Genomic DNA, 122,596 nt, shown 5'->3' with positions numbered 1-122,596 from the left:
GCTAACGAGAATAGCCAAGATGAAGGACAAGGAAGTCATGGAAAAAGTGACTGGAAAGTAATCCCTTAGTCTGTTTTCAAAGAAATAAAGGTATGAAGAAACAAGATTCTTCAAGAATTTATACAAGTTTAAGGAATTGAGGGAGCAGTAGTAAACATCTGTTTGCTTTGCTTTGAAAGCTCTGAACAATTCACCCAGCTCATCCTTAGGAGGCACCTGCTGAGAGCTGTCTAGACCCGGTCCCTATGTGTAAATACCTGTGCCAGAGCATAATTCGTCTTCTCACTGGTCTCCAGAGAGTGACACTTCCCTATTCCTTCCTGTCCTGAGTCAGGACTGAGTAGAGAAGTCTCTGCCACACACAGCAGGCACTAACTACTTCAGTTCCTTACCTAGAGAGCTTTAAATTCTCTGCCTTCAGGCCCTGGCTGGGTGGCTCAGTTGGTTGGAGCATTGTCCTTACACCAAAGGTCATGGGCTCAATTTCTGGTCAGGGCACATACCCAGGTTGCGGGTTCAATCCCTGGTCAGGCTTGCGTGGGAGACAACCAATCGATGTCTCACTCTCACATCGATGTTTCTCTCCCCCCCCCCCCCCATAATAAACATTTAAAAAAAAATAGTCAAAGCCAAATCTGGGCCAAATCAAAAAATACAAATAAAAAATAAAAGCATGTCTTTGTGTGAGGATTAAAAAAAAAATTCTCTGCCTTTAGTAATAAGCCTTTTTTTTTTAAATGGAACAAATAATTAGTCAATCTTTACCTCAAGTGAAGAAGAGACAGGCCTCTGAAGACTCTTCCAGAAACAGCCCGGGGTCAGTAAACAAATGCAATTGTGTAAGCAGTTAGTGGAAAATAAGCTTGCTGGACTTTCCTCCTGCTTTACCAGTTAGGCAATTCTGTGGTCAGTCTGAGCGACCTGCTGGCCAGTGAGTACCGCAAAGTGGTGGGAATAAGAACACTCAGCAAGTGGTTTAAAGAAGAAACAGAAGCATTTGGACTTCATACCCTCTCTGGGCTTGGGTTTCTTGAAATCACCAGGCCTGCAGCAGAAGGAAAATGGCTACACTGCAGGTAAGAAACTACCAGATAACTTTGCTGTGGCTCCTTCAGCCAGAACTTATGGACGCTTCAGAGAATTCCATAGTGTCAGAGTTAGAAAAGACTTAGGCCCTGCCCCAAGCTCCCGTCTTCAGAGGTTTCACTGTGGTGTCTGTGGACCTGGCTGGGGCTGGGAGCGATGAGGGGGATGAAGGAGAGATGATTTTTAAAAAGGAGAGTTGACGCTTTCATCGTTCATTTCAAATATTGTATTGGGAATCTGTAGATATCAAAAGGGCTCCCTCCCACCACAGACAGACACATGTCTTACTGTTTTTCCCCAGCTCCCCCACTTTCCAATACCTTCCTGGTGCTGAAGCTTTCTGGATGGCCTCTAGCTGACCAATTACATTTGTTTAATCCAGCGGTTCTCAACCTGTGGGTCGCGACCCTTTGAGGGTCGAACGACCCTTTCACAGTACTCTCCTAAGACCATCGGAAAACACATATATAATTACATATTGTTTTTGTGATTAATCACTATGCTTTAATTATGTTCAATTTGTAACAATGAAATTGGGGGTCACCACAACATGAGGAACTAGGAAGGTTGAGAACCACTGGTTTAATCTATTCAGTCATTTTGAGGCCCACAAACAGCCCTTGGCCAGTAGAAGTTCTTACACTTCCTCTAGGAAATCATTCCTTTTTATCATTTAATGTGCAATTGAATGTGTGGGTTATGTACAAAGGCATAGGACACACAGAGAGCCTGCCTGTTCTGGGGTCCAAGACTGTTTCAGCTAAATTCGAGCTGCTACAGAGACAGTCAAGTTGAGATGCCCCAAGAGGTGGTCGGAGGTATAGATCTGGATCTCAGGGGAGTGGGTAAGGCTAGGAGAATAGATATGGGAAATCATCATATCAAAGGTGTAGTTGAAGTCTTGGAGGAGTGCATAAAAATTGTTTCTTAATGAAAATCCTGGGGGGAGTTCAGCAGGGGTTGGAAATATCCTTACCATTTATAAATAAATTATATTTAAAATCCTCCCCTGCTGAAATTTCTAAGCAATTTATTATGCACAGAGCCAGCAAACCAATGTAAATTGCATGCTGGTCTTTGTTCTTAGTTTCAAAGGCATTCATCCCAGCCTGCTGTCTAAAGGTTAGCTCAAGAGATCAGGAATCCAAACACAGAAAGCCAGATTGCGTCATTCTAATCAATAAGCCTTATATATTAAAAAAAAAAATATTTCTCAGCTTTTATTTCTTCATTTTAATGAATATGTCAACACAAAGCCTCAGATGAAATCACATTTACATAAAAGCAAAACTAGGGGAAGAAAATTCAAAAGATAAAATAAAATTAAATTTAAAATAGACCATACCCTGTGTTCTTAAATTGCTTTGCTTCTATAAGTCTTGATTTCCTCTTTTCTAAAATGAAGAGCTCTTTGCTCTGACCAGTGTCTCAGGGGTTAGAGTGCCGGCCCATGCACTGAAGGGTCACGGGTTCAATTCCCCATCAGGGGCACCTACCTGGGTTGCAGGTTCTATCCCTGGCCCTGGTCAGGGCCCCCGTGGAAGGCAACTGATCAATGTATCTCTCTCACCTCTCTATCTCTATCTCTCTATCTCTATCTCTCTCCTCTTCCCTCCCTACTCTCTCTAAAAATCAATGGGAAAAATGTCCTTGGGTGAAGATTAACAAAATAATAATAAGCTATACATATAAAAGGCTAATATGCAAAGTGTCCTCATGGGAGTTTGACTGGGAAACTGGGAGTTCTATCGCTCGCTATGATGTGCGCTGACCACCAGGGAGTGGCGCAGAATGAAAGAAGGCCCCGGCCAGCAGCCGGAAGGAAGGCCCTAGCTGGTAGCCAGAGGCCCCGATTAGTCCTGATCACCAGCCAGACCTAGGGGCTCTACCCATGCACTAATTTCGTGCACTGGGCCTCTAGTATAATAATAATAACATGAAGTGCTCTTTAACATGTAAACTTTGGGCCCCACCACCAAGTATTTTGATTCACTAGATTGGGATCTGCATTTAACAAACCTCTGGGGTGATTCTAATGATTAGCTAAAGACAGGTCCCACTGGTCTACATAATTATTATTTCTGCTGTAACAAATTACTATAAATGTAGTGGCTTCAAACTGAAAATTTATTCTCTTATAGTTCTCCAGGTCAGAACTCTGAGATCAGTTTCATTGGGCTAATGTCAAGGTGTTGGTAAGCCTGCTTCCTTTTAGAGACTCAAGGGGAGAATCTGTTTCACTGCTTTTCCCAGATTCCCCAGGCTCCCTACGGTCTGTGGCCTCTTACCATCTTCAAAGCACAGCACTCCAGTCTCTGTTTCCATCACACCACCTTTTCATTTTCTGCAGTAAAATCTCCCTCTACCTCCCTCTAGTAAGGACACTTGTGATTACATTTAGGGCACACCCAAAAAATCTAGGCTTATTCAACCATCTTAATCCTTAACTTAATTACAACTGCAGTATAAGATCTGCAAAAATCATATCTCTTCTGCTATTTAAGGTAACATCTACAAGTTCCAGGAATTAAGATATAAATATCTTTGAGGGTCATTTTCAGCCTACCGCAATTATCTGCAGGTTCCCCTAACGACCTATAGTCTAAGTTCCCAACAGGTGAATTAGAAATACTGGACTCCTTAAAGAGTAAAAATGGTAGCTGTAGCTCCATCTCTACCCCGACGTGTGTGTCTCTCTCTCTCTCTGCTTCATGCCCAGTAAAAGGAAGGGAGGTGCACCATCTGCTTGTCCCATCAGGGTGTTACCAGATCAGAGTCAGTAGAAAACAACTCATAAAACCACTCTTGACAAATAAATCATATCCTGGGGACTAGGTGAGAATTAAAAAACTGTATAGTCAGGAGCTGTCAAAGAACTGATGGTACTGAAGTTACATGGAGCTCAGTAATTTGTTCTTTTATTTAGAAGAGATGCATATAATTCTCTTGCAAAGAAATGAAATCATACTTTTATGTTGGATAAAATTATTCAGAAATCTGGACTGAAGAAAACATATAAACACACTTGCTAAATGTTAGACTTTTTTTGTATAAGATATATTTGCACATAGTCACTGAATCAGCTGGAGTTGAAGGCTTGGATTTTCATAGAAAATATAAGCAGAGTTGAGATTTGGTCCTTGATCTCAAAGCCCAGGGAAAGCAGCTGCAGGAAATGGCTTCCTTCATTCGGATACCTTCAGCAGTGAGGGACCTGGAATTTTAAAGCTCTAAAGAACTCACCTGGCACTTTTCTCTCAGAGGAGTAGGAAAACCAACTGATGTGATAGTGACTCAGCGGTTTCCGCCCTCCTCTTCAGTCGGTACACTACAGAAAAGATTGAGAAAGTGATTTAGAACTCACACCTCTCCAAATCACCAGCTAGCTGTGCTTGCTACTTTCTTTTCCATTTTTTTTTTTAAAGCAATAGGAGGCAAATGCTTCAGAACTCCATTTACTAAATCTCTCTTCCCTTGTTCTGAACATACATAACCGTGGATTCTGTTCTGAGGCCAGCAGTTGTGAAGAAGGGAGAAGACCCCGTGCTGGCCAGATAGATGGGCTGCATTCCCCCGCACTCACACCCTCTTGCCTTGCTTGCTGAGAGAAACAATGAGGCAGCTGAACAAAGTAAAGTCACTGTGACCCTCAGTGGCTTCAGGCACAGATTGGTCTAAATTCCATTTCACAGAATTTAGGGTCATTACCATTTCTCAGCAGCTCACATTCCATCCTGTTCATGGTGAGCATGAGGTTCATTTAGAGAGAAGAAAATTGTGCTCAGTGGAGAGTCAGAATGCTGGATGGTCTCTGCTGTTTCCCCAAAGAAATCATTCCAAGCTGCATGCCGCTGCCGTTAACCAATCTGTATATAATAGAACTCAATGTTTTTAGTGCTGATAGATTTTCATATAAAAAAAATTGTGTCTGGAGGCAAAAAGAAGAATTTCACTTCCATTGCTTTCTAGGTCATAACATTTCATATTTGATGTTCCTTTCCAAATATAGACAGCTGCTGGCCTGCTCATCGCTCACACATGCAGGCACGTTGCACCAAGCTCATCCTTCTCCGTGCTGCTGAGCGCTCTAGAGGACTGGCCCTCCACCCACTTACATCCTTCTTATCTTATATCTCTTAAAGGCATGTGCTCAGATGGTGGCATTTCCCTCCCTGAGCAAGGCTGCACTTTCATCCTGGGCTAAAATTAAGTACATTTATTAGGAACAGCTGGGGTGGGGTTGGGGAATGGCCATTTGTTTCGATGTTTAAGTTAGAAAAACAGGGGGTTCTAACCTCACTTTAACAGCATACATATATTCTTAGGATAGGATCTAAGTGACAACTAAATCAAACAATAAGTACCTTCTATAAACCAGGCACAGGGCATATGGAGGTACATAAGAATGTTGTAGTCTCAGATTTCATGGGGCTTATGGACTGACCGAGGAGTCAGACAGCGAAGAAGAACTCATAGCTGTGTTAAGGGTTGTAGCAATGAGCTTCATGGGCTCCACAGGCGTTACTTTGTTGAGAAACCCCCTAACTTTATTTTCTCTGGGTATAAACAAATGACAATCAGAATAGACTCCATTTTGTGATGGCAGACAGATTCTGGTTTTCTACTGAAAACCAGAGGGAGAGGGAGAAAGATAGAAATATCAATAATGAGAGAGAATCATTGATTGGCTGCCTCCTGCATGCTCCTGTGGAATCGAGCCTACAACCACGGTGGAATATGCCCTTGACTAGAATCAAACCTCAGACCCTTCAGTCCACGGGTTAACACTCTATCTACTGAGCCAAACTGGCTAGGGCTTCAAGCTTCATTTTTATAGATGAGTCAGATTATGTCATCTTCTATCTGCAGTAAGGCTAATTTGGAGAGCTTCCTCTCAAGGATATTGCTATCAGAATGGATCCATGCGCCTCTTTACAGTTGCTTGTTTCAGAGTATGAATGGGAAGTGGAACTCCCCAAACCCAAGGAGGTTGCCATCTAGGCCCAGCAATCTTTTATTAATCTGGATGAGGTGATGCATGAGCCTTCTACCCTATTAGGGAACCCTTCATGGAACCAGAATTAAAGAACCTGTCCTTGGAGTAGGATAATTAAGAAAAAGCCCATAAATTTATTAAGTATAGTGAAGGGTGGAGAGTCTATGTCATCCAGCATTCTTCTTCCAACTCATTGGTAGTCTTTAAAATTCACACAGAACCTATTATCTTTCCTAAATGCTTCATATGTCAAGACATAGCAAAGACTTTATGTATGGGAAATCATACACAAACACATGTTCATGTAGAAACTCTTACCTTTGTAGACTGTCAGTGTTGTGAAATGCCCTTTAAATCCCATTAATGGTGGTCTTTGTGCTTTTGTCACATGCAGTACATTTCTGGATTCGGGAACGAATGTGCCTCAGAGGACCCCCGATGCCCTGGTGCCCTGCCAGAAGGACAGGTACGAGTAAATAGAATATTAGATTAGAAAGTTCTGGATTACAGGAATGAATGACCAGCTCTCAGGCCAAGCACCTCTACCCACTGTAGCTCTCATAATTCAGCCTGTGAAGTATCTAGAAGTTTTACAATCTTTCAGACAATTAGAATACAGAACAATGACAACACAAAGATTAAAGTTGGATGATAGTTATTTTATGGCAAAGCACTAAACTCAAAGTAAGAAGACTAACTGTAGGATTTTCAGTAAGATTTCCTAGATCCAAGGGTAAGGGAGCTTTTTTTATAGTTCCCTTGAACAGCATCAGATATAACAATGATGACAAAATAATCAGAATTTTATGCACAAAGATGTTCACACTAGTGTTGGTTACAACAGTAAAAATATGGCAAACCATTTTTCAAAAAAAATTGAAGTATATTTTATGGCATAAGAAAATACTCATCATATAGTGTTTTTTCTTTTTAAAAGTCCCAATTATTACAGAACTATACATATCATAATATCCCCATTTTGAAGGATAAGAATGGAAGGAAATATACCAATCTGACTACACTGGATTATTTCTTGACTGTGACATAATAGGTTATGTTTTATAAATTTTCTACAATAGGCATGCGTTACTTTTCTAATAAAGGGAAAGTCACCTAAAAAATTATTACAAAAAGTATATACGGGTTGGGGATGGTCATATGTAGTGCCCAGTGCATCCCCCATTCAGGATAGAATCCTCTCACAAGTTGCATGGTGGGAAGGTAGGATGCATTTCTGATTGAAGTGATGCTATTTATTGCCTTCTTTGTTTTAGAACAATCCTCAAGTTTGTCCCTACAATCTGTATGCTGAGCAGCTCTCGGGATCAGCTTTTACTTGTCCAAGGAGCACCAATAAGAGAAGGTATGAGGATTAAGTTTATTCTGACCTGCAGACTGTGGGAGCTATAACTGCTACTTAGTGTTGCCTCCTACGCCTGGGCCACAGCCTCATAGGGCTGCCAAGATCCTCCTTCTCACAGACTGTGCTCGGGATCATAGTCCTTGCCTCCAGCTAGAATCAAGTGACCGGTGGATGAAGCTGAGAGAACAGCAGCACGGAGCCCGGAAACACACGTCCACTTCCATTTACAAATTCTCACTTTTACTCAGAAGAAAGTGTTCCCAATAGTCTGGCCTTCCCTAAGGATTGTCCAATTGAGTTTTGGATTTCGGTTTACTTGTTTGTTTTGTTTTTTATAATGATTACCTCAAAATTATAGAAGACTCAGCACAATATCTTCCTCGGCTGACTGTTCTTTGCATGAAAAGGTTGGATAATCCAAGCTCGAGTATTTGAAAGGTCATGTATTACAGCCCCTTGTGGTTTGAATTAATAAGGTTTCTACTCTTTGGAATTTGCCTTTGCTGGAAACCAACACATTCATTGGCATAAGGTGTCATATTCCATGTTTGCTCTAATCCTGTAAACCAGGCCAATGAACTCACTCCCTTAACTCCTAAGGGACAGGTTAGATGCAGTAGTTGTGGTTTGGGGAGGCAGTAAGTATTTTGATTTAAACATGTAGTGTCTAAATGTAGGCATTTCAGGCTAGGGCGCCTGTGAGGAGGTCTGCCACTGGTATTGGAGATTTAGAGAAGCAGCAGGAGGTCTCGTATTGCTTAGTGGAAGGGACTGAGTGTATCTCCACGAAGTTCTCCTGAGAAGCAAATAAGACAGTGAGTACAGAAGCAGGATGGACCACACAAAAGATAGATGGTTCCCCTTAGTGGTTAATCATGCCCACTCTGGGGTCAGGCACCCTGGGTTTCAATCCTCGCTTCTTCTCTTTGCAGCTATGTGAACTTGGGCAAGTCATCTACTCTCTTAGAGCCTCAGGTTCCTCACTTGTCAAAAAGATAATAATAGTACCTATTTCATAGTTGTCATGAAGATTAAGGAAAGAAGGTATGTAAAGTGCTTAGCACATTGCCTGGCACATGATTGGTGCTCAATTAAACATTAATTATGATAATCATCATTATTGCCACCATGGCAGAGTTTCTTCCTCCAATACAGGGTATCTATCCCTAAAAGGCTATCAGAGAACTGAGTGTGAGATATGGCAGGTACTAGGCTACTATGTCAATATCAAATGGCTTCTCTCTCAATAGATATGTACCCGGGGGGAGGAAGAAATAGTTTCCCATACTTGTGAAAAATCAGGGGTTAATTCTATTGTGATTTAATCATCTCTCTCTGTGCAAACCCAATAATCAAGGTAAGGTAAACATAGATAATTCCTGTCCAATCCAATGTATAACAACTTGACCCCCATGACTATGTTCTTGACTTTATGTCCCATTCAATAATGGGACACCTGGATTCTGGATTCTGCTGCCTGCCCCCATTATTCAGCAATATCTTCAGCCAGCAGGAGCTAAGCTCTGATCCAGGAGGCTGAAAATGAGCGGTTGGCATTTCATTAAGAAGCTGGCACCATTCCCTGAATCAGAATTAAATCTCTGTCCTGGGCAATGTATTGCTGCTTGGGGATTTTTATAAACTCAGCTAAAAAACAAGGGATCCTAGGCATGGCTCACCCATCTGTTTAGAAGTCTTTAAAGATAGCCACACGAATTTTGTGAAAATGATCAAAATCCCCAATGGAAAGATGGAACCAATCCCATCCATAGGTGAGTAAGCCTAGCATTCTTATAGTCACCACGTGTTTAAGTCACAGAGTGCAGTGCAGAGCCCCTACAAAACTTATCGACCAAGGATTAATTTTTATAATATTAATTAACTGACTCCTTAAGTCATGAGAAAGTAAGAGTCAGGACAGGGAATGTGGAAAATTTGGACCATTATAAAAATCCAGCTGATTAGGAGTTGACATACAATTCAACATGAATCTAATAATTGAGCACCTACTCTGCACTAGGCACTCTAGGTACATAACCTGAATCCTCACAACAATCCTAGGAGATAAGAATGAGAAACACAAGGTCGAGAAAATGTTTTAACTTGCCCATGATTACACAGTTGGTTCTAGATACACTCACACTCTCAACTCCATAGACTACTAGAAGCTGGAGAAGCTTCGTTTTTTCATGCCCTAAAAGTCTAAGGTCTGGGGGTCACATCATCTAGAGCTGGAGAAATCAAATGGAAACTGAATAAATCTAGCCTTTTAATCCAATGGTTCAGTGTGCCGTCAAGCCAACTCCACCCCCACTCCCCACCCCCACCTCAACCCCCGCTCTGAAATAGACTGTCCTAGGGCGTGAAGGACCAGAGCCTGTTCAGGCTCCTCTGGTCTCCCATTGTCAGAAGTAGTATTCTTCTTCCTTTTGTACTCTGTCAGGGTAATGGCCTCTGAAAGGACTTTGTTCCATTTTAGTGAGTTTCAGTGTCCTTCTCCACTTCTGGAGGGTTGTCCTCTAGGTGTCCTTCCAAGTTTCTTCATCAGAGTCTTCTTTTCCTCCTCAAGCCTGAGATCTGGGTCCTGACAGGAAGATCTTTGGCTCAGGCCTTGACATATACAGATAGTAAAACTGGAAGGAAGGAAGGAAGGAAGGAAGGAAGGAAGGAAGGAAGGAAGGGAGGAGGGAGGAGGGAGGGAGGGAGGGAGGGAGGAAGGAAGGAAGGAAGGAAGGAAGGAAGGAAGGAAGGAAAGAAGGAAGGAAGGAAGGAAGAAAAGAAAGGGAGGGAGGGAAGAAAGTACCATAGGTGTACTATAAGAAAATAAGAACAGATAGTCTTACAATTTTGGAATACAGAAGTGTTAATTTCCTAAACTTCTTATAAATTAATATTAAAAAGACAAATAACCCAATAGAAAAATTATAAAGGACTTTTATAAGAAATTCATAGAAAAATTACAAAGATTCAATAAACATACAGATTTTCAATCTTACTCATAATAAAAGAAATACAAAATGAAAATGAAATTTTTTAACCTGAAAGGGCAAAATTATTCATAATAACCTATATTTGTGAAGATGTGGGTGATTAGACACTTTCACATATTTTTGTTGTGAGAATAGAGTGTTACAATGACTTGGCAATTTTGTTCATATATGCATTGGACATATCCGAGAGAATATACAAGAAAATTGTGGAGCTCTGATGCCTCTGAGGATTGGCTCTGAAGGAGAAAGCCATTTACCTTTCAGGACTTTTTAAATTATTTGAATTATTTTTTCCACTGACATGTATTACTCTTTATAATTTTAAAGAATACAATTTATTTACATATCAAAAATAAAGAAACCACCCATATCTTCCAATCTACAAAGGATTCATTATCCTCACCTTCCAGAGCAAGGACTGGTATTTAATGACATATATAAACTAATGTTTTTCTATGGATTTTCCTGCACAGATGTCCTTCAAGGTATTTCCTTTTCCTTTATAGTTGTCATTGGGAAAGACAATTCTTCATTTTTGGTCAGTATGGGAATAACTGAGGGCCAGAGCTTTAATGTGAAGAGTACGGGTAGAGTAGAAAGGTGAGAAGAGGCCAGGGTAATGGGCAGCAGTGGCTATTAAGGAGTGATGCTGTGTCATTGTTTTCACATTAAAGTGCATACATCATTGTTCACCTACGCATCTTCCTGAGAGTACTTCCTGAGCCAGCCTGTATATCATAACATCTCCCTAAGACATGTGTCCTTGTTTCCTCCCAGTTGGCTGTATAGGATTCTACCTTCAGTTTCTCACAAGCCCTTTGAATCCACTGACCAAGGCCATGTCACTAACAACTGGGATGAAGTTGATCCTGATCCTAACCAGGTAACCAGGTTCTGTGAATTGGAAATTGCCATGTATCCAAAGCCTTGAATATAAATATTTAAGTCACTCCTGGGTCTTTGAGAAATTAGACAGTGTTTTTTAAAATAAATATTAAGCTGTATCTTTTGTTTTACTCAAACTTGGGTAGGAATTTTGGTTTTGATTGTGTGTGTGTGTGTGTGTGTGTGTGTGTGTGTGTGTGTGTAAGCTTGTGTTTTTCTAGCCTAATGGTGACTAGGTAGGCACAGAAGTGGTTCAAACTCAGCAGGAGTACCAAGGTGGGTTGGTTGAACGGAAATTATACAGGCTAGTGAAAATATCTTCATGTCCATAGATTACTTGTTGGTTTGTTTTACTATAAACTTACCACAGAATACAAAAAACACATTCAACACTCACATAGCTGAAAGAAAGGCCTCTGGCGTAGGGATGAGAGACTTGTCTGAGCTGGAGTCTGTAAGTTTATTGTGGTGACAGGTTGCTGCCACATTCTCTGCAGACCTAGGGGATTCCATTTCTTGCTAAGCTTCCTTCTTTTGTTTGAGTGACCAGAGGGCTTTTCTTCTGGGCATCAGTATTTACTCTGCTTTCAGTAATGAGACAGACCCAATGCTACAATGGACTGAGCTCTATTTTTTTTTTTTTACCTTCTGAGACCCCCAGTGTATCCCCTTTGTCCCTGAGCTTAGGTACATGTCACTGATAACAGCTATATAGTGCAGGAAGAAAAACAGGCCTGAGTTTGCATCCCTGTTGCTCTACTACCTGCTGTGTCTTTGAGCCGTGGCATTTTACCCGTAAATTGGCACGATAAGCTGCTGTGCGGTGCTCTTGTGAAGATTATGTAAGAGAACAGGTGTGAACGGGCTGCAGACAGTGCCTGGCACACAGGAAGGAGGTGAGAACCTTGATTCCGATACAGCCATCCGACATATTCACTTAAAGGCAGCGGTAGTGCATATAATTGCAGAAATTGTATTCAGGTAAGTTTGTTTTTTCGTTTCCTATTATTTTTTATTCTGAGGTCCTGTCTGCCAAACTGGCAAAAAACAATTTCGTCTCTGTCTTGGCTGGGAATTGCGCTCTTAAAAGATGCCAAAGTAGGAGTGGGGGTTGGGCCTTGCTGGTTGGTCCTTCTCACTGGGTAGTGTTGAGACACCCACTGTTCTGCTGCTATCTTGCCAGGTGTAGGCATGGAATCATCTGCAAGGCCACTCTGGTCCTGTTGTACTGGATATGCCTCATAGCCATTCCCTCCTTCTGGGAGTTCCCAGGTCACAGATTCAAGAACCCCCCTCCCACCAGTCGGTATCCAAAGTCCACACAGAACAAGAAGCCTCTTTCTCTCCTTTCCCATCTCCCACCCCTTTCCAAAGCCCAAGAAAAATCTGCTGCCTCCCCTTGATTTACCAAAACATTCTGTCTATACCTACAAATCCCTCCCCCCAAAATGCTTAGATTTTTTTTATAGATTCAGAATAATTCATAGTCACTTTTGGTTTCCTGCTCTGCTCCACCTCTTCTCTAGTTATGGAAATCTCAGAGAATTAAGTACTGAATGATACTCCCCTCCAGCAAGGGCAGAAAACGGATTCAGAGTAGGGGGAAATATGAGTTAACAACTTCAAATATTATCCACCTCACAACCATCCCGAAACCAGGATATTTTGTCTAAACTTCCACTTATGTGGAATGTAATGCATGAAGCAGACATCCTTCTCAGTTGACCACTGGCCTGTATATTGCGTATTGGCCTTTGAGCATATTGGAACAAGTCAGGCCCTGCTCCAACCTCTAACCCCACAGACACGGTCCCCTGCCAAGACAGAAGATTGGGCTTTCAGCTCCTGCCCCTTCCCCTTCTGCTGGTCAGGGCCCTTGTGTGGGGGACAATTTGTACAACCTACCTGGGGACTCTGTCTTCACTTCATCCTTGAGCCTCACCTGGGTTCCTAATCCAATAGTATCTTACCACCTTCTCTCCCACACTCTGGGGTAAGAAATGCATCTGGCATACCATCCTCACTTACTAGAGGCCCGGTGCACAAAAATTTGTGCACTCGGGGGGGGAGGGGGGGTCCCTCAGCCCGGCCTGCGCCCTCTCGCAGTCTGGGACCCCTTGGGAGATAACGACCTGCTGGCAGAGGGCAGGACCAATCCCTAGGTGCAGCCCCTGGTTGGGCTCAGAGCAGGGCCAATTGGGGAGTTGGGGCACCGCCCCCTGTCATGCACAGAGCAGGGCGGACCGGGAGGTTGCAATGCCACCCTCAGTCACGCTCAGGGTAGGGCCAATTGGGGGGTTGGGGCACCGCCCCCTGTCACACTCAAGGCAGGGTTGATGGAGAGGTTGCCGCGCCACTCCCTGTCACACACAGAGCAGGGCCAATCAGGGGGTTGGGGCACCACCCTCTATCACCCACAGAGCAGGGCCGATCAAGGGGTTGGGGCGCCACCACTGTCACACACAGAGCAGGGCCCATGGGGAGGTGGTGCTGCACCCTATCACAGAGAGCTGCAGGGCGATCAGGGGGTTGGGGACCTCCCCCCTATCAGGCACAGAGCAGGGCTAATCAGGGGGTTGGGGCGCCTTCCCCTGTAATGAACAGAGCAGGGCGGATAGGGAGGATGTGGCCCCGCACCCTGTCACACACAGAGCCGCAGGGTGATCAGGGGGTTTGGGCGCTGCCCCCTGTCACACTGATCCCGGTGCCGGGAGGCCTCTCGGCTCCACTGATCCCGGTGCTGGGAGTCATATTACCTTTTTACTATATAGGATAGAGGCCTGGTGCATGGGTGGGGGCCGGCTGGTTTGCCCTGAAGGGTGTCCTGGATCAGGGTGGGGGTCCCCACTGGGGTGCCTGTCCAGCCTGGGTGAGGGGATGATGGCTGTTTGCAGCTGGTCACACACCCTTCAGGGTGGGGGTCCCCACTGGAGTGCCTGGCCAGTCTGGGTGAGGGGCTGAGGGCTGTCTTCAGGCTGGCGGGTGACTGAAGCTCCCAACTGCTCCTTTTTTTCTTTTTTTAATTCTGGGACAGCTTTAGCTCTGGCTCCAGCTCTTAGGCCTCTGCTGCTGAAAGCAGGTATCTGGTTTGTTTGGGTTCTATAGTCGAAACACTATATCAACTCCAGCTCTGAGATCCCGGCGGGCTGAAAGCAGGTTTCTGGGGTTTTGTTTAACTTCTATATTTGTAACTATGTTTCAAACTGCAGGCTCAGAGGCCGGCAAGGCAGGCAGGGAACGTTGGTTTCCTCCGTCACTGAAGCAAGCAAGCCTCATGTTAGCTTCAAGCTGCCGGGCTGCCTGCCGCCATCTTGGCTGGCAGTTAATTTGCATATCTTGCTGATTAGCCAATGGGAAGGGTAGCGGACGTACGCTAATTACCATGTTTCTCTTTTATTAGATAGGATATATACCTAATATGCTAAGTGTCTGACCATTCGACTGTTCACCAGTCACTATGATATGCACTGACCACCAGGGGGCAGTCGCTCCAACTGGAAAGTTAGCTTGCTGCTGGGGTCCAGCAGATTGGGACTGGGCAAGACAGGCTGGACATGCCCTGGAGCCAACCTCCTTCAGTCCCTCCCCGGCCTCTAAAATATTTCTTCTAATTAATTTCCTTTCAATGTGCATGGATTCATGCACTGGGCCTCTAGTTTACCATATTCATTTAACCATTTACTTCTTCCCTCATCTCATGAACCACTCTAGACAAAGTTGCTGTTCATTCTCTGAGAATTAGCCTGACTCCTCAATGGGTTGCATCTCCAATTCTCTATTAGAGTTACAATGGCCACATTTGTTTGCTTTCACTTAATAAATAAACCCAACTGCTTAATAAAGTGGCAAATAGAAAATAGAAAGAATGGATAAATGTACTTTGGTAGAATTCCTGGTTGGGTAAAATAAATTAAGCATTTATTATATACTAGCTTTGGAAGGTTGAGAGGGTATTTGGACCACACTACAGTTTTTTTCTTCCTTCAGGCAGCATAGAGAATCCCCAATTAGGTTTCTGATAGTTCCCTCAAGTAGAGGCAAATCGCATGTTCTACAAAGGAACAGGGTGGTTGTAAAATGAGCAAGTAAGACAAAAATTAAGTATAAACAAAATTATCACTGATAAAAAGCCCTTAACTCATCCATAAAGTATAGGATACATGGTTTCGTGTGTTCCACCCTGTCTTGCCCAGTCCCAATCTGCTGGACCCCAGCAGCAAGCTAACCTACCAGTTGGAGCGTCTGCCCCCTGGTGGTCAGTGCATATCATAGTGACTGGTGAACAGTCAAATGGTTAGACACTTAGCATATTATATGTATACTAGAGGCCCGGTGCACGAAATTTGTGCACTGGGGGGTGGGGTTCCCTCAGCCTAGCCTGCCCCTCTCACAGTCCGGGAGCCCTCAGTGGATGTCCTACTGATGGCCACAGTCTGGCAGCAGAGGCTTGGAGCAGGCATCCCATATGTGTGTGTGTGTGTGTGTGTGTGTGTGTGTGTGTGTGTGTGTCCCCACTGGGGGTCTTCCCCCAGCCACATTGGAGACTCAGAGCAGGCACTGTGTGTGTGTGTGTGTGTGTGTGTCTGGTGGGGGCCTGCCCCCAGCCACACCATGGAGGCTTGGAGCAGGACCTGTCTGTGTTGATCTCTCAGGCTCCTGGCTTCCACTGCATGTTGTACTCTCCCTTGAGCTATGGCCAGAATGGGGGTGCTGCTTGCAAGCCGGGCTTTCCCGCTCCCAGGTCTCCATGGCAACCAGGGAGCAGGCCCAGCTTGGAGCTGCCTGTAGGCCAGGCTTGCTCTCCTGCTCCCGGATCACCCATGGCGACCAGGGAGCAGGCCCAGCTGGGGGCTGCCCTCAGGCCGGGCTTTCCTGCTCCCGTTTCAGGGCCAGCTTGGGGCTGCCCACAGGCCAGGCTTGCTTTCCTGCTCCCGGATCCTCATGGTGACCGGGGAGAAGGTGCAGCTGGGAGCTGCCCGCAGGCCAGGCTTGCTTTCCTGCTCCCGGATCAGGCCCAGCTGGGGGGTGCCTACAGGCTGCACTTTTCTACTTACCGATGGACGGATCACCACAGCGACCCAGGGCCCAGTGGCACTTTCCTGCTCTCCAATAGTCATAGGGTTCCAGCTGGGGGCGGGCCTTAGCAGTGCGGGGATTAGGCGGCATGGGGGTCCCGGCTGGGGGCTCAGGTGGTACACAGGGGTCCTGGCTGGGGGGGGGGGGCTTATGCCCCACTGCCCAGGGCTGCACATGGGGCCAGGATGGCAGCTTGCTCTGTCCTGCCCTGCCTGTAGTATAGGATAGAGGCCTGGTGCACAGGTTGGGGCCAGCTGGTTTGTTCTGAAGGGTGTCCCAGATCAGGGTGGAGGTCCCGCTTGGGTGCCTGGCCAGCCTGGATGACGGGCTGATGGCTGTTTGCAGCTGGTCACACCCCCCTCAGGGTGGGGGTCCCCACTGGGGTGCCTGGCCAGTCTGGGTGAGGGCCTGAGAGCCGTTTTCAGGCTGGAGGGCAAATTAAGCTCCCAGCCTCTCCTTTTTTTCTTTTTTTTTTATTCTAGGATTTATTTACCTTCTATAGCTGTCACTGGAGCTGAGAACCGGCTCCAGCTCTGAGGGCTGAAAGCAGGTTCTGGGTCTGTTTGGCTTCTATAATTGAAACTCTGTTGCCATCACAGCAGCTCTAAGCTCTGAGGCCAAAGCTGGCTGAAAGCAGGTCTCTGGAGCTTGTTTGGCTTCTATAATTGCAACATGGTTTCTTAGAGTGCAGCTCAGAGGCTGGCAGTGGCGGGCTGGGAACATTGGCTTCCTCTGTCATTGGAGCAAGCAAGCCTCCTGTTCACTTCAGCTGCGTGGCTGCTGGCTGCCATCTTGGTTGGCAGTTAATTTGCATACCCTGCTGATTAGCCAATGGGAAGGGTGTTGGGGTTATGGTCAATTTGTATGTTTCTCTTGTATTAGATAGGAGATATATATACACACACACACACACACACACACACATATATACACATATACATATTAAATGAGGATGGTATGCCAGATGCATTTCTTACCCCAGAGTGTGGGAGAGAAGGTGGTAAGATACTATTGGATTAGGAACCCAGGTGAGACTCAAGGATGAAGTGAAGACAGAGTCCCCAGGTTGGTTGTACAAATTGTGGTAATTCTTCTGTGCACTAAATCTGAGAACCATTGAGCTAGATTAAAGGAAGGATTACAGGAAAAGTCCATAAGATGTTTGGGTATTCAAACCATGGCCCCTTAAGATAACTATTTTAAATGAGTGGTTATTTAATAACTAGGGGTCAAGTGGGGAGTCTCAGTGTCCCCGCCTGCTCATGTCATCCATACCAGTCACTTAAGCCTCTATCACCTTAATACAGCGGTTCTCAACCTGTGGGTCGTGACCCCTTTGGTGGTCGAATGACCCTTTCACAGGGGTCGCCTAAGACCATCCTGCATATCAGATATTTACATTACAATTCATAACAGTTGCAACATTACAGTTATGAAGTAGCAACAAAAATAATTTTATGGTTGGGTCACAACACGAGGAACTGTATTTAAAGGGCCAGAAGGTTGAGAACCACTGCCTTAATATGTCTTCTTAGATTTGATCATGGTTATGTGGGCAACAGTGTAGCCCACTTATTTTATATTTTATTTAGGGTAGGGGGGTTAGATTTTAAACCTAGCTTTTAAGGAAAATGTGACTCTACTGTGAGTGTGATATGTAATATGTGCAGTATTATCCTTTTATTATATATCTTTATTTCTATGACTACTATTGTCACATTTTATTTAACATAAATATATCCTTTTATAATGATTATTTGGGGGGATACAGATAGCTTCTCAATGGGAGCTAACCTTGTCCTGATAGAATTTTTTTGGTTTTGTCTTATTATAAAGATAATAGACACTTCTAAAAACTCAAATGATGTTAAATTAACAAAATAGGAAATGGAAGTCTCCCACCATAGGTGAGAGTCAAGTATGCCATTTGGGCATGTTAGTTCATTATTTCATAAATTGTTAACATAAATTGAGAGGGAAATTTGAGGCAACTGCATTAAAAAGCATGAGCTAATATGGAGGTATCAAAATAGCTGTATCAAAGGTTTCTGCTTACTTTCTAGTAGGTTCTCAGTACAAATTTATTTCCTCCCCGCTACCCAATGTGCCCCATTTAAACCTTTCTTTGCATTTCTCCTTGAACGTGTTACCTTTCCCCATTTTGAATTCCTTCCAACACTTTCTATATGGTGGCCACCAAATGAATTTCTTCTCCAATATTCCCCCTGCTCGTTTTTGACCTGTGCCCACATACTTTGGGATGGATGTTCCCCAGAACTCAACAGTGCCTCTGTCAACACCAGCCCCATCCAGGTAGCAGTTCATCATCTCCCTCCTCTGTGATTCACGTCACCCGCCATCCCGTGTCCCTTGCCATGGTGCACACACCCTGGCTGTTCTTGCTACATTAATGCTTTTGTCTTTTCATTTATACCTTCTTGACAAGTTAATATCTCTTTCCAATTTGGTGCTTCATTAATAACCACAGCAATTTGCATTCATCACTTTTCCCCCTCATAACCTCTTCTAAATATATATTCCAGACTCCCACCAAGAAAGTCTGAGAAAATTATAGTTAGGTACCTATCTGACAACCCTTCCAGCTGAAGTCTGTATGGTAGGTATGTCTTCACCTGTCACAGATCAAAGCAAGTGATTCATCAGCTCCACCAAGTTCCCATCTTAGTCATCTCTGGGTATTTAAAGATCTGAGAATTACCTAATGTTTTCTCCATGAGAACATCATGGGATATGCTATCATCACTGTTATCTTTTTGATACCCTGCTCGGAAAACTGAGGACTATACCCACAAAACATTCGTTTTCTTTTAGTGTTTATTTAATGAATTATTTAAGAATTAATGTAAACTCTTTTTGAGTATATTTAGATTTAGCCTGTGGACAGAAGTTCAATCCACTAATAAATTAGATAAGAAATATACCTAATTGTGTTCATCATTCACCTCCCTCTAATTTCTGGAACCTCATCATTTAACAAACAAATCTGCATCCAATTTTAATGATTTTACAGATTTCAATTAGCTTTCTTGAATCAGTATTCTTCCTGAAAGTCAGAGTCCTTTAAAGTTTATCTTTTTTTATTACTACATCCCCAACCTCTTGATGGTTGGAAAGTCAGACTCTTGACCCAATTAAGCCTCAGCTGAGGAAACTACCTTTTAGTTCTCAGTATAATTTGAACTAAGTGATAAACACCTCAATGCTAATTAAAGACTACATCATAAAGTTACCTTCCTTTGTTACATGCAAATTATAACAAATGTTTCAAACACTTCTCTAATTTGTCAGACTGTTTAGGTCTCACAATCCTAAAAGCCTCTTTCCTCCAAAACTTCTTGGGTTCTCCACCTCTTTAAGTTTTTAACTCTTTGTAATTTATCCTGCCCTGACTAGTCTATTGAAACTATTTACACTTCTTTAAACAACATTAATGCACCCCCATTATTAATATATGTTTTTATTTAAGACTTATATAAAAGTGTCAATGACCAATAATCCCACCAGTGCAGAGTTAACAACTTCTAATGCTTTGGTTTCTTTCCAGTCTTGTTCTTTGTACATAAATGTAAATAAATGAGGTCCAGGATCCCATGCAGCCGGAGACCAAAAACAATTGAAAATAACTTCAAGCTTCACTTGTTTCTCCTGGAAAAAAATCAAGAAGACCCACTATATGTCCCACAACATAACTTTTTAAAATCTCCTTTCCCCAGTTTTTCCCAGACTCCAGCTCTCTCACACTCTGAGATCTATGCCTTCATCGTCTTCACAGACCTGCAGGATCCAGCATATGCCTTCTTTTAAAGCAGAATGACTAGAATTTATTGATGATATTCCCTGATAGCTTGGATCCCATCAGCCTGCAAATAGACTAGATATCATTTCCCTAAATGCACTCATGGGCGTTGGCCATCAGTGCACTGCATGTTGCCCTGTTCAGCCCTTTTAGATAGCCTGCTAGCTCTTTTACCAGTACATCTCCATCAACTTGTATTTCACCCCTGAGAAAGATGTTGGAGCTGTCTGCAAACCAGATTATTTCATTGTGTCTGTCCCTTATTTTCCATTGTGTAAGAATATTAAATGGGACCTGTGTCAGGACTTATTCCTGAGGGAACATTTCTGTTTATGTTTCTCTTCCAAAGTCATTTCTACTTATGCATTTCCTTGTTTTCCTATCAGAAAGTGTCCACACTCCCAGGATCTTCTGTAATAGGTTCCCCGGGGGGCCGAGACTGTACTCCTGTTTATCTCCAGAACCTAGCATAAAACTTGGCACACAGATAGGTTCAATAAATCATTTGAATGAATTAATATAAAAAGATTGCACACAAAAACGTTGACACTAAAGGACCTCAGCAGGATTCAGGTCCCAGGAGGCCGGCTGGGCCAGGACAACTCAGCACAGGAAGAGCATAAATAAGGTCAGATTGGAAGACCAAGCACAAGACCATTAAAAGGAGGCAAAGCCTGGGTTCAGGAACCAAGGAGATCATGGATAGTTTGAGAAGCATATCAGGACAACCTGGGAGCAAAGGGAATAGGATGTAGGTTACTAAGAGAGTCTGAGAGTATTGGCATCAGGTTTTAGTAGAAAAATACTACTTGGTCTACACCAGTGGTCGGCAAACTCATTAGTCAACAGAGCCAAACATCAACAGTACAACGACTGAAATTTCTTTTGAGAGCCAAATTTTTTAAACTTAAACGATATAGGTAGGTACATTGTTAACTTAATTAGGGTACTCCTAAGCTGGGCTTTGCTAAAAACGTCCTCAATCTGATTGAGGTACATTCGCTGAGGTCGACCCCTTCCAACTCTCCCATCCTCAGCTCCTGCATGAATCGCGCACCCACCCTGTGCTGCTATCCCGCGGCCCACCTGCACCACGTCTCCTGTCACCCGACCAACTGAACACCCCCCCCACACACTTCTTCTAATGCCACTTCTTCAAAATAGACTCGCCCAGGCCGAAAACCGACTTCTGCGCATGGGCCATGAAGTTTCAATCGCACTGTACGTGCCGCCCAATCGTGGTATTTTGTGGAAGAGCCACACTCAAGGAGCCAAAGAGCCGCATGTGGCTCGCGAGCCTCTGTTTGCCGACCACTGGTCTACACCATCTGTGTTTTCACTTCTAAAATAGAGACAATAGCCCTAGTCAGTTTGGCTCAGTGAAGAGCACATCAGCCTACGGACTGAAGGGTCCCAGGTGCCATTCTGGTCAAGGGCACATGCTCAAGTTGCTGGCTTTATCCCCAGAAGGGGGCGTGCAGGAGGCAGCTGATCAATGGTTCTCTTTCATCATTGATGTTTTTATCTCTCTCTCCCTCTCCCTTCCTCTCTAAAATCAATGAAACAAATATATTTTAAAATAAAATAGAGACAATAATAATCATAGGAATCTCAGAGAGTTGTGATAATTAAATGTCATCCAACAAATATTTACAAAGTGACCACTATGTTTCATGCTCTTATGCTGGGTGCTGAGTAATGGATTCAATGCCCTTAAGGGAAAGGCCAAATGGGAATCCAGGTTTTGTTTGTTGGATTTTTTTTTCCATGAAAAAAATGTTATCCAAATCCCATGAGGGCTCACCTTTTTTGTAGCCCCATGATAGACTTTTGAAAGCCTAAATAAAGTACAGTGACTTGTAGCCTCCTTACTTGTACTCTTGTCTATTACTCAAAAGAATTCCAAAGAACTCAAGGTCTGATTTTTCTTCCACACCAATCATGCTACCTTTTTCCTCAAATTGCTGAGGCATTCAGTGAGTTATTGTTTTATTTTATTAATTTCCCCACCCCCACCCCACCCCCACCCTAGCCCCAGCCCCTGCCACCTTCCCTATTCTGGACTAAAACTCACTGTAGTGGATTACCCTAGGCCTCTCCTAGCCACAGCAGGACTAATAAATGCTGACACAGTGTAAGCACTACTATATCTACAAGTTACTTCCAACCTCTTGTGTAGATGGTACCGACTTCTAATGATATGTCTATCTCTAACCATCCAATGGTGTTGAGAGGATCTAACTCACTTAATCTAAAGTCCAGGGCAATTTTGTAGTGAATCTCACTCAGTACATCAAAGAATCTCGGTGTTGAAAAGTATATTTGAATCATCCAGTCCAACTCCTGATCTTCTGACCCAGAATAACCGAGATCAATTCTCTTGTTTTCTTCTTCTCACTGGGCATGAATTTCAAATCTTGATAATTAAATGTTGCCACTCATTCCAGTCTTTCTCCTTTGGTAACCTTAAAAAATATTTTATTTTAACTTTGAACTCCCTCAAATTATTTTTGATCACCTCATTTCTAGTAAGGAGAGTTTATTTTCCAATAAAACTTGTAGAATACAGCTGCAACATATGTGAACCAATGATAGAACTGAAAGGAGAATTAGATGAATCCCCAGTTATAGTTGGAGATGTCAACACCTCTCTCCCAATAGTTGATAGAACTGGCCAAAAATGAGAAAGGATATGGAAGAATGGATGGGTTTTTATATTTATAAAGAATTGACTTACATTTTAGAAATAACCATTGTACTTTTAGAAACATTTATCAATCTACTATTGCCTGAATGTCATTTTGACTTCCAAAAACCTCACAAATTTGCTTTAGTCTTGTTCTTTGAGATATTACTATCAATGTTCTCAGTATCTTATATTTATTTATTCAACCGTTCACCACAAAGTTATTAAAATCCACTAGTGTCAAGATATTGCATCGAGTCCTACAATGGATTTCATTGTTTTTAAATGTTTAATAATTAAATTTTAATTATAAAATTACTAGAGGCCTGGTGCATGAAATTCGTGCGGGGGGTGGGGGGGTCCCCTCAGCCCAGCCTGCACCCTCTCCAATCTGGGACTCCTTGGGGGATGTCCGACAGCCGGTTTAGGCCCGATTCTGGGAATCAGGCCTAAATCGGCAGTCAGATATCCCTCCTACAATCTGGAACCACTGGCTCCTAACTGCACACTTGCCTGCCTGCCTGATCACCCCTAACTGCCCACCCCCTGCCAGCCTGATCACCCCTAATGACCTCTGCCTGCTGGCCTAATAGTCCCTAACTGCCCCCCCCCCCCACCGACCTGGTCACCCCCAACTGCCCCCCCTGAAGTCTGGTTGCCCCCAACTGACCCCATGCCGGCCTGGTCTCCCCATGCAGACTGCTGTTCAATCGTTTGGTTGTCCCGCACTAAACCCCCTGCCGGCCTGGTTGCCCACGCAGCCTGCTGTTCTGTTCGGTCATTACTGTTACTGTGATGGCATCTTGGACAATTTGCATATTCCTCTATTATTAGTATAGACTAGAGGCCCGGTGCACAAAAATTTGTGCACTCAGGGGGGAGGGGGGTCCCTCAGCACAGCCTGTGCCCTCTCGCAGTCTGGGACCCCTCGGGAGATAACGACCTGCTGGCTTAGGCCTGCTCCTGGGTGGGAGAGGGCAGGCCTAATCCCTAGGTGCAGCCCCTAGTCGGGCCCAGAGCAGGGCTGATTGGGGAGTTGGGGCCCTGCCCCCTGTCATGCACAGAGCAGGGCGGATTGGGAGGTTGCGATGCCACCCTCAGTCATGCTCAGGGTAGGGCTGATTGGGGGGTTGGGGCACCGCCCCCTGTCACACTCAAGGCAGGGTCGATGGGGAGGTTGCGGCGCCACCCCCTGTCAAGCACAGAGCAGGGCCAATCAGGGGGTTGGTCGCTGCCCCCTGTCACACACAGAGCAGGGTCGATCAGGGGGTTGGGGAGCTCCCCCCTGTCATGCACAAAGCAGGGTCAATCAGGGGGTTGGGGAGCTCCCCCCTGTCACTCACAGAGTAGGGCCGATAGGGGAGTTGGGGCACCGCCCCCTGTCACACACAGAGCAGGGCAGATCAGGAGGTTGGGGCGCCGCCCTCTATCACCCACAGAGCAGGGCTGATCAGGGGGTTGGGGCGCCGCCACTGTCACACTCAGGGCAAGGCCGATGGGGAGGTTATGGCTCTACCTCATCACACACAGAGCAGGGCCCATGGGGGGCGGGGGGGTTGGGGCACCGCACCCTGTCACACACAGAGCCTCAGGGTGATCAGGGGGTTTGGACGCTGTCCCCTGTCATGCTGATCCCAGTCCTGGGAGGCATATTACCCTTTTACTATATAGGGTAGAGGCCTGGTGCATGGGTGGGGGCTGCCTCGTTTGCCCTGAAGGGTGTCCTGGATCTGGGTGGGGGTCCCCACTGGGGTGCCTGGCCAGCCTGGGTGAGGGGCTGAGGGCTGTTTTCAGGCTGGGACTGAAGCTCTCAACTGCTCCTTTTTTTCTTCTTCTTTTTTTTTTTATTCTGGCCCACCTTTAGCTCTGAGGCTCCAGCTCTTAGGCCTCCGCTCCTGAAAGCAGGTATCTGGTTTGTTTCAGTTCTATAATCGAAACACTGTATCAACTCCAGCTCTGAGATCCCGGGCTCGCTGAAAGCTGGTTTCTGGGGTTTTGTTTAGCTTCTATATCTTACAATGTTTCTTAAACTGCAAGCTCAGAGGCCGGCAAGGCAGGTGGGGAATGTTGCAGTCCTCCGTCACTGAAGCAAGCAAGCCTCATGTTCAGTTTAAGTTGCCTGGCTGCCGGCCGCCATCTTGGCTGGCAGTTAATTTGCATATCACCCTGATTAGCCAATGGGAAGGGTAGCGGTCGTACGCCAATTACCATGTTTCTCTTTTATTAGATAGGATTATATTGATAAATAGGAGGTTATTTATCAATAATATATAGTGTGAATAAAATAAATGATTAAAAAGTTATAGGACTAAATCAGAAGCTCTTCTCTGAAGTAAATTATGGTATTATAGCTTTTCTTACATGTAAGAAAAAACACAATCCAGGGAGAGGAAATGACGTGCCTGAGCTCACAGAATGAATGGGAACAGAAGCAGTAACAGAACTCAGGTCTCCTGGTTTAGCCCAATGCACAGCCCCCTTTGGATCGGGGGTAATTGCTCCACAGCATGCGATTAAGTTGAACATCTGGAGTTGGCAGATGGTTCTGTCCTGTGCTCCATGGACTTTTCCTTTTTATCCTTTCCCCAGATCTCCCTCCTCACATTCAGCAGCATATCACACCAAAGCTCCTGGCCAGAATCTTGCCTGAAGATTCAATCAAAGCTTGCTTCTTCTTCTGGGCACTGGGTTTGATAGAACCACCTTGCAGTCTTTATCATCCTTCATGATATGCTGAATTTAGACCCTGTACAATCTGCTGCCATCAGATCCAGCAGATAAACTACTCCTCTCCCTATACCATCTCTATCATTTGAAGGGCACCCCTTTTTGCATTAGGAAAGGTTCTTTGAGGCCACTGCTCATCCAGGATGTGAGCCCTATTAAGTGCTTCTCTGTGGCCCTTCCTGATGTCTGGGGACTATCCTCCTAGCTCAGTGGTTCTCAACCAGGGGAAATTTGTTCCCCAAGTGACATTTAGCAATGGAGACACTTCGGATCATTACAACTTAAGAGATTGCTACTGCATCTAGTGAGTAGAGGTCAGGGATGCTGTTAAACATCCTATGATGCACGGTACAGCCCCTCACAACAGAGAATTATTCGCTGCAAAATGTCAGTAGTGCCAAGGTTGAAAAACGCTTTCTAGATCCTTGCTCTCAGGTTCCCTCTCTTTTCCCAGGAAATATCATCTTGAATGAATTAGTCCTAAATATTTTCCTTCTTTCTGAAGCATGATTTCAACAGCGTTCCCCAAATCAACATTTTACATTCTTTTTAAGTAGTCCCAAAATGTGACCCTCTGTGTTGCTTTTAAGAAATAAAGGCTGCTGTGTGACTGTGTGAATCGGAGAGGCAGAACAATCCCAGCGCTGCCTTTCCATTTGCTGCTTGCTTTCCCCTCCCCCAATCCCGACCATGACTGCCTCTCTGAAATACAGAATGAGCTGAGCCCAGTGTCTTAATGGGCCCTACCTAGCCAGTAGCACCATTCCTTGGGGTGCCGTTCGCCCCACGGAGTGTCCCGAGGCTGCTAGGTTTATCAGCTGCCAGCCTGGCTGGGTCGGGCCTGCTGCCAGATTGATTGATAAGTATGGGGCTGACTCTTTGAGTAGGGCCTGCACCTGCTGGTTTTTCTCCCCACTTCCTTAGATCACTTCATTATTAAATTAAAGATTGTTGTGATTTAAACTGAACTGTCAGGCAGCCTGGGGACAAACGTGGGGTTTGGTGGGAAAAAAAAATTGAACCTGGTACTGCATTTACCAAATTCAATCTCGGCTGGGTGCTTTTTCTTTCACTTCAAGAAATAATTCAAAACTCCAAGGGCTGGCAGGAGAAGTAGAACCTTCTCCTGCTGTGTCCGGGGCCCACACAGAGAGGCTGGCGTGCCAGCAAAGGGAGCTGATTATAAATAGCATTAGAAGCAGCATCGGTCAAAACTCACTGGTGTGCCTGAGCCAAATGGTAAAAGAAATAAACAGTTTCTGAAATAAGAAGCAATGGTTTTTTTAAAAAAAATTTTGTAATTCAAAGTGCTAATGAACAAAGACAATATATATGCATATGAATTAAACACACACACACACACACACACACACACACACACACACACACACCAACTGAGCCCCTTTAAGGAAATGATGGATAATTATTAAATTTAAAATAACAAAAATCACAAGTAGTCAGAACCTTGCAGGGAGCAGCTGTCCTTTTTCTGTGTAATCGGTGCTTTTTATTTAGAAAGTCTATGGTTTCCCCATTGTGAAATCATTTTTCTGTATGTGTATTTTTTTCCAGCTTAGATGGAAACCATTTGAGATTCCAAAAGCATCTCAGAAGAAGGTGGACTTTGTGAGTGTAAGTCAATGCTGCCCACACCTTCCCACTGCTCCTTCTCTCTTCCGCCGTGAGTGATCCAGCCATTTGCAGGCTGAATGCCAGGCAGAAGCAGCCTTAGAGGCGGGCAGCCGGCACAGCACCATCTGCCTCTGCTTTCAGCACTGCCCATTGATGTCTTACTTACAGGCACCATCTCCCCTCTGACACCAAAGGGCACTCAAGGGCTATTTACAACATCTCCCAACAGCCAAAGGAAATTGAGCTTTTACCTTCCCAGGTTCCTTTGTTTTGGGGAACAAAGACTCCTTTGGTAGTCTGGTGAAGCCTGTGTTCTTAAATGCATAAAATAAATTTCATAAAATGACAAAGAAGCCGATTATATTGAAATACAATGATGAAAATATTAAAATAAATTTGGTTTGGTTTATAGTAATAAGCATGCTTCCTTATTAATGCACTAAATCACAAAATCTATGAGAAGATCTAATAACTCTGGTTATTAGAAGTATGAGTATAAATGATATTTTGGTATATCTGTAACAACTCTAATGTGATGTAAAATGATCCATGATTTCTATCAGTGTCAAGGTCACAGGCACCTCTAATACTGCTGTAGTTTGTTGCTTATGTCCACATTAATTGAAGGAAATGATAAATTTCAGTCAGAGATTAGTGAAAACAAATATATAATTTGTTTTCCCATTCAAATTCAGAAACTCTCTGAAATGATCCCCTGAATAGGATCAACTCAGGCCAGCAATTCTGGTTAGGACAATGCTGATTAGAAGTTCTGCTTGGTAGTAATAGGTGCTGAGAGTATAGGAACACCTGTGCTCAGAGCCAGGCCTATCAGGGAGGAAGAGAGGAGCTGTACGGAGGTGGGGCTCAAAAAAGCTAGTGGAAGATTCTGCAGGCCAACCTCAGGTCATGGTTTACGTAGGCAGAGTCCAGATGTCCAGCCATAGGCCAGATTGTTTTATCATGTTGACCTCCTCACCCACATTAAATGCTCAAACCCTACGTAGACTCATCTAAATAGCCCCAAACTTGGAAATTGAATTAAAATACAAAAAGAAGTCCTCCACCCCGTGTGAATCATGGATAACTGGAGGAACAGAACTCTCTCCTTGTGGGCTTTCAGGGTACAGGTTTGGGGCGGAGGGCAGCTTTAGATGGCCTGAGTGTTACAGTTTCTTGGACTGTGGATGATCAGCAGAGGGTTACAGTTGGTCAGAGCGCTTCCCTTTGCCTTGTTCTGGAGAGATTAGTGCTGACCCTATTCCTAAGCAGAGGAGTGCCCACATGGTCTGGTGTATTTGAGGGGCATTGACTGGTGCCTAATGGTGCAGTCTTCCTCCCCAAGCCTCCTGGACATCTGATTTTACCTCCAATAGAAACTTTCCTTCAGGTTGATCTAAGTACAAAAATGATGAAATGCTCTAATCAATTGATGCTCTATAAGTTCATCTGATGCAGCAATTAAGACAATCCATGGCAGGTAACTAAGGTGAACCACCATGGCAGGTAACTAAGGTGAACCACCATCCACCAAACATAAGTCAATGAATTTTGGACTCCCCATAGATAACCTGAATCCCAAATGTCCCACTGGTCCCAAAGGGAAGACACTTGTACTAGAACTTTGTCTCATGGCCCTCAGGTACCAGGAGGAGGGGCAGCCTCTTAGGTACTATTCATGTTCACTCTTCCTTTTTCTTTGGGTCTCTCCCAGGGCCTGCACACCTTATGTGGAGCTGGAGACATCAGATCTAACAATGGGCTTGCTGTCCACATTTTCCTCTGCAACACCTCCATGGGGGACAGGTAAGTGACTCAGTCCTGAGGTAGGACAGCCCCTTTCCCCAAAAGCTGCTGACCAGAGGGTAAAATCTGGATTGTTGTTTTTGTTATTGATTCTTCCCCAGGGCAATGTTGACATGCACTTATTAATAATGGCAATAGATGAGTAGTTTTATCTTGATAGACTCCTGTGACCTAAACAAGAATGTCACATAACAATGCAAATCAAAAAGGGACAATGGGACACTGGAAAGAAGGAGTAGTCCAAGAGGCATTTTGGCTTTAACCAGATTTGAGTTAGAATATTCTTAATTCCTAAAGTTCCCAGGACTATTCTTGAGTCCAAAGTCATGATGCATGGTCAGCCATTAGGACCACCTGTAGGTGACAGGTCAAGCGGACAGACTTTGGCTTCAGCTAACAACTTTGTAAGCTTAAAATTCCTAGATAGAGGAGCTTTGATATTGGATTTTTTTTTAATCAGCAAAGTATGTAAATGACATTCCTGCTTTTTCTTTGGGAAGCAGAATATCAGAACCATTTTTGAACCAGACCACGTGTCCAAAGGCAATTCTACTCTTCCTGGGTGACCTTGGGCAAGACGTTTAACTTACCTGAACCATGAATCAGGCCCAAGATCGAAGCCCTATGACAAGGCACAGGAGCTGTCCCTTTGGGTCCAGCTCATAACGGCACCTCCTCTCTTCCCACTTGAGCCTTCATTCGGTTCTTTCCACCTGCCATGTGTCCTCCTGCCTCAAAGCATTTGCACATACTGTTCCTTCTGCCTGGGATGTTCACCTCCCTACTCAAACCCTTGCCTCGATGATTCCTTCAGATCGCAGGTCAAATTTCCCTTTTTCAGGGAAGCTCTTGCTGATTCCTCAAGCTAGATCATGTCCATTGTTTTTTTCATTTCCCTGGGCTTAACTTTCACAGTGCCATTACAGTTTACGATGAAATAGTTCTGTTTGATTGCTGTCTGACTTCCTACTAGACCCTAAGCCTCATGAGGGCAGAGATTGGATAATTTTGCACACAATTTTATACCTAGTACTAAATCTGGCAGAGCAGGTGCTGAACAATAATTTGTGCAGTGAATTAATTTGTCTGGGTGATGTTAAAACAGGAAATCACAGGAATGATTCTATGTTTCAGATGCTTTTATAATTCCGATGGGGACTTCCTGATTGGTAAGTTTTGAAGATTTCAGACCCCTTCACTGTGAATTTAGCTCTAGTCATAAGCTTCCTTTTAATTTTATACATATTATTTCCCTTCATCCTTCAATCTGTCTTATTTAGTGGTCTAAGGTCTAAAGACAATTGGGGGTCTGGAAAAGATTCCTCTTGTACCTCAGAGCCCTTACTCTATGTCCTGGTCTCTCTGATTTTGCCCATTTCTGTTGGGTCCTCCTAATATGGGAGATCTGAGCAGCTGAAAAGAAATGAAGAGCAATACCAAGATGAGATTAACTTATTAAGATGACTCTATTTGCCATCATACCCACCCAAGAAAAAGCTATCTGTCATTGATAACTGCAATTTAAACACAGATTTTCATGAGAGCCCTAAACTGGAATGTCAGTTAGGGATTTATCTGGTCTGCCCCTTCTTTTTGATGGCTTTAGTAGAAATATTTTGGAGTGGACACTTTGGCATAGACATTAGACATGCAAATAATAGCCTTCTGCTGGAAGCATCAGAAATAGGTGATTTTCTGTCCTATTTCAGTTGCCTTTTTTGGTCAATCCCCAGAATTGTGCATATTCAGGATCCTTACTTGACAACTAAAAAAAGAACCCCAAAAACCAGAGTCCATTTTTTCATGCGCGTTCTTCTACATAATAAAATAGGTAACCTAAGTTGTCATACATTTTTCCCTTTGAGACTCAATAAAGCTCTGTTCGTTGGAAATGAAAAAGCAAATGCAGTCTTTAAGCTTTTGACTCTTCGTGAAGTGGTTCTTCCATTAAAAGAGACACTCACTGCTGCCCTGTCTTTTTTATTAGTTCCCCAGAAAGGGAAACTTCTCATTTACACCGAGTTTGGCAAGATGATTGTGCAGCCCAACGAGATCTGCGTCATTCAGGTGAGTAATGTGTCCCCTCTCTCTGCCTCTCTCTAATTTGGGAGCAATCAGATGTTGCAGCTGCTGCCATTTCCAACTCTAAAATGTCTCTGTCATGTCTGGGCAATGGGGAGGGAGTTTGAGTTACACAGAAGGCTCCCTGCGCCGAAGGATGAGCAGGCTTGGGTGTCTGCTTTGTTTTAAAATAGCACACAATCGCAAAGCAAAGAGCATTGCCAATTCACCTTCCTGAACACCTATACACACTCTGGATAAGACCGTGGATATGGGTGGAGGGCAGTGAAGACAGATTTCTGACAATTTTTGCTACATCAGGGCACTGTGATCTCCGAACCAAATAAGATAATACACTAGAGTTGGTTTGGGTCACAGATGTGATTAGGATTTACATTTTTTATTTCTAACTCATCTTTGAGTTGGTTGTCTCTCAGATCTAGTTCAGCAGACTATAGCTTGGGCATGTGGGGTTGGCTGTGGCTTTGGAGCTTCTTTATAAGTACACGTGGGGTCCCTCGGCGTGAACTGCAGGGATCTGGCCGAAACTGGCAGTCCAACGCGACCTGCTGCTCCTGCCTGCTGCTCCTGCTCATCCCGGCCCTGCTGCACCTGCCACCGCCACTCAGTAGGCTCGCTGCCACTCAGCTGTGGTCTCTGGGCTGTGGTGGCCAGCTGTGAGCCCTGTGTCTGGCACCCATTGGTCAGCTGAGTGGCACTCCCGCTGTGGGACCGCACTGACCACTAGGGGGCAGCTCCTGCGTTGAGCGTCTGCCCCCTGGTGGTCAGTGTGCATCATAGTGACTGGTCGTTCGGTCCTTCGGTCACTTATGCTTTTAGATATATAAATGTGTGATCTGGGAGGGCACATGAGTGTCTGCTTCTCATTCCAGAGAGGAATGCGGTTCAGCGTAGATGTGTTCGAGGAGACTAGAGGCTACATCCTGGAGGTCTACGGTGTCCACTTTGAGTTACCTGACCTGGGACCAATTGGTAAATCTCCACCACAAGCCTCTAAGTCTGGATTGACATATAGGACACAGATAATTGCATGAGAGTTAAACATTCTTCTCCCCTCATTATCTCACTCAAACTTTAACTTTCCTCTAGACAACTTCTTCTCTAGACCAAGTGTAGTTGGGAATTTTAGAAGCCTCTTGGAACTCCATGAGTGATGCCAGACTTTCTCTTCAGACCTCTAAGTTCAGGGGCTCCAGGTAGTATCGCTGACCCAACTGCTGAAATGGAACCTTCACTTATTAGCTCAACGGTGTATTAACCCACCAGTTCGTTTCAGCTCACCTGGGTGCTGAAGGTAGTGACAGAAACCTCATCGAGGGTAACACAAACCTCTTCCCATACATGTATAACGTGCGTAACAGAAAATGACCCAATATAATCCATTATAAATTTCTCTCTATAACAGTACATAGACCATTGGAGAGCAGTGTATGTACATACACCCTATTGGATGTAGAAGTTGGAATACTCTGAGCCAAGTCACCAAGAACAGCTTCACAGAAGAGATGAGATTTAGCTAATTCTTGTTGAAAAGATGAGGAAAAATAAAGAAGAAAGAGAACAGCTTAAGCAATACAAATGGGAAAGCATACAAATGGAGGAGAGCTTTGTGACTAGAGGGGATATCAATGTCTTAAGTTTATTGGTTGTGCGTACACAATACAGAGTGGAAGCCATAACAATGGCAAGTGCTATATTCCTATGGAAAGAGGAAACAGACCGAGAGACACATAGTCTATGAACCTCACATTCCTGCTGAGCACATTCCACAAGATCTAAACACTTAACAGTCAAAAAAGGTACATCATTCAGTGCTATGAAGAAGAAACCACAGTCTCCATGAGGCAGATTAAAACAGTCAAAAGTGAGCTAAGATGCCCCATTCCTGATTTTTCTGGCCAGCTGGAGGCAGGAAATGCAGGAAAGAACTGAAGGTGGTAGGAGGGGTTGTTCTAAAAACCATCTCTTGGAGTGAAAAGAGTGGTTGGGAAAATTGGCCCTTGGTTTCATCTTTGGCATGTTTGCTGAAGGTGGTGGCCACACCTCCCAATTTTTCCCTTTTTTGTTAACAGCTTTTTTAGAGCAAAACAGAGACAGGCCAGCATGTGCCTTCTGGTCACTCCCCTGGGAGGAACCAAATAGTCAGAGGAAGGTGGGAGGCAGCAGGAAGGCAGCTGGAGCCATGGTGGGCCGTCTGTCATCCTGTTCACCACCCGCTCTTCCCACTTTGGTCTGGCTTCCTGCTGCTCTGCAGTCAGCATAGCCTCCGGGTTCTATGGAACGTGTACCCTCCTGAAAATACATATAATTTTCTAACCAGCTGGACCCCCTCCCCCCTCCCTTTTTTTTTAACCCAGGAGCTAGAAACTATAAAACACTCCCCAGGTCTCTCCTCTCAGAGTTAAATTAAGTTTTTGCACTTATGCTTTTCATTTTTGGTCTTTTGATTTATTTATTTTTCTCTGGAGGGAACACTTGCAAAGCAAAGGTAAGCAAGCAAGTCCTGAATCCTTTCTTCCTGACAGGTTTGTCAGGCTGGAGAGCAGTTTTCCAGACCTGGATTTAGTCTGGGTTCTGCCTGAGGAGCAATGGCACACCTGGGCCACCAGCACGGAACCCTTTCTTTCTCAAGGACTATAGATCAAGGACTGTAGATGAGTTCTAGAGTCATCAGGGTTTTCTTGGAAAGAAAAAGGTCTAGTATTTCTATCAGATCTTCCCTTTTCCTTTTTTCTAGTCTCTTCCTCCTCTCTGTTCCCTTCACCTATAGTGATGAAATAATATATGTAAAGTGGTTTCATAAACCATATTCACTCTAAAACTTTGGGAGATGATGCTGGCAATGATGATGATGACTTTCATGATTTATTTTTCTGGATCAAACTCTTTGGGTCCTCTTAAAAAGGTATCATACTGGGAATCCAATGAGCCTTTGAACAATGAAAGCAAATTATAGGGTGGCTCTTGATGTAGAAAGTCCTTTTGCTTTGTGCAACCATGAGCATCTTTCCTAAGTGACTTTAAAAGTGTCTAAAAGACTATGGGTCATTGTATTCTAGGAGCCAATGGCTTGGCCAATCCTCGTGATTTCTTGATACCTGTTGCCTGGTATGAAGATCGCCAAGTGCCAGGTGGTTACACTGTGATTAATAAATACCAGGGAAAGCTGTTTGCTGCCAAACAGGTAAAGAGGGTCAGTAGGCAGTGGAGGGAATGAGCACCTACTAATTGCCAAGGCCAGTGTTAAATACACATATTATATTGCCTCATCTTTACACCACTAAGATACTACAAATAAAATACTATTTGCCTTATTTGTAGCCATGAAAACAAGCCAGGTAGTGACAAATAATTTACCAAATGTCATAGTATATGGTAGAACCATATCTGTTGCTCATGTTCTTTCCATTCACCAAGAAATGAAAATCATGGGGATATAAATAGTGGGGAAAACATAATGTACAGACAGGGTAATATGTTCTAAAAGGGAAATGAGTTAATAGGCAGATCATCCAAGATTTATATTCACCAATGGCCACCATATTTCAAATACTAACAATAACCATACAAAACAAGTAGAACTCAAGTTAATTAGCTTGATTTCGTTTATACTACCAGCCTGGTAAACTCAAGAGATAAACATAGGCATAGATAATAATAAAAATAATAATTGTCGATCGCTGTGTCTCTCACATCTATGTTTCTCTATTCCTTCCTTCATCTCTAAAATCAATAAAAATAAATAAATAATAACAATTGTAACATAATATGTAATTTATAATATAACATATACTAATATTAGCATATATTTAATATAAAACATTGTATATAATTAGTACATATTATATTATTGCTTAATATACTGAATATATATTAGCCTAAAGTGATCATATAACAAACATAATCTAAAAATCTCTTCTGTCTACCATTATTTGTTTGCTTTATTGTTGCCTATTTGACTTATTGCTTCCATTTTGCCAAGGCATATTATTGGACAACATCTAGAAGGTATGCTAACCAGCAGAGGCCAACTAGTTTGACACTTAAAGTTACCCCCTGAGGACTAATAATATATCAACCTCATTGATATATTATCAACCTCTTATTCTCTGGGTGGTTTAGAGACCATTTTCATCAGAAATTATCAGAGAGGCTTCTTTAAAATGCAAAACCAATAACCTCTGGGGGTGGGGTATGGAAATCTATATTCATTTTAAGCATCTTCTCCCTATTATTGTTGACATACAGTTGATAAAGAACCATCATTCTAGAGGCAGCCAGCAGCCCCACTAGTTTCCATTTTCCAAGTAGACCCTATGCTGGTTATTCTCTGTGTGAGCTCCCACTGATCCATTCTCCCTTCTCTGCCATGATCTGGGCCCTGGGAGCTTGACCTATATGGACTGTATCGCCCAGGCTTCCTGCCCAGCTGGCTTTTGGTTGGGTTCAACTAGTAAGCGGTCCTCACAGGAAATTGGAAGGCAGTTGGGTTTTTTCTCTGTTTTTAATTTATCTTTATTGTTGAAAGTATTACAGATGTCCCTCTTTTTCTCCCCTTAATGACCCCTGCATGTTGAAGTTTTTCTTCCCCCTGCTTCCTACTTCTTGTGTCTGCATCCCTTCACAATCTCAGTTCGTTTTGGGTAGCCCGAGTGGTATGCTGGAGCCAGTTTATACTGATTTGCCACCTCTTCCCAGCTTTGTGCTTAGTGACAACACATCGGTCGCTCAAAAATGATCATGGTGAGAGTATTTATACCCCAGAAATCAGCAAATGCTATCAATCGGAATTTTTAAATTTTTTCCAACATTGCTGCTTGTAAAATGTCAGCACACCACTGGGCAGCCCCTTCTTTGTGGTTTTTAGCTCTTGCTGGAGTCCTGTGACACTTCCTTCCCATATACCACAGATCTAGGAGTGGCAATGTCTTCCCACTCTTCCTAGGCTCAGATACCACACCACCCATCTCTAGTCAGTTCACTTAACACTAGCCACACCTCTGTGAGTAGTCTCTCCAGTGGTCTTTAGAACATTCTGAATTGGATGCTGTTTCCAGCATCCAAGACCCATATCTACAGTGGGGCAACCTTCTTATATACCGATCCTCTCCCACCCCAGGGCAGGCTGAAGAAGCATCACCTTAGGATTGCTCTGAAAACTCAAGTCCTTGGGCTGGAGCTGTTAGAGACCCTCTCTCCCTCCTGCACTCACCACCCAGGCACAGTGTCTACGGGTACTCTTCTAGGCAGCCATTACCTGGAGAACAGTCACAGCGAGTGCCTGCCCTTCACACAGGAAACCCAGAGGGTAGCCCAGATGGTCTGAGAATTGCTGGCATCCACAGATTCTTACAATTGCGTTAAAAATTGTTGAAAAGGCACTACTTGGAGAATGTGCTGTGCTTCTGTTGCTGCACATGTGACCAGAGGCAGCTGCAGTTATGAACTAAAAAAATGGGGTTAGTGGCTAAACGAGGGATAGTTTGAGGGTATGTGAAGCAACCACAGAATGATTCAGGGCTATGCTTCTCCCAAAGGATGGTATTATTAAATAATGAGCACAAAATCAAATCCAAAAAGAGAGAGTGATGCCAAGTACAAACTGGCATCACAGCTACAAAAGCATGAGGTGCTAAGATCATCTTTTCTGCTTCTTTTGCAAACAGAATGTCTCCCCGTTCAATGTCGTGGCCTGGCATGGGAACTACACCCCCTACAAGTACAACTTGGAGAACTTCATGGTCATCAACGCGGTGGCCTATGACCACGCAGTAAGTCTGGCCCCTGGGAGGGCATTGGAGAAAGGGGAACCCATGAGTGAGAGGGGTTTACAGCAGGCCCCTACGTTCACAGAGTTCACATTTCCAGTGTCACCCTTGGAAACCTGAAATCCAATCACTTGTCATTGTGCTCACAGGAATCTGAATCACCTGCAGCAAGGCTTTGGTGAAGGAGTAAATAACATAGGTAGTAAGGAAGCCAGGCCAAGACACCCAACCTGTGAACACAGCTCCGTTCTCTAATACAGTTGTCACAGTAGATGGCTAAAAACTTAGTTTCTTCATGGAGAGTTTATCCCCAAAAGAAAACCAACTGCTAGTGTCAGTGATGGAGTGATAAGGGAACCTTTCTGGATTTGGGAAGTTCTCCGTCCTGCCCACAAATACCAAGAGTTGATTTGCTCCGGCTGCCTCCTCCAGGGTCTCCACTCCTGGCTGTTTCTAGCAGCGATGGAGCCCACAGCTCTCTTATAAAGTTACTCATAATGTTTAGTGCTTGAATTCAAACCAAGGAAATTCTAGACTAAGAACTTGGTCATATTTTTCACTCAATTAAGGGGCCACAAATAGGCCCCAGGTCTACAGTGCAGGCCCCTGAGGCCCCACATTCTTGATAAAGTGCTAGTCCTGGGGGAAAGTTCAGTTTGCAGCCTCGTTCATAATAGATGAACTTAATTCACAAGCTGGAGGGATAATTAGAGCAGAAGGGAGAGAACCAAAGACAGAAAGATTACTCTGAGCCAGTGCAGCTTATCTCGGGGAGGGGGAGAAGACACAAAACGACCTTTCTGAACAGCAGCAACTCTGAATAAAACCAAAGAAAAAAGAAAATGAGGCATCGTGCCCACAACAAAATGAAAAAGGATCCTGCGACACGGATGGAGCTTTATTGGAGCCTCGCTGCATTTTCTCTAATGGTTTCAGGTCATTTCTCACGGCAGATGAAGAAGTGTTAACTCTCACAGCAATAGGCGTTGGTGTGTTGACTTGCTGCTGTAGTTACTTTTCCAAAATTCAGATCCGATCGTTCTACCACTGCATTAAGCAAACCTTTGCAGGCTTCCTGTGGCTTAGGATTAAGTCTGAGCTCTGAAGTGTGGTGTTGAGGCTCTTCACCATCTGGCCATGGACTTGTTTTCCAGTGCCACTTCTTGCCCCTCTGTCCTCTTAATAAAACCTGTGTGCATTTGTATGCTTTTCTTGTTTTCTGTGCTTACAATAGCTTTTCCTTTCTTTCCCTCCTTCCTCCTTCATTTCTTCCTCTTTCTTCTCCCTCTTTCTCTCTCCTTTCATTCTTCAGCACCGATCTCAAATGTCACCTCCTCTTTGAAGCCTTCCCTGATCCTCTCAGGTGGAGACAGGACTCCCTCCTTTGTACTCCCTTCAGTCTCTATTTATAAAGTCAGATTGCCCTTGGCACCTTGCTGTGATTAGTTGTTCATGCACCTGGTTTATTACTCCTTTAGTCACCTACCCCACCCTTCCACCAATAATGCTAAAGGGGCAGGGAATAGATCTTAATCATCTCTGAATGGCATCTGAAAGCAAACATGATCACTGATTTCAATTAAACTGAACCTCAATCTTTTCACTGAAGGATTGTACAGTTCTTCTAAAATTATAATAGTGTCCCTCAACCTACTCCCCTCCACACTATCACACCCAAAGTAGTAATGTACATGGTATGTTTTAAATCTGAGAGTCAAACAAGAGTCAGAAAGCAATAAGGTTACCATCTGGAGTCTTTGTAACCCCCACCCTCCCCAAAAAGAAGCAGATCCTACATTTGTACCAAAGCTTGGATATTTTATTTCTATCTCCACCTTACTCTGAGCATCCCTTCTGCCCAGAGCTCCCTGCAGTACAGCCCAGCTCTGGTCACCTGACTTCAGGCTGGGAGGCAAGCACCACTGGTTCTCAGGCCCTCTGGGTAGTACTTACATGAAATGGGCTCAGCAGGGTGAAGAGGCAGCTCAGAATCCTCCTAGCCGGTGTTAATTCATTTTGCTTCCAGCACAGCAAGAGGGGAAGGTCAGATGAGTGATTACTGTGCCTTGATGGCAAGCCCAGACTTCTCAGCCTGGCCGGTGTGGTTTGACCAGAAATTAGAGACTCCCTCAAAACCCCTTCTGTGTGGGAGCCATGTGTGTCATCATCCAGTCACTCCCTCTCCCCCTGTGCTCAGCCTCTCCTTGTGCTTTCACAGGACCCGTCCATTTTCACAGTATTGACTGCCAAGTCTCTCCGCCCTGGAGTGGCCATCGCTGATTTTGTCATCTTCCCACCTCGATGGGGGGTCGCTGATAAGACCTTCAGACCTCCTTATTACCACAGTAAGTCTCTCTTTCGCCAAGTCACATTTGGGAACCAAAGAGACAGCAAAGCAATGAGCATTGCCCATTGGGAATACTGCCGGAGGTGTTTCTGGACGCCCTGCCCTGACTGGAGTCCAGGATCCTGTCTCCTGAGGCCTTTAGCTGCTTAAATAGCACAACTTCCCTGTGGGATGGCAGCGATCTGCTGACCCTGAGGAGGAAACACTTTGTTAAAGCCTAATCCCAGTTCCTTTGGCCCTGAAGTGAGGTAGAAAGGTTGATGAAGTGTGAAGCAAGAAGTTCTTTACATTCAGATGCTTTTGGGGGGGAGCGTCAGGGAGGGGTGGTGGGAGAGAGAATTTGTTGTTTTGAGAAATCTCATTATCTAAATCTGGTGCAAGAACCAGTAAAATGTGCCTTCTCGAATTATTTTGGCCAGGTAGAGCAGACTACAGTCCACTCTAGGGGCGGGACCCTATTCTGGAAGCAGTTTCTGCAAAGCATTTGTTGCCTAAAAGAGAACTTATGAAATCTATCATTTTTATTTTATTAATATTCTCATTACTAGCAGCTAACAATTATTGACCATGTTCTATGGCTCTGTTATTAGTTCTTTAAAAGTATTAACTCAGTTAATTCTCATAACAGTGGTCAGAGATAAGTAGCATCCTTATCCCCTTTGTTTTCAGAGGATGGAACTGAGACAAGAAGGATTAGGTACTTGCTCAAGGCCTCACAGCTAGTCAAGTGGTGGAATCAGGATTGAATTGCAGGCTATCTGATGCCAGAGCAGATGCTCATGACCACTAACCGATGTGCCTGGCACAGGGCTGGTACATGATATGCATGTAATAGATATTTGCTCAGTAAGTGAATGCATCACCAAGTACTTCATGGCTGTACTTAATGAGGCATTTTTAATTGTGCAGTAGCTAGCTGTAAATTCAACCTAAAGGTCAATGTACAATTCCACCTCCTGGAGATTGCATTTTGTACATAGAATTCTGGAAAAATTCTGAGCAGGAACATTCTTTTGTTGTTATTGTTGTTGCTTTTGTTAATTCTCACCTGAGGATATTTTTTCCATTGATTTTTATAGAGAGTGGGTGGGAGGGGAAACATCGATGTGAGAAAGACACATTGATTGGTTACCTCCCACACATGCCCAGACCAGGGCCAGGGTTTGAGCCTGAAACCCAGGTACATGTATAGGCCCTTGACTGGAATTGAACCCCAGACCCTTCCGTCTGTGGGCCGATACTCCAACAACTGAGCAGGAACATTCTTAAAAACAAACCACCTTCCCTAGTTAACCTCAGGGCCTTCTGTCTATATGAGGCTCCTCTCTGTAGTACCAGCTCCCAAGATGCCAGGGCAACAGGATAGAAAGGTGCACTGAGTGGGCAATGTAGGCATTTGCAGAGGCCCTCAGAGTGGAAGGCCACGTCATGGTCAAATCCCAGCACATTTTCAGGTCACACCATTATGACTGAGAAAAGGATTCAATTAGTTACCACGACAAAGACACCAGATGCTTTTGAATAAAGTTGTAATAAACGATGTCCTTTCTGAAGAGTATCAAGCCCATATTAGGCCCTAACTGTCCTTCTGAAAATTCATCCCCGAGAGGCCGTGTTGTCAAGGAGCGAGACCTGCTCCGGCCTAGAGCCTGTACCTCACATGCTAGTCCTTGATAACTCCCCATTTCACATGGTTCTTGTATTTAGATTGCTCTGTGTGCAACTGAGAACGTTAGCAGGTTCTCAGTGTTAGTCAGGCTATAAGAGGACTTATTGAAACACACATTCCTGGGCCCCTCCCTCAGACTTTCTGCTTGAGTATGTCTAGGGCCCAACAATTTACATTGATCACAAGTTCCCACGTGAAGCTGATGCTACTGCTCCGAGGACCATAGTTGTTCAATGTTTTTTCCCAGGGCCCACTCCCAGGGAGGTTAATTAGTTGGTTTTGAGGAGGAACCTCAATCTGCATGTGCACTAGCCAGTCAGGAGTTCTGAGGCAGGAGGTGTGCAGTTCCGTGTTGAGAAACAGCAGCCTTGGGCCGTCTCCCCACCCAGGGCGAGGGACAGCAGAGCAGTCTGACTCAGACAAGTCTGCTACCTGTGCCACCGCTTCAACCCACTCCTTGATTTTGGTTAGTAGCTCAGATTGCCTGAAACAAAATAGCCTCGTGAAATTCTTCTTACAATTTTTTAAAAGACTCTCAAGTAAATCAGGCCCTGGATAGATAGATCTCCAGAAAGGTATGGTTGCCCCAAGTTAGTTGGAAAAACCATAGAACCCCGAGTTAGAAATTATTTTTCACTAGAGATTTTTAAGACACTGCTTTAGTAATCATCAGAATCGTGCTACTTTGATGTGACTTTATAGGAGAAGTGGAGAATTATTTGTGTAGGAATATTGCATCCGGTCATCTTAATGCACCTTGGTCAACTGGTTTCAGCATTAATCAGAAAGGCAAGGTCTACCTCCCACTGTCCTTTGAAATATAGAAAATGATATAGAAATGTCATCACCAAACTCATTGCTACCTAAATTAATATTCAGATCAAAGCTGAATTCTGTCTTGCTCTCTTCCTAAAATTAGGCCGTGACGGTGACCCTGAGTACACACACTCTGGAGTGAGGAGTGACAGTATATTTAAATCATGAGCAGAACTGCTTTTAAAAAGCACAAAGACTTTATGCTTACAGTCGGATCTTTTCTTCTATTTCCACTTCATGGAGAAACAAATGGGGCTATGACCGGTTTGTCTATATGAGGCTCCTCTCTGTAGTACCAGCTCCCAAGATGCCAGGGCAACATATCTTACCTTTTCTGCAGGGCCTGTAGCAGCATTGTGTTGTCTGGGCAGGGAGGATATGGGTGCTCAGTCAATTACAGAATTATTTCAGCACCTGGTTATACTTCACATGCAAGGAAGAGGGCTTGGGCATTTATAATGTCAAATGTTTGGCTGTGCAAGGGTTGCCACTGCCATATCTCTCTACTCTGTTCATCGTTTGTACTCTTAGCACTCTCTTGGGACAGACTGTGAGTAATTTTAGACAGGATGTTTCTTATTCACTTCCATCAGTACTTAGTACAGTGTTCAATTATATATATTGGATGGATGGATTGATAGATGGAATGGGTGAGACATGGACAGATGAATGGATGAGTGGGTAGGTGGGTAGATGAATGGAAAGGCACTTAAATTTACTCAGGTGTTATATTTCTTTAATTATTGCTCTAAATGTGTTGCTATCCTAATAAAAAGCTTCATTTCAATAGAAACCTACTTTTGAAAGAGTGGGAATATGGTGATTTTTGTCAAATTTTGTGTGACTTCAGAAAACACAGCTAGGACCAGTATATTTAATTTATGTGATAGCAAATTTCCATTTAATATGAGAGAAGTTTTTAACACTCTAAGCTTTGTTGAGTAGAGCACTTAGGTAGTTTAGAGCTCAGTAGCTTTGTTGAGTAGAGAGCTTCCATGCACAGGAGGCATGCAGGCTGAGCAGAGGAGACGATCTGTCGGGAATGATATAGAAAATTCTTCTGTATTGAGTAGAAGTAAGAATCCCTTCCAATTTTAAGATTTTAGAATTCTATGAGGATGATGTCAATGGAAATAGAATAGGATGAATCTAACAGCCATTTTTAAGATTGAAAGAATATGATGATATCAGATTCAGATATAGAAGATAGTATTTGTTAGACTATAGCATTTATGGACAGGGTTTTACAAATACTAAGACCCTTTTACACAGGTTATCATTTGATAATAAAATTTAAGTCCAGAGTTCTTTCCATTGCATCACCCTTACACACACACACACACACACACACACAAACCCCACTTCGGTGTTCTAGATTGGGAACTAGAAATATGGTGATATATGTGTTACTGTGGGGTTATTTGGGAAGTAACTCAGATCATAAAAGAAGATAATTTTGATATGAGGCTTGTAAGCCTAAATGAAAGAGTACATCCACTTTTTATTACAATGTACATTTTATTGTTATTATTAAAAGAATTCTTGTCTGGGCTCTGCTTTTCTTTAGATCTAGTCTACTTTCTTTGGGGCAGTGGAATACAAGATCTCTGCTAATCCACTCCCTGCCAGGAGGGAGTAGGGCTCTGCCTACCAAGAATTCCACACTAATGAATGTTTTGTGTTTATTCCTTTGTCAATCTGTATTCTTTATTAATTTTATAAATGTATCAGATTCTCCTATCTTCTTGTCATTCTGTGGAAAGAAATAATGTTTGAAGGGTCTTAATGTTTATGGGCCTGCTTTGGATAATAAAAATAATACTGATTCCAGCCCTAACCAGTTTGGCTCAGTGGATAGAGCATTGGCCTGCAGAATGAAGGGTCCCAGGTTTGATTCCGGTCAAGGGCATGTACCTTGGTTGTGGGCACATCCCCAGTAGGGAGTGTGCAGGAGGCAGCTGATCAATGTTTCTCTCTCATCGATGTTTCTCCCACTTGTTTCTTTTCTCTTTAGTTTCCAATGCCCTAGGAGCTGTATCGGTGAAGAAATTGCTTCGGCATATGTCTGAGATTTTGTTGCCTTTGGATTCCTCTAGTATTTTTATGGTTTCCCGTCTTACATTTAAGTCCTTTATCCATTTGGAGTTTATTTTTGTGTATGGTGTAAGTTGGTGGTCTAGTTTCATTTTTTTGCATGTATCTGTCCAATTTTCCCAACACCATTTATTGAAGAGACTGTAATTGATTATCCATAAATGAGTGAGATCATGTGGTATTTTTCTTTCATTGACTGGCTTATTTCACTTAGCATAATGCTCTCCAGCTCCATCCATGCTGTTGCAAATGGTAATAATTCCTTCTTTTTTACAGCAGCATAGTATTCCATCGTGTAGATGTACCACAGTTTTCTAATCCATTCATCTACTGATGGGCACTTAGACTGTTTCCAGATCTTAGCTATGGTTATCATTGATGTTTCTAACTCTCCCTCTCCCTTCCTCTCTGCAAAAACTCAATAAAATATATTTTAAAAAGTAATACTGCTTTCACCTTCCCAGGGAACTGCATGAGTGAATTCATGGGGCTCATCAAAGGTCATTATGAGGCAAAAGAAGGTGGGTTCCTGCCAGGAGGAGGCAGCCTGCACAGCACCATGACTCCCCACGGGCCTGATGCCGAGTGCTTTGAGAAGGCCAGTAAAGCCAAGTTGGTACCTGAGAGGATTGCTGATGGCACCATGGTAAGCAAGTTAAATGCCAGGCCCTGGTGGCCTCTGGACTCCCCAGTCTTGTTGAGAGAAGTGTCTACTTTTTTATCTCTCCAAAATCACAGAGGAGGAGTCAGGAGAGGAGAGTGTGTGTCTGTGTGCCTTTCCCATGTGCATATGCACGCAACCCGCTGTGTGTATACTAGACTCCCAATGTAGTGAGGGTAGAAAGAACTCTGGACTTGGAGTCAGGCCTGGGTTCAAATCCTAGCTCTTTTTTAAAAATATTTGTTTTCTTTATTGATTAAGGTATTACATATGTGTCCTTATCCCCCCATTGCCCCCACACCCCAAATCCTAGCTCTTAGTTCCTGTGTGCCCTTGAGTAAGTCACTTAACTTCTCTGCTTCATTTCCCCCATCTGTAGAGTGGGTGTGGTATCCAACCCGGCAGGTGGCTATAATTTAACTTTAAAGACTTTCTGACACTGTTCAAATGTAAGGGTGTATGTTTAATACTGTGGGAAGGATCTTCCCTTATCTGCATGCATCCCTGTGTATCGTTGCTTGTCTCAGAATCGCCTCCTGCTTTTGAAGTGCTCCTCTAGGGCCACAGTAGCAGAAGATGCAGATGTCACCTTCAGCCAGGTTCTCAAGCCCAGGAGGGTCAGGACTGTGAGCAGCAGTTCTTCGTTGTTTTCTCATTTTCTGTTGCTCTCCTTTGGCATGGGATGAAACTGATGGGATTTAAAACCTGTTTTGTATTCCTCTTGAGTCCGGCTGTAAACATTGAGGCTGAACACAATTGCAGACGGCTGCGGTTCTTAATTTTATTTTAGTTTTGCATTCTTGGAGGTAGAGTTTATGGACCACAAGGAGTAATTTTATGCTGAATCATGCGCAAATTCGCATGGTCTTTTTCAACAAATGCTTTCAATGCTAACCTGGCTTTAAAATCAATAGCACAGACCCACCTGACTCCATGCCCAATTTGCAAACTACCTAAGCAGGGAGCTTTATCTGTCCCTCTGTACAGTGCAGTTTGCTTTGAGTCCCAATCCTGGGGCCCAAGTTGGTGCAGCTGGTCTGCAGGGGGAGGCTGAGAAGAGTCTTGTCTGCTTGACCTCAGCTCTGCTGCCCCTTGAAAGGGCCTCTGTGTAGTTTTGTGCACCCCTGCTTCCCCATGAGGCATGGTCTGAGGATATCAGTTACGCTTTTGCCTCTGAAGGTTCCTGGAGGTGCACAGGCCACTCCAGGGTTGCCATTCAATAAACTCTGGGGTAGTCAGTGTTACCAGGGAGCAGTGTCCTGCACCAGCGAGGCCTGGGACAGGGCTGCTTTCATGAGAGCATGGCTAGGGCTCGGAGCACAGATGAGGAAGTGCTCTCCTACGTGGGGGCGACATGAGCTGGGAGGCCTGGGTAGCCAAGAAGCCCAGACTGCCTGGTGGGAGAGGGCCCAACACCTTATCTAGACCTAACTTTGGGCCTCCCTCACTATTTCTCATTGTGTAATTTGGACCCAGGCCCATCTATATGCCTCATCCTTATTCCAGTTTGGAATAAATTAACTTTATGCAATACTGTCTTCATAGCTCAGTGGGGCTGGGGTTTTGTTACTCCAGGCAGACAGCAAGGCTCCTAAGAAGCAGTCAGCCAAGAGATAACAATAATAATGGCCATGAGAACAACCCTTGTATCTGAATAGTGCTTTATACCATGTAAGGCACTTCCACAGGCTCTCACCCCGTCCTCACGCCAAGTCTGTCCCGGGAAGTCAGGCAAGGACAATCATCTCCATTGTTTTAGGCAAAAAGCAGTTCATGTATATTGGACACCAAACAGTAATGTGGGGAACAGAGAATTTTTAGTTCCTTTTTGCCCATCTATATTTTTGAAATCTCTAATAATGTAGGCACATAAGAATTGTAGGATCTTATTTTGTTTGGTTGGTTTTTATTATTTTAAAAAGCCACAGAGAGTAGGAAATTCAGCCATCGGTGAAGCTGGAATGTCTACAGTGCACAGAGCACTTACATGTTCTTACTGTGGCAGACAAAATCCTCCTGAACACACGGGACATCCACCCGTTCATTCCCTTCTGGGATAGGGTTTCTAAAGGAACAACAGCCATTCCTGCCTCCTACTTCTCTTCTCCTCACTCTCTCTTTTCCTCCTTTTCTTTTTCCCAACTCATATCTTGGTCAGATTCCTGAAAAATAAAGCTTTTCCACTTCTTGCTATCATCACCTTAGACAAGTCATTTCCCAGGGACTGAGCCTTAGTGTCCACCTCTGCAAAATGGGGAGTGTGACCATCCTCACATGGACATAGCCACAAGTCAATGACAGCCTCCGAGAGGGTGAAGAGTACTAGGAATCTCCCCCACCTCTGCCCTTGGATCCAGCAAATTTAGCTCCATAACACTGCAAGGACAATGTGAGACTTATGTGTCCAATTTCATTATATAGAATGAAACTGGAGGCACTGAGAAGTTTGAGGCCTTCCGTAAGGTATCGCCCACGTATGATGGTGGGGTCAGAGCCAGAAGCCAGGGCCTTGGGCCTGCTCTCCACCCCATGCTAGCATACAAGACTTATTATTCAGAGATTCTGCCTACTCACTCCTTGTCTCTTGAAATCTAGTCAGATGTGTTTTGTTATCCACCTCATCTTTTCTTTCTCGTCATTTCCTACAGGCATTTATGTTTGAGTCTTCTCTAAGCATGGCCGTCACCAAGTGGGGGCTCAAGACCTCTCACTGTTTGGATGACAACTACTACAAGTGCTGGGAGCCTCTCAAGAGCCACTTTACCCCCAATTCCAGGAGCCCAGCAGGACCTAAGTGAGACAGGAGCATCGCTGCCCAGTTGAGAATGGATTTGTTTCCCTTAGAATCTGGTGACTTCTGGCAGTATTGGGAGAGGGGGCGGGTTAAAATGAGAACTCACATTTTGATAGTCAAGTGACTGAGACATTGATAGAAATGTATTTGGAAAGTTTTATGGCTGTCAGCTTAATTACTCAATAAATACTTCCTGGTGTTGTGTGGAAGTGGCAATTGGTCCTAATCAGCACTGGATGAAGCCGACATGTGGCAGCCAAGACTGGAGTCCACGCCATTGGACTGAGACCCCTTCGTGTGCACTTAGCCTGAGATTCTTTACTCCAGAAGCACGAGTCCAGGGCATCTGTCACAGACCACAAGACCAAGTCACAAGGAAGGACAGGCCAACATAAGGACCAGGAGTTCAGGCTGAAGCCACGGTCCCAGGAATCAGCTCAAGCATAGGGAAGCAAAGGGGGTCAGCAGAGCTTTAAGCATCTAGTGTCATCTTTAAACAAATGGGCAGCCAGGGCAGCCACTGTCTAATCCAGTGATGGCGAACCTTTTGAGCTCAGAGTGTCAGCATTTTGAAAAACCCTAACTTAACTCTGGTGCCGTGTCACATATAGAAATTTTTTGATATTTGCAACCATAGTAAAACAAAGATTTATATTTTTGATATTTATTTTATATATTTAAATGCCATTTAAGAAAGAAAAATCAACCAAAAAAATAAGTTCGCATGTCACCTCTGACACGCGTGTCATAGGTTCGCCATCACTGGTCTAATCTTAGTCACATAGCAGCCAGTACAGTGATAATGGACAAGAAGCTCAGCCACTGAGAGTGAGCATCATTCACTGAAGGCTCCAACTGCCCTGATTTTCACACTGAAAGTCCCACATCCCAGAAAACCCCTCAGTCTTGGTCCAAGGAGGACAGTCAGTCACCCTACTATTCACTCACCTATCAGCCCGTTTGCTAACCATGCTTTGAGTCCTTACTATGTGCCAGCTACAGAGTGAGACTCTGGGGATGAATGATTGAAAAGGAAGAAGTGAGCTCACAGTCTGGGGAGATCTGGGCTGAAGATGACCAAGGGCCGCTGTGCTCGGACCATGACAAAACAGGCAATGCTGTGTGGGAAAGCTGCTCCTAACAGCTCCCTTCCCTTGGCCAGCGTTCCCCCAGAGGACTGGGCTGCCCAGAACTTTGAGTTGATTAGATTCTCCTGGAATGAGGAGACAGGCACATTAGAGCAGAAAAGAATGGGAAGTGGCATTTAGTTCTGTGGTTTTAGCACATTTCCCCCACTTTGTTGCCATAGTAGCAATGTTCATATGCTGCTACCAGATTTTTGTTCAGTGATGTGTAGTGAGAGTCAGCCATGTGTCAGGGTCTAGGAACTAGGGTTGCCAGATAAAATACAAGATGCCCAGTTAAATTGGAATTTCAAGTAAACCCTGAGTAATTAAATATGTGCTTTGGACATACTTGTACTAAAAAATTATCCAGGATTTATCTGAAATTTAACTGGGAAGGCTGTATTTTTATTTGCTCAATCTGGCAACCCGGTGAAGGATATGGTGGTCAAGCAGATAGACGTGTCCCTTACCCTTACAGAGGTTATGTTCTAGAGAGGGAGACAGATGAAACAACATAAATACAAGCTGTGAAACATGCCAAGAAGAAAACAAACAGGAACTGAGTTGGGAGTAGCAGCTGGGATGGGGAGATCTTTCATTAGAGGGGGAAGTCTTCAACGAAGAAGTGACATTTAGCCAGACCTAAGGGATAGGAAGGAACAAGTCATTGGAGGAGGAGGGTTGGGCTGGAGTGGGGTCAGGAGGAGGAGCATTCTAAGAAAAGGCCTTGTGGGTTCAAGAAACTCAAAGGAAAGTGGGTGTGGGGCACCCAGAAGTGACCATGGTGATGGTGCAGGAAAAAGGCAACGTTGTCCTGGACCCATGAGGTTGCAGCAGAGACCAAAATTGATGAATTCCCGAATGTTAAGTGAGAACTTAATGTTGCTACATGTGCTACATGTGTCCATGGTGGCAATTCTGCTAACCACCCCCTATTAGCTTCCTTCCCTCCCACTTCCCCACTCTCCCTGGGCTCATCTCCCAAACAACCCACACTAAGACAACCCCTGAAATATTTCATTCCCAAACTCAGCCTTTTCACAATGAGCTCTATCTAACCCTGCCTCTGTACATACCTAAACTCTCACCTATTTAGGTCCATTTTGTCGTCTAGCCTTCAATCAGATATTATCAACTTCATAGAATTGCAGCAAAGCCTTCCTAGAGCTAAGGCAACGTTCTGGGTTTGCATCCATTTAGCATCGAAGCCCATGTACTTTCTCCCCGCTGCTGGCAGCAGCTCGTCAGCTGGAGACAATATTTCACCCAAGCCAGGCTGTTCACACTAATTAAAAAAAGATTTAGTTTTCTCCTGTCGTGCTTCAGATCAGCTAGAAAGATCTGTATCGTTTCCTTAATTCCCTATTTTCGAATATCATCGTTTCGTTTGCTGTTTCCTTATAACGATGAGATGCCACGGGAACCTAACTCTTGTTTATAGCAGTGAGCCTCTGGTAACATTTGTTTCATTATTTGTCGTTTCACTTCAAGTCACAGAACCTACTGACAACATTTAGTGAGGACTTACTGTACCTTCCTCTACTAGGCTCCCCAAGAAACATTATCTTTTTGCTTAGAAATAGAAAATCTCTTTTATAAAAAGGCACCCTGATGAGGTTTCCTCCTATGATAGGATGGTTTCTGCCAGATCCCCTGGGCATATTTATATATTTTCCTGTCGGAGAGGGTGCGATAGAAGCCACCCTTCCATTTTTTCTTTTTGAGAGACTTCTCTCACAGCCAGGATACTAGTAATGGCTGTAGGCCAATGGTGCTCAACATGGAGGAATTTGCACCCCCGACCCCGACAACGAGCAAAGTCTAGAGCAGTGGTTCTCAACCTTGACTGCACATTAGACTCACCTGGCAATCTTTTTAAAATCCTGATTTCTGGGCCTCGTCCTCCGGAAATTCTGTTTCTTTGTTATGGTGTGGGGCCACAACATTAGTAACAAAGAAACAGAATTTCCGGAGGATGAGGCCCAGAAATCAGGATTTTAAAAAGATTCCCAGGTGATTTTAATGTGCAGCCAAGGTTGAGAACTACTGGTCTAGAGACATTTTTGGTTGTCACAACTGGGTTGGGTGCTACTGGCATCTAATAGGTAAAGGCTAGAGATGCAGGTAAACATTCTGCCGTGGAATGATCTGGACTAATTCATTCTACTATAGTTGAGTGTCCATAGTGCCAACATTGAGAAAGCCTGCTCTGGATGCAGTGGTTGTCAACTTCAGCTGTTCACTGGATCCCCTGGCAGCATCTAAAACTCCAAGTGCCCAGGCTATACCTCAGATCAACTAAATTAGAAACACTGGACATGGAACCCAAATGAGATTTTATTTTGGAAACTGCTCAGGTGATCCCAATCCCAATTGCACAGGCAAGGCTGAGAACCAGGGTTATTTGGGGGGGGGGGGGGGGAGAGGGGAGGTAGTGACTTTGATCTTGACATGCTTGTTTTTAAGCATAATTATTAGATACTTACTAATATAACAGCCATTATATATGAATTTAAGTTGTTTGGGAGAATAGTAACTAAGGAATCCAGACCGTGCTTCCTTAGTTACTATTCTCCCGAACAAAATGAGTCTGAGAAGTGCTTTCACCTCACTGTTTTAGAAACTACTTTAAAAGCAGTATACAAAACACCCGCTGTTCCAACCTCAAATCCTGGTCCAAACCAGGCTTTCCTAGAGTCTACAGAAAGGAGGTGAAAAAAAGCTCCCTAAACCTCCCAATGGTCCAGTAAACATGGAACAGGTTGGAATGTGTAGTGAGGGATTACCCAGGAGGGAAAGCAGGTTACAAGGCAGCGGGGAGGGGCTCGATAGGGAGCGGGGGAGAAGGGGGAAGTTAGGAAACCCAAGGCCTAGATGTAAACTGCTTAGAAGTTATAAATTCATGTGTAGTTTCTGGGTTGAGATTTTACAGAGTGGTGACAGAGTTATCACTTCTGGGGTTTTGTCCTTCTGGAAAGATATTTTACTACTAAGATGAAAATGAAAAAAAAAAAAGATTAAAGGATCCACAGGGGTACTTTTCTATTTAAAAAAAAGAAGAAAAAAAAAGACTTGAGAGCTGACATTTAGATGTCTTCTATTTATTTATCAGCTAACCTTCAATGAGCTATTATCAGCTTCACATAATTGCATCACTAATCTGAGGTATGTCCAAATTTATTTGTGTGTGGGGGAGCCTGGGTCACTAGTGTGGTACATAGTTAAGAGCATAAGTTCTAGATCCACACGGCCTGGGTTCAAATCCAGGCTCTATCCCGTCTTAATTGTGTGACCCTGAGCAAGTTACTTAACCTCTCTTAGTCTCTGTTTCTTAGCTGTAAAATGTGGATAATGATAGTACGTACCTCAGAGTGATAGTGTGAGTATAAAATGAACCAATACAGATAAACTGCTTAGAATAGTATGTCACATAATGAGCATGAAAAGCAAGGTTTTCAGGGTTATTGGTTGGGGAGAGGGGATATTTTTATTTTCACATGCTTGTTTTTAAGTATAATTATTAGATACTTATTAATATAATAGCCATTGTATATGAATTTAATTTGTTTGGAATAATAGTAACTAAGGAATCCAGACCATGCTTCCATAGCTGAATGGGTTGGAGCAAGTGGCTTCACCTCTCTAAGCCTGACTTTCCTCGTTGGAAAGAAGGAAATGATTTCTTTCACAGGGATTTGGTGGGGGTGGGGAGTGGGGAGTGTGAGACCAGGCATTAAAGGCACCCACACTGCTTTCTGGGCAGTGAGCATAGACATATATCAGCTATTGTTATTGTTAATTGTTGCTATTGTGACTCAGTGAATATTTATTAGTTCCTGCCTCACAGAGGCTATTGTGCCACCTACTGTAGGAGACACTGGAATGAGTAAGCAAAGGTCCTTGTCCCCAAATAAACTAGCACTGAGCTGAAGATTAAGGTCTGTGTGTACCCTTCAAATGCAATAAGTAACAGAAGTTCAAAGTGTGGAAAATTTAGAAGTACTGCCTCCTTTTCATCACCTTTAGATCTTTAAACAAGAAAAACATATTGAGATCAATGGCACATAATAGGTGTTATACTGCCCCCTCAAAAGGGTATATTGTATACGATTTAATTTTATATAAATTCTGAGATCCATGAAAAAAAGAGAAAATCATATTGAGGTTCAATTTCAGATCACAACAATGCATATTAATAGTTCAATTAAAGTGAAAGTTAAGATAGAACCTAAAGTGTCTTTGATACAAGCCCAGTAAGTACTCACTTCATTAATAGGTTCTTGAAAACTGACTTTGAATGAAACAATGTGTAAAGAAACAATTTTACCATAGGCTAACTGACATAACAATTACAGCACATTTCTGGCCAAGAAAATATCACTGAACTTGTAAATAAAGACCGAAAACATTTTGTTGTTGTTAATCCTCATCTGAGGATAAATGATTTTTTTTTTTTTTTTTTTTTTTTTTTTAAGAGAGAGTGGAAGGGAGGGGGAGAGACAAAGAGAGAGAAACATTGCCATAACTGGTTTGGCTCAGTGGATAGAGCCTCGGCTTGCGGACTGAAGGGTCACAGGTTCGATTCTGGTCAAGGTCAAAGGTCATGTACCTGGGTTTCAGGCACATCCCTAGTAGGGAGTGTGCAGGAGGCAGCTGATCGATGTTTCTCTCTTATTGATGTTTCCAACTCTCTATTCCTCTCCCTTCCTCTCTGTAAAAAAAAAAAAAAATCAATAAAATATTTTTTTTTAAAAAAGAGAGAGAGAGAGAAACATCAGTGTGAAAGAGACACATTGATTGGTTGCCTCCCACACGTGCCCCAACCAGGGCTGAGGATGGAGCCTGCAACAGAGGTACATGCCCTGACGAGAATCAAACCCAGGACCCTTCAATCCACAGACCAATGCTCTATCCACTGAGCCAAAACAGCTAGGGCCCAAAACATTTTTAATAGAAAACACTGAAGCTAATGTGAGCTATACATGCATTTAATAAATATTAATAAAAATAAGATCATTATTTTTCAGTTCAGGGTCTCTAGTGGCTGGAGCCTATGCAGGCAGCTCAGGGCGCAAGGTGGACTCAGCCCTGGACAGGACACCATTCCATTGCAGGGTACAGATAAAGGGATTTCCACCAGTCCCCTGGAAAAAAATTGGGGTTCTATCAGAAGGAAAGAAAGGGGAGGTGGGTGTCAGTGGGCAACAGCCAGTGACCACTATGAATACCTTCTTGTGAGAATTTGGCAAGAATAATATGGGAGGTATTAGTTTTGAATCCAATATCTTTACTCTCACAACCCCCAAAGGACAAATCTGCTAATGATTGCTTTACATAGAAAATGCTCCCTGCTTTCTCTCTAAATCTAAGCCTGTTGAAATGACTTTTCAAGTCCTCTGTTTGTATAAGGGAAGGAGGTTAGCTGGCAAAGGTCTCAGTTGTCCCAACAGTCTCATTTCTAATCACAAACATGTGACATAGGCCATCAGGGCAGTAGGTCTTAATCAAAACCTGCATTCCTAATCCTTAAATAGACAGGGTTTCTTAAAGAATTGAACCAGTCATGTTTCCTGTACAAGCCTTTCCTATAGCATTAGGCGGTGAGACTAGCAGTTCTTTGAAGATCCTGCCAGCTCTAACATTCTACATACTTATGAATGTGCAGAAAATCTAAATGTGCAAGTGGGCGTCCCTGCTCTTAAAGGTGTTATCTATTTACCTATTTATTTTTCAATTACAGTTTGCATTTAACACTATTTTGTATTAGTTTCAGGGATTCAGCACAGCAGGTAGCCATTTATATACTTTACAAGCGTTCCCTCCAATAATTCAAGTGCCCACTTGGCACCATAGACAGTTATTACAATACTGTTGACTGTACTGTATTCCCTCTGCTGTACTTTACATCTCTGTGCCTATTTTGTAACTGCCAATTAGTACTTCTTACGGCGTTATCACTTAAACCCTCCAGGCTGAGTCAGATGTTTTCTCAGTACTGGACTCCCCACAGCTTTGGTCTTTATCCCTTTCAAAGAACGGTTAAAGACATGCCCTTTCTTAGAGTCAGGCTGCCCAGATTGAAGTTCTATCTCAGCCCTTATCAGCGAAAGGACTCGAGCAAATTATTTAACCTCACTAAATCTTGCCTGCATAATGGGGATCTTTAAGGTATGCTGGGAGGTATATAAAGCTCTCCCCTTAGCTTAGTGCCTGGAACACAAGTAAAAGCTTAATAAATGTTGACTGCTGTAATTGTTTTTCATCATTGTGAGTTCCTCCAAAGAGCTGTATCTTCTGCATATTAGTATCCTCAGTGCTTAATAAATAATCAGGGCTCAATGAGAGTTTGACCAACGCAGGGGTGACGTAATGGCCAGTGTTCCACTAGAATTCTGTGGGACATAGGCTCCTCCTCCCCAGTGGCTCCAGGAAATCAACCATCCCCAGTTCCTGCAGGCCAACAGCAGCTCATTCTCCTTGCAACCTGCACTGGTGTCTCCTCCCAAACACCCTGATGGGACCAAATCACTTCTGTGTCATCCCTTCTGCAGAGCATGATTTTGGAGGAGAAGCTGCCTATCAATATCTAATGGATGGCTTCAGGTAGATTGATCACCCCCATCTCCACCTCCCCTCTCCCAAGCCACTCCATGCAAAACAAGAATACTCTTCAATGGTGTTTCCGTCTGTTTTAAAGTATGAATAAAACCCTCTTTAGAAAACTTTGTGTTCTTAATGATAGGAAACATTTAAGTTTTTAAAAAGTGCTCCATTATGAAAATGTAGTTTTAATAGGAGTCCCCTACCACCTTCTTCTCCTACCCATGACCATTTCATATCATAGTGCAGCCCCTGAATCCCTCCTATTGATTTCTGGAGCAGCCTCAGCCAGTTGCCTCCTTCCCCACCTACAAGATTGTTCCAGAGCCTAATTATTAAGTAAGAGATGAATGATTTAAATGTAATTGATGATAGAAGTAAAGAATTGACTCAAAACTAATAAGGTAATAGTCCTTGTGATTATGGGGGAAATGAACTTGAACTTTAGTGACAGGTTTGTTCCAGAAATCTCAGATGTTTCACCAGCCATCCACCTCCAGGGGCATTCAGGGGTCAGATGTCAGACTTTGACTTTAATCGTTTAAATCCTGAAGCTTGGCAATGAGTTCACTGTACACTGAATTTTCTTGGGATGTTGGCGTCCAAGTAGATCCTGCTGCTGTCTCTCTGGGCCACCGTAGGCATCAGCAGAAGGAGTCTCTATGTCAGCTGGAGAAGTGGCAATAAACAAGGCAAACCAGAGGGGGAACTATTGGAAGTATTACAATCATATTTATAGGTACAAATGGGTTCTCTAATAGAACACAAAATTATATTTTTTTAGGAAGTGGCAGTGTAAGCTTTGAAAATTCAGAATCTTTGAAAATACTTTATAGCAATATATTTTTATTAATTTTAAAGTGTTGTCAAGTCAGTTTCTTGTACAGATTCTAATTTCTTAAAATACCCCATTAATGATCCTGAAGAATGTATATAATCAGTACTCTATATCTCCCGCAAAGTTATTAGAAGACTGTGTCAGATGCCACCAGGAATGAGAAAAAAAAATAAAAAATAAGCCAGGACTGAACGTAATGCGGTTTCAATCAGAGCATGAATGCAATCTTTTTCTGTAGGCAGGATCCATAATAAAAGGTAAAAGAAAACATGGTATTGAAACAAACCAGCCTGTTAGAGATGTAATTTTGTTTCATAGAGGAAGGGATGTCATACAAGATAAGGACTTATTAAGAAGGCTGGCTCCTCAGACATGCATAAAGGAGAACGAATAGATAATATCTTTAGACTTTCATAAAGCTTTCAGCAAGTTCACATCCCAATGAGTCATCCTGCGATTGGCAGAGATCATCTCAGGGATCCAGAATGACCTTGCAGGAATGCAAGTTCAACCAGCTTACTCCTGTTTGCTGCCTTCAATGGCTCCCATTGCTGTCAGAATAGTCTGAACTTCTTAACTGTGATAGGGCCTTATGATCTGGTTCCGGTTACCTCCCTCAGTACGTCACTTTGCTCAGTATTTGAACCACTTTCTTATGTTTTTGAGAATTCCTTACCTGCCTCACATTTTATAACTAAATATGCCATGTGCTTGCTTTTTCAGCCTTCCTTGCAGCTAGGACTCAGGCACATGACCTAGGCTTGGCCAATCATATTCTCCTGGACTCAGGAGCAGGTGATGCGAAGATTGAGTTCTTGACCCAACAGAGGCAGGGTAACCATGTGGGATCCTGTGCCCAGTGCCCAAAGCTAGCAGCATCAGTCAGACACATAGCAGCACTTACTGCTCAGATGAGATGGCCATTGCTGTTCTCACCAGACCACCTCTGGGTGTGATATGGGTCACTGTTTGTGATTAAAAAAATCTTTTAAAATTAAACTCTTAAGAGCATATTGCTCAATAATTCTCAATGTTAAAAAAATATTTTAAAAATTCTGACTATGCCTCTCTGGGTACTGTTTTTCTTTCAAAGCTTAGGCACCAAAGATATACTGTAAATGATTTTTCTAATACTAAGGTGTACTAACATAACTCCAGATGAAAGAAGACTGGTATGATCAAGGACTAATATCTTTATCTTGTTTATGCCTTAAAATATTTAAGAAAAAAGACATATTACATCAGAAAAATTGGGCAGTGGATTTGAGCAAGCAAATAACAAATATAAATGAACAAAAATGTTTTAAAAAAGTGAGGCCTCAATAATAAAATGCAATTAAAATTTTCATCAATCAGGTTTAAAATAATGTAAACACTCGCTGAGATCTTAATGTGTGCTTCTATTCTAAATACTTTCAATAACTCACTAATGAGTTCAACAACAATGTAATTATTATTCCTATATTGTTTTAAAGATAAGGAAACTGAGACAAGAATTCAGATACTTTCCAGCTCAGCAGGGATACAAAACCAAGGAGATAAGGAGGGGGGACTGAAAAGTTCCAACCCTCTAACCACAGGGCTGGTTCTCCTGGCAACCTGCCCTCATCCTCAGGTAGGTTCCGAAAGTCACCTAATTAACATACGTTACCTTTATCTCATCACTTAGGAAATCCCAAGGGTTTTAGAAGCTCCATGCCAGAAACAGGGACAAAAACAAAATATATATATTTATTATCAATCACAGTATCACAGGATTTGGCTTTAATCTGAAGCTATAACTATCTCCTGATCATTTTGAGTTCTTGTACCTGGGAAAAAGTAGACCAAAAAAAAACCCCACACATACCACCACAGTTTTCAGAGTTGCTGTTACACAATGAGAGCAGGAGGGGATATGCCTGAACCCAGGGGATTCACTAGTGCATCTTGGTGCATCCATGTTCAGTGATAACTATAAACAGGCAACTGCTTCAACAATGGCCTGATGATGCTAAAGTAATTACTGTTCTGGCTTACAGTAGGCACGTATTTGTTGAATGAGTAAATGAATGAGCGTGCATCTGTTTCTCCATTAAACTATGAATGCTCCCAAAGTTCTACAATGTTCGGCAAACGTTTGTTGAATCAAGGTAACATTAAGAATGAGAAACTATTTCATGATTAATAGATTTATTAAACAACAATATATATACTGGTAGTCGTCATTGTCAGCCTTAATATGAGATGTTGTATTTTCTGTCCAATTTTCCTTCCTTGATAAGTTTTTCTTTTCTATCCTGAGTAAACAGAAAAAACACACAAAAATAAACAACAAGCAAACATTAAGAACAATGCATTCTGGCACAACTCATGATACAATTCTAAAAAACAGGAATGAAATGCTCCAAACCTAATTCCACCTCCCTCCTTTTAAAACCTATGGAGCATGAGTGAGGAAATAGTAGTCTGAAAAAAATAAAGGAACAATAAGAAACTACTGCTACTGGAAAATATCTTACCCACATTTTAGTAAGTAAAATTGTATTACTCCACTAAAAAGCATATATCGTAAGCAAAACGCAATTACCTGCTGGGTAAGTGTGGCCTACCTTCCCGTTAAGCAATATTTATCAGATAATCAAAAAGGAGAGTGGATTGGCTGGTTTAAGGCACAGCTAGATAGGTGGGCACCAGTCTAGATGGCAATGTGAGGCCTAGAAGCTGGGACAGGGGTTCCAGCATTAGAGTGGTCTAGTGTCAGAGATAAGCTTGGCTTTCTCTGCAATCATATACCCAAGCCTCTGATGGCAGTGATACCCAGCACAGGCTGCTTTTGCTTTCTGGTGTTAGGGTATTAATAAGTTTTAATATTAATTTGCAAAGTGTAACCAATATAACTAGAACTCACACAAATAGAGAACACACTAAATGATTTATGTATGTTGCTAATACTTAACCCCCAAAAAATCTCTTTGTAAAACAAATGAATTAAGAAGACTAAATACAAAAATTTGCAAAGATATCTAAAGGTTAATCAGAATAAGTTTAACTTCTACACATCTTCTAATGGGAAAAAAAGACATTACACCTCTTAAAAGTTATTTTTGTATTTTCCTGTGTATTACTCACAGTATAATTTCCTTACATCATCTAAAATATACCAGGAAAACTCTTTCATGAGTAAATTCCAGTCTTAGAAATTTCAACTGACCAATTTATTACTTTAAACTCAAGAGCAACTATTATACTTGAAAGACCCAAAGATTAGTGATTTTTAACAAAGCATATTTCTATGAGTTGAAACGATAAAGAAATAAAACCAAACATATAACTCAATTATGTTTTATCTTGTGCTGGAAAAGAATAAAGATAAAAAGCACAAAAACTAAACCTCAGGTCCTAATACTTACTCTGTCAGTTTTAAAAACGTAATACCAGAAGATGAGGGGCCCAATTCCAATCACAGCTCCTAGGAGTGAGTTCTTGGGAGTGGGTCTGAAATTGGGATAAACATTTGCTGTTCTTGCGTAGGTCCAACGAGCCAAGGCAGGATCTTCCTAGAATTAATAACAAAAAGTTACAGCAACATAAGCAGGGCCACACTAGGAAACAACCTCATCAGGACTTTGTGGAGGAGCATAAGAGATGCTTTCCCTTTGTTCTTTCCTACAGTTAAGGGTACATTCTGAATACTCCTAAATAGCTTCAGGGAAGATCTTTTATTTCTATTGGCTGAATAATTCTCTGATGATCGTGTTCAAATCCTTCAAAATTTAAAAGCACTTTATAACAACCTTCAGGTTTCTATTTACTTAAGATTTAAGAATCCTCGTCTTTTTCTTTTCTTGTTTTTAAATATATTTTTATTGATTTCAGAAAGGAAAGGAGAGGGAGAGAGAGAAACATCAACGACAACAGAATCATTGATTAGCTGCCTTCTGCACGTCCACACTGAGAATCGAGCCCACAACCCAGGCATATGCCCTGACTGGGAATTAAACCGTGACCTCCTGGTTCATAGGTAGATGCTCAACCACTGAGCCACACCAGATGGGCAAGAATCCTAATCTTTTTAAAGCTGTCAGAAAAGCTACTTTTTCTCTTTGATCATTTTTATCTATTCTATTTTGGATTGTTTTAGCATCATCATCTTTCTTGAAGTGTGACCAACAGAACCACATAGTATTCCCAATGATGACCAATAGATTTCATATGCTCTGTCATGCTCTGTACTTTGTTACCAACCCTTTATAATGTTACCCCCACATTGGTCTTTCCAGGCTACAAGTTGCAGGAAGGTGAAGACTGAGATAGGCTAACTATGAGCTTTAAGTTTTTTAAGCTAACTTGACTGATATTTTTAAGAGCAAAATATTATATTTCACACTATTAAAATAGTTTTGTAGCAAGGACAAGGCTGTTGTTAAAAAAAATTACTGTCTTTCTTAAGAAAAATTAATTGTCTAGAATAACTATATACCCCAAATTCATAATTAAATTTAATTAGCTACATCCTCAAAAGATTTTACAAAATTATTCACTCCAGTTAATTGATTGATAAAAATAAGAAAATGAAACGAGCTTTAAAATCTTAATACTAAGCAGTGCCCTGTCCGGTTTGGCTCAGTGGATAGAGCATCGGCCTGCGGACTGAAGGGTCCCAGGTTCGATTCCGGTCAAGGGTATGTACCTTGGTTGCGGGCACATCCCCAATAGAGGGTGTGCAGGAGGCAGCTGATCGATGTTTCTAACTCTCTATCCCTCTCCTTTCCTCTTTGTAAAAAATCAATAAAATATTTAAAAAAAACAAAACTAAGCAGTAAGGAGAACATTCAAGGTCCTAATCAATACCAAGAAGTCATAATTGGTAGGACTAAATTACTTAAACATTATCTTTCACAGTAACATTTTATAGCAAACTGTTTGCAGAAACAGCAAAAGTGAAGACATAATATATAAATTGAAGGGGAAATTTGAGCTCAGTACATCTATTCTTTTACCTATCCCTTTTGCTATTAATGTATTTGAATGACTCTCCCATGAATTATCAAATGCCAGTCACCTCTCTACACTTTGATATGTGACAGATCTGCCTTCTAGAAACACATTTCATTTCAGAAAAAGGAAAAACCCCATGACCGTAGTTCATTGAGCCCAGTACTGTTGTTAAGAGATGTTCCAATACACACAACATGGGGGACAGTCTCCTTTAACACCACTCTGCATCTGGACTACCAGTAGCATGTGACATGGTGAACAATCCTTCCTGAAATCATGGGTTTCCATGACATACACCAGCTTGTTTTTCCTCCGTTCTGATCATTCCCTTTTAGTCTCTTTTGCTCTTCTTCCTTACTCGCCAATCCTATATAATAAAAAGCTAATATGCAATTAGACCAAATGGTGGAACAACCAAACAACTGGTCACTATGATGTGTGCTGACCACCAGGGGGCGCACACGGAACATGGCGGGCATTGGCTGCGATGGGATGGTGAAGCAGGTGAGCAGGGGCACCAGTCCAAGGCAGGGCGCTGGTTGCTGTCATCAGGGCGAGCCTCTGGTGGTTACTGAAAATTCTTTGCTCCCATGCATCGTGGTCCTGCCCTGCTCCTGAGGGGTGATTGGGGCAGCAGCTGCCGCTCGCACCTGCTGATGGCGCAGCCCTGCTCACACTCGCTGCTAGTGCAGGCCCAAATCGCTCCACATCATCAGTAGGTACGAGCGGCGGGAGGAGGGCTGCTGACAGGGAGAGGCTGGGCGGGGGTGCAGAGGACAGGCTGAGATCTGCCCCTGTGCCCACCGCAGCCTCATGGCCCACAGTTCCTATCAAGGTACACGAATTCATGCACTGAGCCCCTAGTCTCTTAATATTGGCACTCAGAATTTGTTGGCTGTTCCTCTTTACATTCACTCTATTGGTGAACTCCTCCAGTCACATGGCTTTTAACATCCATCTGTAGGCTGATGACTTGAGAAATTATACCTGTAGCCCTTGATCTCTACCCTAAACTCCAGACATAATATCCAACTACCATGCTGTCTAACAGACATGTCAAATGTGATGTCTCATCCCAAAGTGATTTCCCAGCGTTCCACTCCACCTCTATCCCTGCTCCTCACATTCTTCTCTATCTTGGTAAAAAGCAAGTTCATTCTTCCCATCGGCTAGGTCAAAAACCTTGGAGTCATCCTTGACCCCTCTCTATCTCTTACACTTTCCATCCAATTTGCCAATGACTTACAAGGCCTGGTCTGATCTAGACCAGGTATCCTTCTGACCTCATTTCTTCCTACTCTGCCCTCATCTTTCTCCATGTAAGCCACAATGATCTCTTCAGAATGTTTGCAATTAAGTAAGTGTAGGGCGCAGGTATAGGGTTAAGCCTCGAACCCATGACCCTGGGATTAAGAGTCCCATGCTCTACCGACTGAGCTGGCCCAGCACATGTGGTGCCCCACACGGGGCCTGAGTTCAGGGGGACTACAGTTGTCAGGTGAAAGGACGCTCCAGTGAAGCACGTACAGAAAACAAAAAGGAAGGTAAGGAGCAAAGTTTAGTGATATAACTAGGTGTAAAACATGGGAAATTCAGGATGGCAGGAAAAGAATTTACATGTATCCATGCTTAGGCACAGGGTTGTTCTGTGAGGTATCAACAGCTTTTCGAATTGTTCGATTTTGTAAGTAAAACCTGCCCATGTTTTCCTGAGGAAGGAAAAGTAAATGTAGAGACATGGGAGAAGGTAGGAAAACAACTTAGAGATCGTTATATAGTTGAAGGTCCAGGGAAAATTCCTCTCTCTACTTTCAGTCTGTGGTCCCTGATTCGGGACTGCCTAGAGCCCACTCCTGAAAGGGAATGGATGAATGTGGCCGGGAACTAAGATGGAGAGTGGAAGGTTACCATAAGCTTAATATTGTTGCAAAGGTTTGCCTCTTACCTGGAGACTACTTATTACGGAAATATTTTATTCATGGTTGTGCTGACATTGGACCAGCCTATGTTCAAGGAGCAGTACTAGCTGCCTCATTAAAGGAGATGTTGTTCACTGGTCAGCAGAAAAGGAAAGGGGGCTGCTTTAACTGTGGCAAACTAGGGCATTTTGCTAGAGGAAAGCATTGGGCAAATGAATGCTGCTCCAAGACTGATGATGATAATCCAATGCCCCCTAGGCAGGGAAACTTCAAGCAGGGCCCTGGCCCCACCAAACAGTAGGGGCCTTATCCTTAACCCCACTGCAGCCTTTCCAGTTGGCTCAGTAAACCTTTATCATTCCACCCCGGGAAGCGCAGGATTGGCAAGTTCTTCCTGGGGTGACAGATCAGGACTCAGGCAATAATGAAAAGCACCAATCCTATTCTTAAAATGCAACTATGAAAACAAAACAAAAAAAAGGGGGGAGAAGGATGTTATGTGTTAAACTTTTTGAACTGCAATGCAGAGGGTTGTCCAGCAGCTGAAAGGCATCAGGCCTCCTGTACAATAGCCTCTGCAGGGTTAGCCCAGTGGAAGGATGCACAAACCAGATAAGAGTTTTACCAGATCTAGTAATGATGTGGGGAAGAGGTTGTGTTTTTTATCTTTCCAGAAGGAGCAATGCAGCCAATTTGGGTGCCAGAGCGTTACATGCGTCACCACAATGGACCCAGAGAAGCTCCTTGTCCCTTCGTTCAAAAGACTGAGAGTTGCCCCGATGACAGCAAAGCGGAAAAAAGAAGAAAAGGAAGGCTACGCAAGGGTCCGAGGTGCCAACATGGGGTCAGCTGAATAAGTTAACAACTGAGGCCCAGCAGATGGTAGAAAAGCAAGGAGTGGAAGCTATTCCCTCAACCACGTTTCTGGCTGTGCTAGCATTGGTTAGCTGACAGTCTTCTGTAAAGTCTTGCGCAGCCAAGTCCAAGGACTCTGAGTAAATCAGCAAAAGAAACTTTCATTTAGTAGAAAAATGTTACTCTAGTTTGATTTCTCACTTATTGCTGTGTTGCACTGGCATTGTTTTGTTATTCTTACTAGTTTTAAAATGTTAACACATTGGCATTGTTTTGTTAATAGCCAGAGTTTTGTTCTTGATGCTTAAGTTTTACTTTCATTATAGTAGCTTAAAAATAAAAAGATGCCGAAACCGGTTTGGCTCAGTGGATAGAGCGTCGGCCTGCGGACTGAAGGGTCCCGGGTTCGATTCCGGTCAAGGGCATGTACCTGGGTTGCAGGCACATCCCCAGTGGGAGGTGTGCAGGAGGCAGCTGATCGATGTTTCTCTCCCATCGATGTTTCTAACTCTCTATCTCTCTCCCTTCCTCTCTGTAAAAAATCAATAAAATATATTAAAAAAAAAAAAAAAAGAGTGAGATGTAGGTGACGGCTATAGGGTTAAGCCTTGAACTGACCTGTTGGCAAAGCCACAAACAAGTCCCAGCTTACAGGGCACAGTCCTCTTAGCATAATTAGGCTTGACCTTATGATGCTCCCTAGATCTTACCTGGGAAGCTAATGGGCTGAGAGAGATGTAGCAAGTGCTGCCAAAACAAGTGAAACTCACGATAACATTCTAACTATGGTGACCACTACCTTGTTTACCTCTGGCTATAAAATAAAGGCTCAGTGTGCTGTCTGGATCTCTCTCTGTGGCCTCAACCAGGCACAGGAGATCCACCTAGACCCAGTTTATTCTCTCTGTCTGTCTTTTCTACATCCTTCGCCGCCCGCCCCACAGGCTCACCGAACCCTTGGCTGTGCTGGCATGGCACAAGTAAGCACACTACTATCTAAGGACTATTGTACTTGCTGTCCCCTCTGCCTAAAATGCTATTTCCCCAGCTGCCTCACCTCTCATCTTTCAGATCTTCACTCAAATGTCACTTTATAAGCAAGGCCTTCCCTGGGCCTATCTAAAATTGCAGCTGCTCTCCCTTCCTACACACACTCCTAATCCCCTTCCTTGCTTTACCTTTCTTATGATCACTATCTAATATGCTAAATGATTCATTTTTTAACTTACTACCTGTCTCCTCCACTAGAAAGAAAGCTCTATACCAGTGATGGCGAACCTTTTGAGCTCGGCGTGTCAGCATTTTGAAAAACCCTAACTTAACTCTGATGCTGTGTTACATATAGAAATTTTTGATATTTGCAACCATAGTAAAACAAAGATTTATATTTTTGATATTTATTTTATATACTTAAATGCCATTTAACAAAGAAAAATCAACCAAAAAAATGAGTTCGCGTGTCACCTCTGACATGCATGTCATAGGTTCGCCATCACTGCTCTATATGGACAGGGGTCTCTGCCTGTTTTGTTCTCCACGGTTACCGCAACATCTAAATCAGAGCCTGGCCTATAAGAGATCCTGAGTAATTATTTATTCACTAAGTCAATCATTCTTAAAGATTAAGCAAGTAATTTGCATGTATTGATTGGTATATGATAAAGTGTGAGACACTCAATGAACAGAACCAATGAGGCAGGTATTACTACCTCTGTTCTACATGACAAAACTGAAATTGCCCTAGGTCACATAACTGAAAAAGAGAAACTCTGTGGAGCTTAAACCTCAACTCTGGTTCAAGTCCTTACCGTTTTTAACTGCATCATACTATCTGGCACATCAAACCTAATTGTGTATGTATATAATAAATGTCTCTCTCTGCACCTTCTTCACAAATAAACAGGTTTTGGCAAGAGATGATACAGCCAACTGGTTCAGCAGATGCTCTGGGTTACTTAGACCAAAGTTCAAATTCTGCTCAAACACTTGCTAAGAGTATCTATACTAATAAAAGGGTAATATGCTAATTAGGGCAGACATCTTCCAGACGTCCTTCCAGACAAAGCCACAGTGGCTGCGAGGGCCAAGGCTCAGGCTGGCAGTGGCAGCAGCAGTGGGGTAATGGGGATGGCACTTTCCCCTGATGCACCAGGATGCCTCCCACAGAGGGAGGCCAGATTGAGGCTTAGGCCAGGCCAAGGCAGAGGTGGTTAGAGGCGATCAGGCGATCAGGCCATCAGGCAAGGTGGGGGCGATCAGGCCAGCAGGGGGGAAAGGTAAAGGCGATCAGGCCAGCAGGGAGGCAAGGTAGGGGTGATCAGGCCGGCACCGGGGCAAGGTAGGGGCGATGAGGCCAGGAGGCAGAGGGAGTTAGAGTTGATCAGGCAGGCAGGCAGAGGGGTTAGGGGCAATCAGGCAGGCAGGCGGGCAGGCAAGCGGTTAGGAGCCAGTGGTCCCGGATTGGGAGAGGGATGTCTGACTGCTGGTTTAGGCCCGATCCCTGTAAACTGGCAGTCAAACACCCTGAAGGGTCCCAGATTGGAGAGGGTGCAAGCCCGGCTGAGGGAGCCCCCCCCCCCCCCCCAACACACACACACACGAATTTTGTGCACCGGGTCTCTAGCCACTCTATAAACCACTTGTCCTTCCCATGTTGTCTTCTCTTCGGTAAAACAAGGATAGTAATAGAGCTTAACTCTCTAAATAGTTGTGATATTTGAATAATATTCAGGAAACTTTAGATAGTCTCTGAGACAATGCAAATTTCCTTCAATTCTCACAACTTTCAAAAATTCCTACAGAATACCAATGCAACTGTTGGAAAAAATATTTTTTAAAAACACATTTGATATCATATTTCAGCTCTTGTACAGAAAATTACCAAAAAGCACCCCTGTTAAATAATAATAACTATCACTTTGATGGGCATATATTATGTACCTCATTTAATCCCACACTGACTCTATAAAAAAGTTAATACCATTCCTATGAAGATAAGAAAACAAAGTTTCAGAATGGTTAGGCAAATTTCCCAAGGTCATACACAGGGTGGGGCAAAAATGGGTTTCAGTTGTTCTTATGGAAGATGATACAATAATTAATACATAGTCCTGACCGGGTAACTCCCCCGTACCCCTTACCTCCATACATCAAGGATGTGGGTTGGGTCCCCTCTTAGGGCACATACAAGACTCAACCAATGAATGTATAAATAAATGGAACAACAAATCGATGTCCCTCTCTCTCTAAAAATCAATAAATAAAAATTAAAAAACAAAAATAATAATACAAGAATAAACTTGTTTTGCGTGCTCACAACAGTAAACCTACTTTTGCCCCACCCTGTAGTTTGCTAATATTTAGCGCCTTGGAGTCTGACTCCAAAGCCCAAAGCTCAACAAGCCGCAGGGTCTTCGGGTCTTTAAAAATACAAAGTCGCCCTGACCGGTTTGGCTCAGTGGATAGAGCATCGGCCTGCGGACTGAAGGGTCTCGGGTTCGATTCCGGTCAAGGGCATGTACCTTGGTTGCGGGCAGGTCCCCAGTGGGGAGTGTGCAGGAGGCAGCTGATCAATGTTTCTCTCTCATCGATGTTTCTAACTCTCTATTCCTCTCCCTCCCTCTCTGTAAAAAATCAATAAAATATATAAAAAATAAAAATTAAAAAAAAAATAAAAATACAAAGTGAAGAATCACTGTATTCCCCTCAGGAGAGAGCAGCATTACTATGAACTGTGAGCTGAAAGGTGGGAAACAGCTTAAAAAAAAAAAAATACACACGAACACACTTTCGAACACTCATTACAAGCCCGGCACTGCATTGGCCGGTCGCGTGCTTGATCGGATTTAATCCTCCTGAGACAGGAGGGCTGCTCCCCTTTCCCAGGTGGGAAAACTGAGTGTAAGCGGCCGAGCTGAGTAACTTTCTCAACATCATCAGGTGGGAAGCGATCCGGCCAGAACTCGGCCCCGCCAGGTGTGTGGGTCCCGAGCCCCAGCCTTCCCTTGACCACCCAACTCTGCCCAAGGTGAAAGGGCTAGGGGGCGGTCCCGCTCTCCGGGCCTGGACGGGGGCCGAAGTCTCCGGCACTGGTCCGAACGGCGGCCGCCCCCTGCGAGGCCCCCGGGCGGGTCTGGGCTGCCCGGCCGGAGCGCAGCGTCCCAACTCCGGCCCGCGATTCCCGCCCAGCGACCCCCACTCACGATGAGCCCGTGGCGGCTGGGGTTGTTGTACTGGAGCAGGTACTCCCTTTTAAGCCGGGATCTTATGGCCAGCCGCTCGGCTTGCGCCTTCCGGGCTTCCGGAGATATGTCATATTCGGCGGGGTCAAGGGTAGGGGGCAAAGTGGCCAGGCGCGCCGGCTTGTACTTAGGGTTCGACATCTTGGGACCCTGGCGCGCAACTGCGCCTGCGCGGCCCCTGTCTTTCGCCTGACCTTACGCCTGCGGAAGTGCGCCTGCGCATCAGCCGGAGGTGGCGTTTAGCGAGGAGTTCGGCTTCCTCCCTCGCCGTCCTGGCCCGCTATAGCGATCTGCGCGTGCGCAGTGCTTTCGTCACCTAATGACCCCGCCTCCACTCCCCTCCTCTACCCTTCTGCCCTTTCTATCTGTCGCTTGCTGGTTCTTTCTAGCAGCCTTCTCTCCTGACCTGACAGACCTTATTATGCGACGCTGAGCTGTGTGGGACTGGCCCCAACAGGAAATGGGACTGGGTGTGAAGTCCTGCTTCAATGTGGACCCAATCCAAGCAAGCTGTGTGACCTTGAGGGTTAAATGAGATAATGAATAGATGCCAAAGTGCTTTGCAGAATTTAATGACCTAACCAAAGGACAATAAGCTTTTCTCTACGTTGCGACATTAGATCCATATAACATAGAAGAGCATTCTTCATAGGCACGAAATAATTTTAGTAGGAGAATGATGTTACAAGAGAAGTGTCGCCTGTCTGACTACAGTAGGCAGGCAAAAACTGAATAAAGCTCGTGAAGAAACAATGATGGTTAAAATACTAACACCTCGTACCTAAAATCCTTAGCACTGTTCGGGTGCTAAGAATGAGAAACACCCTTAGAGATATGAAAATATGCATTAGGGCATTGTATCTTACTGGGAAAGATGATTTAGAGAGAAGAAACCTAAAAGAAAGCCGTCTCCATCCCTATTGTCTTTCTCCCGCCCCTACTATGGAAGGGGAAAAAACACTTTCAGAAAGCATGGCAGAATCTGTAGGTACCAATCAGGTATTCCTCAGGGGAAAACATGTAAATAGTGTTTCCATAACTCAGGCAAGGAACGCTGGATCAAAAGAGAGCTTCCGCTTGGATGTACTGTCTGGGGACATGCAGGTATGCGGGGAAAATGGTTGCTAGGCAGAGAAGGGACCTAGAAAGTGCTGGCACTTGAAGTGATGAAGAGCAGCATTGCTGTCAAATTTATTCAACATTTTAATACTGTTTTAAAATATTTATTAAGCCCCCTCGGCGTGAAGCATACTGCACGCTAGTCAATCTCCTAGGCTCAGTGGGGGAAATACAGAAGAAATGAAGGATGTGATGTTTGTCTTTGAGGAGCTGACAATCAGGTAGTAGAGAAAGAACAGACAGAATATGGTAATGTTTGCAAGACAGTTTAATGTCCAAATGATTAGAGAGCAAAATGGGCTCCTGAGAATGCAGGCTAGGGGAATGCAGAAAAAAAGGAATTTGAGACAAATCACTTACACTCAACTTTAAAGGACAAAAGAGAAGTTCTGTTTTTTTCAAAGGTGTTTTCAAATACTAAAAATAAAATGAAAAGCAGGAGCAGGTTGTAAATTCTAAAAAAGGCTACATTAATAAAATTTCAAAAAAAACATCTGTTTATAGATTAGACACTGATCTAGGAAGAAGGGCATGTCAAAAGAATGAAAGAAAAAAGAAAGGAGTGCAATGAGTATAAGCCAGCTGACAAAGTAAAAAACGACCTTTAAGGTTTAGAGAGAGGGAGACAGCGAGAAAATAAACATCATTTTGCTTTAAATTAAGGTGGTTATTTCCACATTTGCTTAATTATCATAAGGATCTCTTAAGATGTTAAAAATATGGAATCCTAGGTTGCTTTTTGCTCTTGGAAATTCAGATATGGTCTGGCAGGGGAACCCAGGAGTCTGTATTATTTTACAATTTCCTGGGGGGATTCTAACAATATTGCGAGTTTGAGAAACATAGAAATGGGTATAAGGGGTCTTCTTTCTATCTTCCTTTTCCCAGAAAAGGCACTCTTAGAGAGAATCTATTGAAGATGGAGACCTAGATTCCAGAATGAAAGAAAAAGACTTGATTGGGATGTTACCGTGCAATAATGCAACCAAAAAATTATGAAAATGAATTAATCTTTTTTTCTTTATTGATTAAGGTATTACATATGTGTCTTTATCCCCCCATTGCCCCCCCCCCATCCCCCTACTCATGCCCTCATCCCCCTGGTGTCTGTGTCCATTGGTTAGGCTTATATGCATGCATACAAGTCCTTTGGAATTAATTTTATATTTAACACATTTTAAGTTACAATTACAACTGTATGCTAAGCTCATTATTCTTTATTTTGCGTTTGATTTTTGCAGTAGAGTCATATTTTTATAAGTTTTGAAGGGCTTTATCCAGTTTTCACAAGGCCCTCTCTTAATCCTTTAAAATGAAATTATTTCCTTTACAAGCATTGGTGTAATTATCATTCTTATTGATTTTTCCACCCCCATTTGTTATCTGGTCTGACTCTGTGAGATTCTCCTTTATTAGTGACTTTGCATGTAGATCCAGTAGTTCACCAACATTACTTTCATCAATTGCATGAACTTTCACATCTTTTGCAAGATTTGTAATATACTTACTTGTATGGTATTTGAGGGCTGGATATTTTTAAATGGATGACCAAGACTTTGATAGAGGTTGGTGTAGGCAGTAGGGTTAGTAGATGGAATAGTTTAAGTGGGCAGTCATTTTACAAGTGGTCATTACATCAATGAATATTTCATGTTTTGAAGACTCTTACTTCTCTAAGAAATCTCCGAATAGAATTTATCAGAATTTATTGGAACATGGGTTAGAAAGACTAAGTATATTTACCTGCATTTGGCTGGGAGGGGGGAAGGTATTGGGGGAGGAGAGAAGAGCAGATGTGCAGGGGTGGTCAAGCTATGTGAGTGGGGCAGAGTTTCAGGGAACAGAGATGGACAGGTGAGTGCAGAAACTGTAAAAAGCAGGCAAGTTCCAGCTTGCAACAATATGAAGGGCATTTCTTTTTTTAATTGGTAAGATCATAGGTAAATTTGTGAATAAACTCCTAACTTTGGGTTGAGAACATGTAAATGCCAAAATTGTATCAAGTTAAGAAAATTCCCTTATATTCCCTTCCAAAAGTTTTTTTTTTTAAATCATGAATGAGAGATAATTGATCAAATGCTATTTTTACATTTTTGATCTGTCATCACATGTTTTTTTCTCTGCTAATATGATAAAAAAAAAAAAGATGGAAAACCTTGTTAAGTTGTTCTGATGTGGAGTCATTTCACATTCTAGAATTAACTCTACTTTATGGTCACAGTATGTTTTTTAATATACTAATGAATTAAATATATTAGCATTTTATTTAAAACTTTATCATTTAATATCATAGGTGAATAGACTCTACAACTTTCTTTTTCTTATTTTGTTCTTGTATAGTTTGGGTAATACATTTACATGAAATAAGTAGGATAGATCTTCTTTTTTTCCCCCTCAAACTCTCCAAAACAGTTTGTAGAAAACAGGGACTATAGTCTTTGAAGGCTTGGTAAATTATCTTATAAAATTATCTGGGTCTTCCATCTTTTTTCAGGAGAAACTTTTGGCTATCAATTCAATTTCTGTTATAGTTGTTGATTTGTTCAGATTTTCTATTTCATCTGGAGTTAATATTGGTAATGTACATTTTCTAAAACATCTTGTTTATAACTTATTGCCATAGAGTTTCTCATCTCATCTTATGATATTTTCTATATCTATTGTCTTCATAATGATGGTCCTCTTTTTTGCCTAATATTGTTTATTTGTTGCTTCATTTTATTTTCATTCTACTCAAGTTTTGTCTACCTTGTTTTTTCAGAAAATCTATTTTTGTTTTGTTAATCATCTCTAATCAATCATTTGTCCTCTTATATTTACTCTATTTTTCTTGGGATTGCTCTCATGTTCTTTTTTAGCTTCTTAAGCAGAATGCTTATCATTCATTTTTGTTTTATAAGTATTTATGGATATAATTCTGCACATTTCACTTTAGCTACATCTCCACAAGTTTTTATTAATACTAGGGGCCCGGTGCACGAAATTCGTGCACTGGGGGGGGGGGGCCCTCAGCCCAGCCTGCCCCCTCTCACATACTGGGAGCCCTCAGGGGATGTCCTATTGACAGCTTAGGCCCACTCCCTGCTCCCCTTGGGGAGTGGGCCTAAGCCGCAGTCTGGTCTCCCTTTGTGGGAGCTGACCGGGCTGATCAGGGGAAGGAACCAGCCCTATAACCCCGCTGCTGCAGCTACTGCTAGTCACCGCAGCCAGCAAGGTTTTTTCATCAACACGGACTCCAGTCCCGTCACCGTGAAAAAATGACAACATTTTTTAGGCATTTTCAAGATGTGTCTTTCATATAATAATAATTTCTTTATTATTTTTTTATCCTCACCTGAGGATATGTTTCCATTGATTTTTAGAGAATGTGAAAGAGAAAGGGAAAGGCAGAGAGAAACATCAAAATAAGAGAAACACTTTGATTGGTTGCCTCCTGCATGAGCCCTGACCTGGGCCCCGGCCAGGGAGGAGCCTGCAACCTAGGTACATGCCCTTGGTCAGAATTGAACCCAGACCCTGCCATCAGCAGGCCAAGGCATTATCCACTGAGCCAAACTGGCTAGGGCAGGATATGACATTTCTTAGCCCTCCAGCAGCAGACCTTCGTTTTTTTCACTAGGAGTGTGGTGAAAAACCCTAGATCACTGTTTTGGATTCTTATTACCCAAGTTACTAAGAATATTACCAGTGGCATACAGGGAGCTTAACCAATGAGCGGTCAGAAAAGGTGCTCCCTCTGTAGTTGACGCCAATCTGCGGCTTGGCACCCCATCCACACCCACCCCAGGCTTGACGCCTCTGGCCCAGGCTTCAGGCCTGGGCAGGGGAACCCCATCTCCCCCGATCACGGGCTCCACCCTTGCCCAGGCCTGACGCCTTGGCCAGAGGCGTCAACCCCCATGACCCTCCGATTGCCAGATTGGCCCCTTGCCCAGGCCTGATGCCTCCGCCAGAGGTGTAAGGCCTGGGCAGGGGACCCCCATCTCCCTCCCATAGCTGGCTCCGCCCCCCGCCCAGGCCTGATGCCTCTGGGCCAGGTATCAGGCCTGAGCAGGGGACCCGCACACCCCTCCAATTGACGGCTCCACCCCCCGCCCAGGCCTCGGCCAAAGGCATTGACCCCCATCACCCTCCAATTGCAGGATCAGCCCCTTGCCCGGGCCTGACGCCTCTGCCAGAGGTGTCAGGCCCGGGCAGGGGACCCTCATTTCCCCCTGATTACTGGCTCTGCCCCCCGCCCAGGCCTGATGCCTCTGGCCCAGGATTCAGGCCAGGGCAGGGAACCCCCCTCTCCCCCTGATCACCGGCTCTGCTCTCGCCCAGGCCTGATGCCTCCGCCAGAGGCATCGACCCCCATCACACTTCGATCGCCTGATCGGCCCCTTGCCCAGGCCTGACGCCTCCGCCAGAGGTGTCAGGCTTGGACAGGGGACCCCCATCTCCCCCCATCACTGGCTCTGACCCCCGCCCAGGCCTGATGCCTCTGGCCCAGGCTTCAGGCTTGGGCAGAGGACCCTCATATCTCCTCAATCACCGGCTCTGCCCCCCACCCAGGCCTGATGCCTCTGGCCCAGGCATTAGGCCTGGGCAGGGAACCCCCATCTCCCTCTGATCGCTTGCTCCACCCCCCGCCCAAGCCTGACGCCTCTGACCCAGGCTTCAGGCTTGGGCAGGGGACCCTCATATCCCCCCAATCACCAGCTCTGTCCTCCACCCAGGCCTGATGCCTCTGGCCCAGGCATCAGGCCTGGGCAGGGGACCCCCACCCCCCTCCGATTGCTGGCTCCGCCCCCCGCCCAGGCCTGATGCCTTGGCTGGAGGAGTTGACCCTCATCACCCTCCAATAACCGGATAGGCCCCTTGCCCAGGCCTGAGGCCTCCAGCAGAGGTGTCAGGCCTGGGCAGGGGACCCCCAGCTCCCACCATCCCCGGCTCCGTCCCTGCTGCCCAGGATCTCTGGCACCACCCCTGCCAAGACCTAAGGCCTCTGATGGAGGCATTAGTCCTGGGCAGGAGACCCCCAGCTCCCCGCGATCTCCTGCTCTGCCCCTGCCCAGGCCTAATGCCTCTGGCCAAGGCGTTAGGCCTGGGCAGGGGACCCCCAGCTGCTCACGATTGCTGACTCTGCCCCTGCCCAGGCCTAAGCCTCTGGCCGAGGCATTAGGCCTGGGCAGAGGACCCCCAGCTGCCCAGGATCGCTGACTCCGCCCCTGCTCCCTGCAATGGCTGGTTCCGCCCCTGCCCAGGCCTAGCACCTCTGGCCAAGGCGTTAGGTCTGTGCAGGGGACCCCCAGCTCCCCGCAATTGCAGGCTCCACCCCTGCCCAGGCCTAATGTCTTTGGCCAAGGCTTTAGGCCTGGGCAAAGGACCCCTAGCTCCCCGGACTGCCGGCTCCACCCCTGCCCAGCTCCCATTGCCGGCTCCCCCCCTGCTTCCCGCTATCACTGGCCAGGGCAGCAAAGGCGCCGGGTTCTCTGATCACCGCTGGGGGGCAGGGGAAAGGCGGCACCAGGGCCGCCTTTGCCCTGCCCCTGGCTCTTAGCTCCCCACTGGGTTTCCAATCACTGTCAGTGGCAGGGGGCTTCTTCCGTCCTTTCCCTTTTGCCTCCCAGCATTGTGCCTACATATGCAAATTAACTGCCATCTTTGTTGGATGTTAACCGCCATCTTAGTTGGCAGTTAATTTGCATATCGCCCTGATTAGCCAATGGGAAGGGTAGCGGACATACAGCTAATTACCATGTTTCTCTTTTATTAGATAGGATCATTGTCATGTAGTCCTTAGTATTTCATAATTTTCATTGTTTTTTCCTTGACTTACAAGTTTAGAAATGCATTTTTCACTTTCCAAGAGATTTTGTTTTATCTGTCTTTTTATTGTAAATATCTAATTTAATTGCACTATTGTCAGAGAACTTTGTATAATATTAGTCCTTTGAAATTCCCAGAGACTCTCTTTGGGGCTTCATTGTGGTCAGTTTTTTGTTTTTAACAAACTTTTCTTTAGAACATTTTTTATTTTTTTTAAATATGTTTTTATTGATTTCAGAGAGGAAGGGAGAGGGAGAGAGAGATAGAAACATCAATGATGAGAGAGAATCATTAATCAGCTACCTCCTGCAAACCCCACACTGAGGATGTGCCCTGACAGGGAATCGAACCATGACCTCCTGGTTCATAGGTTAATGCTCAACCACTGAGCCATGCTGGCTGGGTTTTAACAAACTTTTTTAAAAAATTAACATAAGTATAGAAAAATGCACAGCACAGCTGGGTCGACCCATGAACCAAGAGGTCGCAGGTTTGATTCCTGGTCAGGGCACATGCCTGGGTTGTGGGCTTGATCTTCAGTGGGGAGTGTGCAGGAGGCAGCCGGTTGATGTTTCTCTCTCATCAATGTTTCTATCTCTCTATCCTCTCTCTTTCCCTCTCTCTAAAAAAAAAAAATCAATGGAAACATATTTTAAAAAAGAGAAAAATGCACAAATCATACATGTGCTGTTCAATGAGTTTTTACAAAGTGAACACACCCTTGAACTCATATATAGTCATTTTTTTTTTGTTATTTGAGTCTTTATTTCATTAGTTTTATCTTTGTTTTTTTTTAATTAAATCTTTATTGTTCAGATTATTACATTTGTTCCTCTTTTTTCCCCCCCATACCTCCCCTCCTCCCAGTTCCCGCCCCACCCTCCGCCCTCACTCCCCACCCACTGTCCTCATCCATAGGTGCACGATTTTTGTCCAGTCTCTTCCCACATCTCCCACACCCCTTTCCCCCCCAGGAATAGTCAGTCCATTCCCTTTCTATGTCCCTGATTCTATTATAATCACCAGTTCATTCTGTTCATCAGATTATTTATTCACTTGATTCTTAGATTCACTTGTTGATAGATGCATATTTGTTGTTCATAATTTGTATCTTTACCTTTTTCTTCCTCTTCCTCTTCTTAAAGGATACCTTTCAGCATTTCATATAATCCTGGTTTGGTGGTGATGAACTCCTTTAGCTTTTCCTTATCTGTGAAGCTCTTTATCTGACCTTCAATTCTGAATGATAGCTTTGCTCGATAAAGTAATCTTGGTTGTAGGTTTTTGGTATTCATCACTTTGAATATTTCTTGCCACTCCCTTCTGGCCTGCAACGTTTCTGTTGAGAAATCAGCTGACAGTCGTATGGGTATTCCCTTGTAGGTAACTGAGTTTCTTTCTCTTGCTGTTTTTAAGATTCTCTCTTTATCTTTTGCTCTTGGCATTTTAATTATGATGTGTCTTGGTGTGGTCCTCTTTGGATTCCTTTTGTTTTGGGTTCTCCGCGCTTCTTGGACCTGTAAGTCCATTTCTTTCACCAGGTGGGGGAAGTTTTCTGTCATTATTTCTTCAAATAGGTTTTCAATATCTTGGTCTCTCTCATCTTCTGGCACCCCTATAATTCTGATGTTGGTACGCTTGAAGCTGTCCCAGAGGCTCCTTACACTATCCTCGCATTTTTGGATTCTTTTTTCATTTTGCTTTTCCGGTTGGGTGTTTTTTGCTTCCTCGCATTTCAAATCATTGACTTGATTCTTGCGCTCCTCTGGTCTGCTGTCGGGAGTCTGTATAATATTCATTATTTCAGTCCGTGTATGCTTAATTTCTAGTTGGTTCCCCAATATAACATCGAGGGTCTCATTAGTTTTCTTGTAGATCTCATTAAGTTTATTGGCGGCTTCTAAACAGTTCTTGAGAGACCTTAAAAGTGTGGTTCTGAACTCTATATCTTCCATTGACAATTTTGTCCTGTTTCTTTGTCTCCGCATTTTGTTATGCTTCCTTGGTGCACCCCCTAGTGGTCTTTGTGCGCAGTCTTATAGTTAAACCTTGATTGTTGTAGCTAATTCCAGGGAGGGTTTGACCTCCAGGCCAAGTGGCTATGAGAATCAGCTGTGTCAGCAGTGAGAGAACTTCTGTCCTCTAGGGAGGTGCTAATCTAGCCTTTGCCTGAGGCTATCTGGCAAAATGCCTCTGTGCAGGGCTTGGGCGGGGCGGGTAGCACAGGATCAACAGGGTGGGCCAGAGAGAGCAGTTATGGCGGCTTTCAGTCCTGTCCCCAGGGGCTCTGCCTCTCTGAGTCCCAGCACCCGCTGCAAAGCTCAGAGAGAAAGCTGCACTCGCTCTGACCAAAGCCAGACAGTCCCGCTTCTCCCATTTGAGTCTGGGTCCCTAAAGACTCGCCTGTATCTGGAGCTCAGAGTCTGCGACTCCCTCCCGATTGAAAACGCCAACCGCGCCCTCCGCCGCCAGCCCGCTCCGCGCACTCCGCACCTCAGAATTTGACTTCAGCACTGCGCCTCCTCTGAGTGTCCATATGCGTTTCTCTTTCCTCCTAGTTGTAGGACTTCCACTCAGCCAGCGTTCCTGTGGTTCTGGGTGATGTCCGTTCCGTTTTTTAGTTTCACTTTTGTAGTAGTTGTTCAAGGCAGCAAACTCCTGCGTTAACCTATTCCGCCATCTTGGTTCCTCATATATAGTCATTTTTATAATAGCTCCATCTGAGCTTAAAAAGAATGTATATCCTGTAGTCATTCAGTAGTTTGGATATCTTATATCTTTATTCATCTTTGTCTACTTGATCTATTTCCAATATAATAGTATATTATAATTTCCTGTGCCTTTGTGGGTGTTAATTTATTGCACAAGATTCGAATACACAGGATAAATTGAATTGATATGGAAACATGTTAATGCCCAGGCATCTGTGAATTGTTTTTACCATAAAGACAAAGCAACTCATACATAATGGCTGGTTCACTCCATCCATTTAGTGTGCTGTATACAAACCAAGCAAGAAAAAGAGAGAAAGGGAGAGAGAGAGAGAGAGAGAGAGAGGAGAGGAGATTTCTGCTTAAAATACACAGTACACTTAGAAACACATCTGTCATGTAGACATTTCCAAAAGCTTATGAATATTACATTTTGCATTCCTCTTCTTCAAAGACAGTTTTTTGTCTTAGTCCTAGCATAGATCTGTTCTTATTAGTAAAGTCACTTACATAAGCATATATTTATACTTGAAAGGAAAAATAAATTTCCTACAAAGTGTAAGGTGATATTTTTTTGCAAATTGTCAATTTAACAAAATTAATCCTCTTAGCTGAGGCTATGTCATGGCTTTGGCAGAGGGTGAAGGGGGAGGGGAGAGGGCAGGGATAAAGCACTACCTTATCATCATCTTTTACTTGGGGAGAGCAAAAGCCTCCTAGTTGGTTTTCTTACATACATTCACACTTGCTATACTCCCACTTCTTTTCCATACAGCAACCAGAGTGACCTTTTAAAATATACATTTTCCTAGCATCCCTAATTAAACCCGTACATGACTTCAAGACCCCAGTGAGGTCTGCTCCCTGCCTCTTCAGCTCCTCTTGGCTCCTTGCTCCCCATCACTGCCTGCTCCAGCCATGCTGGCCTCTTTTCCGTTCCTTCCTTCCACAGAGCATTTGCATTTACTCTCCACTCTGCCTTAAACATTACACGCTATAATCCTATTCATCCTTCAGAACTCACTCATTTCTACAGGCCCTTCACTTACCAACAAGGTCACATGCCTTTATGAGCTATCATAGCACTGTAGACCTCTCCTTCAGAACACTAACCACAATGCTAATTTTACATTTTTTATTATTTAGTTAATCCCTGCCATCCTCTCCCCATCCCTTCCCACACACACACTAGAATGTAGACTCTGAGGACCAGGAACCCATTAGGTTTGGCTCACCCAGCATCCCAGCGCCAGCCAGCACAGTGCCTGGCACATCACAGCAGGGGCGAATGAATAAATGACCAGTTGCCTTTCTTGACTTCGAAGTGAGTATAGTAAACAAATATGACTACACCCCTCTTGCAGCCTCTGCTTTCATCCCATGCTCACTTCCAGGCATACTCCACACTCATCAACCCTCCCCCTTCCTTCCCCTACCTCCCAAATTAAAAATTCAAGTCCAAAACCATTGTCCAGTGATGTAGCTTTGTCACGGAAGATTTTGTGTGGTGACAGAGAATGGGCTACATCACAAAGCAAAATGCCCTGACAGTGCCCTTTCAACATCTCTGCCTCTCCTCCTAGTCCTGTCTCTGCAACAGCAGGGGCTCTCGTCTCCCCCTTTTGCCCTCTTGCCAAGTCTGCTCTGGGAACATCTCCAGCCGATCTGCCTCTTCCTCCACCTGCTCCCAAGTCTATAATCAACAAAACAAATCGCAGCCATACGCCATGCCACGATGCCCAGGGTACTTGGTTCATAGGGCCACTTGTACTTTTAAAAATTTGGAACAGAACCTGTTGTCCTTCTTTTCATTTTTTCTTTTGTTGGATGATATTCTTCCCTCCGTCAGTGCCATCCTAAGCTCTCCCTGCTGTTGTGGCCGATTGAAATCTTTTGTTCATCAAGGTCCACTTCAAATGCCCCATCGTCTGGAAACCTTTCCATAAAACCCTTAAGTAGAGGTGATTTTTCGCTTCCCTAAATATGCCAACTACTTTCTCTTCTTCTACTTTCCAGTCAATGTTATAGTTGTTTTTTTCTCTCTCCCTTAAGAGCAATCCTGTTTCTTACTCTGCATATCCCCTGACGGGTCTTGCTCCGGACCCTGTGCACCACAGGCTCCAGTGCTGGCTGACCGGTAAGGAAACTTTTTGTATTTCTTTTGTTGTTGTTAAGCCTCCCCAGAGGACATTCTTTCCACTGATTTTCAGAAAGAGTGGGAGGGAGGTGGGGAGAAAGAGGAGAAAGAGAGAGAGAGAGAGAGAAATCAATGGGAGAGAGACACATCGACTGGCTGCCTTCCACACACGCCCCTGACTGGGAATCGCACCTGTGACCCTTCTGTGAATGGGCTGATGCTCCAACCACTGAGCCATGCTGGCCATGACTATGTATTTCTTTTATTAGGTTTTGGTAAAAGCCTTTTCAAGAAAGCTATCTAATGTCATGTTTCTGGGTGATAGATTTCTAATACTTCAATTTCAGAGTTAGTCAGCAGAAACCACTCTCCCTTATGAAGGAACTCTGTAGATATTGTAGGTGGATGTAGTATATTTGCTTCAATAATCTTGGAAGAGTAAGTCTCTATCTAGGTAAAAGATACATTTGACATTTTTACCCAGTTTTGTGGTCGGCCGTTAAAAAACACATGAGCAGAGCAAGGATGATAGGCCGGGTACAGAAGGTCACCAGGTTTGAAAGCCCCAGGTTCCTAGCAATGAGCAAAACACAGAAAACAAAGACCTCACCACCAAGGTAACCTTTCCTCCCCTGGCATATTACTGGTCATGCTATTTAGACGCCCTGACCTTTCATATTGATGGTCATGGGGTTTGGGCCCTTTCCTCCCTTGGCGTGTTGCTAGTCATTTGGGTTAAACTGCCTAGAGGGGAAATGAACAAGGGGGCCAGAGAATAGCCCTTACACATGAAGCCCCCAGGACAATGAGGTTCCGAGCTGCTTCAAATACATCTCAGTTGTGCTTCAGCTCCAGGCCCAGAAAAGCAGCAAAACCAGACAAGCGATGCCATGGCTGACATCAGAACTAGCTGCATTGACTAATGACCGCCTGCCCTGGTGCTGACCAACCAGTGGAAACCACCACCCTGAAAGGACACACCTGGAAAGCTGATGAATATTCTACTGAGATTCCTCCCTCCCCCAGACCTCCCATAAAATCTCCATCCTTATAAACCCTTAGGATGGAGGACCCAGGGCACTCTCCTTCCCAGAAACACACCTTCCCTCCAAATGCATTACCTTTGCCCTTCTCTCTCCTAAGCTCCAAGAGCCCCATTTTTTTGTTTGTTTGTTTTTGTTTTTTGCCACTGTAACTTGTTTCCTAAGCCCAGTTCTTCTACAGCTCACTTCTTCTGCCTCACTGACTTTCTAAATAAACTTTCTCTTATAGTTTGAGTCTTGACTCTGAATTCTTTCTTAGCCAGAACTCAAGAACTGAAATTGCTGGTCTGACTCCACTGGTCTAATACCTAGTGCCATTATTGCTGCCTATAGTTTGACTCTGGCTTTCTACAATGCAGCACCAGTCTGGTCCCTGAAAAACTATCAGGGCCCCTGAAAGAGTTACAGTCTAACTTTTGTGACTTGTTAAGGTTGCCAAGGAGGTGGCTAACTAAAAATGTTGGCATATGAATGGAACCTGCTGAGGTATATAGAGATACCTATTGCTAGTGGTCTATGTTCTGTTCTCACTAGTGTGATCTTCAGGTGAACAGGTCTCTCAATGTTTCATAGTCATCTGATTAGTGAAGGGGGTGGAGGCCCAGTGATGAGGTTTGCTTCATGTATCTAAGGCTCACTGAGGGCAGCTAAGATATAACTTACCATTGCTTTCTCAGATTTTCTACCAAATTATTTTATCTCCTCAGTGTGAAACCATAAATACCTTAAACTTCTTTACCCTGGATTAAACAAAGATAAACAGTAAGAGGAAGTTCTTTGGTTTATTTTTTAACATTTTTTATAGGAAAATAAAGAATGGAATGAAAATTTTAAATATTAAAAAAAATCTATATTTCTACAAACTAAAGACAATCCCGTGATTTTTGACAGTTTTTTTCCCTTCCAATCATTTTTTCCATGTAGAGGATCTTATACATATACCATACTCTACTTTTTCACTTAAGTTTTTAAATACGCATTTTCTATAGTGTTTATTATAGACTAGTGGCCTGGTGCATGACATTCGTGCATGGGGGGTGGGGGGGTTCCCTTAGCATAGCCTGTACCCTCTCTAATCGGGGACCCCTTGGGGGATGTCCAACCACCGGTTTAGGCCTGATCCCTGTGGTCAGACATCCCTCTTGCAAGCTGGGACTGCTGACTTCTAACCACTCATCTGCCTGCCTGATCACCCCTAACTGCCCTCCCCTGCCAGCCTGATCTCGCCCCCAACTTCCCTCCCCTGACAGCCTGATCTCACCTCCCAACTGCCTCTGCCTGCCTGATCACCCCCAAGTGCCCTCCCCTGCTGGCCTGGTTGCCCCCAACTACCCTCCCCTGCCAACCTGATCGCCCCTAACTGCCTCTGCCTCAGCCCCCCACCACTTGGCTTTGTCTGGAAGGAAGTTGGACATCCGGAAGATGGCCGGTCAACCCGGTCTAATTAGCATATTACCCTTTAGTAGTATAGCTAGATTATATAGGATAGGATTGCTTAAATGGGGGGGGGGGGAGCTTTTTTCAGCAGGAGGAGATGCTCTTGGCAGACAAAAATACATAATCCCTATATCTGGACTGATAGCCAGCCATATGCACTATACTACCAAACCAGTCATGAAAAAAATTGAACCACTTTCTTACACCTTACACCAAACAGCTGTTGCCTTAAAACCCCTCCTCAGCTCCCACCTTAGGTTCTGCCTTCACAGTTCACTCAGATTAGGTTCTGATTGGTCAGTTTCTATGCCAGTCAGTGTCAAAAGCTCTGCCTCCTATGCAGCCATTGGCAACTCGCACTTCACCCAGATTTGGTTCTGATTGGTTGGTTTCTATGCCAGTCAGCATCTTCGGGCCTATCTCTGGGCCTGATCAAAGAGGCAGGGCTGATCAGCAGCCCCTGCAGCGGCCTGGAGAGAAACAGAGGCCCGGCTGCTGCTGACACCGGGAGAGAAAGAGAGAGGCAACAGCTGATCAATAGCTGCCATGGAGGCTGGGGATCAAACCCTGCCTCTCTCTCTGCAGGCCTCTCTCTGGGCCTGATCCACAGCCCCCTCGGCAGTCAGTGCTGGCTGCAGTCAGTGCTGGGTCACCTGGTAATCCAGCACTGACTTCCAGTGTTTGGTCGAGCCTTGGTCATAGTGAACCTTGGCTCTTTATATATATAGATGATAATACCATAATATTATCCTATATAATAAAAGGGCAATATGCAAATCAACCAAATGGCAGAACGACTGGTCACTATGACGCACACTGACCACCAGGGGCTAGACACTCAACTCAGGAGCTGCCCCTGGTGGTCAGTGAGCTCCCACGAAGGAGTGCCACTCAGCCAGAAGCATGGCACATGCTGGTGAGCACAGCGGCGGTGGCAGGAACCTCTCCCTCCTCCGCTGCAGGGATAAGGATGTCCAACTGATGGCTTAGGCCTGCTCCCTGCTGTCAGTCAGACATCCCCCAAGGGCTCCCAGACTGCAAGAGGGTGCTGGCCGAGCTGAGGGACCTCACCCTTCTCCCCTGAATGCACATATTTTGTGCCCCAGGCCTCCAGTGGATTCATAATATTCCAGCAAGAGGAAATAATTATAAGTTATAATTTGCTTAACTATCTTCTTTACTTGACCTTCAGGCTGGCTTTAAAATATTTATAAGAACTTAAATAATCACAGCTTTTATAAACATTTTACATTTACTCATGGAGTTATTTGCTTTTCTATAGTTCAATTTTTTCTTTGCTTCTTACCCCTGTTGACTCTTCCAGGTGCTGCTCTCCAGCTTTTAGCACCCGTTGTTGATCCCATGAGGTCTGGGTAAACAGGCTCTGTGCTTCCTTGACACTCCTCACTTGTTCTATGGACTCTTATCACCCTATCATCCCTGCCCAAGAGGGCATACTCTTTTTTTAAAAAAATGTATTTTTATTGATTTCAGAGAGGAAGGGAGAGGGGAGAGAGAGATCGAAACATCAATGATGAGAGAGAATCATTAGTTGGCTGCCTCTTGCATGACCCCTACTGGGGACTGAGCCTGTGACTAGAATGGAACCAGAGACCCTTCAGTCCACAAGCTGATGCTCTATTCACTGAGCCCAAACCGCTGAGGGCAAGAGGGCATACTCTTAATTTCTCTTGGTTTAAGTTGTCAATTCCCCAAAAAATCAGTTCAGTGGGAGCCCATTTGTGAATAACCTCTTCTCTGAATGGCAGGCTGATCTAGGGCCAACCATGGAGGTGAGCAAGTCTGAAGACTGCAACACAGCGGACTTTGGAGCCAGTCACATGGAGCTCCAGACCCAGTCTCCTCTCCCAAGCCCCTGTTTACCAACCTGTGGTCTTTAGGCAGAAGGCCTGACAATTCTCGGCCTCAGTTTCCTCATCTGTGAAATGGATCCCTAGACAGAGTTTTGTAGATACAATGAGATCATGCATACATAGTACCTAGTGGAGGATAGGACCATCCTGGTGGAGCATGATCAAAAGTCATTAGATGCCTTCTTCTCTAGAGAATGGTGGTAAGGATTAAACAGTTGATGAAATGTATAATATTCTACATCTGAATCCTAGTTCCTTCTCTTTTAATATCCAGTTCCTAACAAGTCTATTTCTTAAAAGGACTAGCCTTCCTTTTCTTGTAAATAGTCTAAAAATATAAATCCCAACCAAAGTTTTAAAACACATTTTTGTGGTTGTATTTCACAAGTGTTAAAGATAGTTGAATATGATATCCTCTCTGGAGCATTTTTAAAGTATCAGGGCTCTTCTATCTTTTATTATGGAAAATTTCAACTACACAGAAAAGTAGATGGAATGGTATAATGAACCCTATGTATTCATCCCTGCGCTTTTACAATTTTAAATATTTTTATCTATTCCCCCAACATACACAGTTCACTTTTCTTTTTGCTGGATTATGTTAAAGCAATACTTAACAGTGTTTCATTTCACCCATAAATACTTCAGCATGGATTTCTAACAGTTAAGGAGTTTTTCCCCTACATAACCACAATGCTATTATCACACATAACAAAATTATCAATAATCTCAGGAGCATTTTAAAAATAGGATTCTAGAAAAAGCCAGCCAAAGAAATGAGTAATATAGAATTTCAAGCACTATGGTAAGCAGTTTGGGAAGATGCTTTTGGCAAAGGCAGTACTTTCACTCTTGCAAATGACATCACAGAGCCAGATGCCACTTTCTCCTACTTATATGAAACTAGAGGCCCAATGCACAAAATTTGTGCACTGGGGGTGGGGGAGGAGTGCTTCAGCTTGGCCTGTGCCCTCTCACAGTCTAGAAGCCCCTCGATCAATTGCCCCAAACAGGTAGGCCCTGCCCACCGGGCCAGGGCTCCTCAATGGATCACCCCAAAGAGGTAGGCCCTGCCCACTCACCGCAGTGCTGCCACCAGTAGCCTGAGCCTCCCTCCTTGGGGTGATCGTGGAGCCCCCTGATTGATCGATCATCCCACCTAATGGTGGCCTGGACCTCCCTCTGCAGGGCGATCATGGGGTGATGGCCAGGCATCACACCCACCTTGGCTGGCCTGGCGCCAATGGGTGTCATAGCGTGGTCATCCGGAAGGTCATCTGGAAGGTTGTTTGGCTGTCTAGTCTAATAAGCATATTACGCTTTTATTATTATAGATTAAATTTACTTCCTTACTCCCCAAACCTGTTCCCTAGTTCAGTCAAGGCATTAGCACCCACCCAAGAGTTCAAGGTCAAGACCCAGAATCCTTGTGGAGTCTTTCCCCCTTCACCTCTCTCTGACATGCCATTTAACCAGTTTTGAAGTCTTAAATCTCAGGGTAAATACTGCTCATATCATCCCCTTTTCCCCATTTCCCTTTCTACTCCTTACATCAAGGCCCCCATTATCCATCTCTACACTGAGGTATTGAATGGTGTTTATTTTAATTCCTCCAGAAACAGCCTGAGACAAAGATTTGGGTTGAACAAATTGACTAGAGAGGCAATCCTAGGGGACTCTGGCAGCTGAGTTGGGGAGTGAGACAGGGAGATGAAAGAAGCCAGTGCGTACAGCGTGTTATCAAGTCCTGCAGGATGCTGGAGCTCCTCCTCACTGAGGAGTTCTGGGAGACAGTACAGAACACACCTTGGTAGGGGGGTAAGAGATCAACTAAAGGACTTGTATGCATGCATATAAGCAGAACCAATGGACGTAAGACACTGGGGGATTGGGGAGGCTAGGGGACTGTCTAGGGCGGGGGGATAAAATGGACACATATGTAATACCCTTTGTAATACTTTAAGCAATAAAAAAAAAAAAAAAAGAACACACCTTGGAATTATCTATCAACTCTCTACTCTCATCATTGCTTCAGTGGCCGGGGCTACTTTTTTCTTCTTTATGCAGTCACATTACCTGGGAATCTCAATGTGATCCACAAGCTTACATAACTCCCTAAATGAGTCAGCACAGTGGAGTGGGAAGAGCTGGGCATTTGTGCCAGATAGAACAAGTTCAAGTCCTGCTTCTGACACTTCCTATGTTCTTGTTGGACAAGTGCCTCTACTCTCAGAGCCCCGGTTTCTTCCTCTAACAAACAGGGGTCCGAGTCAGGGTACTACCTGGGATGGAAGGAGGTAAAGAGCACTCAGTGTGATACATCAGAAGCCCCGACTCTGTTCACCTTCCCCATCCCACATCCTGATTTTACACATCTAGGCAGCAAGTTCTTGAACCTCACTGACCTGCAGTGAGCAGAGAATGCTGATTTATCTCTGTCTGAATTTAGATGTAAATCCAAATCCGTCCTTTGTCAAGGAAGCTTGCTCTTGCTCCACTCTGGGCAAAGCAGCCGTGTGTGTGTGTGTGTGTGTGTGTGTGTGTGTGTGTGTGTGTGTGTGTGTGTAATAAATCCGTCCCAGAAAGGGCCAGGCGCTCTAGGAAGGGCAGGGCTGGCACAGTCTGGCTGGGCTCCGACTGCAGTAGCAGCCAAAGAGCACGGGCATGGCATCCGAGGCGACTTTGCAGGCCCAGGCGGCCAGGATAGCGAAACGCGCAGGAGACGATGTGCGATCCGTCCGCGCGGCCGCTTTCCGCGGAGGGGAGGGAGCAGTGAGGGCCGGCGCTGCGGATGCCTTTCCCTAGACAAAGCCGCAGCATACCGATGAGGGTGCTGCTGCGCCAGCCGCGGCTGGGGACGGTTCTGGAACTGCTTTTGCAAAGTGGTTGGAACTGATGCCTGCGTGTTAAAAAGTAATAATAAATAAATAAAGTCCCTGGTCAGCAGATGGGCGCTGCTGCTGCGAATGTTCCTCCCGCTGGTGGCGACGCTATTAGGGCAGGATTAGCCGACAGGCTTGTTTCCAGGATCTTTATAGCCAGCACAACGCGTAGTTAGCAGTCAGCTAGGTCAGCAGAGAAAGTATTCATAATTAAGGGATGATCAGTGAGCGTGTCCGTAAGAGCAAAGACACCTCAAACAAAAATCAGGAGCCAATGTTTGAACGTAGAATTTGTAGAATGTTAGAACAAGAAAGCCTCTTCCAGATCGTCTAGATCAGCGGTTCTCAACCTGTGGGTCGCGACCCCTTTGGGGGTCCAATGACCCTTTCTCAGAAGTCGCTAAGACCATTGGAAAACACGTATATAATTACATATTGTTTTTGTGATTAATCACTATGCTTTAATTATGTTCAATTTGTAACAATGAAAATACATCCTGCATATCAGATATTTACATTACGATTCATAACAGTAGCAAAATTACAGTTATGAAGTAGCAACGAAAATAATTTTATGGTTGGGGGTCACCACAATATGAGGAACTGTATTAAAGGGTCGCAGCATTAGGAAGGTTGAGAACCACTGGTCTAGATGTTCTGGTGATTTTTAAATGAAAAGAAAAAAAACAAAACACCACACAAACATACAGAAAACCACCACCACCAAAAAACACACAGCAGAACCTTTCTTTGAAATAAAATCTTATTATAGACACACCCTCCCCTCCCCCTGCTCTGAGTAGGGGAGGAGAGGAGGACCAGTCTCCACCAGATCGCCAAGCATGGTCCCCAGATGCCCTGAAAATACCAAGGCCCCACTGAGCATGGTGCGAAACCTGTGACTAGTCCACCACACACATTGTACACATGAGGAGTTTAGTTAGGCTCAAAGAAGAGAGGTGATTGGTCTAAGGTCACCCAGCAGAACCATGACTCGAGTCTAAACCTCTTGATTTTAAGTTCCGTGCTCTCTCCTAAAAACCACCTCCCCTTAAAAAAAAGTGTCTTAAGAGAAAAGTAACCTCATGAAATCACTTGTTAAAGTAAATAAGGAAGCCAGAGACATTCAAGTGCAAATACTGGCTTTGGGAAGGAGCCAAGTCTGTCTTCCTGTCTGCTGGACCCAAGTGCAGCTTCCTACTGCATTTTAGCACAGCACTCACAAAATCCAAGGAGACTTGCTAAATGAAAGGTCTCTAGAGCCAGGATAAGTCTAACCAGTTCATGGCTCCTGGAAAACAACAGCATGAAATAACTAAAATGACCTAGGATCTTGACCATTTTTAAAACTATGCCAGCACAATAAGAAAGAAATCGGAAATGCATGTCAGATGGAAATGGCAAAACCAAAGCTCTCACACCATGGAGCACAGGGCATTTCAGACTCCTGACTGCTTCCCACTGTGAGACCTTGGGCAAATCACAAGCTCTCTAGATTTCCAAGTTTAAAAAAAAATCTATAAAATCATTAAATCAATGAAGTCATTAAAAGTCATTAGTCAATAAAACCCTGGCACAGGAGCACTTGTGCCTATTTCATGTAAACAGTCTCGTCTCCAAGTGTGAAGAGCTGACAGTATAATTGCCATAGAAAGAGAAGCAGCAACGGAAATGGAAACGGCTGTGGGATAAAAGGAAGAGGGAGGAGGGAAGCAGATGGAGAGAAAGCAAAGGCTCTCCTTTCATGCTTCCGAGGACTGGATTCTTGTCGCTGGATTTTGGTCAGCTTCCATCCTGTGCATTTATGTAACACCTTTTACCCTGAAGTCCTCTAAATGGCAAGATAAATAGCACATGTCAACGAAGAAAAGTCTGTGAAAACATAAACGAAATACCAACAGTGTTTTCTCTGGGTTGTATGATTAGGAATGCCCTGCATTTCTTTCTTTCTCTCTTCCTTCTTTCCTTTTTTCCTTCTTTTCTCCTTATATATATTTCCTAAATTTTGTACCTTACCTATATATTACTGCTTCCCCCACCAGAAGGAAAGCCCCATGAGTACAGGAATTTTTGTCTTTTATTCACTGCTGCATTCTCAGTGCCTTGAACAGTGCCTGACATATAATAGGTATTCAGTAAATATTTGTTGAATGAATGAATGTATAACTAAAAAGTGAGAAAAATCTTTAATTGCAAGCAACATGGGGCATATCTTATAACAGTAGCTTTCAGTTATTTTGGACCACAGTCCATGGGGGGGGGAAGGGGAATATATATATATTTGTTTTAAAATTGTGACCTCACAGTACATAAATCAACACATACATATAACATATCTAACAAAGAATTACAAAATAATGCTTCTTAATACTACTTGTCAAGCCCTCTGGTATTTCTAATTCTCCTCTATTTCATTTTTTAAAATGTTGAGCCACTAAACTTATTTCAAGACTCACTAATAAGTTATGCTCAGCAGTTTAAAAAATCGCTGCTGTTGAGAGGGAGCCATCTCTAAGGTCAGGCCTGGTTGCCTTGTCGGGGAGAGCATGGAGGAGAGTCCTTTACCTGTTGGTCTAGTCCAGTGGTTCTCAACCTTCTGGCCCTTTAAATACAGTTCTTCATGTTGTGACCCAGCCATAAAATTATTTTCGTTGCTACTTCATAACTGTAATGTTGCTACTGTTATGAATTGTAATGTAAATATCTGATATGCAGGATGGTCTTAGGTGACCCCTGTGAAAGTGTCATTCAACCGCCAAAGGGGTCGCGACCCACAGGTTGAGAACCGCTGATCTAGTCATTTAAATAGAGCAGGATCCTGACCTAAGCAAGGGCCAGGTTACCTGTGTTCCTTCGCTTCTCTTAAAAAAGACAGTGTGGCCCTGGCTGGTTTGGCTCAGTGGATAGAGCATCAGCCTGTGGACTGAAGGGTCCTGGGTTTGATTCCAGTCAAGGGCACATGCCCTGGTTGTGGGCTTGATCCCCATGCAGGAGGCAGCTGATCAATGAGCCTCTCTCATCATTGATGTTTCTATCTCTTTCTCCATCTGCATTCCTCTCTGAAATCAATATATATATATATATATATATATATATATATATATATATCCTATCTAATAAAGCGGGACTATGCTAATTGACCCTCACATCATCACAAAGATGGCGACGCCCACAGCCAATAAGGAGGGAATATGCTAATTGACTGCCCTGCCCTCAAAGATGGCGGCGCCCACAACCAATAAGGAGGGAATATGGTAATTGACTGCCATGCCCTCAAAGATGGCGGCACCCACAGCCACAAGATGGCGGTGTCCAGTCCCCTCAGCCCCACCGGGGCACCTGCCTCTGGAGTCCCCCAGTCCCCTCAGCCCCCCAGCCGCCCAGGCGCCTGCCTCTGGAGTCCCCCAGTCCCCTCAGCCCCCCAGCCGCCCAGGGCCAGCCCGAGGCTCAGGTAACCAGGACCGCCCGAGGCTTGCGCTGCCGGCAGTGGCAGCAGCAGAGGTGTGATGAGGCATCACTTTCCCCTGATCATCAGGTCACCTCCTGCCCCTGAGGGCTCCTGGACTGTGAGGGGGGACAGGCCTGGCTGAGGGACCCCCCCCTCCAGTGCCTGGGTTCCGGGCGCTGGAGGAAAACCAGTGCCAGCAGCCAGGGGAAGGGGCCCCTAAGAGGCCCCAGATTGGGAGAGGGCCCAGGCCGGCTGAGGGACCCACCTGAAATTTGTGCACTGGGCCTCTAGTATATATATAAGACAGTGTGTCTTAGAACCTTGAGTAGAATCCTTTAGCCAAGTCCATCAATGTACCTAAAGACAATGAAGCCCTGGGAGGGAGGATGGCTTCCCACCACATCCCACCTGTATGAGCTTAATGTTCCCAGAAACCAATACTCTAGTCATATCCACCCTTGAACATGAAGTAGAGAAAAAGAACACTGGGGCAGGGATCAGAAGTTCCAACTGTCTGACTCAGCCAAACCACACTGAACTTCAGCTTCCTCATATATAAAATGAGGAGTTGGGTGTGATACCGTTCAAGACCAGGGTCAGCCTAAAAATTGATATTCTAAGAGTAAGACAAACAAATAATAACTTTCACCAAGCATCTATTACGTACCTGACACTGGGTTAAGTGTTTACATATAATATCTTATTGAATTTATCAATAACTCCAAGAGGATAGAGTTATTAGCCCCACTCTATGGAGATGGAAATGAGAGCTTAGAGAGGCTCAATAACTTACCCCAAATCAGCAAGTGGCAGAGCTGATTTCTAACGAAGACCTCTCTGATGCCAAACCTATGTTCCCAACTATAACACGTAATGTTTAATGAACTTACTTTGATGTTTCCATTCAAAACCCTGGCCCATTCGGTCTCATTTAAGCTAGGAATGTTCAAATAAATATATGGTAGCAAATGAAAATTATACCAAGAGGGTGTATAGAAGGGGAAAGGAAGCAACTTTTTTAAAAAAAAATCTGACCAGAGTATATGCTTTTTTCAATGATTTAGAGAGAGGAAGAGAGGGAGGCATGGAGAGAGAGAGAGAGAGAGAGAGAGAGAGAGAGAGAGAGAGAGAGAGAGAAAGGTCCATCAGTTGCCTCCAGTGCACCCTGACCGGGGGATCCTGATGCAGAATTGAACCTGCCACCTTTCAGTGTACAGGACAATGCCCCAACCAACTGAACCACACCGGCCAGGGAAAGGAAGCACCATTTGTTTTTTAAAAATGTAGTATCCTAGGCATTTTTTTAAATGTTATTCAATTAAATCCTTACTACAACTTTCAAATTAGGTTTCACTTTTTTTTTCCATTTTGCAGATCTAGATGTAGAGAGTTTAAGCAACTTTTTAAAGTTACAGGTGTTTTGTAAAGCTTGTGACTGTAAACTCCCCAAGGACAGAGGCTAACTTTCTCATGCTGCTTCTATTGTCAGTGCCTAACACAGTGCCTGATCCACAATAGGTGATCAATACATTTACTAACAGAAAAACGGAAGGAAATGGCCAAGTGTTAAATGCAGACCTACCCAACTCCCAAATCCAATTCTTTCACTACTGAACTCATATAATTTGTTACAAACCATTGGTGTTTGGACAGTTGTTTTTAACCCTTATTTACTGCATAACAGGAAGTGTTTGAGCTCTGCCTGTCTCCAATGCCTATTTGAAGCTCTAGCTACATAATTAGCTTACTCAATTCCCATCTCTTGGTTGAATCTATAATTAAGCAGGTTTTGTAAGACAGGCACAATCCCCAGTTCCCTAAAATGCGTAACATTCTCCCAGAGGATCCATCTTAGAGAAAAACACAGGACTGGAAAATGTTTTTATCATACTCCAGTATCATTGCTCTCCCTGGTCACCATAAGCAATTACAGAATAGACAGGTGTGGGTTTTTTAAAATCAGTAAACATAAATTTTAAAAGGCATTTTCATAGAGTTTTTTTCACAATGCAGTTTGTTTTTTAAAATATATTTTTATTAATTTCAGAGAGGAAGGGAGAGGGAGAGAGAGATAGAAATATCAATGAAGTCATTGATCAGCTGCCTCTTGCATGCACCCTACTGGGGATCGAGCCCACAACCAGGGCATGTGCCCTTGACCAGAATCAAACCCGGGACCCAATAGTCTGCAGGCTGACGCTCTATCCACTGAGCCAAACCAGTTAGGGCCACAATGCAGTCTAGAAGTGAAGCCAATTATGATTAAACTAGAGGCCCGGTGCACGAAATTTGCACATGGTGGAGGGGTGGTGTCCCTCAGCCTGGCCTGCACCCTCTCCAATCTGGGACCCCTAGAGGGATGTCTGACTACTGGTTACAGAGATCAGGCCTAAACCAGCAGTTGGACATCCCTCTCGCAATCCAGGACCACTGGCTCCTAACCGCTCGCCTGCCTGCCTGCCTGCCTGCCTGATTGCCCCCTAACCGCTTCTGTCTGCCAGCCTGATCGCCCCCAACTGCCTTCCCCTGCCGGCCTGGTGGCATCTTGTGGCAGCCATTTATGAAGGTCATCTTGTGAAGATCATCATACGGTGGCCATCTTGTGATGCCTTGAGGGCGCGATGCCACCTAGGCTTTTATTAGTATAGATAGCACACAACAATATAAACATATTATAGTTTCTGTCCAGGAATTGGATGAAGTTAAGAAATGAAAGATATGTCAAGCATGCTGTCCTGGAACAGCATGCTCAGGTGTGCCGGGGACCTTGCTCTGCTTAATGCTTCAGGACTCAATAAGGCAGGCCCCATGACCTGTGGATGGGCTGTTCTGATAAACAGGGGGTGCACAAAGGCATTCTTCCTTGTCTTTCTCACTCAGAGGTATTTCCTCTCTGATGTGTTGACCAATGCTGTACATGGCTTCTACCATCCCAGAGTACTTCATTGGGCCTTTTCTGTTGTAGGCTCATCGGTTCCTTGTCCCTCCACTTTTCCAAGTATTTCCCAAGGGCTCTCATGTGCTCAGCCTCCGTAAGGTGCTGTGGGGCTACAGGAGGAACCAAGTACGAGCTCTAGACTCTGGGCATTATTGATAACGTACCTGGACCTCAGGTGTGACCATGAGGCCCCAGCCGCTGAGCTGATGATATAACTGTTATCATCTCCCTTCTTCGCCAGCTCTTAAGAGCTTGGGAAGTCTTTCTGGTTATTATGACCTGAGAAGTGTGATTCTCCCTTATTTCCCACTGCATAGAAAGTCACTATGTCGTCAACACAAACATGGCCCTCTTTCCTTGAGTGAAATAGCATCCATGTTACCATGACTGTACAACCAGAGAGGTATCAACTTTTCACAAGTCAGCCAGTTGGAGAAAATGCAGGGTCAGTTCAGCTTCCTGGATAATTCTCCTCGCTTCCTACACTGAATTTGGCTATCTCTATTTTCAGCCTGCACTAAATTTACTGACATATAGAGCTAGGACAGGCTTTGGAGCTAGGACAGGCTTTCCCAGAATTCAAATGTTCTTTTTATTTCCTGCTCTGAGTTTCTTTCTATAACCTCTTCGTTGGTCAAATTGTTTTTTAATAGCATGTTTATTGAGATTATTCACTCTTTTAAAGTGCACAATTCAGTAATTTGGTGGTTTTTAGTGTATTTGCAGAGTTGTGCACCAAAACATTTCACCCCCAAAGAAATTACTTATTTATTAACAGTCACTCTCCATTCCTCCCTTCCTCCAGCCCCTAGCAACCACTAATCTATTTTCTTTTTCTATGGATTTGCCTATTCTGGATATTTTATATAAATGGAATCATACACTATGTAGTCCTTTGTGGCTATCTTCTCTCAATTAGCATAAAGTTTCCAAGGCTCATCCATGTTGTAACATGTATCAGCACTGCATCCTTTTTTGACTGAAAACTATTCAGTTGCATGGATATGTCACATTTTATTTATCTTCTCATCCATCAATGAACACTTTCCACTTTTTGGCGGTGATGAATAATGCTGCTATGAATATTCAGGTTTTGTGTGGACATATGTTTTCAATTCTCTTGGGTTATATCTAGAAGTGGAATTGTTAAGCTGGCTCAGATCTTAAGGAAACATTTCTAATGGTCTTCATTCCTATCTCTGTTTCCCAGAGAAAAGGCTTCTCTATATTTATTAAACCAAAGGGAATGACCAACAGCAGGAACTTCTTCACCAAATCCTAGACACAGCACCTGCCTTTCCAAGGCAGATACAAAGCCCAAGCATCTCCACTCCAGACAATATGTGGCTTTGAGTGACTGCGGCAGGCCCAGGATGGGGACAAGTCACTGCAGTGGCTCACAGTAAACAGCAGCTTGCAGCACCCAGAGGAGGTATGCAGAACCAGCCTTCTCTGGCCAGGTCTTCATCTTAGAAACCAAGGCACATTTACAGTCAAGCCATTCCCTGCTTAGAACTGATTCCTGGGAATCTAATCTCTCGTGTCCTGTCGGGCATCTTGGGGGTATGCGTAAGCATGGACTAAGCACGTTCCAACCTTGGAATCCTCAATTGCCCTTTTCCCACCATCCCCTCTGCAGCCTCTGTTTGTAACTGAAGCCTGCCCTCTGCTGGTCATGAGCAGCCCAGACCACCACGGAACAGCTGAGCAGTTTTCTTCTAACATCGTCTCTTCTCCAGAAGCATTTTGGAAATAGCTACGATTTAATCAGCTGTAGCAATACACAGAAACAGCATCTTCTACAGGGCACTCCTCTTTTATTTTTTACATTTTGACGTTTGTGAGTTTTTTCCCTTTTATTCAACAGAAGCAGAACTGGGCCAGTTTCAGTTATTTATGAGGCACTCTCATTTGTGATAAATACCCAGTATTTGTATTTAGGCAGTGCCTACCAAGGCCTTCTGCTCCTACTGACTCACGAGTTACTAAAATACTTCTCTATGGTAGAAGTGGACCGGGCTAGCTGGGTTAGGAGTTAATATAATTTATGGGCTGTCTAGTAGTTGTCCAGAGGTGTTTTATAGGCTGAGTGTTGAGTAAAGAAAGACCCAGAGCCTGATTCTTCTCAAGGTCTGTCACTCGCCGTTTGCCGTGTTAGTGCAGGGCATCAGACATTTGGGGACCCCAGGCAGGCCTGGCAACCCTTGCATCCCTTCCTTCCACAGCAGCACTCTGACCAGGCAAGCAGATCCAGGAGGGGCATGAGAGGTGAGTGGGGAAGGAAGCCAAAGCCTCGGGGAGACCATGAGACAGTGTGAGCAAAAGACTGCACCAGCGATAAAAGAAGAGGAGAGAAGCTAGGGGAGGGGAGGTGGATAAAAGACAGAAACAGTGGTCAAGGGCGATCAGGGGACTAAAGAATAAATGCTTTTTGCCCAGAGAGCCACTACTGCTTTCTGTCATGCAAATAACTGTAACTAACAAAGGAAAGAGAAGCCTTCCACCCAGAGTCCTTGAAAATAACCCTATGCCTCTGACCTACTGTTTTAGGAGCATTTATACTTTCTGCCCTGAGAGAAACACAGCATTTTTTATTAAAGGAAACTCAATTTTTAGAGAGATGATTGGAGTCTCTAACCTCTGAGGGGAGGTACTAGGAGTCCTTATTGTGAGCATAATCCTATTCAGAGGTCTGGAGATCTGTCCCTCTTCCCTAAGGTGATCCCCAGAGTGGGGATCCACTGCTGACCCCAGGGCCAGCCCCGGCAGCCTGCTTGGGGCTGTAGAAGTCAGGGCTCAGGGTGCAACAGACATTCTGCGTCCTGCTCTTCCTCTTCCCCCTTTTCCCTCTTGCCTCCTCCTTACCCTCCTTCTGCGATCCTCTGGATTTTTGTACTCTTCTGTCACAATGCCCCTCTCCCGGCTTTTTAAATCAGAACTCAAACATCGTAGAAAAGCCAGGGCACACGGTCTTCCTATGACTGGCTGCTGTCCCTTTAAAATCAACCTTCAGCTGAGAGAGAGAGGAGAGAGGACCAGGTCTCCTGCCTTTCCTCCCAGAGATAAAAGCTATTCTTAGCAGTAAAATCCACTTAGCATTCGGGGAGACTGTGTCGCTCTCCTTCCCGCCCCAGGGGCTTTGCACATTGCAATTCCTCCCTTTCATGCGAAGAAGATGAACGGGGTGTAAGAGAAGGAAATGGAAGAGGGAAGGGTGCCAGCACTGTTGGTGCCCCTCAGGACTTAAGGCTCCTCTAGGACTTATTTTGGAAGGCTGGTCCAGTTGGTCAGATCTGGATAGGAGAGTGCCCTCGCCCCAACCCCAGAAGGCCAGTTTACTATTGTAGCAGCCACTTTTGAGGCAAGAAGACTAAAGGCCAAATGAGCTCCCTTCAGGCCTTTCCACAGTACTTTGTGTGTGGCACGTGTTCAATAAATGTTTGCTCAGCCAGCCTCCTGTGGGCACCCTTATTAGGATGGGTCTCTCAGGACTGTCCTCACTGGGAGATAGGACCGCGGCAATCTGTCAGGACATTCAAGCCCCAGCATTAGACATCAGGCTTAGAAAAAACAAACAAACAGAAAAAACTTGGGAAATTAAAAAACAAACAAACAAACAAGAAAGAAAGAAATGGGGAAAATGGGTGGGCAAAATTCAAGACTTACGTAATCCCATTCCACGTTAGATCCAGATGGTGAAATTCTACAGAGCTGCCAGCAGGGGGCGCTCAGACAGTGTCTCAGAAAGCCAGGGCCAATGTTGCCTGGAGCCTAAACCTCTGGACAAACAAAACAATGAGCCTTTGTGGTTTCTCTTGAGTTTTCAATCCAAGACGCCCTGATCTTCATCCTGGGAGACCCGGCTAGCTTCTTGCATAATACCGTTTTAATAGGTCTCAATCTCTCCCTCCTTCCCTGCCTCCCTCCCCCAAAGTGCTTCCTCTCTGTGTTCCTCTACCTCTAATCCTTTCTCTCAGGCTCTCTCAGTATCTCTTTGTGTGTATTTCTTTTTGTAATTCTGTGTGAGGTCTTTTGTTTTTTGTTTTTTCTGAATCTCGGTTTCTGTCTGCTTTTTGTTGTTGATATGTCTGTATCATCCCAGACTCACTAGTAAATGTTAATGAAAAATAAATGGAGATGAACCCATCCACAGGCTGAGCTCTGAGAGATTTCAATATCTGGCAAAAACTAACACTTTGAAGAAAATTTAGACTATGCAGAATATTCTGCACAGCAAGAGTGGCTAATTCTGCCACCACTTAGCTGTGCAGTCAAGCTTTTCATGTATATTCTCCCATCTCTGTCCTCCTGACCTGCAGCCCTTGCCAGCCTACACTCTCTCTCCTGCCAGGTGGCTGTCAGGCTGCTGCCCACTTTTCCCAAACCATTGACCGCCAGTGGTCATCTCCCTCCCCAGCTGGCAGGACAAGATCTCCCAGGTCTTTTAGAGAAGAAGCCCACACTAGAAGAGTTGTACCTCTGATGACTCAGTTTCTTGCTTCTTAAGAACCAGCCCCCTCCTTTCCAGGACACACTGGAACTCAGGATTGGGGGCTGAGGGGTCCAGGTAAGAAATGGAGGGACTCAGCCCTGCACTCTACCTGGGACCTCTTGTCCAACATGCAGGTGCTCCAACTGGATCTGGTCCATTCTGCCAGAGTATTTCCACTCATGGTAACTGTTTTTTTTTGGGGGGGGGGATGGGGGGGTAGAGGGGTTTCTTCCTTATTGTCTTTCTGTCCAGATTGACCACTGGGGACCTCCAGCTCATTACACAATCTGTATATACCTAACCCCTTGGCAGGGACAGAGTTTACGTTCTTTTTCTGGGCTTTCAGCCTTGGGGAACCAAGAAATGTAACTGAGCATGTGTTTTAAGGTTCCAGAACATTCCATGACAGTCAAGAAGCATCCCCAGCATCTAATGGAAGGCTGCTTTACCCAGAGCCCACAAAAGCCAAATGAGGACCCTGAGCATGTACAGCCTACGACGGCTTCAAGGCAATTCTACTCAGCAGGAACTAGCCTCAGTGCCAGCCCCAAATACTATACCTAAGGAAGTGATCATGATGTATCCCACCATTTCTACATTTCATGGTCCCTACCGCCAAATCTATTCTGTTCTGTCCAGGTTCTCATTATTTTTCAGATCCTAATCATGTGTCTCCCTGAGGAACAGATGATCACATAGACCTTGTTGGACACGATACTCTTCAATCTTAGCGCTTGAACTTCGTTTAAGCCTTCTGGAGTCAAAGAAGGTGGTTGAGGTATGATCTAATTACACCTGCCCCTGCTATACTCAATACTTGGTAACCATTATCGCTTCCAGTTCTAGAGCCTATTTGGACTAACTTTAAGACCAAAGTAGGGGCAGATAGGCAATACAATGCAATCCAACATGTAAAGGCACTTACCCTTTGTTTACCCTTCCTAGGCCCTGGCCACACAGAGAGACTGACAAGACATGGGCCCTGTCCTCACAGAGCAAATGCTTCCAGTAGGTTGATCCACTGTGTCTCTGAACGGGAATAAAAATGAAAGTGCTGCAGAAAAACCCAGTGCTGCAAAGTGCTAACATCATCAGGCAGGTTGCATCTGCAGTGCAATCCATATCCCTGTGACTTCCAGAACCAAAAGAATTGTTATATGGCTTTCTATATTAAGCTTCACATTTCCCTGAAAACTTACAAAGCATTCCTTCCCACAGACACTGTTCTCGAATCAAACAGTTTGCGCTTGTACAGCTGTTCAAATGTTGGTGAATTGAAGATGAAAACGTTCTTGGGGAGAGAGGTGAGTGCCTAAAAAGGAGATGGGGGACACTGTGAAGGGGTGTTCTTTTGGGAGGGGGTTGAATAGCAGGGGGTCACGTAGAAGAGATTATAAAACAGTTGGAGAAGATTATAATCAAGTAAGTGAGTGTATTTTAAATTCTTAGGTCTAGACAAGTATAGGTTAAGGAGCCATTATGGACAAATATTTGAAAGCATACTTTTAAGTGGAAAACTTGGTGAGTGGCTATCACCCACTTCTAATTAGTAGGAGCCAGAGGAAATAAACAAATGGCTAAGGTGGTATCTAAGGTCATTGTGGGGCCCACTTTCCAAGATCTGACCACAGTTAACATTGGAATGGGTCACAGAGAACAGCTGGGCTCTCTGCTCATGGGGCATTTGCTGAGAGAACAGAGCCTTGGGTTCTGTAATGCTGCAGGTAACATCCAGGGTAGGGACAGAGGCATGGCCTGGATGAGCCAGCTCCCCAGGTTCTCACCCAAATTGAGAAAGAAAAAAAAAGAACTCAGAGAGCATTAGACACCTTTAGCAGCAGCTGAGAGAAATGGACCCATGGGAGGCCCATGGTCCCCACTGGCCATGTTTCACCCACATGCCAGGTCCCCTTCAATCAAGCTGCCTCTTTCATTTGTTTCATGAACTTGTGCATAGATGTTGCTTGAAATTACGTGAGCAATCTTGGCAAAAAGTTCTTTAGAAAACTCTCACTCACAGAAAGTCTATCTGCAATATTTGCATTGTACTGCAATATTTGCATTGGCTACCAGGTCTCTCACTTTTCTTCACAAGCTGTCCCCAACTCATCTCTGGATCTCTCCCAGAGGGGCATCAGTTATTTGATGATGATGTAACATGAAACCCAGATTCCCCTTGGAAACTGGTTTCATAGGGGTTGGCTGTGTGGTAAAGAGTGGAAATGGGGGTTGAAGCAGAGTAGTGTGAGGAGGTAAATAAATCCAGGTTTAGCCAGATAGTATTTCCCATGAGGCTGAGGGAGCAAGAGGCTCTGCCTGCAGCAAACAGGGACCCTCACTCACAGAGGCTGTGAGCTGCTCTGGACACTGGACCACCTGGCTCCCCACAGCAGAGCCTTAAGGAGGCTGTTCTCTGGGCTTGCCTCTGCCCCAGATTAGCTATTTATTCCTGAGCCACTTTTCCTCTGTCATAATTTGCAAGAGGAAAATATTGGCATAAACATCTCTAAGTTCCTATAAACTCTATGTCTGTCACTCAGTATGGCCTTGTGTTTAGGTTTTAAATGTCAATGATACTTACTGCCTACATGGTGTTTTATGATTTGTAAAGCACTTCCACATATTTGTCTCATTTGATCCTCACAGCCACTCTATGAAATAGGAAGGACAGACATCATCCCCTCACTTTAAAGATTAAGAAACTAAGGATCAAGCCCTGACTGGTTTGTCTCAGTGGATAGAACGTCAGCCTGCGGACTGAAAGGCCCCAGGTTCGATTCCAGTCAAGGGCATGTACCTTGGTTGCGGGCACATCCCCAGTGGGGGGTGTGCAGGAGGCAGCTGATCGATGTTTCTAACTCTCTATCCTTCTCCCTTCCTCTCTGTAAAGAATCAATAAAATATATTTTTTTTAAAAAAAAGAAACTAAGGATCAGGAAGATTAGACAAGGTGCTATCACACAGTTAGCAAATGAAAATCCAGGACTCCAGCCCAGGACTTCTGACTTGAGCTCAGTTCTTCATCCTTTTGGAGGCCATTGCACCTTTGAAATCTGACAATTATGAATTATTTCTTCAGAAAAATAAACTTGGGATTTTTAGATGCTTATGTTCAACATGGATGCCAGGTGAAATGCCCCTGCTCATGGCCACCCTTATAAACTCTTGCAAACGTGTGTAAGGGTTTCTCTGGCCAGACTGCAAGCTCCTTGGAGTTTAAGACCATGTATTTTCTCTCCCTTCCCGCTCCCCTCCAGCCAGTGTCACAGAGACAAACACCCAGCAGGGGCTGTGCATTGTCAGGAAGAGGGAAAGCTAAGTAAGAGCGTGAAATAAGTGGGACAGATGTCCGTTTCCATGTTTCACCACTTGTCCTACAAGAACTGGTATCCTTGTATATGTTCTGCCCCAGACGGCCATCTGCCTGCCACACTGTTCCCCAAATTCTAGAACACAGCACAGTGTCCCACGGTGGCGGCAGCAATATCCTCCTCGGCATGATTTTCCAGGCACAAGATGGGCTCATAAGCACAGAAACACGGCCTCAGTGATCTCATGCCCCAGGAGCCTGATGAAAGTGAAGAAGGCAGACTGGCTGCCTTAGCTGCGGAGTGGATTTGAATTAGTGGGACAGGCTACTAAAGCTTCATTTGAGAGGGAGAGGTGGTGCTGGAGGAGGAGGGCATGGGGTGAAGGAGAGAGTGGGAGGGGCCGGCAGGCCTGGGGAATGCACCAATAAGACTGAGCCCATGGTCTGCGTGGCTCTCTGACCACTTTTGCTTACTTGGCACCATGCCTCAGTGCAATCTTGCTTCATCTCGCTAAACCTCTATCTACCCTCATCTACATCTGTGACTTCAGTCCTTTCATCAGGACTGCAAAGAAGGAACACTCAGTGATAATTCAGAAGCAAGGACAATTGACTAGATAAACAGAGATGGCTCTAGTTTAAGACCTATGCCTCATTATTACCCAGCCATCTCTTCATGATCCTATATCCCAAGTCCTGACTTTTTCAAATTTGGTGGAGACAGAGAAGGATTCCAATACTATTATAAGAAGGGCCACTTCCAATAAATGAGACTATCCCATACCCCAGGGACTGGCTCACTTGAGCTTTACTGGCCAGAAGAAGAGTCTGAATTCTGGCCAAATGAGGTCTCTGTCTTTCCCCTTATAGATACTAGTGACCCCCACTATGAGATGAATTTTAAGGTGTCAGAATATTAGAGACAGCAGGGACCCTAGAGGTTACGTATTGATCCAACAACCTCAATGACAGATGAGAAAACTTGAGAATATGGTAATGAATCAGTGTCCCAGGCCACTCAGAAAGTTAGTAAAAGAGTCTGGACTACAACCTGGAAGTCTTGACCCAATACCACACTAGCTCCTCTCCTATCTTACCTGACCCTGACCCTGACCCTTTTAGATGCCAAAGGTTTCCACCCAGAGCCAAATCTGAGCAGCCAAGCATGAAGGTCTGATTTTGAAAAACTGCGTTGTGGAAGCAATGGCTCTTTAAGAGACCTCTTTGTGTTACAACCAGCCCTGGACTCTCCCTGCCTCTCTGCATCCTGCCAAATCCCTATTCTAAAAACCCATCTGGCTGCCAAGCCTGCCCCCTCTGGCCAAACACAGTACCTGCTCAACCTAGTAGATCACCAATAAAGCAGTCCTGGTGCCTCCTCCTGGAGTGAGGAGAGTGCACTGACAGGTGCAAGGTGGAAGTGAAGCACCTTGCACAGGCATTTTGTAAATGTCCTACAAGTGAATAACAAAGGTTCCAACTCCTCTACACTCCCTTTAGCTCACCACTGCCATAAGCACTCAGCAAACTTGCATTCAACCTGTGGGTCAAATCAGTCAAATAAACAGGTATTCATTGAGTTACTATTGGAAAGGCAATGTACCAAGTGCTGAGCACTATACAGAGATAAGCCTGAGTCCTGAATTCAGAGAACTCACAGGCTAACTTGAAGGAGACCAGGTGAAATCACATTTGAAGTTAATATCACAAGGTGGCCACACAAGAAGTGCCATGAAGCAACAAATGACCATTTGCAAAATTATTGGGATAGATACTAAGAACCATTGGTACATAAAAGAATAAGGGAGTGGTCCAGTGGCATTGGGGAAAAGGAAAAATCTGATCAGGGCCTTAAATGATAGGATGAATTTAGAGGGGTGGAGAGAAGGGAAGAACATTCTAGAAATTGGTAAGAAAAGGTATAAAAATAGAAAATGAAAATGTTTAGAAGGTAGTGAGTAATCATAATCATAATAGTAGATGATGCTTACCATGTATTAGACACTAACATTTATTGATCTTCTTGATTTTCATGCAATTCAAATTATTACTATTATCCCGTTTTTACAGCTAAGGAAACTGAGGTAGAAAGAAGTTTAAGTAACCTGAAGTTTAAGCAACTTATAGCTTGCACGTAACTGAGCTGGGATTTGGGCCCAAAGACTATATTCTTAGACACTGCTTTTTACATCTTTTCTCATGTTGGCTGGAGGAGCTGATTTATTGGAAAGGTACGTTGGAAGCGCATCACAGAGGATCTTGAATCCTATGTTAAAAAACTTGGACGTAATTTTTGTGGGTGGTAGGGAATCACTAAAGGTTTCTGAACAGGAAGGTAGAGCTGGATGTAGTTGTTTGTTTTTTAATTGAATACACATAGGAAGAAAATCCCAAGGACACATTCACATAGAAATAAGCTCAGAGAAATATATTACACAGATAGATGCCCTTCCTCAGCATAGAGTGCCTTGTCCAGAGGAAGCCTCTCAGAAGATCGAATCCTTGGCATGTGGCACTGAGGGAACACCAAAAAGTAAGCAGAGACAGACTTGGAGGATGGTATGTACAGGGAGACAGGAGACATCAGGAGAGAGTGGGAAAGACGGAGGGACAGAAGAAGTCAGCCAGTGAGAGGCCAGCAAAATGAGTCTGGACCTCGGGTGTGTAATTCAGCAGTATCTTAAACAAAGCTTCTGGAAAAAGAAAAAATATCGTCATCTATCTCCTTGATTATTTTGTAATAGCAGATAATCTGTTTAGTTCCTTCCCTCTTTTCATCTGCTAAAATGGAAAATCTTTTTTCATGCACAGAATGCTTTTCTTTCTCGCTCTGTTTTTTTGTTTTGTTTTTTTTTTTAAAGACTCAATTTTGCTGATACATTCCATCAAGGACTATAAAGCTGAACTTGTTCTCATGACCACTACTGTAATGAATGTGGGACAAATGAAGTAATGGGATCTCTGAAAGGGTGGTAATTGAAATAAGAGCATCTATTTTCTTTTTTTCCAGGAACTGTATGCACAAAGGAACCTGCTCAACCCAATGGAGTAAAAACCATTAGGTAATTTGAATCCTGAGCAGAGATTAGATCATTGTCTTGGGTGGGATTTTGGGAATAGTCACAGGAGACGAGTCATCATCCTATCGAGATGGTCTCCAAGGAATATTGGGTCTGTGAGAATGTTGTCCGGCTCCTGAGTCACAAAGCATGGGTTGTGGGGCTGCCTTAGTCCGGGTTCCAGGCAAAATTATGTACTTACCTTTGTAAATTGCAGTATTCAATATAAGCATTGCCTCAAATTATGGCCATGCCTTCATGACCCCACTTTTGGGAATGGACTCCAAATCCGAGTTCCAAGCAGCTGTTTTATGTCCACTCACAGGAAACCAACAGATAGATGTGTGGGTGGTAAAGAATTGTTTGTATGTCCCCAAATCTTGTTCCCTTGAGCATGAATTTTTTGTTTGAAGAATTAATTAACTTGTGTTAAAATCATTCTAAGAAAATAAAATGTCATTGTATAGACATTTTCCCTCCACAATCACATGCACGGCCCTGATAAACACAGCCTGCTGGTCTCCTGCCTTTGCTTTCTTCTCAGCTGCTACTATTTGAAAATACTTAAGTCCATGATGCTGAATCATTTCTGGCTGGGGCTGTGCATAGGGGATTGGAAACAAGTCACATTCCCAGACCCAAGTTCTAGGAATCAAGCTACTGTTTCCAGGTTCCATTGTTGGCCCCAAATTTTCTTCCCTTTCAGCCAGATCTGGAAATGTCTGGCACCAAGAACAAACCTGAGTACCCATTTGGCTCCAGAGCCACAGTTCACCAAGTCCCACAGGTGAACTGAACCCTGGTTTCTCCCCATAAGCTCTGACTTATGGTCCTGCCTCAAACTCTGCTTCTCCTTCTAAACCTGGTTATTCCATCCATGTCTTATCCAGCCAGGCCCCCTCTTGCTGCCAGCCAGGGTTTTCTGTGATGCAGGTCATAGAGTGATTGCATCATAGGACAGGGAACATTTACCCTATTGGACCTTCATATTGATTCCTGTTCATTTAGTGTCTCTCAGCAGGAGGAATACCACCCCCTAGGGGAAGAATTGGAAACTTGAGGGGCCATCTTTGACTGTCACAGTTGTTGGGAGGGGCATGAGTAGCATTGAATGAGAGGGAACAGCTATCTAGGCATGTGTAGCACAGGCACCACAACCAAGAAGTGCCGTGTGTCCTGTGTAACCTTCAAAAGTCACACTGGTCCTTTGTGCAGAAAAACACGTTTATAGTTATCTGGGTTGAAACTTAATCTCATTTTACTTGAAAATATAAGTGATCCTTTTGCATAGTTTTGATATACACTGAATTTTTTCATAAATGCCCTGTAAGCATTTTTAAAAATCAGATTCCCCTTTCATTCCAGAGTTTGTTGTTGTTGATGTTTATTGTTGTTTTAGTGACTTCCTGAACTAATTCTGTAATCTCATGTGCCCACTGACGAGTCTGCTGTTAGCTTAGTGGTCAGCTAATGACAGAACAGAGATTTTCTTAAATGCCTTACACCATAAGTTCTCCATTCCCATAGCTTCTCCTGTTCCTCCCTTGCCAAAAGCCCCATTATCCAAGATAGTTGTGTTTATATGAGACACTAGCTAAGACCAGCCAACAACCTAAAATTCAGTATGAGATATCACTGTTTGTAGATCCTTAGCCTTTCCTGCTACTAGACATTTCTCATTGGCTCGTTTCTCTGGATTCCTTTCAGTCCACAAGGTTTCTGGGCTCTCTCCTTTCTTCTTAATACCCTCTCCACTTCCCTCTCTCCCAGAGTTCCAAACCCTCTGAAGAAGCCAGGATTGAACTGTAAAATCTTATAACTTAATGATCAAATAGAATCATTGTTACCTTTATCATAATCTTTTCCCATTTCAACGAGCCTGGGCCCTGCTTTCACAATAAAACAGACACTTTGAGGTGTTTTTCTAAGTAAAAGAGCCACATAACCAGGAGATGAGATAATTATGGCACTCTTCTGAAAGGTGAAGTGGCTAAAGTCTGTTTTTTAATTTATTTAAGTAATTTTGTTTGGTTTTGTGAGAAATTATTATGAAAGCCTCATATATTTCTATCTCCCTCTAAGCATTTTTGCAGCAAGAGAAGACTGTAGTGTGTTTGGTTTGGCGTTTTACCAACAATAGTTAGAAATTCAGAGGAGACTCCCTGACAGCATGTTGCTCTTGGTGTTGGGGTTGCCAACATACCTGTCCATCTATGTTTGTCTCTGTCACATTCACTATGATCTCGAAACAACTGACTACTTCATTCTATCTTTTTTTTTTTTTAAGATTTCTTTATTGCATTTTAGAGAGAGGAAGGGAGAGGGAAAGATTGACGTGAGAGTGAAACATTGAGCACTGCCTCCTGCATGCCCCCTAGTGGGGATCCAGCCCACAACCCAGGCATGTTCCTGACAGGAAATTGAACCAGCAACCTTTAGGTGCACAGGATGATGCCCAACCAACTGCACCACACTGGCCAGGCCTATTTCATTCTATCTTTTAGTTAGTCATCCCCAAGCATTAATTATTCCAATACATATTATTTTATTACAAAGCATTCCTCTTCTATCAGTATTTCTTCTTTATTTTTATAGTTAAGACATTATATTGAGTTTTATTTTTTAAATATGTGTGTAGGTTTATTATTTGTGAATTTCTTTTCAGAATAAATGGGACCTAACAAAATATTCACTTAGAAAATAGGTCATTGAGTCCGATCAGGTTAAGAACTCTGATCAGGTTAAGTGGATATGGTGGTACTGTCTGCTGAAGGCAGAAAGGGACTGAAGCTGAGGTCAGTGCATTCCACAGAGAAGGCTGTAGCTGCCTACTAAGAGACCCCATAGATAGTAATCCCTGAAGAACTGACCACTTTTCAAATTCCAGCATTCACTCTCATCGAAGTTTTCAGAATCTAGGGTCACCTGAATCGATCAAATCCATGAAGCTTCTCATGGCAAACTTACAAATTTATAGTGGGACACATTTCTTCCCAGGGACTGAAAGCTCATGTCCACCACCCAGGGTAGCCAGGCCTAGAATCAGAATGCCTGGAGGCCAACAGCGGATGAACACAAATGCTGAGCAAAGAGCACATCGGAGCTGAAGAGAGATCAGAAGAAGCACTGCTGTCCCACCACAGAGCGCACTTCAGCACCACCAAGCGCGAGGCTCTCCTCCGCACACACTGCGTGGCTGGGCACTGCCACGTTAACATTCCTTGGGTTTTCATTTCATGTGGCCCAAGCTGAACATTGCCCCCTCTGCCCACCCCCCACCCACTTGTACAGAGTCTTCCTCCTGGCAATGTACAATTCAATTGATTAAATATCTTCTACTAAATGGCATTCGCATTTTGGACCTGCCTTCCTCTGTTAACACCCAAATCACCTATCTTAATTGGGGTTTGGTGAGGTCCCCACATTTCAGATGGTCTCTTGCTTTACTCCAACAGATGACTAATCACACTCGTTGTCTGTGAATTTTGCTAATTTAACTCTGAAGGTGACCTTATGTCCCCGATCTCCAAATTAATGGAGAGGGAGACTTCCCATTGCAGCTTCCATATGCTGCCAAAACCGATGTCAGAAATGAGGGCTGAGCTGATCTCAGACTCCTTTCCTGCTCTGCATCAGTCCCTATAGCTGGAGCACTTTTCCTGATTGTTACCTCAATTTGATAAAGAATATTCCTCACTTCAACTCCCCACTGACCCCCCCCTACATCCACCCTGGGTGGCAAATTTCCAGTGTAGTTCAAGCTAGAGACCCCCCCCCCCTCCCCAAATTATGACAGTAACTGATAATGCTTCAGAGGAAATAACTCAGGCATCAGGATATTTTGTTTGTTTGTTTGTTTGTTGTTTTTGAATACGGTGACTTTCACCTATATAGATGGGTTACAGATGTAGTGATGAGCTGATTAACTTAGCAGTCATTAACATAGATGGACAATGATTTCAAAGAATTATTAATGGCATGCAGTTCATTTAAACCCCATATTATATAGCTTAATCGTTTTTTCATGGCACAGAAGGAAAGAGTTCAGGGAAGTGTGCTTGACCTTCTACACCTTTCATTATCACATCACAGACTGGAATAATGTTTCCTCAAGCTTTTCTTCTCAATAACTCAAATTCTCTCAGCCCTTATCAATGTTCTCTGTGCTCTTCCACTTCCCCAAATTGGAACTTTTACTATTATTTCTTTTTTTTTTATTAAATCTTTATTGTTCAGATTATTACATTTGTTCCTCTTCCCCCCCCCCATAACTCCCCTCCTCCCAGTTCCCGCCCCACCCTCCGCCCTCACTCCCCACCCACTGTCCTCATCCATAGGTGCACGATTTTTGTCCAGTCTCTTCCCGCATCTCCCACACCCCTTTCCCCCCCAAGAATAGTCAGTCCATTCCCTTTCTATGTCCCTGATTCTATTATAATCACCAGTTCATTCTGTTCATCAGATTATTTATTCACTTGATTCTTAGATTCACTTGTTGATAGATGTGTATTTGTTGTTCATAATTCGTATCTTTACCTTTTTCTTCCTCTTCCTCTTCTTAAAGGATACCTTTCAGCATTTCATATAATCCTGGTTTGGTGGTGATGAACTCCTTTAGCTTTTCCTTATCTGTGAAGCTCTTTATCTGACCTTCAATTCTGAATGATGGCTTTGCTGGATAAAGTAATCTTGCTTGTAGGTTCTTGGTATTCATTACTTTGAATATTTCTTGCCACTCCCTTCTGGCCTGCAAAGTTTCTGTTGAGAAATCAGCTGACAGTCGTATGGGTATTCCCTTGTAGGTAACTGAGTTTCTTTCTCTTGCTGCTTTTAAGATTCTCTCTTTGTCTTTTGCTCTTGGCATTTTAACGATGATGTGTCTTGGTGTGGTCCTCTTTGGATTCCTTTTGTTTGGGGTTCTCCGCGCTTCTTGGACCTGTAAGTCCATTTCTTTCACCAGGTGGGGGAAGTTTTCTGTCATTATTTCTTCAAATAGGTTTTCAATATCTTGCTCCCTCTCATCTTCTGGCACCCCTATAATTCTGATGTTGGTACGCTTGAAGCTGTCCCAGAGGCTCCTTACACTATCCTCGCATTTTTGGATTCTTTTTTCATTCCGCCCCTCCGGTTGGGTGTTTTTTGCTTCCTCGCATTTCAAATCATTGACTTGATTCTTGTGCTCCTCTGGTCTGCTGTTGGGAGTCTGTATAGTATTCTTTATTTCAGTTGGTGTATGCTTAATTTCTAGTTGGTTCCCTATCATAACATCGAGGGTCTCATTAGTTTTCTTATAGATCTCATTAAGTTTATCGGCGGCTTCTAAACAGTTCTTGAGAGACCTTAAAAGTGTGGTTCTGAACTCTATATCTTCCATTGACAATTTTGTCCTGTTTCTTTGTCTCCGCATTTTGATATGCTTTCTTGGTGCACCCCCTAGTGGTCTTTGTGCGCAGTCTTGTAGTTAAGCCTTGATTGTTGTAGCTAATACCAGGGAGGGTTTGACCTCCAGGCCAAGTGGCTGTGAGAGTCAGCTGTGTCTGCAGTGAGAGAACTTCTGTCCTTTAAGGAGGTGCTAATCTGGCGTTTGCCTGAGGCTATCCGGCAAATGCCTCTGTGCAGGGCTTGGGCAGGATGGGTGGGTCACACGGGATCAACAGGGTGGGCGGGAGAGAGCAGTTATGGCGGCTCTCAGTCCTGTCCCCAGGGGCTCTACCTCTCTGAGTCCCAGAACCCGCTGCAAACCTCGGAGAGAAAGCTGCACTCCCTCTGACCGAAGCCAGACAGTCCCGCTTCTCCCATTTGAGTCTGGGTCCCTAAAGACTCGCCCGGACCTGGAGCTCAGAGTCTGCGACTCCCTCCCGATTGAAAACGCCAACCGCGCCCTCCACTGCCAGCCTGCTCCGCGCACTCCGCACCTCAGAATTTGACTTCAGCACTGCGCCTCCTCTGAGTGTTCGTATGCGTTTCTCTTTCCTCCTAGTTGTAGGACTTCCACTCAGCCAGCGTTCCTGTGGTTCTGGGTGATGTCCGTTCCGTCTTTTAGTTTCACTTTTGAAGTAGTTGTTCAAGGCAGCAAACTCCGGCGTTAACCTATGCCGCCATCTTGGTTCTCTAAGCTCTTTTCACTTTTACTATTATTTCTGCACCAGTAAGAAAACTTGTTGTCACTCTAACCTCCTTGTGGTCCCAGCCCACTCTATCACTCTATCAATCACTCTATCACTCTCATTGAGTTTATTGATTGTGAAGAAGCTCCCCACCAAAGCAAGAACTCATGCCAGTGTATTTCCAAAAGGCTTTCATCGAGGGCCGTCCATTCTTCTTCATTAGAAGATCCAGTAAATAGAGCACAAGTTCATCATTTTCTCCAGGAATTTAAAAATATTGAATGAAGATTAAACTTAAATTTAAGTGTAAGAATTTTTTTAAAAAAATTGTACCTTATTTGTTCACTCATTTAACTGTTTATTACAAGAACATTTATGAAACATCCATCACGTGGCAGACACTGTAGTAGGCATTGGAGATACTAAGAAAGCATTTTGTTGTACCAGTTTTCAAGGCGCTCATAGTTGTTAAAAGGAGGGATAGGCATGTAAAAATACAATTCAACTCAGTGTAATGGGTACTACTATTTGCTGAAAGCTCAGTGGTGGCACAAAGGAGCTAAGTGATCAACTCCGCTTAAGGAAGAGGGCTGCAGAAGGTTCACAGAGGAAGATGCTCATACTAAGTTTTGAAGGAGAGGTAGAAATTTGCCCACTAGTCACAGCAAAGAGGAACTTTTCAGAAAGATGGAGGAGCATAAGCCAATGTGCAGAGGCAAGTAATAACAATGAAGCTTCCGGCAACTGGAAGCAGTTCATGGAACTGGAGCCTAAGACAAAACCTTGTAGGAGATGGAGCTGGAAGGGCTGGATCCTAAATGGTCTTGAGTGCCTTGGTAAAGGGTGGACTTATTTCAATTGGCAGTAGGCAGTAATTGATGAGTGTGAAATGGGGAAGAGACAGTTACATCTACGTTAGGAAAGATCACGGTGGATTCCATTTGGATGGATGTGTGGTAAGACAGAGGTAAGGAGTGTAGCTGAAATAGCAGGCTGATTACTGGAGATTGGTGAGCCCCTTCTGTAGTATAGAGTTGACTTTGAGAAGTATTTGCTCAATGGGTCACCCTTTCCCACTCTCTAAGTGATGCCATATGACTAGTTCTGGCTACAGGAGCGTGAGTGAAAGTGTGTAGGTCATTCTGGTACAAGGTGGTTCAGTGAATCCTGTACCATGCTGTCCTCCCTTCCACAAAAACCCTGGAGAGCTCGTGTTGAAGATGCTTATGTCACAAAGTGAAAGGAATCTGGACCCCTGAGTCTGAGAAGAGGTGCCCAGAAGAGCCACCCCACCAAGAACACCTGCATTGAACGTTGCATGAGTAAAAACAAAAAATTTCTGTGTTAAGCCTCAGACATCTAAATATTGTTAAAATTGCTAGAATCCTCTGGCTAATACAGCAGGAGTGTTAGGAGATGTTTATAAAAATTGAAATAAGACAGAGACTTTACATGTTAATAATTTGTAGAAGTATAATACATGATAACAACAGCACAAACTGGGAAGGTGGTAAATGCAGTTAAGTTTTGCAAAAGTTCTTTTTGCCTATTTAGGAAGTGGTAAAATCAAAAGTACTCATTTAAGGTAGACTATCATACATGAAGGATGCTATTGTGATCTCTAAGGTAACCACTAAAAGAAACATGTGAGAATATGTAGCTAAAAAGCAAATAAAGGAGAAAAATAAAATTTAAAAATGTTTCTGTAATCCACAGAAGGCAAAAAGTGAGAAATAAAGGAACAAAGTATGAAAGGACAAATAGAAAACAAATAGCAAGATGTTAGACTCAAACTAAACATTAATTATTTTAAATGTAAATGGTCTACAATCCAGTTAAAAGACAAAGTTTGTCAGACTGATAAAAAAAAAAAACAGCTATATGCTATTTAAATAAAAAGATAGAGAAAGGTTGATAATAAAAGGATGAGAAAAGATACTACACAAACACTAGTCAAAGTAATTCTGGCATAGTTAGATTAATATCAGGCAAAGTGGACTTCAAGGGAAGAAGTATTGCTAGAAATTAAAAGGGAAATGTCTTGGTTATAGAAAGACATTTTTAAAAATACTACCCATCTTCCTTTCTTGTATTAAGTGCTATAATTATTTAATAATAGAATAATTACTTCAGGTAAGATGATGATTGCAGAATACCTTGTCATTTCAAACACAAAAAAAACAATGAAACCAATTTTTAAAAAGTATTGCCCATCCATGACATTAGACTTTTAGGATTGACACCTTTGAAAATGTTAGGACCTGTTACATTTCCTGATCACCAAAGGTTTTATTTGTGCCTATAGCATCAACATACATAAAGACTACTCAGTGTATCAATCCTGTTTAAAATAGTATGTTTCTATTTCCTCTTCATTCTTCTAAAACCATGGATAATGACTTCACTTGGATAATGAGCTAGCCAGCAGTGCCAAAACAGACCACTTCCATTAGCTAATGAAATAGTTCAGGGACAAGACCTTCGTCAGCTGTTAAGTGTCTTGATTGAAGCTCACTCGTTACCTGTCTTTAAAAATATAACTTTACTGTAGCTTCATGTCCAGCAATTTTTTCTAGCCACACATCTAGCTTCTAGTATATCCTTTACTGGAGGCATATGAATGTAAGCTATGGAATTTCTTAGAAATGCCATGTTCTGTCTGTCATTATTTTTCACCAAACTCGGAATGCCATCAATCAGAAACCACATATGGCTCAGTGAGGTGCTTTTTCTCATAAAAACTCTTTAGTCTTTCTGAGCTGGAGCCAGAGTAGAGATACTCTCTAAACATTGAACCAGGAGCTGCAGAATGTGTCCATCATCCAACTTCATTTGAATCAGAACCAACAACAAAACGGAGGGGCAGTTATTTCTAAACCTTGAAGCCTTATCAAGTGGCCAAGCTCAACTTTACTGTAACTCTGGGAGATTTGAGATGTGGCCAGAGTGCAGGGCTCTCAGAAGAGGGAGAGGTTTTCAAAACCCTGAGGAGGCATTCTGTGCGGCCAGGAGCTAAGACTTTCGGTTGATGGAACTGGGGAGGGGAGCATAAAAACCTTGGCCTCCCTCCCTTCCCTCTTTCTCACCTCCTGCTAATACACCCTATTGACTAGACCAGCCGTGGCCCATTTGAAATGAATAAAACTATCGAAAAAAAAGACCTACCCTTTTATGTAATGATGTTTACTTTGAATTTATATTAGTTCACACAAACACTCCATCCATGCTTTTGTTCCGGCCCTCCGGTCCAGTTTAAGAACCCATTGTGGCCCTTGAGTCAAAAAGTTTGCCCACCCCTGGGACTAGACACAACTGGGAAACAGAAGGCAAGCTGGGGCAGCCTCCTTGGGTGCAGAGTGAGCTGGAGAAGGGGACAGAGGGGATCTGGAGGGGTGTAGGCAAGCTAGCTAACACAGGGGGCTGCTGCAACTGTCTAGATAAGAGACCGCCTACTGCTCGGTTGTCAACTGTATGCCTGCGACTTTGTGGAAGCCACTAACTCTCTGAGACACAGTGTCCTATTCTGTTAAAATGAGGGCAATAATGTCTATCTACCTCACAGAGTTCCTGTGAGGCTAAAGCTCATATGTATAACATGTAGTACAGTGCCTGGCACACAGTAAGTGCTAGATACATGATGTTACCTTCCCTTCTCCATTAAACTTATCCTCTGCTTCTTTTAAGCCAAGCCTAGATGTTTATTTTCTTTTTCAATATTAGCATCCTTTAGCAAAATCCTCTTATTCAAGGCCCTGGGGAAGTGTCAGGATCATTCCTATGTCAGACGCATTACAGTAATAATTGCCTTGGGCCAGGATACTATTTAAGCAGAAAAGCATTTGTTTCTTCGTTCTTCAGAAATGCTGTGCACACTGCAAGGGACTAATTTGGCCCTTAGCAAATAATTCTACATAAATTACCCACTATTTATCAGAAGCAGCAGTTTATTTCCAAGACTGCTAGACCTGACATGAGCTGTACCCTATTTGTTGTGTCAGGTAATGAGATGCTGGGCATGCAGAATACTTTCACTGGATCATTATTTGGGGAAGCTCAGATTTGCTGCAAGCCAATTGCTCATTCGAAGGATCAGAGCTTTTTTTTTTTTTTATTGTAAACCACACACCAATTTGCAATGCCACTTCCTAGTTCTGATGGAAAGTCTATAATGTATTCCTATAACCATCTAATGTTTTTATACATGATCCTGCAGGCTGGAATGTTTTCTGCTATTTCATTCACCCGGAGTAATTCCAAAACAATGATGGTTGTCCTGCTGGCCAGGCTTCCAGAGGAGTCTGGACCGTGCCCAGGCTGCAGGCTTTTCTTGTGGGGTACTCTGAAGACAAGGGGACAAGACAGGGTATTGAGTGCAGTACTGAGAAAAGGTCACAAAATGATAATAATGTTTACATATGCATCCACTTTCCACTTCACAAAGCAACGTCACAGCCATTATGTTGATTGAGATGGGGATAATTACCTCCTTCCTCTTTACTGATGAGAAAACTGACTCTCAGAGATTTTAAGTAACTTGCCCAAAGCCTTCCAACTATTTGGGTTGGCACAAGGATTAGAATATAGGCTTTCTGATTCTAAAGTATTTGTCCAGGGATGAAAAAGTAAATTGATATCCTAGAGTCATTTGCTGACTGCCTGCTCTCTATAAAAGAATAAAACAAAGACCACCAGAGCTTAACAGTAAAAGAAGCAAAGTTTAGAATTTATTTGCCTGGCAAGAAAATACCCATCAGTAAAAAAAAAAAAAAAAAATTCACTGGCTAGTTGGCAAAGGGGGGAAAGTTAGAATGGTGTTAAGTGCTTTAGAAAGATGGAAAAGATTCAAGGTGGCTAAACCATGGAAGCATTGAAAACTAATGGTATTCCACAAAATACCACGTGCGGGCGCGCACATACAGTGGGATTGAAACTTCGTGGCCCATGCGCAGAAGTCGGTATTTTGTGGAAGAGCCGGTATTTTGTGGAAGAGCCACACTCAAGGGGCCAAAGAGCCGCATGTGGCTCGCGAGCCGCGGTTTGCCAAGCCACAGTTTGCTGACCACTGGATCGAATGAAGCCAAACCATACATTTTATATGATTGGTTAAAGCAAATCCCATTGTTCATTGGTCTGGAGAATCTTCCATTAAGCCCAGTCTGGGTTTGAATGAGGGGGTCACTAAAAGTTGGTATTTCTTTTCCAGCTTCAGCTGGTTATAATAGTTAAGCACAGCATTCAGTTTTGGCATCTTCTCAAACTGTCAAACTTTTCAAACATTTGTCAGAATCACCTGGGGAACCTGCTAAGACACGGATCACTGGGCTCAAACCCACAGTTTCTGATTCAGAAGGTTTAGCATAAAGCCTTGGACTCTGCATTTCTAACAAGTTCCAAATGAAGTTCTGTGGCTGAGGATCACTATCCTAGACACAGTCTTTCTCAGAGGAAGGGACTATTCTTTTTTTTAAATTTTGTTTTATTGCTTAAAGTATTACAAAGAGTATTATATATGTCTCCTTTTTTGTTTTCTTCCCTTGACCTTCCCCTGTCCTCCCATAACCCCCAGTGTCTTGTGTCCATTGGTTATGCTTATATGCATGCATACAAGTCCTTCGGTTGATCTCTTACCCCCCCCCCCCAGCCCTCCCCAGCCTTCCTGCTGTAGTTTGACAGTCTGTTCAATGTTGCTCTGCCTCTGTATCTATTTTTGTTCATCAGTTTATAATGCTCTTAATTATCCATAAATGAGTGAGATCATGTGGTATTTTTCTTTCATTGACTGGCTTATTTCACTTAGCATAATCTCTCCAGTTCCATCCATGCTGTTGCAAATGGTAAGAATTCCTTCTTTTTTACAGCAGCATAGTATTACATCATGTAGATGTACCACAGTTTTCTAATCCATTCATCTGCTGATGGGCACTTAGACTGTTAGAGGGAACTATTCTTATTGGGGATGGGAGGTGGGCAAAGAAATGGCTTCTGAAATCTAAAGTCAACACAACTTCATACCACAACCATGATCTGTTCATTTCACTTCCTTAGGAGGAATCAGTACTGAATTATTTGACTTGCTTTTTTAAAAATAGCATTGCATGCATTGATTCAATCTCATTACATTTAGAGTTTGCATTTATTGCTTCTGCCTTATAGTTCTTTAAGCTTACAATTCTTCTTGTAAGAATCCAATGTTCTCCAATTATACCTTCTTTGTTCCTTTGTTGAGCACAAATCCCCCACTGCCCCATGGTAGTTACTTGTGCACCTGTTTCTGTCTTCCAGTGGAATGGTGTCTATAGAGAGAAGGAATTGATTATGAGGCTTTGTTTTCCTCATACCTACCAATCCAGGCCCTGCTCATAATAGGTACTCAATAAATATTGATTTGGATTCTTTGACAGTTTCAAACCAGATATGCCTTAACTGATTCTTTTTTTATTCACACAGTGAAATGTTTATGCCTTTTGGCACATAGTTCTGACTCTTGACAAAAACACAGAACCATGAAACCACCACCACAATTAGGATAAAGAATAGTTCCATTGCTGTAAAACTCTCTCATACATGCTGCCCTTTTGTGGTAAAAACCTCCCCTTTCCCTAAGTCCCTGGCAACCATTGGTCAGTTCTGTCCCTGTAGTCTTGATCCTTTCTAAGTGTCATATAAAGGGGATCATGTGGGATATAGCCTTTGGATACTGCTTGCTTACTTAAAAAAATGCCTTTGAGGCATCCATGTACCAATAACTCATTCTTTATTGCTGAGTACTATTCCGTTGTGTGGATGTATCCATTCACCAGCTGAAGGACTGTTTTGGGTTGTTTCCAGTCTTTGGCAATTATGAATAAAGTTGTTGTAAAAATTTATACACAGGTTTTGGGTAAACATGAATTTTCATTTCTCTTGGATAAATACCTAAGAGTGGGATTGCAGGATGATATGATAAATCTATGTTTAACTTTATAAGAAACTGCCAACATTTCTAATAAAGTAGCTGTACCAATTGTATTCTTATCAGCAATGTATAGGAGTTCCAGTTGCTCCACACTCATTAGCTCTTGGAATTGTCAGTTTGTTTTGTTTTAGACATTATAATCATTGTCTACTGTTATCTCCTTGTGGTATTAATCTGCATTTCCCTAATAAATCATAATATAGAGCTTCTTCCCATCCATGTATTATCTTCTCTGATGAAATATCTGTTCAAATTTTTGTATATTTTTAAATTAGCTGTCTGCTGTTTCTTTTCTTACTGTTGAGAATATATATATATTATATACTATATATATAGCATAAAGGTCCTTTGTCAGGTGTAATGTGAAATATTTTCATCCAGTTTGTAACTTATCTTTCATTCTTTTAAAAATGCCTGTGCAAAACAAAATTTTAAATTTTGATAAAATCCCATTTATCAATTTTTTTCTTTCAGGAATCATGCTTTGCTATTCTAAGAACATTCTGCCTAAATTAAGCTCACAAAGATTTTCTCCTATGCTTTCTTTTAAAAGTTTTATAGTTTTACATTTTATATTTAGGTCCATGACCCATTTTGAGTTAATTTTTGCATGATGTCTGGAGTATAGTTTGAGGTTCACTTTGATGCGTATGAGTATTCAACTGTTCCTACATATTTTGTTAAAAAGAATGTCCTTTCTCCATTGAATTGCATTTGAACTTTTGTCAAAATCTACTTGATCATATTTGTGTGAGTCTATTTCTGGGGTCTGTATTCTGTACCTTTTTTTCCCCCTATATCACACAGTTTTGAATACTGTACCTTTTTAGAAAGATAATATGAATCTTCCAACCTTATTCTTTCACAAAATTGTTTAGACTATTCTAATTCCTTTGCTTTTCTATATAAATTTTAGAGTAGATTGTGAATATCCACAATCTACCTCAGTTAATTCTTAACTGACACTGTTTACTTTGGTAGCCTATGGTTCTCAAACTTGAATGTGTTTAAGAATATAAAAATGCAGGAGACTAGGCATTTGCATTTTAGCACTATCCCAAAGGTGAGTTAATGTAGGTGGTCATGCACAGTAACTTGAACCTAGGAAATGCTCCACAGGCTTTGAAGAATCCTATATAACAAAAGGGTAATATGCAAATCAACCGAATGGTAGAACGACTGATCACTATGACGAGCACTAACTACCAGGAGGCAGAGGCTCAATGAAGGAGCTGCCTCCTGGTGGTCAGTGTGCTTCCACAGGGGGAGTGTCACTCAGCCATAAGCTGGGCTGACAGCTGGTGAGCCTCTCCTGCCTCCTGGTAAGGATGTCCGACTGGCAGAGCGGGCCTAAGCTGTCAGTTGGACATTCCCCAAGGGCTCTCAGACTGCTAAAGGGCACAGGCCCAGCTGAAGGGACATCGCACCCCCCATCCCAGTCATATATTTATTACATCCACAAACTTGATAAAAGGGTGTGGCATTAAGTTAAATCTAATAGCTGATAATATAAGTCATACAATATTATGGCCAATCAGTATTGTCCAGTCAGTGCTGGAACACAAACCTCATAGATGTCTAACTGCTCTGCTTTAGGCAATGAGAATAGTGAGGTGGGTTTCCATGTCTCATGAGCAGCTCCTCTGTGATATTTATCCCTTGGGCCAATTCCATGAACATTTTCTTATACTCAGGACAGAATTTTTAAAACATTCTCAAACAAGGAATAACTAGATTGGAGAGATTCACAAGGTAAGTGAGAGGGTTACAAGGAAAACATTAATCAAATAAATAGATTCTCTAGAGATAAGTTAATGACTGCAAATATTAACTTTGTTTTACATTGAAACACGGATTGACCAGCTTGCTTTGGGAATAGTACAGTCTTATTAATTTCATTTTCTAGGTAATGAGAAATGGAAGGTTAACTGGAAAAACCTTCCATTAGAAAAATCTCCCTAAAATGAATTAGTGTACTTTTCACATCAATTTATTACTAAGCATTCATTGCTTTGCTTGTTTCCTAAGGGCAGAACATAACAATTTAGAAAAGACCAAAGTGAATTTAAGAGGCTTCTCACAGGTCCCTAGTCCAAAGGCTCAGTGAATACTCCTGGAAAATAGGTGGGGATAAATTTTAAAAATTATTATAGAACTAGAGGCCCAGTGCACAAATTCATGCACGAGTGGGGTCCCTCAGCCTGGCTGGAGATAGGGCTGATCGGGGCAGGCTGGCTGGGGGAGGGGGGCGGGAAGGGACCACGGGAGGTTGGCTAGCTGCAGGAGGTTGGCTGTGGGAGGGCATTGACCACCAGGGGGCATCTCCTGCATTGAGCATATGCCCCCTGGTGGTCAGTGAATGTCATAGCTACCAGCCAGTCATCCGGTTGTAACTGTCACTTAGGCTTTTATATATATAGACTAGAGGCCCGGTGCACAAAAATTTGTGCACTCGGCGGGGGGGGGGGGGGTCCCTCAGCCTAGCCTGTGCCCTCTCACTGTCTGGGACCCCTCGGGGGATGACCATCTGTTGGCTGAGGCTGGCTCCCCAGGAGATTGGGCCTAAGCTGGCAATCAGACATTCCTTTGGCAGCCCAGCAGCCCTCAGGGGATGTCCACTTGCCAGCGGGGAGCAGACCTAAGCTGTAGTCGGACATCCTTAGCGCTGCTGAGGAGGCAGGAGAGGCTCCCACCACCACTGCTGTACTGGCAGCCATCAGCCTGGCTTGTGGCTGAGCAGAGCTCCCCCACGTGAGAGCTCATGGACCACCAGAGGGCAGCTCTTGCATTGAGCATCTGCACCCTGGTGGTCAGTGTGTGTCATAGTGACCAGTCATTCCCAGTCTTTCTGCTGTTAGGGTCAGTTTGCATATTACCCTTTTACTATACAGGTTAGAGGCCTGGTGCATGGGTGGGGGCCGGCTGGTTTGCCCTGAAGAGTGTCCCAGATCGGGGGGGGGGGGGGGGTCCCACTTGGGTGCCTGGCCAGCCTGGGTGAGGGGCTGATGGCTGTTTTCAGGCTGCCTGCACCCCCTTCAGGGTGGGGGTCCCCACTGGGGTGCCTGGCCAGCCTGGATGAGGGGCTGATGGCTGTTTTCAGGCTGCTCCCACCCCCTTTAGGGTGGGGGTCCCCACTGAGGTGCCTGGCCAGCCTGGATGAGGGGCTGATGGCTGTTTTCAGGCTGCCCGCACCCCCTTCAGGGTGGGGATCCCCACTGGGGTGCCTGGCCAGCCTGGATGAGCAGCTGAGGGCTGTTTTCAGGCAGGCCAAGCCTGCAAATGAAGCTCCCAGTCTCTCCTTTTTTTCTTTTTATTCTGGGATTTATTTACCTTCTGTAATTTTGTTGCAGCTCCAGCTCCGAGGCCGGCTGGCTGAAAGCAGGTATCTGGGGTTTGTTTAGCTTCTATAATTGAAACATTGTTGCATCCGGAGCTCAGAGCTGGGCCACAGCAGGCGGGGAACCTTGGCTTCCTCCATTGCCGGGGCAACCAAGCCTCATGTTTGCTTCAGCTGCATGGCTGCTGGCCGCCATCTTGGTTGGCAGTTAATTTGCATATCACCCTGATTAGCCAATGGGAAGCATAGCAGAGGTATGGTTAATTACCATGTTTGTCTATTATTAGATAGGATGCCACCGAGGAAGTGAACTTTACAGGTGTTAATAGGCCAAGGCTGCCTAGAAAGGGGGAGCTGAGGGCAACAATTTAAAGGGAGATCAACCTTCATACTTCAGACAGCTTCCTCAGAGAAGCCCATAATCAGCAGCCCTAGTGAAGAGGCAGGCATGTAAGAGATGCAAGTAGAAGATCCCACCCAGCACAGAACCCTTCTTTGGCTAAAATATTATCGAGTAACAACCTCATTTTGAATCTTCCTATAACATTTCTCAAGGCACCACTGATAGGTTGATAGATCAATGGGTAGTGTATTCTAGGGATTTCTCGGTGGGCTTCAAGCCAGGCTGCTATATTCTATACCCTGGCTTCATCACCTGCTGGTGACTTTTGGAAAAGTCACTGCACTTCTCTATTCCTCGGTTTCACCATTTACAAAATGGAGGGGAAAACAGCACCTGTCTCAGAGAGCTGATTGTTATGAGAAGCGAATGGGTTAATGTATAATTATAAGATCCTCAGAACATCCCTGGATAGCAATTGTTAGCCATCACTACGAATATAGTTATTTATTTATGAGAAAGGATTTAAGACAGAGAAAATATACTCTCTGAGGAAGATGGTGTAGGAATTGAAGGGCAGGTGCGGTTTCTCTTTTTGCTTGAGTTGCTCACCAAATATTTGTATATGTGTACAAGGTAGTCACTGTGTTAGGAGAGAGAATGCTAAAGTTTGATGAGGAGCCCTGGGGAAATTTGCCATCCTCCAGGTTGACAGCAGAGGACATCCTGCTGAGAGTCACCTTGTCTTCAGGGCCTGCCCTTTTAGACTGAGTACCTCCTTTTCAGAGGCTGTGATCAAAGCATAGGTGAATGATCTTTCCCCTGAAAACTGTAGCACAGCATCTACGAGGCAGATTGTTCATATAAGGCTGAACTACACACTGGGGAATAACAAACAGGAAAATGAACACAGGGCACACCACCAAGCAAGACAATTTAAGTCACAAGTGTGGCTTGTTCTCTAGGCTTAAGTCTCTCCCATTCCTTTTGATCTTAGAATAAGATCATCTTTAACTCGATCCAACCTACAGTCCACTCATAAAAAATGAGGCTCCTGGGGGGTCTACCCACGGCCAGGTTAGGCCACCTCCAGCCTGCCTGCAGCCCACCCTCTCAGTTAAGTCATCCATAACTAATTTCCTGCCACTTGATTGGGAAATGGGTAATTGTCTTCAACTATTTCCATGTCTACCTGACACTCATGTTAGCAGCAGAAGTATTGCCTTTCAACCTCTCTGGTGCTATGGCTTACCAAATAATCTTAAATAAATTATACTGGAATTAAATCAGAAATAAAAATATTCGGAGGAGGTGGAGGTAACACAAAATATCTCTCAAGAGGTTGAAAGTAGAAAAAGGTGCCTAGTGGAATGAGAGAACCCATGGGCTTTCCCCATGGAGGGAGATCCAGGGACGCAAAAGCATCAGCAGGGTATCCCACTTCACTGGGTCCTGAAGAGCACATGTTCTTTTATCCTAGAAAGATAGCTTCCCCATGAAGTGAACTGCTTTATTTTACAGACAAGACCTTCTTCCCTCCACCTTCACACTATATTTCTAGGCCCCCTGATGCTGTGTCACCTTGTAAAACCAGTGTTAAGCCAGGATCAGAGACTGTGCCATAAGAGGGTTGAAAGTGAGTTTCCTAGTGCCAGAGACCCTGAGCCAGCATGCTTTAGCAAGGTGTGAGGGCATGGAGGTGTGCTGCTCAGATCTTCCTTCAAGAAAGAACTTGCCTCTC

The 122,596-nt window shown here is 43.8% G+C and overlaps 2 protein-coding genes and 1 long non-coding RNA gene across 4 annotated transcripts; 2 read left to right on the top strand and 1 right to left on the bottom strand.

Annotated features, from left to right (window-relative positions):
* The first annotated feature begins 911 nt into the window (after positions 1–911).
* HGD (homogentisate 1,2-dioxygenase) lies at positions 912–47,501 on the top strand. Of its 2 annotated transcripts, XM_036351521.1 has the most exons (14): positions 913–1,076; positions 6,477–6,548; positions 7,357–7,445; positions 11,213–11,318; positions 27,199–27,258; positions 28,973–29,064; positions 30,199–30,233; positions 31,052–31,131; positions 32,019–32,118; positions 34,206–34,330; positions 36,813–36,917; positions 39,133–39,259; positions 44,305–44,486; positions 47,150–47,501. In XM_036351521.1, exons 1-14 carry the CDS (start codon positions 1,062–1,064, stop codon positions 47,297–47,299), a joined length of 1,338 nt encoding a protein of 445 aa, XP_036207414.1. In that variant the 5' UTR covers positions 913–1,061; the 3' UTR covers positions 47,300–47,501. The 2 variants fall into 2 exon arrangements, with proteins under 2 accessions (XP_036207415.1, XP_036207414.1); XM_036351522.1 differs by lacking the exons at positions 32,019–32,118; positions 34,206–34,330 and having other exon boundaries at positions 912–1,076.
* A 10,509-nt stretch (positions 47,502–58,010) lies between these two features.
* On the bottom strand, positions 58,011–68,057 carry NDUFB4 (NADH:ubiquinone oxidoreductase subunit B4). The gene is made up of 3 exons (XM_036351581.1): positions 67,817–68,057; positions 59,253–59,399; positions 58,011–58,139 (listed from the first exon to the last, which is right to left on the bottom strand). The coding sequence occupies exons 1-3, from the start codon at positions 67,994–67,996 to the stop codon at positions 58,077–58,079; spliced, it is 390 nt and encodes a 129-aa protein (XP_036207474.1). The 5' UTR covers positions 67,997–68,057; the 3' UTR covers positions 58,011–58,076.
* Positions 67,454–80,532, top strand: LOC118676921. The gene is made up of 3 exons (XR_004974257.1): positions 67,454–67,589; positions 79,549–79,633; positions 80,483–80,532. It is a non-coding gene; the product is annotated as an uncharacterized LOC118676921 (long non-coding RNA).
* The last annotated feature ends 42,064 nt before the right edge of the window (positions 80,533–122,596 follow it).

This window comes from Myotis myotis, unplaced genomic scaffold (genome assembly GCF_014108235.1).
Source record: "Myotis myotis isolate mMyoMyo1 unplaced genomic scaffold, mMyoMyo1.p scaffold_m19_p_2, whole genome shotgun sequence".
In the NCBI taxonomy this organism is placed as follows: Eukaryota; Metazoa; Chordata; class Mammalia; order Chiroptera; family Vespertilionidae; genus Myotis; species Myotis myotis.
This window is presented reverse-complemented; position numbering and strand designations above follow the sequence as displayed.

What these genes read in the sequence shown, in the direction of transcription:
- NDUFB4 (XM_036351581.1), bottom strand. Translation starts at nt 67,996, where the DNA reads ATGTCGAACCCTAAGTACAAGCCGGCGCGCCTGGCCACTTTGCCCCCT. An exon ending in CCAGCCGCCACGGGCTCATC is followed by an intron (nt 59,400 to 67,816) that starts GTGAGTGGGGGT and finishes TATTAATTCTAG; the next exon opens with GAAGATCCTGCCTTGGCTCG. An exon ending in ACGTTTTTAAAACTGACAGA is followed by an intron (nt 58,140 to 59,252) that starts GTAAGTATTAGG and finishes CTGTTTACTCAG; the next exon opens with GATAGAAAAGAAAAACTTAT.
- HGD (XM_036351521.1), top strand. An exon ending in AACACCTCCATGGGGGACAG is followed by an intron (nt 29,065 to 30,198) that starts GTAAGTGACTCA and finishes TCTATGTTTCAG; the next exon opens with ATGCTTTTATAATTCCGATG. An exon ending in ACCTGACCTGGGACCAATTG is followed by an intron (nt 32,119 to 34,205) that starts GTAAATCTCCAC and finishes ATTGTATTCTAG; the next exon opens with GAGCCAATGGCTTGGCCAAT.